This window comes from Ostrea edulis, chromosome 7 (genome assembly GCF_947568905.1).
Source record: "Ostrea edulis chromosome 7, xbOstEdul1.1, whole genome shotgun sequence".
NCBI lineage: Eukaryota > Metazoa > Mollusca > Bivalvia > Ostreida > Ostreidae > Ostrea > Ostrea edulis.
The window spans coordinates 17,964,558-18,108,736 of record NC_079170.1 but is presented as its reverse complement, the minus strand read 5'-3'; the positions used below and the strand labels follow the sequence as shown (position 1 = coordinate 18,108,736).

Genomic DNA, 144,179 nt, shown 5'->3' with positions numbered 1-144,179 from the left:
TGTAGAGAAGTAAAAAGTTGTGTGAAAGTTAATGGTAAATTGTCTGAATATTTTTCTTTACAAACAGGTCTTATGCAGGGCGAAGCTCTCTCGCCAATGCTATTTTTATTATTTATCAATGATTTAGAGAAAGAAATGCTCATTAGTGGTTGTGAAAGTATATCGCTTCAGAATTTGAATCTATTTTTTCACTTTTATATGCAGATGATACTTTTATTTTCTCAGAAAGTGTACAGGAATTGTAGAAAATGATTGATACTTTAAAGTCAAAACATCAGCTAAACAAAAATGGTAGTTTTTCGAAATGGTAGTAAAGTTAGAGATTTTAAAAAGTGTTTTTACAATAATGTTGAGATTGATGTTGTTGACATATTTACGTATCTAGGTGTGGATTTTAAACACAGCGGTAAAGAACAATGTACGGTTTTAGCCAAAATCTGCCTTTCAAGAAAATTCACCAAAATACTAAATCTGGTATTTGAGAATATGCCATTTATGAATATGACCACTGTTATTCTTTATCTACCATAGCAGCTGTAATATATTCAACGGAAAACTCTGTATTAAACTGACGACGTCACCAACTTTGACGTTAGTTTTGACGTACCATACGAGAGTTCTCCTCAAGCGATGTTCTGAGTAGGAAAATAAAAACCTTATCACACATAGAAGTATTAATCTTTAATAAATGCGAAATTATTAGTTTTTGAATTGATTTGAATGAGTTTTAAATGATAATTGAAACCACATCAGATGTGCCGTGCAGGGGCAAAAACTGCAGGTATTCGCGGAAAGTTTTTCTGGTGCAGAAATATAATAGTCCGAACACCAAATTAAAGAAACATTTATATACCGGTAACAGCAATTTCTAATTTCTATCTCCAAATTTCTTTATTGTGGCGGATTTTAAGAAAAATTATGTTTATATTTTTTAGAGTCTTGCGTGCATTCGAAAAAAAAATGACGACATCAAAGGTAGCTCACATTCAAATCACTGAATTTTATACGAAGTTTGGGTTATCACCAATGTAATTTTTCACGAATCGGAACACAATGGAATTTATCGATATTTGTTTTTAATTGGCATACGCAGTATTCCAGGAATTTTGATGATAAAACATCATAAATGTTGACTCTCAATATCAAATGCGTGGTATTTGGAGCAACATGTCATTTTATACGTATACTCAAGAAAAAATGCAGTGTTTTTGAGAAATTATAACACAATTTCAAAGAGTATATAATTATGAAACGGTCGCGGAGATCAGTGGTAGAACATTTGGTCTGTAACCGGGATGTAGTGAGTTCGAATCCCGCTCATGCCATGGCCGCGTCCCTAAGACGAAGTCATACATGTGCTCTTCAACAAACGTTCTTCAAAAGTGAGAATCACGGGTCTTTCAGATAGGCACCTGATGCATCCTCGAGTGTGTCCAGGAGTCCGTGTTTGCCCTACTCTTCATTTTGTATTCTTTATAGGAATTATGCAAATTGATCACTATTCGATATCTTCAGTTCTTCGTGAACTTAAAAAAGGAGGTCCTGTGTCACGACAGGCGTTGGCACGTTAAAAACATTCAATGCTATTGCCTTGAGTAGGGGCGGATCCAGGATTTGCGGTTACGGGAGGGGGGGGGAGGCACTTTATGAGGCAGGGGGTCTGTGGTCCGCCTTGAGGTCCCCAGTGGGTCGAGGGCAAAGCCCTCGGAAGCTTCGGAATTTTACAGATTTTACAGGACTTGAAATATCCCTCCTATTTAGTCAATTGTACTATTTAAGGTCTTCCGTAACAACGGAAGACCTTCTACTGATTGTGCTGGTTAAGATTATTCTTATGATTCTTTTTTTTCTTTTTCCTAGACGCTAACTTTGAAGCTTCATATCTCGCTCATTTCTGCATGGATTTTGCTCAAATTTTCAGGGTTTATAAACTTTACAGAACAATTATAAAATCATGTACTACATTTCAGAAATCCCCTTCTATTCACGAGTTATTCCCCTTTGAATGAAATTTTAGGGGCTTTGGTTTCCAGACAAAGGCTCCGAGACTGTATAAGCTTGAGCAGAAAATGCATTGAAAATGAAAAGTAGGAGCATTGAAGTTGTGCACATCGTTTATGGTTTTTTGATTACAGCGTTCGAAATGGTGGTTGACAGGGTTAAAAAATTAGGACGCCTAAAGGAGCAAAAAATTACACATATTTTCCTTTGTATCCTTTAAACTAAAATATTTTGTTAAAACGTGTAGAACAAAAGTTGTGCAAAATGTTAAGAGCTTTCTTTTGATATCCCTAAAAAGGGGCTGGCCCCTTAAATTAGGGATCTGGGGATCTTCAAAGTTTTTGCTTTATAACTCAAAAACGGTCAATATTTTGCTATGGCTTTCGCTGGAAAAGTTGTTCTTTAACATCTTATTGATCTCATAAACATAATATTTTGCTCGAGTATTGTGTTATATATGAGTAAAAAGCTTGACCCGCAAACAGGTGACCGTATCATTAGGTAGGTGAGGGGGAGAAAATATGCGTATAACTTAAATAAGCTTGCTTTAATTGATAAATCTGACTTCATGAAATGCTAATATTCTTTTAAAATAAGGTTTTAACATGATCTATGGTTCCTTTAAAAATCATCTTTCGACAACTTTCTTTTTTATTATTTAGTAGCTTTAATATAAACAATCGTTCCAAAGAAGAAAAGAGGAAAAGGTTATCTCTTCTACGTTTGTTATTAAAACAACGATATATTTAATTGACGAAACAATTCTTCCAGCATAGAATAACTCAGTCATTAACTACACGCATCTTACATACACCGCGGGGTTTTTTTTGTTTACAATTACGTAAATTGAGGAACGTGTGAACCAGGGCATGTACACAAAGTAAACATTGTCGTCCTACATATAAACAGAATGTTATGTTTTTGATCATATTGGATTTTTCGAATAATTCAGTCTTTCCGGGGATGTATATACTTGTTTATACGTCCCTGGTCTTACGTTTGATTTGTTTTAAATTCAGAACTCTAGAGCATTAAGTCAGGCATCAATTTTAAAATCTGCAATTTAATATACAATTTGTTTCTCAATCATGTCTAATTGAATGTGTGCTTAATATCGGAGATTCATCGCTGCTGGACTAGCGATTTGTGATTTCACACTACTTTAACTGAACACACAAGCTTTACTCAAATTCTTCGTTGTGTAAAAGAAAATGGATACATTTTACAAACATAACGAATTATTTCTGAACATGTTTTGAAATCAATAGTTTATAATCATGATTAAACCAAATCTAAACATGCGTATAGAATATTCAGAAACCCATGGCCGACCAGTCTCATTTCAAATGATTTGTTGTTTTATTGTTTAAAAACAATGACTTTGATTAAACATTGATTCAGAACTCCTGGTCCAAATTATGTAACTTCGGCACGTGTCCCTGGCGTGAAATTCATACGCGACTTCTGTGCGCACTGTGTACATAATATACCTACATGTATTTACGCAGATAGATATTAAAGTTTAATAAAATATTCAAGATTTGAGAGCAATTTATTTGATTTGTATGTATAAATAATTCAAACTCGATGAATTATTCTCTTCAGTCTGAATATTATGCTATCGTAATTTTGTTGTATGATAAAATATTGGTAACAGCAATAAACCTTTATTGTATGTCCTGAGCCATAAATTTCATAAATCTAAATAGTAATTTTTTCTTCATTATTGGGACTGAAAAGTTAAATGCTAAAAGAATTTAATCCCACATACACGCGCGCTTCAACAGACTGATTCGTAGAATGAGATCATACACGCATGTACTTGAGTAGTATAAATTTATTAAACACCTTACGATAAAAATTTATAGTACACCTTTATTCAAAGTTCAAGGTTTTTATGTCACACAGCTCCGACGAAAGACCTCTCGTTGCTTTGCAACGAGCTTTGCTCTAGTTTCTATCATTTTTTACAAGGTGAAATTAATAAACTGACGCAAATTTTAAGGGGTATTGGAACATATTAAATTCTCCCAATAAAGTAATGCAAGAAATCAAAAGATTTTGTCATTTATTTCTCCGGGAGTGGAAGAAATCGTTGCTTCTTTTATCGCTTAGTACATTTTTGTAAACAAGATACCCCGATTTATCTTAAATTTGAAAATTTTAGGGGAGGGGGGGGGGGGGGGCGGCGGCGGCTGCACACACCCCCCCCCCCTTAAACCGCCACTGTTGAGTGCTTAGCATAGGTTTTATATGTGGTATTTCACATACAGCTGGTGACATCTCAATTTGAGTAAAACGTTCTCGAAAGGACGTAAAATAAATAAACAAAACATGAAAAACTTTTACATTGTACATATAATGTATAAAGAAATCAAAATACCCCCCCCCCCCCTCTCTCTCTCACATGAATATACCATGCCTCAAACATACCGTCTCTCATACACATATTCACACACACACTCTCACCCACCACTATCAGGTTCAGGTTTCTCCATAAAATAATCGTCAATGTGTTCGGGACAGTACGACTGAGCGATACGAGGCTGGCACACCCCAACACTTGGCTGACGCAATTCAGAGTCATTGTATCCACTTTTGCCCCAAAGAAACCCTCTCATAAGTCGTTGTAAAATACAAAAATCATTCGATAGTTTATACAAGAGAAATAAAACTTGTTAACAACTCCTTCCCCCAATAAATAAAACCATTCAAATATAAACTGCATTTTCTCATTATGCAAGTGTATACGTTCATCGTATATTTATCTTGAATGGAGAAAAACAAAATTCTGATGGAATGCTCAATACTGTGAATCTCGATATTATATTTGTGTATGTATATATCCATATGTTGTGTATTCGCTAATTGTGTAAATCCCCCTCCCTCAGACTGCATTTTTAATAAATTCGATCAGTGGATACTATCTATTCAAGATTTATTACTGGATTCAGGTACTCTTCACACAATTGCTCTGAAAAAATATAGTTCCATTCATGATCAGCAGATACAACATTGCAGCAAATGTTTAGAATATCGATGTGTATGTAATACGTAGAAGAAAACAAATTAACGTCAAATGATTTTAAGAAAATCACTTTTTCACCAGAAATGTAAATAAGAAGTATTCATATCCCTACGCTAGCTGCCTCCTCAGTGTATTTCACGAAAATATATAGGTCATTCTTCGATTGACAGTTATATTCCTTTGATGATTATTGTTCGCTAATTATCATACAATTTCTTCTGAGAGAGAATGTTAATCATTAATTTGTGTGTGTGTTTTTTTCTCTTTTTTATAAGGATTTCTATGTATAACAGAGCACTTCTGGTAAATGCCGATGATTTTGAAATCGGCATTTGTCTTATACAATATACGTACGACTACAAGTTATCGACCGTTATAAACAAGCATGACGCTTTGTCAACATGGCTTCATAGACGCTGGTATTAAATATATGTAATCAGAGCAGAGGAAAACAACTGAACAGAAAAGAGAAGAAATGTGATATCTAAAGGAAAACGTGTTACCACTGATAACGGTAGTTTTGAAAGACAAAAGGCTATCAAATCATTTTATTAAAGTAATACATATATATGTGGGTTTTTCCAACTTCTAAAAAATATAACACATGTAAGAAATGTACGAGTGACGAGGTTTTGTTTTTCTTTTTTAAAGGTACTCAACTTATCAACATTTATATTGCAATTTATGTGATTTCTGCTTGTTGTCAGTGAACAAAGTAAAGAAACACGTGTAAAAAAAAAAATTACATCTGCAATATTCACAGCAAGACAGCTCGGTATTGCGTAGATGAGGTACTAGGTGGTACTTTTGCATGGAAAAAAGTTTACGCAGAAAAGTTTATTTAAGTCTCTCGTTTACGAAATTCCCTGCAATTCAAAATGATTCCCATGTTTGGTTGTTTTTTTTTTCAATATATAAATAAAATTTATGAAGGCAATGTATACATTTCATGTTGAATAAGTGCATAGGTTGTGATCCTCATGTACAAAATTTATGAATCCATAAGGATAAGAAAATACAAATATAACCATAACAGAGAAAATTAAAAAAAATATGAGGTTTGGAAATGAGATATTTCTACTATTTTTTTTTATCAAGAAAGGGGACACACAATTGATTCTGGGGTGGGCATTTTTTCAATTAAAAAAGAAATAACCTAATTGGGCAATTTATTTTCTGGAAATAAAATTAGATGGGGAGGGGGATATCATAGTAAATATCTACAAAGTGATTTTCACCTTGAATTTTGCATTACTCTATATATGTATTTTTCAGCTAATATAAAGACAAGATTTTAAATTATCCTTCTTTAGTATTGTTCATGTAATTGTACATTTTTTTCAAGGTTAAAAGGTCAAGGACAGGTGTGCACACTGTTTGCTAGTGAAGCAAGACTGGTCACAGTATTTGCTACGAGTAAATTAAAAGTCGAATTTCTTGGATATGGGGTAACCCATATCTATTCTTGTATAGTAGTAGAGAAAGGTAGATGAAATGTAATTCTAAGTGATACATTGGATACATGTATTTAACCCACTCCAACGATACCAAAATCCCTATTTCTGTGTTTGTCAATATGTTTTAGAGAAGTCACCCCCCCCTTTTTTTGAAAAGTGATATACGTGCCTATAATCTGTTTCAATTTCAATCATTGTAAATCAAAATACATTTAGTAATACAAGCAACACATATAGCAAATTATTTTCCAGGCATCATAATTATACCATTTAAAAATAATTTTAACGAGTAACATATTTTTAATTTCTTCTAGGACCAATGCAAGTAATTTAAGGTGGATTGATCCTCATGTGATTTATCAATATTAATGGTTGAAAGTTAAAAAAAAAACAACAACCTGTATTAATCTCCACTCAATATAGTTAAATTTGATTAATAACCAAAGAAAGTGTGTATGTTGCCACATTTTTAAAGCTGTCAGACATACAAAAACAGAAGTATATGTTAACATAAAAAAATCACCCATTTTCGTTATACAGAAGATTTATAATGGATAGAAACTTGTTGAAATGACAAATTCTAAATATCCGCAGTTTAAAAAAAAACCTGCTAATTCATAAATATGTATAAATAAATTACGGATATTGGGGAAATCATGTATAATAAACATGCACTAAAAGAAATACCAGCATAGGAGTTATTGCCCTTGACAACATTTCTTTAATCATAAATAATTGATTATCTATGGAAAATATAATCTTTTTCAGTATTAATAGTTTACCAGATGTTTTATTATATGCGGTGAATAGAATTCCTCTGCATGATATATTTCTAATATGCGCAAATTTAAATTTGATAAAGATTTTTGCAAAAACAGTTGACCTCAAATGAGCCCCGCCCACCAACTCGAGCCTCGGACAAACATCGAACATCCGCCATTGTTTTGTATAGTAAACACAGAAAGTTATCGACCGATCATTTATTAATAATACAGTGTGTACGCATCTTTTTGTATGAGGAATGATTAGACAGTTTTCTCTGGAATCTGTAAATAACACAGAAGGTATCCAGACAAACTTAATGGAGCCAAATTCACACCATTTCCATCAACGAAAGACAGACTTGCAGAAGTGTACATGCCCTTTATTAGCTCGCCTGAACCGAAGGTTCAAGTGAGCTTTTCTGATCGCTTTTTGTCCGTCGTCTGTCTGTCTGTCCGTCTGTCTGTCCATCTGTCTGTTAAACTTTTCACATTTTCGACTTCTTCTCCAGAACCACTGGGCCAATTTCAACCAAACATGGCCAAAAGCATCCTTGGGTAAAGGGCTTTCAAGTTTGTTCAAATGAAGGGCCATGTCCCTTTCAAAGGGGAGATAATCACAAAAATGCAAAAATAGGGTGGGGTCATTTAAAAATCTTCTTCTCAAGAACCACTGGGCCAGAAGAGCTGAAATTTACCTGAAAACTTCCTGACATATTGCAGATTCAAGTTTGTTCAAATCATGGCCCCCGGTGGTAGGATGGGGCCACAAGGGGGGATCAAAGTTTTACATACTAATATATAGGGGGGAACTTTAAAAATCTTCTTCTCAAGAACCACTAAGCCAGACAAGCTGAGATTTACATGAAAGCTTCCTGACATAATGCAGATTCAAGTTTGTTCAAATCATGGGCCCCTGGGGTTGGATGGGGCCACAATAGGGGATCAAAGTTTTACATACAAATATATAGGAAAAATCTTTAAAAATCTTCTTCTCAAGAACCACTTAGTCAGAAAAGCTGATTTTTACATGAAAACTTTCTGACATAGTGCAGATTCAAGTTTGTTCAAATCATGGCCCCCGGTGGTAGGATGGGGCCCTAAGGGGGATCAAAGTTTTACACACAAATATATAGGGAAAAACTTTTAAAATCTTCTTCTCAAGAACCACTGGGCCAGAAAAGCTGAGATTTACATGAAAGCTTCCTGACATAATGCAGATTCAAGTTTGTTCAAATCATGGGCCCCGGGGGTTGGATGGGGCCACAAGGGGGGATCAAAGTTTTACATACAAATATATAGGAAAAATCTTTTTCTCAAGAACCACCAAGCCAGAAAAGCTGAGATTTACATGAAAGCTTCCTGACATAATGCAAATTCAAGTTTGTTCAAATCATGGGCCCCGGGGGTAGGATGGGGCCACAATAGGGGATCAAAGTGTTACATACAAATATATAGGGAAAAACTTTAAAAATCTTCTTCTCAAGAACCACTAAGCCAGAAAAGCTGAGATTTACATGAAAGCTTCCTGACATAATGCAGATTCAAGTTTGTTCAAATCATGGGCTCCGGGGGTTGGATGGGGCCACAATAGGGGATCAAAGTTTTACATACAAATGTATAGGAAAAATCTTCTTCTCAAAAACTACTGAGCCACAAAAGCTGATTTTTACATGAAAACTTTCTGACATAGTGCAGATTCAAGTTTGTTCAATTCATGGCCCCCGGGGGTAGGATGGGGCCACAAGGGGGGGGGGGGGTCAAAGTTTTACATACAAATATATAGTTAAAATCTTTTTCTCAATAACCACTGAGTCAGAAAAGCTTATATTTACAAGAAAACTTTCTGACATAGTGCAGATTCAAGTTTGTTCAAATCACGCCCCCCTCCCGGGGGGGGGGGGGGGGGTAGGATGGGGCCACAAGTGGGGAGGGGGTGAAAAATTTACATACAAATATAGGAAAAAGCTTTAAAAATCTTCTTCTCAAGAACCATTGGGCCAAGGAAGTTGACATTTACATGAAAGCTTTCTGACATAGTGTAGATTCAAGTTTGCAAAGGGTAGTTTGGGCCATAATAGGGACTAAGGTTTCACATGCAAATATATATGGAAAGTCTTCAGATATGGGCCAAGGTGAGTCAGGTGAGCGATGTGGCCCATGGGCCTCTTGTTGCCTTATGTCACAGGCCTCAAAGTCAGCTAAATGTCCACAAAATAACGAAGATACGTATCTATGAACTCGGTAAGATGTTTTGTTGTTTATTGTACTACGCATATATTTATAATTCAGGCACATAGCATCGTTTTTCGGGAGGGGGGGGGGGTGTCACTTGCTGATTCATATCTTCAATTTTTATCAGTTTATGTACTCTCTTTTTACCACACGTCGAAAGCCCGTGCTTTTTACAACTGTCACAAAAGGGGAAGGTCAGAGGAAGTGTATATCATAGCTGAAAAAAGAGGAAAAACTGTCATTGTAAGGGGAAAAGGGGTATATACGTTGTCACACTACTCTGCTCTGAGCACTACATGCATGTTTGCAAAGTTGTAAGACACATGCAACTAAAATCCAGTGTTTGCAGTTTGTATTGTGCTTGTTAGCCATGGATTACATACTAATGACATTGATAATTAATGCATAAATTTGTATAAATGTATAAGTTAGTTGCGAATGTTTCAACAAAACCTAAACGATGACCCTACCGGGATCTGCTGAAAGTAATTTTGTTTTGTTTTGTTTTCTTAGCAATATGATGAGCCAATAGCTGGATACCAAGTCCCGTGTGATGTTACATGTAAATAGGAGGAAACGTACCTGTCAGGATACATATGGAGATTGGATAGAACAATAAACCAATTCAAATGCTTTACACTTTTTAGTAGAAAAATTACTGACACTAGGGGCACAGTTTAAAAATGTTGACTCATAATTTTAGAAATTAATGTATATTTTATCAGAAATTTTGAGAGAGAAAAAAGTAGGTAAGAATAACGAAACTTTTCAATATTACGTACATTTTTTAATTACTGAATTTCGAAGACCATATTTATTGAAGATGCTTCAAAACGCATCCTAAGCTTATTAATTTAATCAATTTTGATGAAGAGACTAATACAGACATGATATTTGAAGAATAAATCCCACCAATGGATTGTTGTCAGTCTGACTAAAGCCAGTCCCTACTAATTGTTGTCAACCAATATGCTGTTGCAATAAAATATTTTTGAGAGTAAATGTTGTTTGTTTATTGACATTTATTGGGTTATGATTTTAGAAACCCCTACATTCCAACCTAAACCAGTGGATATGGGATATTTTATAGGTATGTAAATTTAACAGTATCCATACAAGAAGAACTCGCAAATAAAAGAAGAAAAAAGGAGGACAGAACATAAAGAAAAAAAATTGGCCACAATACCCTGGCTACATATGATATCATTATACAAGTCTATTTTCACAGCAAATATAATAGTGGCAGTAGTAGATCAAGTTTAAGCATTTTGATATCATAAAGATTTGCATCAGGAATTTTATATGAATTAATGTAAAATTTCTTAACACCTTTCATCTCGAAGGTTCGAAATCATTAATGATTGTGATCATCCTATTGCTTCATGTATTTTATCAAAATAAACGGAATTGCTAGTGAATGACATTGGTGTTTATTTATGATTCAATTTGTGAACATAAACGAATTTCTTCTTCCTTGGAGTTGGTTTGGACTTTGAAAATACCATGGATGAAACAAATATAGGTTGAAAAACCTCTTAGATCATATTTTAAAAACAATTTAAAAGAAGAGGAAAAGTGTTCTATATTACAAAGGCATAAGAGTGACCTATAAGTTTGTATAACTATGAAAAAATTAATTCTAATTTAGAAGCCCACTTAGTCTAATTGCTCCTACCACTAATGAAGCAAACTAAGCATGAAAGTTTTGGAGAAGTCTGGTTTGGTTTAAAATGTTTACCAGTGGCAGATCTAAAAAAAAAAATTGTTAATTTTATGGGTTATTCTTGCTATTCTTTATACATAATAAAATCAATAAATGACACGAAATACTTGATTTGTTTATTTCTATGCACTTGTCTGTAAGTATAATGTCAAATCTACTTTTATTTTCAAGTTGTCACAAGGGGGGGGGGGGTATCTAAATCCACCCCTGTTTACATTGCTGTACAGTTTATACCAATATGAGAACATGTTCCAGAGAGTATTGAACAAAATTACTCATAATACCATTGTGTAGGCTAGTATAATTGTTGCTGTTCGTATTTTACAGAATAGTTAAATGCAGACAACTGCAATCTATCATGGGGTCAAGATTACTATAAATGTATATAGATCTAATGATTCAAAAGAAAATAATGCGGAAACACCCATTTCAACATCCAAATCTGAACACGTCTTCAGTCTGTTCACAAGTGGGTGATCATCAACCTATCGAATTTCTGAAACTGTAATCATTACGATATGTTAAAAATAAATGATCAGTCTACTGACAAAGGAACGTAAATTATGGAATAAATATATGAAAACAAATCTCATCAGCCTGTATGGCAAGAGTAATGAGAATTAAGCATTACAAAACCCGATTGAGGATCGTCATCCTAGAACGCGGGGCCTGTCGTTTCGATGCGATTTCTACACTTTTGTGAGTGAAATGAAATAATTTGAAAGCATATAAAAAAATGAATTATTAAAATCAACCCTTCTCCTTCACACGGCATGAAATGATGACCCTTTTAAAGTAATCTAACAAAAGTTTAACTGGGATTATCTCGAAAGCGTTTGCAGTCGCCGCCATTGTTTACTTCTTTTTTTTGTCCGAGTCTACGTTGTTGCTATGACGTAACCATGGTGGGCGGGGTTTATGTAGCGACAGTGGATCGGTGTATTGCCCAAACAGAAGATGAGGTTTGCACCACTCTGTACCTCACGGATCTTCATGACATACTGTGCGCGTTGTATTTATTTACGAAGCGTCGCGACGAGCTCGCTCCAATGAATACACATATGAGTCACGTGATTTGCTATTCATCAGGTGAAAACAGACGCTCGACTATCTTTGTAAATCTCCGACAAGCCGAGCATTCTCCGTAAACATCCGACGAGCACTATCGGATATTTACGGAAAATGCCTCTGGAAAAATATCGCCGTCACTGCGGTATACCGTAAATCTGGATATTTTTGCGTCGATTTATTTTTGCGAATTTGAGTAAAAGGCCTCTATATTTATTTTTGAGTTTCTTATTTTTGCGAATTTATGTAAAAACGTGTGAAACATTATTTTTGAGAAAATTATTTTTGCGAATCCAACTGACTCGCAAAAACGCTAAAAATTAATCGATAGCAAAAATAACCAGATTTATGGTACTTCATTGACAATCCCGTAATTAAGATAATTAGATTGTTTAGAAAGTACCATAGACGTTTTTTAAATTCCAGACAAGCTTTCTCATCGCTTCAAACGTTTTGTTTGCAGCTAATATGACGTCACAATGTAACTGTTTACATCCACCGCGTTATATTTCCCGCGTTCAATGAAGAGGCGGATAAATAGCAGATATCTATATTGCCTGTTTTGATATTTGGTTTATCCAACGAATTGATATGGTGTATTTATTCGAGAGACTTGCTGGATAAACCAAAATATCAAAACACGTAATTATAGATGTTCTATTTATCTCATACGTCATATTTTCGCTTAATTTTGAGATGATCCCCAGTATGGTAAAAACAGCTGATTGAATTTGTTTTGAATCCTCAGACGTCGTGATTTATCAGTCTTCCTTACGCGGGAAAAAATAGTGTGCATATAATCCTTTCATATACAGTACAAAAAGGCACTTTTATAAAAGAAATCATGTATGAAAATTGTTTTAGAAGGTATAGTTTATATTCAATAATGGTTTTGCCATTCCAACAAAATAAGAATTATTTACCGAGTATTTATTTTTTGATGTAGGCCCGACCTTCTGATAAAAGTTTGATGTCGGCGTCTTTTTGAAATAAACATGTGTAAGCTAACAACGATCAAGGAAAGTAATATTTTAATGCAGCGTTATTAGAATGTTCAACAGTTTACAATAAATTTAAAAGTAGAAGTGTTTGTGCATTTGGATTTTATTCACTTGGTTTCTTTGGGTCTGAGGGCGAGAGGAAATCCTGAGGCACTTTAAGCCTAGTAAGTAAAGCTGTTGAGATTTTAGCACATTCAATATGGCTCCAGAGAAAAGAGACTGTGCTTGTGAATACTTTGTACCGCAGCATGTTGAGGTACTTTCGATTAGGCTTGTCCAGTAGGCGGTCAATTCCTTGTCGATGATAATAGTGTGGATATCTTTTTGTTTTCTGGTCGTAATTTTTTTAGTAGGTCTAGTTATTGATCGAGTTGACATTTTTATGGCCGGTAACTTGCATTATATGTCAGTAGGGGCAACATCATTTTAATTTTGCTATAAAAGAAATTCTAAATAAATACAGAATAACAAGTTATACGCTTTATTTCATGCATGGATATGTATAAACACAGAAAATATGTCATCCAAGTGGGGACAGTGTCAAAAGTAGTTCGGACAGGAAGTGCTTTATCAAACGGGCGTGTGATAAAGCTAATGCTTTATCTCACTTGCAATATACACCACAAATATGAGATAAAATGTCGATAAGTCGTGTTGCAAGATGCTAATCGGCTTCGCTCAAAAGTTGTCTTGTACATCCTATAATTAGACGAGTTATATATTTCCAGGTTTAGTTTTATATAGCTATAAACTTTAGTAAAGTTATCTATCGCTAAACGTACTGGACCACCTGTTTACATGTATTTACTTTGAAGTTTTGTCATATAATTTTTACAGACCCTGGACCTAAGAGCTCCACAGAACCAAACTGAACACAAAATGACTACACGGACATGTACGTTAGTGGTCTTAAAAATATCATGGTCAAATATCGATGGTAATGGCCTAATGGGTGATCTTGTTGAATAACAGTGCTAGATGAAATGCTCAGAACATAGCCATGAACAGCTTATCTGCTTCCTGTCCTTCCAACTGACCCAGTTTCTCCGTATCGCTTTACTTCTTTTATGAACGGAAAACCTACGTAAATCGCCTCTTTGTCGTTAACAATCTTCCCACTGTAAATATATCAGTCCATTGTGTTGTGTACTACTTGCACTAAATTGACACCTGTGACATATATTGTTCTACAGCCACATGTGTACTTTCTTTAGTAGAAAGATGACGTAATGGTTGCATCATTATCATTCAAGATTGTATTTGAAAATTCATTCCTATTATAAATACACTGGAATTTGTCTGATAAAAACGTTCTGCCTAGACACTCTCTGTGCATTTGGATTTTTATTATACTGGGAACTAGGATTTGGGAATTTACTATTTTGCATGTGTGTATACTCAATTCGGCACAGGTTCTGATATTTATTGTTCAACTTCCGTAAGTTAGTATTTTGCTATTGTTACAATTTTCTTTCAATTATATAAACAGATGTTATTAATTATTTAATTGCCTTTTGTTGATAAATTATGCTGCTGTATTATCAAGGGCAACTCTGACCCATACCATTTGCACAACAGTACAATTTCCCCATCATAACACACCGAGTTTTAGCAACCGGAAATGCACAAAGGATGATATCCAATATCGAAAGAGTTCCGATTTTCCAAGAAGGATAACCTAATTTTAGGAGACTGCTATATATAAGTATCAGCTTAATCCTTGATGTACCACACTTTGCATGATTCTTACGTGGAACAGCACTTAAAAAGCCGTTACTACAATAATCACAAAACAGTAATTCTTTAGGACTCTTCCGAGCACTCGATTCGATTGAGATGCATTCATCCCTGCCCTGTGACATTCACTTGTGCTTCAATCGAGTAGTCCTGTGGTTAAAAGCCCTTGCGTATCGTAAGAGGCGACTAAATGAAACGGTCCTTTGGATGATATCGCAAAAACCGAGTTTATGTGTCACAGATTTGGCACGATACAGATCCCTCCCTGCTCAAAGTCCGTAAACGCCAAGCATATTTGTAAATAAGATGTGTTTGTGAAACACAAATGCCCCTGATAATAGCCAATTCCGAAGATGGCCAAAGTCACAAGGGCAAATATTTTGGTACCAGTAGAAAGATCTTGTCAAAAGAAATGCTTATGTACAATATGAAAGCTCTAATATTTACCATTTAGAAGTTATGACCAATGTAAAAAAAAAAAAAAAAAATTAAAAGTAGGTCAAATGTCAAGGTCAAAAGGTTCAATAGGTCAAACTCCAAGTTCAAGGTCACGGGTCAAAAATGTAGGTACCCATGGAAAGGTCTTGTCACAAGGAATACTCATGTGAAATATCAAAGCTCTATCACTTACTGTTCAAAAGTTATTAGCAAGGTTAAAGTTTCAGACAGAATGACAGACAGGACAAAAACAATATGCGCCCCGATCTTCGATCTCGACCCGAGTGTGACGTTAAACGATATACAATCAACCAACCATAAGTCAAACACGTATTACCAGTTATAAATTTTAATATCATTCAATATCTCGTTTAAAATATAATCTAAAAAAGTAAATAAAGATAATAAATATCATAAACATACAGTAGGTAAATGCATACAAATTCGCATATTGATGATGAATACAACAACAATGCAGTCTTTAATGTTAATTTTCGAACACATGTCATCATTCCCTGAGAAAGTATGGATGGGTCTACCCAGCTAGAAAGAGAACAAGACGATCATTAAATGTAGAAAAATAAATTACAATTCTGAGTCAATACTTAGCTTATTTCAATTCAAAATATAGGGCTTGTGTATATATACGAGTATGTATATTATATATATTTCTTTGAAATATTTATGCTTATCTAGTTTCGGCAGCCATACGTATAAACACACACACACACACACACACACACACACATATACGTGTATCGACTCCGATCTGGGGACTCAGTCATAACATCTTAAAATGGGGACTGAGAGATTTCATAACATATTTGGCATTGTTCAACTCATTTTACTCTGTAGGTATCCTGATTTAAGTAAACAGAGTGAGTCTTTGAGCTGGACTGATATTTCCATGAATTTAGAAAATGGGGACCCGGAAGTGCCAATCTGAGGACTTCTGTGTAAAATTAGGGGACCCAATTCCTCATAAGCAAACGGAATTGAGGACCTAACCTCAGTCGTTCATACACAGAGAGAAATGGGGACCTATTCATGAATTACAATTTTGGGGTAGCATGGACCTATGAATCATACATGTCATTAATTTTATTGACTGGGTTCTAGGGCAACATGTGGTTTGTCGGACCCATGAACCAAACTGTTTGCTTGGGGTTGTTAATGCAAACAGTTTGGTTCGAAGGACAAAACACGTTTTGTCCGAGAACATATTCAAACAATTTGTTGTCATACCTTTTTACTTTTTATTTCATCATATCTTGTGATGGTTTACATGTTTGCGATCGTTGATTAGATAATAACTTATCCCGCCTACAGTGTGTCGGAAAAAAAGTCATAGATCTCCAATATTTCATCGACTGAGGTACAATAGCTCAATGAGCTGTTCAACAATTACGATTTCATCAGAAATGTTAAACTATTTTAGTTCAGATTTATTTGAGAAATAATTTTTATAGGTATGACAAAAGATTTTGCTAGGGGTCCGATGAATTTAACATCAAAAACAAAAATGGCGAGAATCCTGATCATGACTTGGATGCGTATATGGTAGCCAAAGCCGAATCTGTTTAAAACTCCGAGAAGCTTCCATTTGGTTTTGATGTTGAGATTCGAAAACAGATTGAGAGTAAAAAAAAAAAAAGAAGCAGCCAAACAAAAAACAAAAAAAAGTTGGTAATTTTGCTTATTCATAACTATGGATACAGTGCAGCTACACCTTTAGTTGTACTTCATCGTACACAGGTACATGGTCTGTGCATGGCGAAATAGGTCTTTTTCTTCTCTATGTGTATTGTAGATTGATTTCATTCAAGGCAAAGCTTTTTTATGTCCACAAAACGAAATCGTAAAATATATGTTTAAACTGTACTATGATGAAAAATTAACAAGTCAATGGTCAGATTGTATACAGAAAATTTGACTATAAATGTGGATCCAGCAGGAATTTGCGTTGGAACGGTGGGAGGGGGGGGGGGGTAGAAGTGGCACTGTTATATGTCAAAGTTCCTGGGGAAGCTCCTGAGAATCAGCGATAATTTTATTTTGACACAAAAAATGACAGTTGACAGTTAAAACTGAATGTTTGAAGAATAATGAACCCTGATTTTTATTTTAATTGAATACTCTGTGCATTCCTAGAAATGTCGTCAGTTAAAAAAAGGGTTACATAAAAGTAAAACCAAATTTCTATTATGTACCAAATTGTGCGATACTATAATAGTAGTAATCCATACACACACTGTTTTCTGACGTATTCCCTTTAAATAATTATAAGATTGTGATATTGTTACGGGGTTTTTTTCCAATCAGACTTATCCATGCAAAATAGTTAAGTATGGCTCTATTTTTCCGGCATAAGACCTGCTTCAAAAATTTAACAATTTCACTATCACAAAATTATGGGTATCGTACAGAATCAGAAGCATGGTCTGGTATTTTTATCCCATGAAACATCATCCGTGCAACTGAGTTTGATTCAGGTAGGGCCTATACAATTATATATTGGGAATAAGACACAATCCCGGAACTTTAATCTGCTCATACATTTAGAAAATATTTTGACACTTGACTGGTACAGTTAAACCCGAAAGGTATCATCCATGCATCTAGGGCAGAGAGTTACTTGGAAATAAACTGTTTAAAAATCTTTTCCCCCACTTCGTTGAGGTGAGTTAAAAAATTCCCTTGATTTCACTCAGCCATTATGAGTACCATAATTTTTGAAGGGTCAAAAATGTTAAAATAGTATTACAAGGCAGGTAGCTTAATAGTGTATATATATCATAGGGCATTCGCATGATCGTTGAAAAATAAATTTGCATTCAAGTCAAATATTTCATGTGAATATTAAACAAAACCTTCATATATTATCAAAACATATTTGACAGCCCCGTAGGAAGCAGGTGGGTTTTTGGGGGGGGGGGGGGGGGGGAGCAACCAAATATTTTCAGAAACTACCAAGCAAAAATTTCTTGACGAGAAAAAAGAAAAGAAAAAAAGGTAATCTGACACTATTGTTGTGGGGGCACAAGCATCAAGGAGCTAAGTTTTTCTCTAGTATACTATATATCGGCAAGATTATTGGGGCACGGCCCCTTGGGTTTCTACGGCCATGTTTGTAGCACCCGGTATCGTAATTAATGTTGTGTACTTGAATAAGAAAAACGTGCATTAACCTGAGGACCTTATACACATTGTACACTTACACAAAATAAGAGGTTCAGAAACTTGGACCTTGTACACGCGGTTAAAGTTTAAGGGGAATTACACAAGATAAAGATATAGAAACGGAAGACGATATATAACCAATGAAAGTTTGAAGACTTACACAAGACAAGGGTATATATAGAAAACTGAGGACCTTTAACACAAGGTAAAAGTTTGGGGACTTACACATGATAAGGGTACCTACAGAAACTGAGGACTTTATACACAAGGTAAAAGTTTGGGGACTTACACAAGAGAAGGGTACCTACAGAAACTGAGGACTTTATACACAAGGTAATAGTTTGGGGACTTACACAAGAGAAGGGGGATAGAAACGGGGGACCTTATACGCACGGTAAAAGTTTGGGGACTTACATATGGTAAGGGTACCTACAGAAACTGAGGACTTTATACACAAATAAAAGTTTGGGGACTTACACAAAATAAGGGTATAGAAACTAAGGACCTTATACACACGTAAAAGTTTGGGGACTTGCATAAGATAAAGATAAAAATAGAAATTGAGGACTTACACAAGATAAGGGTATATGTAGAAACTGAGGACCTTATACACATGGTAAAAGTTTGGGGACTTAAACATGGTAAATGTGCCTACAGAAACCGAGGACTTCATACACAAAGTAAAAGTTTGGGGACCTACACAAGGGTAGAGAAACTGAGGACCTTATACACACGGTAAAAGTTTGAGGACTTGCACAAGATAAGGGTATAAATAGAAACTGAGGACTTACACAAGATAAGGGTATATTTAGAAACTGAGGACCTTATACACATGGTAAAAGTTTGGGGGCTTAAAGAAGAGAAGGGTTTATATAGAAACTGAGGACCTTATACACAGGGTACAAGTTTGGGGACTTACATTAAATAATATGGTTTAAACAGAAACCGCGGACCTTATTTACACTGAAAAATTTGGGTACTTGAAAATAATAAACTTATATTCAATTTAGGACATATTACAGTACATGCACTTGATAAAAGTACAGTAAAATGAGGATCTCATACAAGGATATGGTTATTAATTAAAATTGGAGACTTAATCAAACTTAATTGCACCTTTTTTACTTTAAGAAAAGTATGCGATACTTTGGAATTTTTTCATGTAAAATCAAATCATTGTAAAACTTCCTACAACACCTTCAATGTTTGCTACACACATCATGCAAGGCTTGTGAAGCACTGTTCAATCATGCGAGTTCCTTCTATGCAAAGTATGTATTTACATAGTGATAGATCTGCTGCAAAAACTTCACCCTGGGACAGTGCTAACTATGACTCAAATACAGAGCGCATATCATATTTATTCCTCTTTTAGATCCATGAGCTACAAATGACTGCATGTCCCTTATTCACACCAGACACCATTCTCCCGGACCTGCTCACATACTGAGATATTAAGTTATTGACTGACAAAAAAGTACTGAACCATTCAGTCAATACAAACAGTTTAAGTAAAATGGCCTATGGGTATCATGTTTAAATCTTATGATTTAAATGTTGTCTGATCTACTAAGCAACAAAATGTTTAAATTTAGGTAAAAAATCAAAATTTATTATCAAATTAATTTCACAAATTCAATTGATAAAATTCTATTACAGTTTCAGTTGTAAATACATTATCTAATACTTCTGATGTTCATTCAAGTCAGTTGTGTTCGTAGATACTCGACCTTCAACATAGCATGAAAACAAACATTTATTACAATACTATAAAAAGTAAATTTCCAAAATACCTCCAGACAAATTTTTTCTTGAAAATACATGTGTTAAAGAATCTGACTTTAAACTCATCATCATTCATACAATTGTCATCATTTCATTTCAGATATAAAATTATATCACATGACCAACTGATCAATATTACATGTACATGTAATATGCAAATTAACATATTCTCTGCATTTTGATTAAACAATGTGCCCATGGGCCACAATGCTCACCTGAGTAATTATGACCATTCTTGTTTTTAATCAGAAGATTTTGTTCTCTACATATTCCTATGAAAAACTTTTATTTGATTACTCATTGTAGCCCAGGAGGTAGTGGGGGGGATTCATGACTAGAGCAAACTTGAATCTATGCTTACCATAGGATGCTTCTATATATATGTGACTAATCATTACTTTTTTATTCATGGGGAAAATAGTTTTAAAGAATTTTGCTATGTATTCCTGTGTAAAAAATTTGACCGCCCATAGTTGTCCCACCCTACCTCAGGGCCACAATTGGACCAAACTTGATTCTACACTACCTGAGGATACCTCCATATAAAATGAATTATCATGGCTATGCTGTTCTTGAGAAATAGATTTTAAGGATTTTCCCTATGTATTCCTAGGTATTGATTGTTCATAATGGCCCCACCCTACTCCCAGGGGTCATGATTTGAACAAACTTGAATCTACACTACCTGACGATGCTTCCATATAAATGTGACTGATTATGACTCTGCTGTTCTTAAGAAGAAGATTTTAAAGATTTTTCCTATGTAAAACTTTGATTGCCCATAATGGCTCCACCAATACCCCGGGGTCATGATTTGAATAAATTGAATTTACACTTTGTCAGAAAGCTTTCATTTAAGTTTCATCTTTACTGACCCAAAGGTTCTTGAGAAGAAGATTTTTGAATGACAACACCCAATTTTACTTTTTCTTAATTATTTTCCCTTGAAAGACGATGTGGCCCTTCATTTGCACAAACTTGAATTCGTAATTTGTGCCAAGTCTGGTTGAAACTGGCCCAGTGGTTCTGGAGAAGAAGATGATATTGTAAAAAGTTGACAATGACTGATTGATAGATTGATTTTATGTTGTTTTACATCCCGTTTGAGATTTTCAGTCATATAGAGACCTCACCATATACCAGCGAAGGGCTTCAAATTTAGACCTTTACTCGGAACTTAGTGAGGGATCTTTATCATTCCAACACCTGCCATGACACGGAACCTCAGTTTTTAAGGTCTCATCTGAAAGACCTGAAACTATTATTTCAATGTGTTGAGCGCTTGGCCATGGAACAGTTGCTACCTATTTCTTATTGACTCAGGTCAAGTCGCAGCAGGGATTCGAACATCCGACCTTCCGGTCACAACAACGACAGACAACAGACAAATTTTGATCAGAAAGGCTCACTTGAGCCTTTGGCTCATATGAGCTAAAAAGCTGAAATTTGTCAAAATCTATTTTGATAATGATTCAACAAATTCTTTTATGTACAATTTATGTAAATTGTAAGAACTGTAAACAAAAATATCATTTTTCATACAGATACCATCAATTCTAGTGAACAATCAAAGTAGTATCAAAATCAACATTTTCTCTGTTTTTTAATTAGATTGTAGACTTGGTCTCTTACATTTCTCCAAGTTCTTTTTGAAAGGTTTTTATCTTTTTTCAAAACATTTGTTACATCATTTTTCCCAGGTACCTTCAACATGGTAATAAAGTGTGAAAAATGTTTGTGAATGGAGTTATTTCAGATGAAGTCCATGGCTTTTTCTGTAACTTCTGTCGCTTGGATGAAGACTCATCTATTTCTCTGGAGCATCCGCTATCAGATACTGCCTCCCTCTTCCCTAAAATCAAGTTTTTCAGACTATAATTTTGGTTGGTAGTATGGTATGTGTATAGATATTGCAAATTGCTCAGAAAGTGGTACATCATGACTGGCTAAATATTTTGAGAAGAGTGAAGTGATTTTTATCATATGAATGCGATTTAGGAGAGTGATTGTTTACATATTTATCTTTCATTAATTGAATGGTGACTGTGTACTTGAGTGGTTAACTATGCACAAAATTATATACTTTGTTCTACTAGGAATTTAATCTCAGCTCCCCCATCTCCATTCAGAAGACTTTTGTGTGAAGTACAATGTCTTTCATACTGGCAAAGTTCACTCAATGCAAATAACTTGTGTCCTGAACTAAACCTTGCTCTATTCTTGAGTATAATCATCCTGATTGCCATTCACAAACTCCATTTCAAGTCTTGAGAACTACACATTTCCATGTATGTAGTCCATGTTGGGCTTATGCTTACAATACCAAGTAAAGAAACTTGATGCTCAAAATTGTTTCATGCAGTGTGTATACAGTACCTGGAGTCACAGTTTGGAAATTCTGGTTGTCTTGACTGTCATCTATTTCCTCCTCACTCTGATCCTCATCATCCACACAAGAACTGGCATCAATATCCTTTACTTCCTCTGGAAAAAATTGCAACTTAATTTTAAAAACACAAATATTTAAACCAGAATAGAAAGTGCCATTTTATGATAGGCACACATATTCATAGGTCAAAACCTTTGTAATGTGAGGTATGAGCCTCCACCTTTTTGTTTTAAGTTTGCACAATTATCATAGGCCTTGGATCCCTGATTTTATGGCATTAGTAATGAAAAACAAGAGGTACTGTGAGCAATGCTCACTAAGAATACCCCCCCCGCTTACCCCAATCTCCCAAAGGGTGTTGGTAATAGGTATAAACGACCTCTTTTCTGAGTGTAAAAAACAAATGGCATGACAAACCGAACCATATTGCTACTTCGATGTCTAGTGCACGTGACCTTTGACCTTTTGACCCCAAAATCGATAGGGAACATCTTCATCCCATGGGTAGTCCATATATATGATATGGTGACTGTAGGTGGAAAGGATAACGCTTTAGATCCCGGAAACCATATTGCTACTTCGATGTCAAGTGCGCTTGACCTTTGACCCCAAAATCGATAGGGAACATCTTCATCCCATGTGTAGTCCATATATATGATATGGTGACGGTAGGTGGAAAGGATAATGCTTTAGAGCCCGGAAAACATTGCATCTACAGACAGACGGACAGACAGACAACCCGATTCCAGTATACCCCCCACAACTTGTTGCAGGGGGGGGGGGGGGGTATAATAATATTAATTTTAACTGTTAGTACTGCCAAGATAAAAGAAATGCTGTGGTCAAAATTCTACATTAAAACACTGTAAGTATAGAAAGTATACATATCAAACTTCTACAGGGTGAATAAATACATGTACAGTAAAACATCCCTATAGCAGAATACCAAGGACTGACCATTTAGCTCTCATAAACGTAATTTATATTGTTAAGTTGTCAACATGGTTTACAACGAAACGGAATGAAAATCACTTTGCTTTAACATGTTTAATGACCCTCTCTACACTGAACACTAATTTCAGGGTACTTTTGTGTAGTTCGACCGATCCACCATTTGATATAAAATAGAATAATTTGCAATCTGCATTGTATTACATAATTTATAAAGATTAATTCAAGCATTCTAAACACTATATTAGTCCATGATAGAGTAATTAAAAACTTAATTTGCATATATTTTTCCCATTTGAGTTAGCAAAATTTGCCATTTCAGCAAGTTTGTTTACATATGCTAAAGTCATAGCCTAACGTAGCAAGAAATAAGGTATTTCATTGGATGACAAGAATGAACCAATTACATCACTTTTGAATGTAATGGTTTGGACCATGTATATTTGCCTGGATAGGTCAGTTGGTAGAGCACCTGTACTAGTGATGCAGGAGTCTCAGTTCGATACCTGGTCCTGACATACATTTTCTCCTTTCTTAGTACGGGAAATTCCCAATCTATTTTAGTCTAAAGTAGAAAAACTATGTGAAACCCACTTTTTGTTTAACACAAGGTAGTAAACAATAGATTGTCCATCTAACCAACAGTTCTGACACACTGTTGAGCACCAATTTTTTTTGACACCTTATTTTTGTAAGAAAGTCATATAGTATTTATTAGCAAGACAAATTTTTTATAGAAATCTGTATATTGTTGAAAATAATCCTTAACATTAAAAATACATGTAAGCAGACAGTCTCAAGTCATTACATAAAAATAAAGCTCTAAAGAAAAAGAAGTGATTTGCAGCAGTAGTGAAACAGTGAAAATTTCATACCAGCATACAATATATTCTAAAGAAAGCTATTAAATTAGGGTTTGTTTGGGTAACCATAAACAAATATATACACTTTTCGTTATAGGTCCAGCAAATTTGCTGTATGTATAAACACTGTACATTGACCATTTCACAACTTCTGAGCTTATGTATTCATTCAAGTTTCATATAAGTTAGAAAAAGATGAACCCTAAGATGAAATTCAGTAAATTGCTTCAAAACTGTTGTACTCGGGTTGTAACCATAGTCTTAAGTTAGCATATTGAAGATAGATAAATTATAAATTTGCTTTTCTCTGAGTGTTAAGTTTAATAAAAAATTCTGGTGATAAGTTTCAACAAAACAAGAACATAATGCACAAAAATAAGATCTTTCCATGGATTTGTATTTTTTGCACTTCTTTTGGTCGTCTACCGATAAAAGAGTCATGCAATCGATATCTTATTTTTGATTCAGCTAACATGAAATATAGCATTGCAAATGAGCTGAAATTAGATTGAATCATTGTCGGAAACCCACAGTTGATTACGATTCGTTCCTCTCTCCATCACCCATGGGTCCATTCATTCCTACTCGCTCGTTCTCATGAATAATTAATGAGGCAATTTGATTGGGCGCTCATAGAAAACCCTAAGCGATTTGTCCAATCAAAAAGACGCTTTCACCCCAATTTCGGTATAGAATTGCTGTGGTAGCAAAGTTAAGTTAGTGCTACCTTTAAAAACAGAAGAGTTCCATTACTATAACGATTACTTTGATTGGACGATATTTTAAAATATTTATTCATTAGAACGAGCGAGTAGGAATGAATGGACCCACAGGTGATGGAGAGAGGAACGAAGTGTAATCAACTGTGGGTTTCCGACGATGAGATTGAATATTTACATGTGTATATTCATTCATCCACCTCAAATCACACATACACACACACACAAAAAAAAACAAGCATGCAAATATGGCTTCATTACCTTTCTTCTCCAAGGATACATGTTACCAGGCCCATAATCAATACAACAGTTCTGTATCTGGAGGTATTGGTTTTAGAGAGTAAAAGCAAATAACTGGCTTCTCATCTATCTCAATGACTTTTGGCTTACAATTTGGATGAAGATGATCATCGTTTAACAGGCGTCCAAACGAACCGTCTTCCTGTGAAGCATCAACCCTTAATGAAAAAAAATTGCACCATAAAATTCAGCCTAGCTTGCATGACTATGATTTTGTCACTGGAAAATGTTGATGCTGCTAAATAATATCATAAAGGCAAGATTTCTGGAGCTACAATTCACTTGTACATGTTGTATGAACTATACATGTAAATTATAAATACATTTGTATTTGAAATGATTTGAAAACAGGATGCAACTTCGAAAAAATCTTGCAGATTATTTTGCACAAATACTACAAATAAAAATATGGTTTTCAAACCTGTCTTTGCCCTGAGTAACCGAAAGTAGCAAACTTGTGACGATCGAGATCAACAGTTTTAAACATAGTCTGACATTCCTATGTAATCATGAAGATTTCATATAAAATTTTGAAAATCTTTTTTAATACTGTACAATAAAAATAAGACTTTTCTTGTTTTTTTTTAAAGATAAATTTCAATAATTCTAAGGATCATTAGCTTTTGTATTGTACGTATGGTTCAAAAGCTGATGTTCAAGGTGTCGCATTCCAAACACCAGCTACCTAAATATAACTTGTATGCAATTTTTTTCACTAAAAGAACTTTAATTCTATGAGGAAACCCTTAGTACTTGTATACATAATATTGCTTGACTACCTTATGAATTTCACCTCAGTAGAAGACCGATAGGATTAGTTTATTGGACATGAAACTTGTGAAGTTGATATCAAATAGACATAAATTAGGATGTAAAAGTTCAAGTTTTTGACCTGCTTAAGGCAAGGTTTACGACATTTTGATATGTGGCGAACAAAGTCATGTTGCATATCAGTATGTTCAGTAGGAATTTATCTTTTAAAAATTGACTTTTTAAAAAAAATCGCCTGTGTCGTTTTTTGACCAGATGGGCTTATTTTTGTGATGTTTTACATTTTCGGGATCTTTGTACAAAAGGGAATACTAGTGGTATAAAAACTACACGAGGCAAACTTATGGGGTAAAAAGCTGGTAGAATTTTTGAAAAGAGTATTATCTATAAGATTATCCTAATTGTTAGAAAAACTAAAAAAAAATAGCAGTTTTTATATCCTGAATAAAATTTAAATTGGTTATTGTCATGGCAACAAAAAATGTATATTGAGCAGCTTTATAAGGTCTACGTCAGAAAAAAATTACTTTAAACATAATATTTGGACCATAAATATTTGTCTTTGAGGATACTATTCACAAACAATGATCGATTATACATGTAACAGCATCAAATTAAATCCTGCTTTCCCTACTGCAGTCTATGCAAAAGACATCGGACAGTCGGACCTGACCAATGTGCAGTGCCTCAGGTCCGATGCGTCATTTTTTACACCGGACCGGTATGTCCGATGTCTCAGTGTCCGGTTTTGTGCTAATTACTATTTTGACGCAGAGTCATTTAAATGTTTGTTATAATTAAGTAAAAAATATTACATAAATCCAAATACGTAAATGAATGTGATTAAAACCGCATGGACCGTCTAAAGTATTATGCGGGAGGGATCCCCGGTATAGTATTACTAGTATAATAAATAAAATTTCCTTGGTTTTGCATTTTCACGTGTTTCACTTTTTTACATTAGGTTTTTCGGTTTGACAAAATTTGGTTCGGTCCAGTGTGTTCATTGATTACATAGGACCGAATGTCCTGTGTGGTCCAAAACACTTTCGCATGGACTGCTACTGAGCAAGATTCGCAGAGATTACATGGTCACAACATAATATTAATGGTTCAAATTAACCGTAGCGCATACTACATATGTATATATAAAAATCAGAGCTCCAGATAATTTTTTACCACAAAGAGTATTTACCCCCTGATTTTCAAATCAATGGGTATTTTGCTTTTGAGAAAAAGTCAAAAGAGTATTTTGTTAATTTACTGATTATCTGCTGTTTGCCACTAATACAGAATTTGATCACTTAGTCTAAATATAACCATATATCATATGACTGAGTGTCTGGCATATCAAAATTTAATACCTAAACAATTTTCAAAATCCCAATGACAATGAATCTCAAATACATCTACGAATTAACATTTAACGGAGAAGGTTTTTGGTAAGAATTTTTAGCTGGTTATTATTTATATTGCACAATTTCATTAAAGAGTTTGGGTCCCTAATTCCCATATTTGTTTTCCTGTACATTTTGTTTTTTTAATTGCATTCATGAAGGCAAGCAATTATCATATAATGTGATTACAAACACAAATAAGACACTACCCCAAAATTTAGTTAAATTTGACTTAAATTGTGTTTACTTGAACTTGATTAAGTTAAACAATTACATTGTATTTTATGAAATGTAAATTACTTTGCTGGTACAGTAGCAAAGGAATTCTGGGAAGGTTTCACACAAAAATTTGCTTGACAATTAATGTATAGATTTCAGTTTGAATTTCCTGTTCTTACACGATTGTCTATATTGAGCTCGCTTTGCAAGTGGCACGTTGCGCCTTGCTACGCTTGTTATTATTATATGTTCATGCTTTTTACAGTGAATAAAGCTCATATTATATTTATATCCTTTTCATAACTGTGACATCACAAGGGTTTTAATGTAAACAATGTAATTGATAAAGTCACATGAAATGGATTCGAATATCTAACAGTATAAAAACACAAACTAAAACACTGTGTAAATAGGTGAGCGGTAAATCTAGTACTGCCGACTCCCGATGGTCCCGGATTGCGATGTTTTAAAGATAATATTAAAACCGGTCAACAGAATTACTTCATACTTCTCGGGAACAATCTTTATGTCCAAATTGATTCACACAATTAAAAAAAACCCAATAACAATAAGTATAAATTCTTAAACTTGAAATGTCACCTACTCAAAAGCGGTAAATCTAGTACTGTGTTATAAATGCAAAAACCGAAAACGGTCACTTTTCATTCCATGCATGATTTAAAAAGATACTTAAAAACATAATTTAAAAAGAAAAAACGATGTTGAATAAATCTTTTATGTTTTACTAGAAGTATTTCTTCTTTTTCACAGTTTTAATGATTCCAAAATATACATGTAGGCCTATATAGTGTACTGCCGACTCCCGATGGTCCTGGATTGTTTATAGATAATATCAAAACCGACCAACAGAATAACTTCATTCTTCTCTGGAACAATCTTTATGTCCAAATTGATCCACACAATAAAAAAACCCAATGATATATAGATAAATTCTTAAACTTGAAATGTTGCCTCCTCAAAAGTGGTCATTTATAACCAATTTTCCACTTGGGATGAAAGTGAAAACCTTTACATAGCAAATCAGTTTAATTACCATCTGATGCGAGGCAAACCGCATTGCCTATAAATTTTGAACAACAAATCCTAGGTGTAGTAAATTTTTCGGGGGGGGGGGGGGGGGGGGGGGGGGGGGGGGGGGTGTTGGGGGGGGGGGGGGTGTTAATGGGGGCAAATCAATTTAAAAAAAATGACATATCGAAATTCCAAGGGGTGTTCTATTAATTAAGAGAATATCTATTATTTAAAAATATTATATATTTGTATCTAAAATCAAATGTTTTTATTATATTTTCTAAACTCCGGTTTGAATTTTTTTCTTCCCCAGCAAAACAATATCTAATAAGAATTTTGAAGGACCAATTTTACATGTACATAAAGAAATCAATTTATCTTTTAGTTTTGTCAGCCAAGTTTAATAGTTCCAGAACAACAAGAAGTAGCGATAGTGGCATTTTATATTTACCAAAAGTTCGAACTGAATATTATAAACGGTCTTTTAAGGTATCCTCCACAATTTTATGGAATCAGTTGCCTGAGTCTGTCAGAAGCTGTGGTTCTATTACATCTTTTAAATCAGCATATTTGCAGCATTATTACTCAAATAAGTGATATATAGATATGATGTATATGTTTTGTTTTGTTTTTTGTTCCCCCAGAACAATATGTAAAATAGAATATTTCTTCAAGACAATTAGTAATAAATGTGTAATTAAAATTCATCAAATTAAATTTAATTTGTAATGAGGGCTCTGGGTAGAACTACGTCCATATCGTAGAATCGTGGAAAACACATAATTTATATGGCTTAGAGTTCTGCCATAATTTAGAAACACAAAGAATGCCTAATAATGGTAAATTTTATTAATTTTTAAAAGTAATTTGTTTCCGTTATAATGGTAATTTTCTTTGGATCATATTAATTGTGTTATGAGCTATGCTTGTTAACCGTACCTGTATCGGTGTCCGTTTTCGGTTTTTGTATTTATAACACAGTACTAGATTTACCGCTTTTGAGTAGGTGACATTTCAAGTTTAAGAATTTATACTTATTATTATTGGGATTTTTTTAATTGTGTGAATCAATTTGGACATAAAGATTGTTCCCGAGAAGTATGAAGTAATTCTGTTGGCCGGTTTTAATATTATCTTTAAAACATCACAATCGGGAGTCGGCAGTACTAGATTTACCGCCCACCGTGTAAATATAGCTGAATAATGAACTTTATTTACCCTAAAAAGTAATCCAGATAAAGACGAAAATTCAGCTCATTTTCTCACCGTTTTTCTCCCTTCGAATTTACACACCATGCTGACATTAAGAACTCTCGGGATTATTCATAGTGAATTCACTGAGTTCGAGTTACGCCCGTGTTTATCTTGCTACATTGTCAATACATGGAAACGAATTCTTTTGTTAAACTGGGTCCGTAGGACAATATCATATAACCTAAATTACGGAATAAACTGTATATTAAAGATATGCGGTGCAGATAACGGTATTATGCCCACCAATCTAATTCTTTCACAAGAAATTACCCATACCTTCACCTAGCCTGTCAGCTGTCAAGGAGAATACGCGGGTATTAAAATGAAAGTTGAATGGGGAGGTGAATACCGATCCCGACCAGAATCAAGACGAAGAAAATCAGAAATTTTACAATAATAGGGGGGAAATCGAGGCGGGCGGGAATGAGAATATATAAAAATTTTTATCATGGTCTAACACATCTATGGCGATCGACAAGAAATTGCACGGATGTAAGAGAGTATAAACAAGATTACAGCACTGCAGAATGACAAGAAATCAAACGCTCGATGCGCATTTTCAACACCCATAATATGCCTTGTAACCTCAATCAGCTGTTTACAGTGGTTTACACAGGAACTTGGACCTACGTTAGATACCACCACACAAAAAGAAATCCAGAGAAAATTTAAATTTTTAGGACTTATGAAGTATTCTTTTAACATTAGTTTGAAAATAGTTAATCTAGAGCATTATTTAGTTAATCTAGAGCATTTTAATATAATATTATAAGTATAATCTAACATTAATAAATGTATGTTACCATCTAATATGCATCATGCAGCTTATCATAATAATCCTGAGCGTGTGGTCCCAAGAATAATTATGAGAAAAAGAATTCTATATGTCAGAACTTGGGATTTTTTCCGGTTTGAGAGAGTTTGTTAAAATATTAGCGTTTTGTTAATAATCAAAGAATACAATGTTATGAAATGGCAGACAATTAATATTAACACACAGCTTTAGGCTAGTTAGACCACAATGAGATATTATTCATTTATTAATCTTAGGAATTGTGTAGAATAAAAGAAAAAAAGCAAAACAAATGGTTGTAGCTATATTATTTATAATTTATATCAGTGATTTGATCACTTTTTAAATCATTGAATGCATTGCTGCAGCACTAGCATCCCTAGTATAAACAATCTGAAAACATTTATTACAATTATTTTAGTCTTAAGCAATAGAAAACAAGTGCGTTATCAATTGAGTAACAATGAAGTACGTTGATGTTTTATTAAGTAAATCCCTTTTAGATTTTCTTATTTTAGAGCTCTGTGTTTTCTGAAACAAAATGTGCTGAAAGTTAATGAAAATTTGCGGCATAAAAAATGGAAGAAGAAAAAAGGGGGAAAAAAAAATCGGATATTGGCATAATATTTTGTGACCTTATGTGACCTTTGTATATGATATCCCATAACTTAAAATCAATATTCATTTCATAACAGGGATGGCAACAGGTTTCTAATGATGAATTATTGCATCATTCTTAGGAACACCACAAACAGCAAAGAGGGGTCTGATCCTATCTTGTCCTTTTGTTTGGTAGTGCCCCCCCCCCCTACCCCATTGAAATTGCTTTCTAAGGTCCTGATAAGGTCTACAAATTTTAGACACAAGTCAAAATGACATGTTCTATTTTAAGCATGCGTAACAATAAGTGAGAGGAAGGACTATATATAGTAATAGGTAGATGAATTAAAGAAGAAAAGGGGGGATAGACTCCGATCTCAAGTTTGGCTTCAAAAACCTACATTACTGTAACAGGGTTTCTGTCGAATTAAACAATAAAGTCCTGTATGGGTTCTTAGATGTCGATCACCTCCATTTTATTGCCAGAATCTAAGCTTTAGATATATATATATATATATATATATATATGTATGACACTCTGAAACATATCAAACAAATAATTATATTTACAATCATATACATCAAAGTATTACTTATTTACACAAATTACTTCTTTGAAATATATGTTACCATGATATTATAAAAGCTTAAAAACACTGATACTATATATTTATGATTTTCTATAATGACTATACAGACATTATTCATTATAATCATAGAATATATCATGAACACCATCATACCATTCTATGGGAATAAGTGATGTGGCAATAATCCCTCATTTAACAAAAATGTCCATGGAGATTGACTGTAAATTATGAAGTTTACATAAATAAACTTGCATCATAAAAATATCAAGCATGTATTTAAAAATATACCAAATCTGTGAAACACATAAATTTAACTTATTTCAAGCCAACTGATTTATGCCTCACAAAATATCTTTCTCACTGTGCAAGTGCTATGGAATTAAATCTACCAAATTATTACGTTTACTGCAAATTAGAAATAATATTAAAGTTAGAAAATAAGCTTACCTTGTTAAAGAAATGATCAGTCAACAGTCAAATATCTGTCATATATTTTCACCAACTTCTCTATAAACCAACTAGACAAAGAATGACTGAACACCACCAAGAACTTTTGGAGGGAAAAAGAACTGACCAATAAAACACCAGCTAACAACACTAAAACCAATAGGAACTTCGAACACTTTCAAACCTATTTACAAAAGTTTGATTATAATGACCTAAGGCAAAATTCAATAAATCAGAACAGGTACTGCCTGTTCTACTTGGATGAGCATAAAACACATCTCAATGTGTGGTTATTCAGATAATGTTTAATTTGAAATCTATATACAAATTTGTGTAGATTTATTAATTTAAATCAATTAATAAACACTATTACATTACGTGTACTATTTTCCCGTATCTCCAATTAACGGGGACCAAATTCATTTATTATAATACTTACAAAATCTCATATTGCTATGACACATATGTGTGCACATTCATATCGTTTATTAGTTGAATTCTAAAATATTGTGAAATGAATACAGCTTCCCGGAGTTTGAAATGCGTTCAAAACATACATTGGATTGCGAGGTCGGTTTTTGGTTTTCACTTGTAATTTATATGCTTAAATACAGATAATTTATATAGAAGGTTCTCTCGGCTATATATTAGCATATCTATTATGATATCACATGACTTCGTTGATCACCTGACGGTCATTTATAATTGTTTGAAGTGTTTCACATAAATCGCTTTAAGGTAGTACTCTACATCGTCATAATGGCTGACTTCCTTAAAAAACATGGATGAAAAAATCGATATAAGCAATATTTGACTTTTCATTTTCCATTTAAACACCTAGCCGAGTAGCTCAGTAGGTTAGAAAACCGACTGCTAAACTGCAGGTCGCAGGTTCGAGTCCAGCAGGGGTTTTAAATTTTTTTCAGATTACCTTCTACTAAAACTGTATTTTTTGACAAAATAAAGAAAATTTGAAAAATTTCAACTTCAATATATTGTTGTACATATCCTTCACTTTTCATCTACATCAAATTTCTCTGGTGTAGCATACCTCCTTAAAATAGCGCAGCAAATTTAACAATTATTTTTAACTTTTTGTTTGAAAAATGAACTCACAGTATCCTTGTGTACCGAAATGTGCTTGGGGAAAATGGTAGTATTACTTGCGTACAAAATACACGTATTTCATGAAGAGTTCAACTTACCGACACACTTACCTACACATTTGAGGGTAATCTGTATTCAAGCAAAGCCATCACACATTTACCCGAGCAAGATTCGAATAGAGAACAAACCCATCTTACGATTTCCGTAAAGATCTCAAATGAATCCTTATAAATTGCCTGCGCTAGACTCTTTTATAAACACATCATAAATTTACCTCTTACCACTTGTATAAATCAGAGTATATTTCAAAAGTATATTTTTCGAAAGCAGTTTAAACACGCTGAATTTCAATCAAGGGTAATGAAACAAACTATTTTAAAATATTCGCACATATAAGATATTAAAATACAATTCAGACACGTGGATTTTGCAATAGCGTTCTGACATCTTATAGGCAGTTTGAAATAAGGTCTAGAGTTTTTGACACTCTCCCCGTCATAACAGCTCAAGTTTGCAGTGACTTGACGTCATTTTCCATATTATGACGTCATATATTGGTAGTTCGGAGAAGTAAAGGCATAAAGTGCACTGTGATATTCTATAAGGGAATCCTTAACCTACCCGCGTAGTACACATTGTGTACTATTTGAAGGGAAAATATTAACCAATATGTCTGTTTTTTCATTTCAATTGAATTTCTAATATGCAGCAATCGTCAATGACCCCCCCCCCCCTCACACTAAGATATAAGATTCTTCACATCATATTTCATCAAACAAGTAACAAAACATACCCTTTTCCAGCGTTTCTTTGATATCGAAAGAATCCTTATTGAAAGAATCCAGAATTTCCTGCCCAGCCTTTCTGCGTCTTCTTTTTGTCATGTTTGTTGACTCCCGCCTCAAAACATTTATACTTCCGTTCTCTTTACACATGCGCATGCGCATATTACATGTGTGTATCGTCAGAGGTGCGTAAACGAAGATGGCAACTTCAATCCACACAGTATCTGTGTAATCATGTGTTTGATGAAACCCCGAAAGTGGGACACGTTATTTTTTTTTTATTTTTCTAGAAAGTAGACATGTTATTTATTTGTTTTGAACGATAAAAAAGATTGGGGACCTAAGTCAAGTCCCCAAACTTTTTGAGGCCCCCATTTTAAGACTTGCGTATCTGTAGCAGGTCCCCAATATGGCAGAATCACACACGCACACACACATACATACATACATACATACATACATATATATATATTGAATGGAATTACAGATCTCTCCATAGAATTCAGTTTTTCAAGGGTTCAGCGATCTCTGTAGGAGTAATGCTGTTTTGAAAAAAAATGACAGAAAGACGGACTGCAGCCACTGATACGTCTAAGCAATTACAAATGACACATACAAGCTAGCACTAAATTATACAATAAATAAATAAATGTTTATTCGGTATATACATCCATACAAATATACATACATAGATACCAAGGATAACCCATGAAAGCTCGACAGCTTATTTCCAATGGGGTCTCTTGATGCACGGATGTTTGCGCTAGGGGATCATGTATGTGGGAGGAAACCGGAGTACCCGGAGGAAACCCACGTGTCCGAGCGGGCGACCGCCATACCCTCTCACATACAACCAAATACAATATTACTTTCTGAACAATCTCAGTAGAAATATACATGAATATCTTGTGTGTAGAAACCTATTCTTATCCTGAGTCTACTCTCTAAATTAGAAAGAGTATTACTTTTAAGCGGCAGTTCATTTTCATGCTCACGCAGTTTTATCTATTTAAACATACTTGTTGTCTTTTAGCCTCATAAGAAATATACCAAGTTTACATTATAATGGGTAAGGTTGACAATGAATTAAAAAAATTAAAAAAAAATGAAAAATCAACAAAGCTGTACTTTATAAGTATAAAATTATAAATACATGTATCTGATACTGTCAATAAGGTTAAAGCTTGTTACGCCGCTCTGAGATCTGACATTTAACTGCAGTTCATTGTTTGTGTTGTGGTCTACCAATACACAATCACATGTTATTGCACAAATTTGAATTTTCTGTCCTTCGTTTCAATAGCCCATTGAAATTTCTCTCTCTGGAATTTGGTGAATACATCCGTTATGGGGATGTCCCACTTCAGACACCTTAGAAAAAATAAAATAAAATTATTAATGAAGGGTGAAGATAAAGAACAGTTATCAATCTCGTACATGTAACTCCTAAACGCAAAACAAAATAGAAAGTTGGGCAAACACGGACCCCAGGATCAGGTGTCTAGGAGAAGTAAGCATCCCCTGTTGACCGGTCACCTGATCCCACCTCTGGTATATCCAGGGGTATGTGTTTACCCAACTCTCTATTTTTTATTGCTTATAGGAGTTATGAGATTGATCACTGTTCGTTATCTTCACCTTTCATCGCACACAGCATATTGCCGATTCTCATTTTCTTAAATATTTCGACCGCGTTACCGGTCTTCTTTAAATAAATACGACTGAAGAAGACACAGTCGAAATATTTCAAGAAAGTGTTCAGAATTTGTATACTGGAAATTTACATTACAAGTCACCGTGTCAGTGGACGACAGTGCTACAGAAAACAAGTCACGATAAGGTACAGTGATCATTTTCATAAACCCTATAAAGTGCGAAATTAAGAGAAGGGCAAACATGGACCCCTAGACATATCAGATTTGTGATTAATTGCCCAAGATTAGTAAGCATCGCTTCTCGACCAGTCACATCCGCCGAGAGCCCTATAGTAAGTAAGTAATTTTATTTATTATAGTGGCATGTGTACATATATTCATACATCCAATTTTATCACAATACACAAATCAATAAACACCCGGCCCGTCGGGCCTATATGCCACTTTAAACATTGATATAATAATATATAATGCAAATAATTGCGCATAATAACATTTTCTATAATTATATATACATACATGTGTATACATGTATAATAAGTATATAATGTATAAATAGCTCAGTTGTTGATTTTTCAAATATAATAGATTGTCTAAGAGAAAAGGAGGAGTACAAGTATTTTGCTAATTGTCTTGGGTAGTTTGTTATTAACATTCGAAGAACCTCTACATCTGACATTGACATTTGATCAAATCCCGTATTTTCAAACAAAGTTGTTCTGAGTTTAGAATACAATGGACAATAGAGTAAAAAATGAATTTCGTCTTCCACACAATTTAATGAACACAATGAGCATATTCTTTCAACAGCAGGTTCCCCATAATATCTTCCCGTCTCTATTCTTAAAGGTAAAATACCACATCTAAACTGCGACATAATTGACCTAAAGTATTTTGGCATATCCAATGTTACATAATTTTCTCGACCAAAGGTTGATTTTATAGACACATAAGTTCGCAATTTAGGTACTTTAAATACTTCATTTTTCCAGATATTTGAGTAATAGTAATGCATATTTGTTTGAAGAACATTCATGTCTATTAACAATTTTGAGTCAAAATAACTTTCCAGTTCCAAATTTTGCAAAATTTCTTTCAGAGCACTACACCAGTTGTTTCTACATATATCATAATCCATTTCAAACACTTTTCTAGTAATGCGTTCACTGTCAAATAACAATACTCTATTCCAAAATCTTATCATGTTAATCCATCGACGATATTGACTGGGTATCCACCCCGTATCTCCATAGATTGCCAATAAAGGCGCAAAACGATGTACTCCCAAAAAATATCTAATGGCATTATCTATTGACTGGAATTTTCTGAACCCCCAAACACTGGACGAATAGTCTAATATAGGTAAAACGCAAGAGTAAAATAATTTTTCGTAAGCAGTGAATCCAAATTCTTTATTATTGTGTATTGTAGAAATAATTTTTCCAAGTGCCCGTCCTCCAGCTTTAGCAAGATTTTCTGCATTTTTTGTAAAATTTCCAGTGAAAGTAAATATGATTCCAAGATATTTATAGCTATCTACTATTTCTAATGTATTTGTTCCAATAGTGAATTCAAACTCTGTTCCTTTTGTTCTAGTTTTACGAAAGTGCATACATTTGGATTTTTCAGTATTTATAAGGACTCTCCAACGCCTGCACCAATTGTGCAGTTTTTGTAGCATACATTGTAATTCTTCCGGTGTCTTAGCTATTAAGGCTATATCGTCTGCATATAATAAAACGGACAGCTTTTCATCTGCGATATTTACACCCACATCCAAAGAGTTTATTTCATGAACAAGGTCATTTGCAAAAATCGAAAATAGAGTTGGAGATAAGTTATCCCCCTGTTTAACACCAGTTTTACAGCTAAACCAGTTTGTAAGTTTTCCATTTACTCGAACGCATGACTCTGAACTTTGGTAAATATTCTTGATCGAGTTATACATTTTACCATTTATATCATTCAACAGAAGTTTATACAGCATCATGTCTCTATCTACAAAATCAAAACACTTCTTTAGATCAATAAATGCAACATACAGATTTTTATTATTCTGAATTAGACTGTTCAAAGTAAATACGTGATCTTCACAGGATCTCCCTCTTCTAAAACCATTTTGTTCATCTGCCAAAATATCATTATTCTCCAAGTAAGTAACAAGCCTTTTATTAATAAATGCACTATAAAGCTTACTGATACAGGATAGGAGACTGATACCTCGGTAATTCATTGGCAGGCGTTTGTCCGAGGAGGAATCCTTAAGAATAGGACATATGATAGCTTTCCTCCAGATGGAAGGGATGATACTTGAATCAAATATAAGTTGAAAGAGATTACGTAATGTTTTAATTATCATTGGGAATTTTAGAACACTATATGGAATTTCATCATACCCACTAGCAGATTTAGATTTAGAGTGCAGTACAATATCAGAAATTTCTTCCAGCGATATATCATAATTTAATTCTTCATTGCAGATGAATGATTGAAGTTTCATATTATTTTCCAACCTTGTTTTTTCTAGCCTTGAACTATCGTAATGATCTTGAAAAAAATCAGTATTCACGCTACCGTTATACAAATTTTGGAAATCAATTTGCCATCTATTTAAAACTTCTCGTTCATTAGTAATGATATTTCCATCTGTATCTATGACCTCCATTGGAATATATATTGTATTTCTTGGTCCAAGCTTTTTGATTTTATTCCAAAATTCATTTGGGTTTGATGAACTCATATTCTCAATGTCTCTAGCTACAGTTTTCTTGTAAGAGCGTTCGGTGCGCCTAAGCGCCTTGTCAAAAATATCCCGTGCTTCAATGTATTCTCGTCTTAGGGCCGATTTAACATTTTGTTTACCTTTATATTTCACAAACATATTTTCTTTTTCTCGTGTATTGTTCCATAAATCACGTAATTCATCATTCCAAAAAGGCTTTTTATTTTTCAGACGTTTACTTGAGTTTTTGTGTACAATCTTTGGGATAGTTTCCATTTCTTTTAAAATTATTTTACATAAATTGTCATAAATGCCATCTATATTTTCCTGCGATTTTCTGCTTTTTTCAATTTGATCTATTGCTATTAATAAACCAGTTCTAGTCAATTCATTGGACATAAAATCCCGTGGGATCCTATTCAGATTAAATCGTGGTTTAGTGCTTTCGACCTTTTCAGATTCATGTATTAAGCCATATTCAGTAACACTGAAATCACAAGTAATAGCCGAGTGATCCGGGAGTTTTGATTTCATACCTAAGAAATCATGAAACTTGAAATCATCTACAATAGACTGTACTGTAAACACATTAAAATTTGTAACATATCTAAATATATCTACAGGTATACATATATAGTCAACTACAGATTTACCTTTTCGTGAAATACACGTAAAATTGTCATCTGGAAATCTGCCATTCAGAACACAAAAGTTTGTTTCATTGAGAAACTCAATAAATTCATGACCATGCTGGTTTATAGTGTTGTCTATAGGTTTACGAGTGGTAATTTCATCAACATCTTGTATTACCTCTTGTAGGTTGCCTATTCTACAATTCATGTCACCCAATAAAAAAATACCATTATTTTCATTGTGCAAATAAATCTGGGACAACAGATGTGCAAAAAACCCCTGAGCATCCCGTCCTCTGTTTGAATTTTCTGGTGGGAGGTAACAAGTAAATACAATGAATTAAAAATCAGAGTTGTGTTTAGTAAACTTAATTCCTAAAATGCCATCATAACATTTGTCGATCACAGAAATACTAAAAAGTTCAGTTAACCAGATTTTTACAAGAATTCCAACTCCCCCTGATGCTTTAGGTGCATTTACGTGAATTTGTTGTCTATTGAATCCTATCCACTTGTACCCTTTAATATGTATTTCTTTTTCTTTATATAAGTGTGTTTCACTTATTGAAATGATGTCACAATTCATGGCATTGATAATTTGGCTTCTAAGTTCTGCATTTTCGTCGGTCCATCCACAGACATTAATGTGACCTAGTTTTATAGTGTCTATGGGCCGGGGAGGTTGCTATTGATGATCCTGATCGCGGTTGTTGCTGTCCGCGGAGAAATTGCTGTGTTGACGGTCAGAATCTTTCTTTACTATCCGTCCATTCGAAGTGATACGGAATTGTTCTCCATTCGGTATTTGAGTTAGTAGTGTTTTCGCGTTAAGTTCTATGAGCCTCTCGGTGTGGGATTTAGAGGACCTTAAGAAAACAGATTTGTACGCTTGACTGCCCTTCAAGTCGCGTTTCTTCCGTAGTATTTCTACTTTCTCCTCGACAGTTGCGAAACTGATTTTCACTAACCCTGGTTTCCCCTGAATCCGACTCCTGAGCCTAGCAGCCGCGACTACACTAATCGAATCACTCAGACAGTCAACAAGATCCTGTGCAACTTGTAGAATGTCCTCATCGTCTGACTGAGGTATATTACTAGCTATTATGGTTACCTCCGAATCCTTGACGGTGCTCGAATGGTGAACAGCTGATCCAGGTTGAGTTGCGTTACTGTGTCCTACTTTCTCTACCTCTTTCACTCGATGAATAAGAGACTCAACCGACCGTGACAAACTGTCGATCTGGCTTTGCTGTTTACCAAGTTCAAGGTCAAAATCTGACCGCATTGCTTTGAATTTACTATCAATACTAGCCATGAACTCATTCTTGAATTTATCAAACTTACTATCGAAAGATGAACGTAGTTCTTTCTGACCCTTCTGGAGCTGACTCACAGCGTCCGCTATTACAGTCATCTGGTCAATGATTTTGGTTCCAACGTCATCACTGTCACCACTGTCCCCTTCCGCCATTTTCAACATTTTGGATGATGGTTTGGGAGTTTGCCCGTCTGACGACCGTCTACGTGTCTGTTTGTATCCGTTCTCTGTCATTCTTAATCACTTACAAATGGTGCAGCTGACGTGAACTTTTATGCACACACCTCTATCGTGAAACCATTTTCTCTTTCCCTATATCTTGATAAAGTAAACCGTGGCCATATGTAAAAAGGGTCTATACCAATACGCAAGTTCCGAGTTACCCAAAAGTTATTTCCCTTTGTCGAACTCTTTCGCATTTTATGATGTATGGTGGGTACACAATGTATACATTATATTGTAGACTGGCATAGTACATAACGATTACGTACGATTAATGTAATAAAAGCGTAACTTTTGTTTATATCAATCACTGGTATGCATATTCTGGCCATATCAAGCATAATATGTTTCAATAAGATCATCAAAGTGGCTATTAAATTATTATTTGTTTCCTATACATGAGTGACGCTTTTATCAAAGAAAGATGGCAATTAACAATATTTGTTTGAGCCATTTTGTTATCCAATATTCATAAACTCACTAAAGTTGCCTTTTTCCTGAGATAGGATGGTCTCAGAAACTCTGGATATCATCTTTTAAGAAATAATACAACGATAGTAATTAGTAAATGTACCCACTGTCATCATATTTTACGTCATAATTTACGGAAGAGTTCGACAAAGGGAAATAACTCTTGGGGAACTCGGAACTTCCGTATTGGTATGAAACACGTCTGATAGCATGACGGGTTGCAATTGCAAATTAAATCGTCCCAAACTAAATAAGTAACATATGTAACATACCAGGCCACTGTAATCCGGGGATCTATATAATTAACTTTCGCGGTGTTTTTTCCCGTGTGATTAAGAATTTTGGACACCTCTTCTAATGCACTGTTATAATTCTTAATCATGTTGTTCTCTGCAAATGATATTCAAACATTCACATTATTATCAAATTCGTGTTTTTCTATACGTTGACTTTATTTGATTATACAGCTAACTACTTTATTCACCCATGTGCACAGTATTTTCTTAAACGAATGGTGAATTTTTTTGTTTTATCTGATAATCAAGCTTAAATATGCTGTCAATTATGAAAAAAGACGTTATGTTAATACACACTGTCTTCTTTGTTGATCTCTTGAAGTTTTCTTTCAAACTTTTTTCCAGCAACAAATGTCCTGAACGTTTTCAATGTTGGTTTCATACTTTGTGGATATCTGCAACTTTTCTGGAGAAACTTATTTAGACTTGGTGCCTATGGAAAGGAATATATTGTCATATTTCCAGCAAGGTTTTATATGCGTTACTTACGGGGTCCAGATTTATCCAAAATGTAATATAATAAATACATTTTTTTTTTTTTTTTAAAAACATGGAACCATGAAGCGCTCCCAAACCATTACGTCTTGTCATCTTAATTAGTAAAATTAACATGAAAATCGGTTATAATTCCTCGATAAAGTACACGCGCAGCTTTCAGTGCATATCTTACAAAATCACTATTATAAATGTCATGGCTATCATAATAAATGTTACCTTCACCAAATCAAATATTTGGTCGTCAATCTCCTTTTCTTGCTCGAATTCTTTCAATTTTTGGTATACCGATTTTGATAGAACTATCTTTTTTGTGCATGGTATGGACGATTTACCCAAGAAGTCTAACCGAAGCGAGTAAGATTTATTTTTCTCCGACAATTCTAAATTTGAAAATGTCAGAGTGCACAATCCTTTAGTATCCGCACTTAACCCTGGCTTTTTTGGATAACCAGGTCGTAAGGCAGACTGAAAAAGATTACAAATTCAGAAGTTTAGATTGAATTTGTTTGGTTTACAGTTATACATGTATCTCATCAAATCATTTACCCATGGCCACTGTAAAGATATTATTACATGTGCACTATAAATAGTAATCATTTTCAAACTTTAAGGAAAGTTGATTATACAACCGGCATAAGTAAAAATCTTTGGGTAGGGATATATTGTATGCTATGAATTGATGAAAATTAAAACAACAATGAAGATTTTAGATTTGCTTTGGGTGATGAATACCTAATTTTAGGAAAATTCAAACAGGTTTCTTGAAAGCCACTAACTATGCTATAATACCTATACGCATACCACAGTCCCCTGAGTTCAACATGACACGTGTGCATCAAAGAAATATCCCAATGAAATAAGATATTTATATATTGATGTTGCACTAAGCAAGAGAATAATGTTACATTTTACATGCACCATGCCAAAATAGGAGTCGGGGTTTCAACACATAGTTAATGGACCGACCCCCCCCCCCCCTAACAAACTAAGGATTCAATGGAGCAAATAGTGATCGCTCCAAATGGGTTTCCGTTAATGTTGGCTGATGTAAATACATGTATTATGAATGCTATATAGATTGCCTTTTTAGTCTATTGGTGCATAAGTATCAAAACTGGATGATAACTTATCATTTTTTTGTGATTATGTAAAATATCTGGAAAAGTTTTGGTTTTTTTTATATGTTTTATGACAGTTATATTAGTTAATGGTAAACTTTAATAAACATATACATAATTGATCTTTTGGGAGGTTGGTTATGTGGAACAGTAGATACACGTGCATCAGAAGCAAAGGACCGCAGATTGTCCATTATTTTTCCGAAATCAAGAAAGGTGTTTAAGTTTACTTGATATGAAAAATTTGAAAAATGCAAAAAAAAAGTAAAGACAATACTAGATAGTGATAATGAACGTTTATCTGTGTATTATACGGAGATACATGGTAAGAAACCAAGAGGAAGCATAATAATGAATTATAAGCGATTAATACTAATTATATTGCTATATCAAATTTTATCATTCCTATCTGGAAATCGAATAGTGATGATATTTCTAAATACAAACCTTTATCATTAAATATAACGCTATATATTTCTGGACCAGCACATTATTTTCGGAACAAAGACCCGATTTACAGAGTCTTAACAAGCGTGGTCTTTCCCTGTGCATTTTTCTTGCTACATCGAACTTCCTTTTGTCATCCCGGCCCTAAAATGAACAAATTGTAGGTATTCGATGTATAATAAAAACATTTTAATGATTTTGAGCGATTTAAATCAAAATTAATATTTATTGTTAAATACTTATGAAAGTAAAGTAGATCAAATTCACAAGACTGGAAAATCTTTTAACTTAAGACTATTTTTGAAGAGTTATCCGCCCTTGGTCAAAAAGATAAGAAAAAATCTAATGTTCTAAAAATATGTGTAGTAGAAAATTGATTTTATTTCATAGTTTTATAAGTAGAAACTTTATGTAACTTTTTGTCAAGAGATTTGTATGAAAATATAATTTCTTGTTAAAACATTATTCTATTAGAACATGCATACTCCTTCCTCAATGTACAATTCTAGGTGAAATAAATCAGACAGTCATCAAAATTCTGTAGATTCCTACGGTGGATTATTGTTTCAATTAATGAATTCTTCAAAATGATGCAATGATTACAACAACAACAAAAAAACATTAAAAAAAAAAAAACAAAAAAAAAAACACCATCCATTTATATGTATTAATTATGATATTTGATTGCTATGCATTGAATATCTCAATGTGTAATCAAATTTAAGACATTCATTTTTAAGGATATGATGTATTCCATTCTTTTTAAAAATGTGTAGGGATATTGTATCTCTTAAAATTCAACATATATTGCTTTCATATTTTTCTTTAACATTTTAATACATACGTATCTCTACTTACTCTCTGACTGGATGTCGCCCTTAATTGAACATATTTCTTTTTCTGTAAAAGTTTGTGATCCCAAAACGCAAGGTGTAGAACCTGAAAGGTATTGAGAATTGGAATGATTAATTATCTCAAAATACGAACTACATCATCATCTTAATACTGGTGTGGAAACGCAAAATGGGTAATATTGAGACCAAAAAATTTTGCTGTCGGGTGCACAGGAAAATAACGTTGATGATATGCAATAAAATTTACAATACCTTCTTATTATGTTCGATTTCTTTAAAGGTGTGACCAGCGGGAGGTCGACATTCAGTGCCCCTGAAAGAAATTAATTGTCTCAGAAATTCAGGTATAAATGATTTATGGGGCAATAGGTTTTGGAGTCAGTAATGCAGATATTGCCATCGCCTTCTGCTTTCATTGATAGGTAGATATTAATTTTGTTATCATACCTTCAATTTGAATGATCGAATCTGATTGGAAGATGACAAAGTGAAGATAACGAACAGTTACCAATCCCATAGCTCCTATAAGGAAAACGAAATTAAGAGTTGGGATACCAGAGGTGGGATCAGGTGTCTAGGAGGAGTAAGCATCCCCTGTCGACCGGACATACCCGCCGTGATCCTTATATCTTGATCAGGTAAACGGAGTAATCTGTAGTCAAAATTAGTGTCTAAAAATAGTCTAACATATGGTATGAATCACGTCATATTATTAAACAGGGGTCCGTATTGGCGCAACTCTCTAATTTATATTGCTTATAGGAGTTATGAGATTTATCACTGTTCGTTATCTTCACCTTTCATTTTTTTTTACAAAATTTTTACAAACTTGAATTTTCATTATATCAGGAAGCTTTCATGTAAAGTTCTTGAGAAGATTTTTAAAGATTTTCCCTATATTCCAAAGAGAATTTTTACCCCTATTATGACCCCACCCTAAGCCTAGAAAACATGATTTAGCAAACTTGAATATGCACTTTGTCATAGAGCTGCCATGTAAACTTTCCTGGAATAGTGGTTCTTGAGGAAAACATATTACCTAAATTTTTGTATGTAAAACTTTGTTCTCCTATTGTGACCCTAATCTACCCTGGGGTCATGATTTTAACAAATTTGAATCTGCATAATGTCAGGAAGCTTTCATATAATTGTGAACTTTTCTGGCTCAGTGGTTCTGCAGAAGAATATTTTTAAAGATATTCCCTTTATATTTCCATGTAAAACTTTGACCCCTATTGCAACCACATTTTATCCCCAGGGGAAATGATTTTAATATACTTGAATGTGCATTATGTCAGGAAGCGTTCATGTAAATTTAAACTTTCCTGGCCCAGTGGTTCTTCAGAAGAAGATTTTTAAATGACCCCACACTATTTTTGCATTTCCATGATTATTTCCCCTTAATAGGGGACATGACCCTCCATTTGAATAAACTTGAACGCCCTTTACCCAACGATGCTTTTTATAATGTTTGGTTGAAATTAAATAAGTGGCTCTGAAGAAAAATATGAAAATGTAAAAAACAATTACGGACAGACGGACGGACAGATAGACGTCAGACAAAATGTGATCGGAATAGCTCACTTGAGCTTTCAGCTCAGGTGAGCTAAAATGTATTCAACGAATTTGTGTACTACGTCATTTGTCGTTTGTTACAAACATCGTGACTGGCGAGTAGGGGTTTGCTAGTCTTTCTAGCAACGATCTTCAGGCTATATTAGAAAACAGAAATAGTTCAAATACAAAACAATGTATTGAAGCGAGTGTTTACGATGCATTGTACAGAAAAGGGACTGGTTGCGGACGAAATCTTAACAAAATCGAAGGACGAAATATCTGTTTTACGCCGATGGTCGGATAAAGGATAGCGACCTATATAGCCTTTCTTCTATGCTTAGTTTGCACCAGTTCGTCTAGAAGCCAGCCAGAAAACTTCCTGAATTGAACATTCTACATACTGGTAACAAAATTAGTATACCAATGTCTGAGGAAAATATGTAAAAATCCAACTCTCCCCAACAGTTAATGTAGCCCACATCAGCTATCACACGCGAAAGTGATTTCTGTGAGCTGATTTATTGATGAATTTCTATACACTTCATAGATTTATTATTCAGTTACAAATGTTGCAAATTTGTGACAATCCTGTTGCACAAAGTTGTTCAAATAAGGATAAAAATAAAACAAATACTGTTGACAGTATAGTGCAGTTTGCATTATATTGCCATTGTCAGTATAATAAAACAATTCAATTCTAAATCAAGTAACCTCGTGGGTCAGGTCTCGGGTCATCATTTCACCATGTTGACCTCGTGGAGAGTGATTAATTGTATGATATAGGTATATACTTTAGTCATATTAACCAAAACATATCTATGTTTCCAATACTCACTCGCTGCAGTTCACGGTAACCATCTCCGGAACAATTCTCGGCTTTATTCTCCCGTTCTTTGGGTGGTTTCCCTTTCCAATGAATACACCCGGGGGCTCCACCATGGGATTTTGTATGTCTTCCTCAAAGCCGTCTACCATACACGTTTTCCTTTTATCTTTTATGTTTTTCATTTTTTTCTGTTCGGTCTTAATAAAGAAGAAATCAAATATTTCAAGCATAAAGAAATTAAAATGCTTACAGCTAATTCATTTTAAATACTAACAGATTCATGAGACTGGTATGAATACTATGCTATCGTTTAAACCATTTTTTTTGGTGAAGTTTTAATAATGCTGTTTAAGGGAAAATGCAATTTTCTGACGTTGACAACAGGTTGATGACAAATTTATTAATACCGCAACATACTAATTTATCATTTTTATTTGTTACTAAGATATCAAATTTGAAGAATCAACAATCAAACATAAGATTGAACTTATAGTTCTAGAGGGGTGGAATTACCTTAAAGGAGTATGAACACGATTTGGGCTGAACATTTTCAAATTCTATTTTTCCATTTTCATTGTTTACAATGCTTAACTAAGTATCTTCAATGGTCAACCAAAGTTTCAATATCAGTTGTTGAGTTATAGGTGAGATACAGCACTCGCAATCCTTTGTTATATTAAAAAGGCTCGTGTCTTGTTTTTGTTTACATTAGACTGTTTAATAGAAAATAGCGTGTTTAAAACGAAATGAGATGTGCCAAACACTAGAAAATATTTTACTATGTTAGAATTCACTTATAAATTGGGGGGAAAATCTGCTTTAAACGAAACATTTACTAGTTTATGGAACCTTTGTAAGCAGAAACTTGGCACGAGCCTTGTTTACATTACAAGGACTTGTGACCTCTGTATCTCTCATGTGCCTTGACTACTGACATTCAAATTTTTTGCTGATCATTAGTAATACCTTAGTTAAGCATTCTAAACATTAAAAATCAAAAATTAAAATTTGAAATTCTCAGCTGAAATCGTGTCCATATGCAGGGCCGTAAATTAACCTTCAATTTGGAGGAGGCAGGAAATTAGGCGGCCCCCAGACCCCCAGGCGCTGAGCACATTTTGTGCACACTGAACACGTTTCGTGCAAAATCCTTGATTCTAGGGCCTTCTAAGATGTTACTTGACTAACTCATTCTAAAAGAAAGATTTGGAATGCTTTTTAAGGGAGGTATCATGTTCTTAGTTATTGGAAACAACATAAATTCTAATGAACTTTAAATTTTAATTTTTTTTGGCTCAAAAGTTGGAGGAGGCAGCTGCCTCCTCCGCCTCCATGTAATTTACGGCCCTGATATGCCTTTAAAAGTAAGTTTTTATGCTACACCAATATCGAGAATGAAACCCACGCCTCTCGGTAGCGGAATTTATAATGAATTATCTACATGAAAAAAGGGAGATGCCGTCAAGGGCAATAACTCCTATGCGGGTTAAAGTATGTCTATTACAATGACTTCCCTGATAATCATGCATTATAAAACAGAAGTTTTTTAAACTGTTGAGATGAATATTTTGTTTTTATTTATAATGTGATGTTGTTGTTTAACGAAAATGTATGGTTTTCTTATGTTAATATATACTTTTGTTTATGCGTGTCTGACATCTTTAAAAGGTAGTTACAAATATCTGTTCATTGGATATTGATTAAAGTAAATTATATTAAGTGGCAATTGATACAGTTTTTCTACTGATAATGCGACGTCATATGAGTGTAAAATTACCGTAAATCTACGGAAAATGGAAAGAGCAATGAAATTATAAGAATTTAAGGTTGATCGATCCTCATGTGATGTCATAGGTTTTTGCAAAAATCTTAATTAATTGAACTTTGCGCATGATAGAAATATATCTTTCTGAGGAATTTCATTCACTGGATATAATAAAAAATCTGGTAAACTATAAATACTGAAAAAGTTTATATTTCCCATTGATAATCAATTAATTATGATTTTAAAAATGTCCTCAAGGGCAATAACTCCTATGCATGAATTTTCTTTACTGGGTGTCTATTATACATTGGTTTCCCTAATATCCACAATCAATCTATACATATTTATGAATTAGCAGTTTTTAAAAATTTTGTCATTTCAACAAGTTTTTATCAAATTATATTATTCTGTTTAACGAAAATGTGTGATTTTATTATGTTGATGTGTACTTCTGTTTTTGTATGTCTGACATCTTTAAAAAGGTGGCAACATATACATTTTCTTTGGTTATTAATTAAATTCAACTATATTGAGTGGAAATTAATCAAGTTTTTCCACTTTTAACCTTTAGTATTGATAATTCACACGAGGATGGAGCTACCTTAAAATCTTTTCTTCGACATGCAAACGTTTAAAAGCATATTACCTTAAAATATTTGTTGTTCTTTAAATAATGTGTAATTGTTCTAAAGTTGCAACTTTTGAAGCTTCGAATACTGTCCCTCTCCTCTGGTTCCATGACCTAAACAGATTTTTGGTACTATCTTAAATCGATCATTACAAATTTCCAAAATATTTTTTTTTTTTTTTACAAAGTTCAACTAAAAAGAATTCACTTACTTTGACCCAATCTTCCCAAAAGTTCTCATCGTAAACTTTCGGATTTTTAGCTTTATCTCGATTTTTAATATACAAGACGACACATTCTTCTGTTTTCGGCTTCAGTTTTATTGGTTTTCCTACAAGATGATAATTTTTAAGAATAAATTACAACAGCAATATTCAACTATTATTAAGATGAGCACTTTTTTACTCTTATATAAATATCACGTATATTTAAGAGAATTTTAAGACGTGCAGTTAGATGTCATATGATTTCTGTATTTTTATGAAACATCTTGATCATTTTCTATATGATTGATGTATTTTATAATTTCTCTAGAATTACCAAGTACAGAGTAAGCAGATATTAAGATGACCTTGATATCTCATGGTCACAGTTGGAGGTAGAGGTTTAAACTCTGGAGGAAACACCGGTCCCGGGTAATCAAGTGTCGTCCATTTTATTTCATTATTTCCATCATCACTTTCTTTCCACCTTAATTATGAAAACCGAAATAATACATAATGAATACAGAGGCAATATGAGATTTTCCAAAAAAAAATGTATTACCAATTGCAAACAATCTCCAAGCCGAAGATTTTTCAAAAAATAAATAATGGCGGTAACCAATACGCCTTCCATAAGAGATTATTCGTCAATCCAAACGTAGCATTTGAAAATCGCTGATATTACAATTTATTCTTTTTGAAGCGAAAGTACAAATCGGAATTATATACCAATTGGTAGTTCTTCCGGATTTTACAGAAATCACTTGTATATGCATAACCAATATTTGCGTTTCAAAGGATTTTTTTTTTTATCAAATGTCAGTTCTTTGGAGAAAAAATGACGGTAATTAAAGCTTTCAATCTAATTAGAATCAGACTTCTTAGATCCGCGCCGTATAATCTACGTAGCGATTGTGAGCGTATCTTAGGATCTGATTTTAATTAGATTGTTAACGCTTTCTGTTTTAAACAAGGGGATATTCGTAAGCCAGAAATAACAATTGAAATAAGACTTAACATATGCTCATACTAAATAGATTTTTGCTGATATTTTGATAAATCATATTAAAGATGATTACCGTTTTCTCTTCTTTGTAGGTGTATCTAAATGCTCTGATGAGTCTGGAGATTTTCGTTTGACATGGATCCATGCATCTAAAGTTGATTGCGGCATCTTTTTATTTTACTGTAGAAAGCTGTAATGATAAGAATAATTTAAGTAAGATAAAAAGTAGCTTGCAGTTTAAAAACATGAATTATCGCTTTTAAGATATACTGCAAAATCTCCTTCAAACGTTGTTATAAATCATAATAGCGTAAATGATAACAAGTCCGTTGTGTATTAAAGGTTTGCCTCCTTTGCGAGCGATTTATGTAAAGTGAAATTTCGTACATGCACCAGCACCGGAAAGGTGTTAAACCCTAAGAGGTATATAGTGGGGGGTGGGGGGGGGTGGGGGGGGGGGTCGAAACAGAACCACTGTAAACTACGGTGAAGTTTATGACCCTAGTAAGAGGAATTAACAGATTTATTTCATATATGAAATAGCTAATCGGCAAACAGGTAATTCATGTTTGAATCGAATCAAAATGTCATATCAATATAATAAGATAATGTTCAGGAGTTAGATTAGAGATGAACTACCAGGAGTCCACGCCTATTGACAATAATGTAGGGACTGAGTACTGCCATTAATCAGTCTGTTAGTTAGTTAAAAAAAACAGAAATCAAATACAAGATGTTCAACTTGTTGTTTTATCAACATCATGCATTATCGTAGTTTTATATCCACCACTCTGTGTGAAGTAACGTGAACAATGCAAGTACACCGCACATACAGTTTATAAACTTTTATACACACATTTAACTTTGCTTAATCGAATTATGAGATAAAATTGTTTCATCGCTCGTATAAATATTTTTTTTAATTTTGATTTTGATTAAAATAAAACACATTTGCCTGATTTTTTTATGTTATCTTAGCTACATTAATGTTTCTAATGCTTAAGTTTCCGTTCCGTTTTCCGTTTCGCGCTTTACATATGTAGCAACACTCCTTCATACGTGGAATAAAATAAAGACAAAGTGAAAAATCAATAACAATTTAACTTCTAATTAAAACGTACATACATGTACATGTAAAAATGAATAAGATAAAAAGAACATAGATGGTTCAATACGCATACACTGTATATTTTTCATAATTCGCTTACTTCAAATACCTGGCGTATTAATTCTATATATAGATTCGGGAAATTACGTGTTTAAATATAGAATTACGTAGCTGGGAATTTTGTGTTACTAACAGTTTGGTCGTTCGAGAGAGGACATATGACTTATTCTTTAGTGTATATTCTCAATATTTTTACTGATCATGGAATTTTGAATGACATGCTATGGAATTCAAATGGAAAAAGGTACGTTTTTTGTTAGCAATTGTTAATTTATCTACGGTATAGTATATATAGGTCTAGTAATTGTTGTGCAAACTTTTAGTTTGTAATTTACAAAGCTATTTCGATTTAATTTTAGTCAGCGTTTGGATTTATATTAGTTTCTTTTCTTTTTTTAACTATAAAAATATAAATAGAAATTGTATTCTTAATCCTCGCAGGCATAATGGAAAAATATACAACGTTTTTAAAAGCGTGGAATAAGATATACACAACGTACAAAATAAAGACGAATTTTAGCTTTTGATTAACAGAATAAATAATCAGATTAAGTTCATCAGAAAAAAAGAAGAATATTGATTGTCCAATGTGCATACATAGTATAGTTTCATTGTAAAGATATTTGAGGTAAAATCGTGTGTATATAGGCCTTTCCGAAAACGTGAGTTATCTCTCTTTGTATTCTTACATTTAGTGTGAATATGACAACTTCCGGGTAGTAACACAGTCAGACTGCGCATATATTATATATATAGTTATATTAGTATGGGCGCTGTTCAAAATCGAGAACAGTTGAAATCATTTGTACGAGTGAGTTAGAAAATGTTAATGGAAAAAAAGAAGAAGAATTTCTTGATCGAGTCGGGAGTGATTTTCGGGGGGAGGGGGGATTTTAAAAATTAAATTGGAAATCACCCAGACATTCATTTGTTTACATATGTATCCAATAACGACTGACATAATTATTTTGTAGGCAATTTTTTTTATTATAGATATTTAAAACGTCGAGTGCCTGTGGTGAGAAGATCTTGCATACATGTAAAATGCCCCCCCCCCCTCTTTTCAAAATAAAAGAAATCAATTAAAATAGGAAATCAACGCTTTCATTGTTTTATCAGGGCTAAATTTATTCCACCACCACCAATCGACTCTTTCAAAAATAAACCAGATTGCAATCATTGGGTAACTTTCTTCAAAGTACCTGGACGTGGACGTGCAAATCATTTTGTACACTGCAGCATGAAGCTAGGATTTTTAATATCAACTGATATGTTTAAAATGCAGTAAAATAGGTAACTAAATAATATTTTTTATTAATTTTGTTGAATATTGCTAGACTGATATAAATTATTTTTCATAGACCTGTGTGATCCCGGAAAGGGGGGGGGGCATATTCTCAAATGTACTCTCTGGGGGATAGGTAAGTTTACCCCCCCCCCCCCCTAATACAATGCTTTTGACGTCTCTGTATCTTCCCTCTTTTATTCGTTTTAGCCCCCTTGAAATCTATTTGATTATGTATAGGCACGTATCTTGTCATAAAAGAAATTGCAATGACAGATTTAGACACCCCCTTTCGCCACAAATTTACAAAATAATTTGAGTAAAACTCCGAATATTTTACTCAAAATGGCTGTATTTACAGGTACATACTCTTGCCGACTATAAATTCAGGATGTTCAATTATACGTTATTTTATTTTCAAAGCATTGCATGTCAGTTTAAAGATGGTTTGTGACGACGAAATTCTTTATGGTTATACTTGTATTTGAAACTGTATAAAATTTGTGGGCAGACAGCTGGAAATCTGTCAGTGGCCTCTGCTTCATTTACAAATTTTACTCACCAATCGAAGGAGATGAACATTTTCAGAATCCAGATGTGTCAGTCCGACATACCTAGACGTACATCGTGGCAGAACTTTCATCACTGAATGTACTACATTGATATTGAACAAGTAACTTCTGATATTTTATTATAAATCTGACTGTATTAAAACACGGGCTATAGATCCTGAGGAAATGTATGCAATATATGATATATACTAATTTCAGTTATAAAACACGTGAAATCCTGGAAAATGGGGGGGGGGGGGTTTAGTTAGAATAATCTTACTACGTCTCGGGACAGGCCCGTCGTAGGAAATTACATCAGTTTAACGATAGAACATCCTATCGGAGAGGGGGGGGGTGTCCTCCTCTACTTACAACATTAATTTTCTATTATTTTTACAGGCAAAGTTGGTTATTTGCACGTGTATGAAGTAAACCTATGCATTGAGATCTTTTATTAACGTTAACATATTTGTTGGCGTGATTACTGTAAAATTATACAGCATTATCTTTGCGGCCTTCTGCACTGTTGATAATGACGCTTCTCGAATATACTACCCGGAAGTCTTAACCTACTGTTACGCAAGCGTACTACGTTCCGGATCAAGGAAAGATAACTCATGTTTTCGGATTGGCCTATATATAAGTAGTATAACCCGACTAGATGGGTGGTTCAACTGAGTGCACTTTTGAGGTCAAAAGGTCAAGTTTTAGAGTGCATTCGAGAGCGGGCGTAGGGTTCGCCGAGCTAGGGTTTCGCGTGCCGAGGTAGCGCGTGTTAGGACTGCGCGTGCCGAGGTAGCGCGTGCTAGGACTGTGTGTGCCGGGCTAGGACGGTATGAACTTGGGAGAGCGCTATGAGATAGGAGCGCGTGCGGAGCTATGACGCAATAATGGGAAGAAAAAAAATCGATAACACTTATGTCGAGATCGCTATGACGAGGCCCGAGCCGTGTTTTATCGGTGTTTTAATCCTCAGTGTTTGATTCCTTTTAAATTCACTGTGTTATTAATAAAAAACGCATGATTTAAAGTTTACACATTTATTAAATGAACAATTTGCACACAATTTACTGACCTCGTCTAACAGCTGACAGAAAATATATAGGGTTAGGTTTCATTTCTCGGAAACGCGGCTATTTCGTAAACAATGAACTCGGCTATTTGGTAGTTTTATAAAACGGAATTCGATTAACAATGTAAATAGTTTACACATTTATTAAATCAACAATATGAATAACAATTTACTGACCTCGTCTAACAGCTGACAGAAAATATATAGGGTTAGGTTTCAATTCTCGGAAACGCGGCTATTTCGTAAACAATGAACTCGGCTATTTGGTAGTTTTATAAAACAGAATTCGATTAACATTGTAAAACAATGCAGAACAGCTGTGAGAAAAAAAAATGTACTTTACCCCACTGCCGCATTACATGACGTCACAATGAAAAATACATCATGATGAAGGTCATGACGTACATCTCTACATTCCTTTACGATTAGAAATGTCAAAATATTTTTTCGTTATTTACCACCGCTGCCAAACGATAAACCGCATTCGTGTAAAAGTTTATGTCAAATGGGTTATATTAATTCTCTTTGATATTGAAATATTTTCAATTTCTTCTTTATATAACATACATGCTAAAGTAATAGCCATATTATATTGTGATCTTGATATTGCCCCTAATCTACACGTATAGAGACTTTCACAATGAACTCATTTGTGAAATTCCGTACATACAAATTTCATCATTGGTACAACACTCCGAGGTTTTTGAGTGAAAGATGTTTGATTTATGTAACATGTGAACTTCAGTGCAAAAGGAAAGTTAGGGGAGTAAGTTGTGGCTTCAACAGAAAACATATTTTTCAGGCTAGATTCAACTTCGTATAGGCAAAAATTGCCGCATCTTACATATTCAATGCAAAAATTAGACATGTTACAAGTCACGATAAACTTGCTCTCATCACTTTTCAAATTAAGAAATTAATATGTTTTGGAGGGCGTGCGGAGCTATGACACAACAATGGGGAGAAAAAATCGATAACACTAACTAAAGTCGAGATCGCTATGACGAGGTCTGAGCCGTGTTTTATCGGTGTTTTAATCCTCAGTGTTTGATTCCTTTAAATTCACAGTGTTATTAATAAAAAAAAAACAAAAAAACCGCATGATTTAAACCGTGTTTTAATCCTCAGTGTTTAATTCCTTTAAATTCACAGTGTTATTAATATAAAAAAAAAAACCCGCATGGTTTAAACTTTGTTTTATTCCTCAGTGTTTGAATCCTTTAAAACCCACAGTGTTATTAATAAAAAACGCATGATTAAATGACTCTATTTATTAAATGTTATAATCTAATTAATTTAGAGTTCAAGTTATTGACGTTGTGGAACATTCTATATGACGCTGTGGCCGAGCTAGGCCTGGAACATTCTATATGACGTTGTGGAAAAACCTGCTTTTCGATGACGTCACAATAAGTATATAAACGCAATACACAATTCGCGTTGTCACTTTCATCAGCATGTCTGAGCGAATCCAGGATAGAGAGAGAGATAGAAGGGAGCAGCGATTAAGATATTTAGAACAACATCTTCACTTACAACGAGCGCGTGAATTACAACTCCGCAGACGGAATAGAGAGCGACTGGGAATTTTACAACAAGGTCGCGGATTACGAAATCAGCAACAACCTAGAAGGTTAGTGTCGGAATACTACCATATTCAGCTGGATAGAGATCGTCATTCCCGGAAATTCAAAGTGAAACAAAATGTCTACAACGTAACTTTTAGGCCCATTCCAGATTCTTCAATTATTCGGCGTTTATTTCGGGATTTACTTCAAAAAGTGAAATTACGGATGCAGTGTAACCCGAACGATTATGTACGGCTCAACATTCGACACCCCGCTTTGGATTCAGACATCTGGGTCGAATTTACCCAGTCCAAAAACCTCAACGAGGAGAAAATTTTAAACAAAATAGAAGCCGTGCAGCAATCTAAGAAGGAATTTGTCATCACAGACGGATCTATACAGCTGGATTTTTTCCACGTGAAATACCCCCAGGGGAGTGGCGGCGGCGTGAAGAGAAAACATCTGCACGTGGATAAGGAGAAATTCAAGACCTCCAAGAGAGCCATCGTTCGTATTAACAACCCCGACGATTCATTGTGTCTCCCTCGAGCTATCGTTGTGGCGCGACTTCACAGTCAAAAACCCGAGCATTCCGACCCCGAATGGGAGAAGATGTGGTTAAGGATGAGAAAAGGGGATACACAATCGCTTGACCAGAAACGACAGGCCTTAGCTCTCATGGAACTCGCCGGGTGTGCAAACGACCAACCGTGTGGGCCTCAGGAATGGGAGAAATTACATCAGGTCTTAGCTCCCGAGTATCGCTTGAAAATATTTCAATTTAAGACAAACACACAGCGATTACGATTAAACCCCATCTACAGAGGCCAAGGGAGCGGAAAATGTTTGAACATCCTGCTGGATAACGAACATTACGATACCATAACATCGATGCCGGGAGTGACGGAAAATCCATATTATTGTGATTACTGTGATATTGGATATAGCCACATCGAAGAGCACCGTACAGTCTGTCCTCACCGCTGTTCGTTTTGTTTGGCCGACACCCCCTGTTCCCCGGACGGCACCCGCACGGAATGCTCTCATTGTAAGGGATTTTTTAGAAATGCTGCGTGTTACCAGACCCACTTGAAACCTTACAGTAGCAATACCGCGACAACCGTGTGTAATTTAATGGGACGTTGTGACCAGTGCCAGAAATGGATGTCGAAGCAATTATTAAAGGGACACGCGTGCGGGGGAAAAACACAATGCCGCATCTGCAAGAAACTCGTCACCACCCCACATTTCTGCTTCGTTCAAAAGAAACCCAAGCCCAAACGCAACAAGGAATTGAAAATGTACATTTATTTCGATTTTGAATGTACACAGGAAAACGGAATTCACACCCCCTAATCTCTGTGTGGCCGAACGCGTGTGTCAACATTGCGACAGTTTAGACATTGACACGCGCTGTGATTACTGTCATGCGTTTGGATCGCAACGCCGCTTCGTATTTCAAGGCCCCGACACCTTAAAACAGTTTATGGACTGGCTGTTACAATCCGAGACGGACGAGAAGGGTAATGTGAGCTTCAAACACGATGAAACGACCGCCATTGCGCACAATTTCAAGGGATACGATGGGCAGTTCATCTTGAACTATCTGGTGCACACGGCCTGTATCAAACCTGCAGTCATTCTCAACGGCAGTAAAATCTTGTGCATGGGAGTGTTCGGCTTGAGATTCATCGATTCGTACAATTTCCTCCCCTTTGCCCTCGCCAAGATGCCCTCTGCGTTTGGATTAACAGAACTGAAAAAAGGTTATTTCCCTCACTTTTTCAACAAGGAACAGAACCAGAATTACGTGGGGCCTTATCCAGATGCCCACTACTACAATCCTGACGACATGTCGATCGCCAATCGTGCAGCCTTCTATACCTGGTACAATCAACAGGCCGAGAAAGTGTTCGATTTCCAGAAGGAATTCTTGGCTTACTGTATCTCGGATGTGGATATTTTACGCCGTTGTTGTGCGCAATTTAAGGCGACACTCTACGGACTCGTCCGCGTCGACCCGTTTCAGGAATCAATAACTTTTGCCAGCACGGCTAATTTAGCTTATCGACGAGGCTTCATGACACAGGACACCATAGCCATCATCCCCAATATGGGTTACCAACCGTCGCGCCGCTATTCGGCCAAGGCCTGTCGCTGGCTCACCTCCCTAGACCGCAACCTACGTCATGCTAAGAACGGGGGCGAAATTACCATAGGACCCTATACGGTGGACGGCTACGACGAGGAATCCCGCACCGTGTACGAATTTTACGGCTGCTACTGGCACGGGTGCCCCACCTGTTATCCGAATCTGTTGACGGAAACCCACCCCCATCGAGTCCAACAGACGTATCAATCCCTGTACGAGCAGACCTTGAAACGAGCCGCCGCCTTAGAGCAACAAGGATATACGGTAGTGAGCATCTGGGAACACGTGTTTGATCGTCAAGTCAAAAACAATCCGGAGTTACAAACATTCCTACGAGACCTCGATATTCAGGACCCCTTAAATCCCCGCGATGCCTTATACGGAGGTCGTACCAATGCCACGCGCCTGTATTGCGAGGAGGGTGACATGCGATACGTCGATGTGTGTTCCCTGTATCCTTACGTGTTGAAATACAGAGCGTTTCCCATCGACCATCCTCAAGTCATCACCAGCGATTTCGCCGATGTGAGAGAGTACTTTGGACTCATTCGTTGCCGCGTCCTCCCACCCCGAGGTCTGTATCATCCCGTACTACCCTACAAGACAGGCGGGAAATTACTCTTCCCCTTATGCCGAACCTGCGCCGAACATCGCAATTTAGGACCCGACGATCGATGCAGTCACACCGATTCAGAACGCAGTCTGACCGGAACCTGGGTGACCGTAGAAGTACACAAAGCTCTAGATCTCGGCTATCGGCTCGAGCGCATCCACGAAGTCTGGCATTTCGAAAAGACCAGCCAGGATTTGTTTCGATCTTACATCGACACTTTCCTGAAGATCAAACAAGAAGCTTCCGGATTTCCCGATGAATGTCAGACGCCCGAACAGAAACAAGAATATATCAGTGAGATCCGGCGCCGGGAAGGCATCTTCATGAACCTAATAGACATTGAGAAAAACCCCGTCCGTAGAACCATTGCCAAACTCTTTTTAAATTGTCTCTGGGGGAAATTTGCACAACGATTACAGCTACCACAAACACAGTATTTAACCGAGGAAGAAGAATTACAGAAAAAATTACAAGATGCCACTCTAGAAATCAAAGGAGTCGAGCTGCTGGAAAATCGAGATCACCCCGAAGCCGACATGATGCTGATCAATTATCAGGAAAAAGAAGAATTTTTAGAAGACTGTCCTTTTGGCAATGTGGTGTTAGCGTGTTTTACCACCGCACACGCTCGTTTACATCTCTACGAGACTCTAGAGCCTTTGGGGGATCGCGTCCTCTACTTCGATACCGACAGCATCATTTACCAACACGATGAGAGTCGGTTCAACCCCACCATCATCAACAGTTTAGGAGGCTGGACCGATGAATTGAGTGGTGACCGCATCGTCAAATACATGTCGGGAGGCCCTAAAAATTACGCGTACGAGACCCAGGGCGGAAAATCAATGTGTAAAGTCAAAGGACTGACGCTCAATTATCGAGCTTCCAGGATCGTTTCCCTCACCACCTTAGAAAAAATGTTGAAAGGGGAGGAAGAAGAAGTCCATGTGCGTTACCCCCACTTTATTCAAAGAACACGACAGCACGATGTTCGCACCAGCCCCTTAGTAAAGAAATACCGCGTAGTGTACGAAAGCGACAGCGGGTTCACCATTACAACACTCTCCCTTACGGGTATTAAAAAAAAACAACCAAAAAACTGTCCTGTTTGTAGACATTCCGTGGACGAGACTGCACGCATTTTTACTTGTTGAATAAACTGTATTTTTGATTTTGTAAATAAATTTTTTACTTGTTGAATAAACTGTATTTTTGATTTTGTAAATAAATTTTTTACTTGTTGAATAAACTGTATTTTTGATTTTGTAAATAAATTTTTTACTTGTAAATAAATATGTATGATACTCTAGAACTCGTGTCATTAATCAAGATGTATACCTACGAGACACTAGGGTCGTTTCAATTGAAACACGAATTTACTATGGTAGTAGCAGGTCCTTCCAAATCGGGTAAAACGGAATTTGTGAAACAATTGGTACAAAATACGTAATGGATTTCACCCCCACCTGAAAAAATAGTCTGGTGTTACCGAGAATGGCAGCCGGCTTACGAATCATTACAAGAGTCGGTGACATTCATTCACAATATTCCCTCAGACGACGAGCAATTAGTCGCCGATTTCGACACTCGTCATTTACTGATTTTTGATGATATGATGGGGGGGGGGGGGGGGGGGGGGAAGGCCATAGAATCCATTGTGGATTGGTTTACGCGCAAAGCGCATCATCGCAATACCAGTGTCATTTACATCACGCAAAATCTCTTCGATCGAGCTGTGCAACATCGGACCATCAGTCTGAATGCCCATTATCTCGTATTGTTTAAAAATCCTAGAGATAAATCTCAGATCGGGGTGTTAAGTCGGCAATTACAAATGCCTCATTTACTATCGGCCTATGATGAAGCCACCCGTATTCCTCACGGGTATTTACTGGTCGATTTAAGTCCTCAGACCCCCGAGGAATTGAAATTAAGAAGTCAACTCTTTACCACGTTAGCCGTGTACATGGCTCCGAGAGTATAAATAATGACTCCTCGTGAGTAACCATTTCATTTCATTGTAACCTATCATCATGGGTAGAGTCGTGGTGGTGGTGGTGGTGGTGGTGGAAGTATATAAAGAACCTAGAGCCAGAAATTATTCATTCACTTTTATGCATTCGCGCAGATAACATGATTGAGTGCTCAGAGTGTCATGTTTTATTTTCCCGCAAAGATGCCATGATGCGTCATAAAAGACTAAAACACGGGGAAAGCGATAAGGAAGAGGATATTGACATGAGTGATGTCTCTCCAACACGGAGTGATACTGACAGTGACGCAGAGGAAAACAATATCGTCTTTCGCCAAATGGCACATAAAGCGCGAAAACATATTGCCGGAGAGTGTCAGAAGAGATACGAGAAATACTTGAACCAAAATATGCCAGAAAAGAAAGCTAGTAAGAAAGCAGACGAAAAGACCAAAGGAGAAACTTACCAACAGTTTAGAAAACTGTATGAGCGGTTCCTTTACGATCAGTATCAGTTGAAAGGAGACACAACGCATGAACAGGTGACGGACGCCATCGATGAATTTGTGTCCGACAATCATGGATTAAAGAAATCCATTAAAATGGCTCTTCGCAAACACAAATATTTACTTGAATCTTACCTAGATAAGTCTGACAATGATGAAGACGAGGAGGAGGAAGACGAAGAGGAGGAGGAAGACTAACCGATGCGACATAATCACACCTCTGTATAACGAGAAACACTGTCTTTAAAAACTGAATTCATTCAAAATTTGACCTGCATCTACTTGAAGGAAAAAGCTACATCAAATGACATTTTTCATCTGAAATATGCAATAAATAAAAGTTGTAAACCTACAAAAATGTGTTATTTTTTATGACATGGGTATTACGAAGCAAACTCAAATAAGAAATGTAACGAATCCTCAGGTGGTAGGATCCAATACCCTGAAGTTATCAAGAGTGGTTCCTTGTACATTTCATCTGGAAGATAGACAACATAGGTGGTAGTGTGTGTGGTGTACAAGTGGTGGTATGGGGGTGTAAGGTGGTGATATGTGGTGTGTAAGTGGTGTTAATAAAATGTGGTTGGTAGTATGGTGAAACATGCAAACTAATAACGCTAGATCAATCTCTTTCATTAATATTAAGGAAAGAAATGCAATATTAAGGACCTATATAGGTAATAGGGTGAGTTGTGTTAAAGAAACCCTAAGTCATGGAAACTGGTTTACCAATAGTGGTGAGTAGGTGTTATGTAGCGTATAGGTGGTAGTGTGTGGTGTACAAGTGGCGGTATGGAGTGTATAAGTGGTGATATGTTGTGTTAATAAAATGTGGGTGGTAGTATGGTGGTGACACATGCAAACTAAAAACGGTAGATCAATCTCTTTCATTAATATTATCATGCTAAGAAATGCAGTAAGTTTTAAATAAAGACGAGTTTAACAACTACAAACCACATGCAAAATAGACCAAAGGTGCCTTTCTCCCGTTTTTTTTCTAAGTACAAGATCGCTGTGGAGGGCAGTAAAGTGAGGGTTATAATATATATATATATATATTATTGGAGAGGCACGGAGGGCAGACCTCCACAGCTAAAGAATCGAACGCGTTCGACCTGGGGAATTCCCTAGACTAATCCGTTACGTCACAACACTAAGGTTGGCGGTTGAAGTAATACGTGACAATTTTAACGAGACTATATGGCCCAGTAGGTTTAAAATAAAGACGACTTTAACAACTACAAGTCGCATATAAAAGATATCGCAAGAAACATGGGACTTAGACTTTTGTCAAACCCAGTATAATATATGTCCATGGTTGGTGTTTAAATTAATACCACAAGAAACACAAGCCCATGATCGGCGTTTAGATTGATACCATAAGAAACACGAGTCCAGGGTTATACTTCTAAGTGCGTGCTTTAAACATTTACAACTATATGTTCCAGTAAGTTTAAAATAACCACAAGTTTAACACCAACAAGTCACATACTAAAGCAACCGGAGGTATTTCTCTCTCCCAGGATTTTTTCTAAGTACAAACTCGCTGCGGAGGGTGTAATTGGAGGGCAGTAAAACTAACGATGTAATATACCTGCCGGACAACGCGCGGGATGATAAGTCAATGCGACAGAGTGTATAAACACCATGTTATACGTTGCTAAAAACTGAATTGAATTGCAGTAAAAATAAAACTGACCTTATTTTTGTGTTTGTGTTGTTTTATCCTATCATTTTCTGTTCTGTTCTCACTGTTACATGTCCACTTTCTTCTTTTAAAAAATATCGAATAATGCCACAAGAAACCCCGATGGCACGCGCTTTTCGAAAAGAAATTCACAACATGAAGAAAAGAAAAATAACAGGGAAGAGAAATGAATCCACACGTTTCGGCAATCTCCACAACATCCGTTGTCATGAATACGACGTCACAATAGGCACACAGGGTCACAGTTAAAGGGGAGTAACTCCGATATTTGGTTCCATGCAGTAAAATGTAAAAATGGACTGAATTGGGTTTAAAAGATTTGGAATAAATTTTAAATATATTGGCCTGTTGCAAATTTATATCAGCGAAATACAGATATCTGTGTGACGGAAAACAATTAAATTATAATGTGACAGTAACATTTAACAATACCACAATAATCAGCGAAATGTAGTGACAAACTGCGGGAAAATACATGGAGAAAGTGCGCATACTTAATGATCTAAAAACTACTCTGATGAAACCCAATTTCAAATGTATATGACTAGAAATAAAAACATGTGATGATATTTACAAGCAATAAAAATTAATTTGAAGAAAAATTCTATGGTCAATGTGTGCAATCTGAATTTCAATTGAGCATATCCAGGGGTTAGCGCGAACGCAGACCCCCACACTTAAAAATTACGTGCCCGAGTCGCCCGCATTTGGGGCGATCGCAAGGTTCAGCCGATCTGAAGTGCAATAGAAAGGCCTCGCCCTGGAGGGACCCCCTTGGGGATCAGGGTGCCCTCTGCACCAGGTAAGTATGACTTGGCTGTGTTGAACTTGACAATTTCATTCTATGCCGCCTTACAAAAATGAAGTGTTTAAGAAATTTTAGACATCACCATTATACATTCTACTACACGGACATACCCCAAATGACATCGCCCCTCACAGATTACTTGCTCCTGTGCGACTCTTCAACCCTAAGCGAAATTCACACACTGCAAGCACGCATCGCACGCCTTTCTGTCAAACGCTCCGTTTTTCTAACTGTGACGTACTGTGAACGTTCGAATTCGCACAGCCAACGTTCGGTTGCTTGAATTTTTCTTTGGAAAAGACATGAAATATATGATTATTACTGTTAATTTCTTTAGTTACAAGAAAGAGAATTCACTAGGGCAATGTTCTCCGCGCACAGCAGTGTGCGGCAGGTTCGAATCCTCCCGGGGGAGGTTTTTTTTTTTTTTTTTTTTTTTTTTTTTTATAAATAAGAAAAAAAAAATATGGAACGCTTCACGACCAATTTCTGGACCAATCAGATGCCCAGAATGGATCCAATTCTGTCCCAAAAGTTCCAATTCTTGGTTCCAATTCTGGGCTTCCGTCCAATCAGAGCGCCGCGTTCAGATTCTAAATTGGGACGACCGCCATTTTGGTAAGTAGTTGATTATATAGAAAAATATAAAAATCGACTTTACTAGAGTTTTATCGGGAGTTTGAAGTCAAATTTGGTATCAAAAGATTCAGCACGATGAGTTTCATTGATTTGAGGCGGGTAGCCAGAGAGAAATCGGCTTATTTATGCAAAACGGGAGGTTGTAAACATTGTAAATAGAGGAAATTCGAGGGGACGCGGTCTTCGATGAAATGCCCAGAATTTAAATTCTAACCGATTTGCATCTGGATTTTGGCCTAAAATCAATTCAATCAATCATGTAGAATTGCCTCGTAAACGCACGGCCGTGTAGATAACGTTTAAATGTGATTTTTAAGTGAAAACCTGTTTGCTCGGAGCCGGTTATTTTGACACAATGTGTACAAATTTGAAAAACGTGTCTCAAAGATATATTGAGTGAAACTGTGTTGATTTTCAGCTTTAAAGCACAGATTTAATCATGAATAATTGTCCCGTAAATGCACGGTCATGCAGATAGGGTTTTAATAAGTATTTTAAGTGAAAACTGACCTGCTCGAATCCTGTCCTCTCAACATTGTTTACATTGGTTGAAAACTGCAATCTCAGATATTTTGTATGAAACCCAGCTGTTTTAAAGCTTAAATCAGTTGCTTTTAAACTAAATTCGACATTAGCACACTCAGTTTCATTCAAAATACTGGAAATTTTAGGTTAAACGTGTCTACATTTATGTGATGTGTCACTTACCCCCCATGTTGTTTTGTTGGCGCAGTGATATGAGCACGCACTTGATTCATTGAATGTAAAAATGAGAATTCTGAGACATACATTTACATTTAGTGTCATGCATAGATTCCAGAACCCTTTCGATCCCCGGTTTGCCATCATTCACTCAGGGGAGCTTCGTGTGAGGGTCTCTAAGGAGGCTAGCAGCTGCCCATGCCTCTTTTGAAGCCCCCACTGTACTGGCATACAAGATTCTGAAGGAAAAGGAGGCAAACGTAGGGCCAAAAAGTCTCTGGAGGAAGCCAAGAGGAAAAAAGGTAAGTATGCCAGTAGCCGAGACAGCGATATCATGCTTAATTCACAACTTTATTTTTCTTTTCCTACAAGCATCCTTTCTGTGGTGTGATTATGGTGTAGGTTTACCTGCTTGACCAGGCTCATCTTTCTGTGGGTGTCAAGAGACTGTGGACCGTGAGACTGCCATTAGCTGCAACCTGGAAGTAGTTAAGATACTTGGGGACTGAGCATAGTCAGGTGAGGACATGTCATGTTTGTAATGCATTATCCATAAAATTTCACTGTACTTGGCTGTACATCGACTCTAATTTCATGTCGTGAGAGGTGCTGATGTCTGAATCAGACTGGCTGCCATGATCACTGGACACCAGCATCAACCCACTCAAGGTTATCTACATAGACTGCGACTGTTGTGGTCCCCAGTATGTACCCAAAAAGTTTGTGGGATGGGCTGCCATTGAGGTAAATGGTGTTGTCAAAGCTGGGGGTCAATTATTTAGAAATGTGATACATTAAATTACAATTACATTGGAATTTTTCCATTACAATCACCATTACCTTTATTTATAAAAGTTATCGATTAAATTACAGTTACTTTGCATTAGTAACGAATTACATTAAAAATAAATTATAATGAACTACATGAATCTGATTTCTTTATATTCACTGTAAATTTTACCAAGCTTCATTCAATTAACTTTATTTATAAATATAATTTTAAGGATGTACTGTAAACCAGTAAAACTATGACTCTCTCTCCATTGTAGGCAAGGCACTTCCTGAGGAGGATTCCAGTGCTTGTAAAACTCATTCACACCCCCATGTACCCCTAGTCCAGGCGCTGTCTGTCCAGCTGTATCTTCCAGTGAGACAGAGAGGGCCTGAAAAAGATTCAGAACCTACAAAAGAAGCAACAATACTATACAAGCTTTTAATGCTGCCTAAATTTATATGAATTCATTGGTATAAATTTAGAAGGTCCCAAGCCCTTCATAAAAGCAGAGGGAAAGCTTGATATGTATTGTAAATGACTTTATTTTAATGTTTTATTTGTCCGCTCTATTATTTGTCCAATTTTACAGTTAACAAAGGCTGTATATCTAGTGTATTTGTATTCTGTGTGTTGCCGCTCTTTGGTATCGATGTAAAATGCTGTTTTCTACTTTATATCAATCCATATAAAACCAGATTGTTGTTGTTCCTTGAAATTTGGAGTTGGAATCACTTGCATAATGTGTCAAGAAAGAAAACCCACTGGGATTCGAACCCAGATCTCTTGCCCACTGATGGGACAAGCGTGTTAACCACTACACCACAGGAATTGACCATGACACAAAATACAAGGATTTGAAAGGCTATTTAAATGTAAATGCTGAAAAAGGAGGCAAAATTAGCCTTGAAGTGAGTTACATTTAGGAGAAAATGAAAAAAGACTTGCAGAAAACCCTTAAAAATTAACATAAAGGGGAAAGAAATGAGTCTCCCTGATCATCTTGAAATTCTAAGCGCTGAAAATAGCTTCTAAATATTAAAAAATGAGCTCATATTAAAGGCAAATTGAAGGAAATGTGAGAGTAAATATCCTAGAAATAGGGGCCGAAAAGTCGGCCCTGAAATTCCCTTCCTTTCTCCCTCTTTTCTCTCTTTTTCCTCTCTCTCTCCTCTCTTCTTGCTGCAGGAATTGGAACGCTTACCACGAAGATTGTAGTAGTGTCATCCTTGCTCCGCAATCTTCGTGGTGAGATTCCAATTTCTGGACCAATCAGATGCCCAGAATGGTTCCAATTCTGTCCCAAAAGTTCCAATTCTTGGTTCCAATTCTGGGCTTCCGTCCAATCAGAGCGCCGCGTTTAGATTCTAAATTGGGACGACCGCCATTTTGGTAAGTAGTAGATTATATAGAAAAATACAAAAATCGACTTTACTAGAGTTTTATCGGGAGTTTGAAGTCGAATTTGGTATCAAAAGATTCAGCACGATGAGTTTCATTAATTTGAGGCGAGTAGCCAGAGAGAAATCGGCTTATTTATGCAAAACGGGAGGTTGTAAACATTGTAAATAGAGGAAATTCGAAGGGACGCGGCCTTCGATGAAATGCCCAGAATTTAAATTCTAACCGATTTGCATCTGGATTTTGGCCTAAAATCAATTCAATCAATCATGTAGAATTGCCTCGTAAATGCATGGCCGTGTAGATAACGTTTAAATGTGATTTTTAAGTGAAAACTTGTTTGCTCGGAGCCGGTCATTACACACAATGTGTAGAAATTTTGAAAAACCTTTCTTAAAGATATTTTGAGTGAAACTGTGCTGAATTTTAGCTTCAATGCACAGAGTTAATCATAAACAATTGTCCCGTTAATGCACGACCATGTAGGTAGGGTTTAAATAAGCATTTTAAGCGAAAACTTACCTGCTCGAAACCGGACCCCTCCACACTGTTTACATTGGTTGAAAACTGCAATCTCAGATAGTTTGTATGAAACATAGCTGTTTTTAAGCTTAAATCAGTTGATTTTAAACTAAATTCGACAGTAGCACACTCAGTTTCATTCAAAATACTGGAAATTTGAGGTTAAACGTGTCTACATTTATGTGATGTGTCACTTACCCCCCATGTTGTTTTTTGGCGCAGTAATATGAGCGCGCATTTGATTCATTTAATGTAAAAGTGAGAATTTTTGAGACATACATTTACATTTAGAATCATGGAGAGATCCCTGAATCCTTTCGAGCCCCAGTTCGCCAGAATCCACTCGGGGGAGCTTCGTCTGCGGGCCCCAAAGGAAGCTAGCAGCCTGCCCATGCTTCCTTTGAAGCCCGCACTGGACGGCTGGACTGTTATGAGGAATGCTAGAGAACGTGTGGAGGTCCTCGGTGGTCCCGCAGCTGTGAGGAATTACAAAAATGTGCTGTCCCAGCACATCCTGCAGTTCGGGAAGTACCGGGGACAGACGTTCAAGTGGGTCCTGGAGAATGATCTCGGGTGGGTTACTGGCGTACTGGCTACAGTCGCGTGTGCTGGCGAGAAGGAGGAGGGTACCCCCCTGTCGCAGAACAAGTTCCGTCTCCTGCAGTACGTGAAGATGTACCCCATGGTCCACGAGATCCTGAAGGAGAAGGAGGCGAAGCGAAGGGTGGAGAAGTCTCTGGAGGATGCCAAGCCGAGGAAGGTAAGTATGCCGGCGACAGCGACCCGACCGTCCCAGGAGCCTCATCTGAAGACCGACGTGATGGAGGACCGAGACCTGGCTGCCGCAGTACGGGAGATCGAGACCATGGAGATCCTCTCGGGTGGTAAGTATAGACTGTGTATTTGAAAACGATAGTGTTATTCATATGTAATATTTCTAATCTGAGAACGATATCATGCTTAATTCGTGAATTTATTTCTATTTTCCTACAAGCACGGTTCCTGCGGTGAGTTTATGGTGTTCGGCTGGTGGTGTGTTGGTGTGGTACCTATATTATATAATGATACACAATACCTATATACTCACTTGCGCTTGGCGTGTAACCTGCCTTCCATTTACTGCTTTTGCTATTGATATAAAGCTTACTTATTATGCTTTTGATATTTCATCTGCTCATTATTCTATCGCTTAATCACAACACAAGCCTTATTTTGTCTTACAACATTGTAGATGTGGTGTACAGTACCTGGAAACAGGTCCTGGACCCGTGTGACCTGAAGTGGATCTCCAAGGCCCTCTTCCGCGTCAACCAGCAGGGAAAGCCAGAGATGTGTTTTGACGTCATCGACCACATGTGGTACCACCCCCCTAGCCCCCCATTGGTGTGCACGCAGCCGCCCATTGCTGACAGGTGCTTTGACTCTCTGATGTTATAAATGTGTTCTTGGAGTGATATTGGGGTGTTAAAAGGTAGCCTAATTCTGTCTTTGAATTTCTCAGGTACTTTGCCAGGCCCATCTTTCTATGGATGCCTAAGAGACTGTGGGCTGTGAGGCTGGTTTGTCCGGACTTCAAGTGCCAGAAACAGGAGCTAATTTCCTCTGGCATCTACCGGACCCTGCGGAGAGTGTTGGCCATGTCTGGCTTCTACTATCTGGCTGCTGAGTACTTGGAGTGCACCAGATGCAAGAAGAAGTTGAGCAGCTGGAACGAGGAGATAGTGAGCCAGCTCGACGTGGGACACCGCCTCCAGTTTCCCTGCATCTTGACCAGAATGATGGCTTGCGACATGGAAGTGGTGAAGATGCTGAGACAGCGGGGACTGGGGAACAGTGTCGCCAGACTCCGGCAGAACCTCTCGGAACTCCACGGCGAGGAGATGCTCAGGAGGACGGCACACTACCTCAGCGACTGCCAGGCCTTCACCAGCGCCCAGAAGAAGGGACTCTTGGCTGTGGCCCAGTTTTCTCCCCCGCCCACGCCCCGGAAGATCCCGTCCTGCCAGTGGCTTTCCTCCGTCTTCTGTCGAGACGTGATGTCCAGACTGGAGGAAGTCAAGGCTTCCATCACCAGCGTCTACGGGAGGATCCTGAAAGTGGACTCCACCAAGAAAGTGGTGAGGAAGCTGCAGGGGACGGCTGCCGACACTGCCGCGTGGGCCACCAACGTGGGGAACGAACACGGCCAGGTGAGTACGCTCATGTTTGCATTGCTGTAATCCCGATATTACTACATGTTGACATTATAATTGTTCGAACTTTGTGTCCTGACAGGTGTTGATGTCTGTCGTCACTGCTGGAGAGGGAGCTGGACTGGACGCCATGTTCGACGGACTCCAGAGGAGGTACAGCGAGGCCAGAGTCAACCCACCTGAGGTTGTCTACGTGGATCGTGACTGCTGTGGCACGAACTACGTAGGCAAGAAGTTTGAGCAGTGGTTCGCCACTCAGGTAGGTGTTGTTTCCCTTAGGTAATGCATGTTTTGAGGACACATTGTCAACTGGTAAGGACGCAATGCTTTCTATTGTAGGTGAGGCTGGACATCTGGCATTTCATGAGGAGGATTGCGAGTGCTTGTACCACGGAATCGCACCCCCTGTACCCCCAGTTCATGCGTCGTCTGTCCGGCTGCATCTTCCAGTGGGACGATGAGGACCTGACCGCCCTGAAGGAGGCAAAGCAGACTCAGGCCGCAGAGGAGGGTGTCAGCATCCAAGGTCGAGAGCAGGAGTGGATGACCAAGAGGGAACTGCGCCACGCTGTCAACCAGTTGGCACAGACTGTCCTTGGGTCCCCCTTAGACCCCGCCTTCCAGCACCCGCGGGTCCACACCGGAGAACTGATAGGGGTGGAGTACCTGTATTCCCAGACGGGCAAGGCACTCCAGGAGATCAAGGAGGAGGACGAGGACCTGGAGGAGGATGACGGGGAGATGGACGAGGGTTTCGGCGAGGAAGTGGTAGTCGTCGAAGACCTGACCATTCCAGAGCCTGACATCGAGGCAGCGGCAGCAGTGATGCAGTCCAGGAAGCTAGTGGCCGGTCTCGTGCAACCACCATCCAGTACTGCACCGCCACCATCCAGCACTAGTGCTGTCCGGCAACTTCGCAGTACTGTCAGGTCGCCGAGAAAAGCCGCACGGCCCACTGGACAGCCTAACCTTGTCGCTGCCTCAATGCCAGCACCTCGACCCGAGACCCCCCATCTGACCCCACCCCAGCCGGAGCCTGCACCTTCCACCCTACCAGAAAGAACTCCACCCCTCTCATCCCAGGCAGAGTCGGCACCGGAAGAGCAGAACCAGGTGAGTTACAATACTGTGGCACTAAACATGTTCTCGTGTTTGTACGAGTTTGTTTCCATCATATGACTCTTTGTGTCTGATATTACAGGAGGAGCGGCTGCAGGAACCCACCTCCGGACTCCAGCAAGTGCAGGACCTGGCAGACTACTTGTATGAGCTCAGGTCGTGCAGGACCCTGTCTCGGAGTCAGGAGGATGCCTTGATTGCCCTCCGGGAGAAACTGGAACCCCAGGACAAAAGACCTACGGTGTTTCAGCCCAGGACCAAGTCCCCTCCCAAGGGCAGGTTCCAGGCAGCCAAGACAGCCAAAGGACCGGTGAAAGCCAACGAGGAGAAGACCAAGAGGTGACTGTCATTTGTCAATTGACGCTTGACATAGATTCATTCTTTTAATTGTCCGACCCACGACTCATGTTGTCCCCCTTTTCCCTTTGTAGATCCTTCGTCGGCAGTGCCTCGGGACCGGCCAACTTTCCGGACGCCAACCGTTACATGGAGGCAGTCATCAGGAGGCTGATGCAGTTGCACACGGGACCCCAGAGACGCCAGAATTCTCCTACCCTCACCAGATGGAGTCTGATCCTGGCATCCTACACCAAGATCAGCGATGTGGTGCTGGACAACCCCAGAGTAATGGCCATGACAGCTATCCAGCTCCTGGCCATCAACAACACCACTCTCCTGCTGTGGTAAGTTGTATAGGCTACATTTCTTTTAATGCCAAGTCATACTAAGTTCACCTGCTTTAGGGAGGCTAATGTGTCGTGTGTTTTACAGGGACAGAAGGAGGCAGAAGAAGCGAGAGGAACAGGTCCTGTCCCAGGGAATTGAGATTTCGGACCCCCCTGTGACGGCCGCCCAGCCAGTCCCGCCAGCCCTGACCCGTCCAGACACCTTGGTGTCCCAGACCGCCCCTGCCTTCAGGTACGTGTTGCCTCGCAACACTGCCGGCCAGACACGTACTAGGATCCGGTCTCCTCCGTCGTCGCCCAACAGGATGCCGTCCCCGCTCAGACTCCCATCCCCGCCCAGACTCCCGTCACCGACCAGACTCCCGCCGCCGTCCGTCGTCCTCCAGCCGTACCAACAGCGCACGGTCCCAGTCGTGCTGATAGGTCCGTTGCGACCGTCCAAGTCTACGGCCAGCTACAGGAGGAAGGTGGAGAAGAAGAGAGCCGAGGGGGAGAGAGTTAAGACTTATACTCCCAGGGTCGGACCGAACAAGTGCGGGAAGTGTGGGGCAGCCAAGATCGCTCCCACACACAGGCAATATTTCGGCAACTGGTTCTGCCAGGCCACCGCCGAGCAGTCCTACGAGGAGTGGATGAGAGCGATGATTGCCAGGGGATACACCAGTCGCAAGAGGAAGGCACCAGATGACCCATCAGAGGAACCCCCACCACCAGTGAACTAGATACCAAAATGTTTTAAAAAATAACCAAAAAAATTTAAAAACACAAAAAACACCAAAAAAAACTTTTAATGCTGCCTAAATTTATATGAATCCATTGTATAGATTTTGAAGGTCCCAAGCCCTTATGAAAAGCAGAGGGAAAGACTGTATATATTGTAAATAAGTTGTCTTTAAATGAAATGGTTGTGAACATAACATATTTTTTCTTACTTTATATAAATGCATAAAAAAATCTGATTTGTGTTTTTACTTTGAACTTTGGAGTTGGAATCACTTGCATAGTGTGTCAAGAATGAAAAACCCACTGGGATTCGAACCCAGATCTCTTGCCCGCTGATGGGACAAGCGTGTTAACCACTACACCACAGGAATTGACCATGACACAAAACACAAGGATTTGAAAGGATATTTAAATGTAAATGATGAAAAAGGAGGCAAAATTAGCTTTGAAATGAGTTACATTAAGGAGAAAATGATAGAACACTAGCAAAAAACCCTTAAAAATTAACATAAAGGGGACGGAAATGAGCCCCTACTTTGTAGTATTTTTCGCATTAAAAATGGCTTTTAAATACTGAAAACTGAGCTCAAATTAGAGACAAATGGAATGAAATATGAGAGTAAACGCTTTAGAAATAGGGGCCGAAAATTCGGCCCTAAATTCCCTTTTTTTCTCCCTCTTTTCCTCTTTCTCTCCCCCCTTCTTGCTGCAGGAATTGGAACCCTTACCACGAAGATTGCGTACCATCCTGTGTCAAGGGGCCATGCTAATCTTCTCTGTATCGTTCCAATTTTAATATATGTACTGCCGAAAAGCAAGTACACAAGCAAAATCATCTACAAAATATAAGTACTGTTGAGCGGAGAGTAGTATGAAATAAACGTTTTAAGAATTTGCATACTGTAAACATCTGGAAGTACGTTGTTACTGCGTATACAAGAAAGACAACTGCTACACACACGCACACATACACCTTTCACACATGTGTCATTTTTAAAAAATGAAATAAAATGAAAAATTCACATTTAGAGAGCAGTGTAAAGCATTTTCTCTTATGTCATCATAGATTATATACATAACATGGTAAAATTCTAAACCCAACAAAACAAACAAATTAATAAAATAATTATCAGTTCGTTAGTCTGTCTGTATGTTTTACCTAATTTTTCCTGTCCAACAAGTTTCAGTGCATTCCCCATTTCACACTACGCCTTGACAAATTCACCCCCAATGTCCAGGCGGTGAAATGTTTGAGACCGGCAAACTTTCAAAAGGGCGCTTCTTTATGATAGGTTGGAACATTTTCTAGGGGAAACTGTGTGTAGGTAGTGGCAATCTGAGGTACCAATATGAATGCATGTCAACAGGGTGTTACCGATATAGGGCGATGCTACTAGCTAAGGACAGGAAGCGTTTATGTAGCATGTCCCCGTTATTATCGGTATTGCCTGTCCTTCTATCTGTTTTCATGCGTTTTATTTCATGCCTCCCGAAGAAACTCGGACCACATCGGCATTCAATACCAACTTCCAATAACGTATACTTGCAGACAGATTTTGTTATGGAATAGATATTGTGTGATGTCCATGTAGGGTATATTGTATGTGTACCATAACACAATAATTAAGTCGTAGTAATAATTCAAATTCTTGGATATTTTTTTTTTTCACTTGGACCTTAGTTTGCTATTGTGGTTCTTAATTATGTATTAAGACTTTATGTTCATCACACTACGTATATTATGCATTATACCATTAATGCGTCCTTTTAGCACGTCCATACTTTCTTTTTTCATCCAACCAGTAAGAATGGCATTTGTTCAGAAATTATAAGACCGCGAGGCGAAACTAGGTTAACGTTATGTTCGACTCATAACGTCTTGGTGGGCTGCGACTTTAAGACGTTATGGGAAAGTCGCCTCGTACGCAGCTATAATACGGCATTGTGTATGGTAACGGTTTGGTAGCACCACAGTATAAATATGTGAACGTCTCTGTCCCTACTTCGAGACCGACTAGCATCTGTGGTAATCACAATGGCGGGGGCACTTGTGGTTCCTTTGGCATGTCTACCGTTACTTATACCGATGTCGTTATCTTGTGCATACAGTTTGGCTTCGGTTCCTTGTTGGTTGGTGAAAAAGGGAGAAATGAGGCTTTTTAAAAGGGTGTTATGAGAAAAAAATTGTGCATGTCTCTGACTACACAGCATATATGTCATTAGAAGAATGGCGCTGTTTTAAGGTTATGCCTGTTCAAGTATACGGGCACGATGGAACTGTTTATACTTATTACGGATGTGAAAAATGCGAAAAACCCATAACACATTATAAGGTTAGTGACGTATCCAGTTTCAAATATTCGGTTGCAAATGGGGTATCAAATATTTTAACAAGTATAACCAGCAAGTGGTTGCACCTTTGTGGGTGACCGGGTGGGGGGAAAAAAGTTCTACAATTCTACCATTGTAATTTATCTTTATTGACTAACATAGATTTACAGTGCACATGTAAACAGTGTAGAAACAATCCTTGTTGTGTAGATTGTACAAACCAACTGCTTAAGAACTAGATGGATGGATGTCCTCTGTATCGTCATAAGTCAGGATCGCTCATAAGTGTTTTCTGTATTACGGCATGGTTCGCTTTCATGTAATTTCTACGCATGAAACACGTAACCACCATTGTCATTATCGTCCACACAAAAGCGAATACGTTAAAGAATGGAGTGTATGAGATGTTACTGCTCAATAAGAGGATACCAATCACGACGACGAATACGACTCTGCCGATGTAGAAAATCAGCTTTTCGGTGATCTGGTTGGTTAAAGACATCATGCCAATGGTCATGATTCCCACGAGGAGACCGAGGCATAATTTCAGCAGGGCTTCCAGAATGTATCTTAGAACACAGCACTCCGGGACGATCATTAAAGTGGTTAGGGCCATAAAACCATACACCGCAATTTGCGCGAACAATGTCAGTAATATCTTGTCGTAAGGATTTTCGTTCTTTTCGTTCTTTTTCTTCATCGTCGCTTCGACGACCTCCTTTAATCCATCTCCCACGACGAATAAGAGAATAGACAAGCCGCAGTTATTGTCCCACACATGGTTGACCATGCTACAATCGACACCTAACAGCATCCCGGTATATAATGGCATCCACGAAACAATTCCCAACGCGAGCACACTGAATTGAAATAAATTCAAGTTCGACATATTCCAAAAGAGTATGAGAAATTGTTTACGGGCAGTATGATATATATTCAGTATTAATAATTTGAAATGTTCGGGATGGTATATATATTGTTGATTATTTTTTTTACTTGTGTTATATCTACAAAAGACCACGGGTAACAAATAAGACTTTACTCCGATTCTTGTTGACCACGATCGCGCTAAGCTTGTTTCGAACATCCGTTCAGCCAAAGGAGCGAGTCTCGGGTCTTGGAAGTCTAGTTATTGTGTAAGCTACCCCTTCATGTTTCATCCTCCTCAGTCGCCTATACATTACCCTCTGTCAAATCGACATAGAGGGCAACTATTCCTGACCTTTATTAAAGACCGCGTGCAGTCATGACAGGATGGTCTTTGCAGACACTGCTGACACAAGAACTCATTCATCCCTTCGTCTCGACACACGGGACATTGAATTGTCACATTCAATGCCGATGTGCCCCAACTAGGTATCGGGTATTTGCGTGGCGGTTGGAGAGGTGAAGGCAACGGAGGCATAAATTCTCTTAGCGCTGGCCTTCGTGGCACAGGAGGGGCCGATGACTCCGGCCTGATCACTGGATCTGGTGTTGTTGCTGATGATCTTTGGCCTGATGACCGTGGCGGAATCCCTCGGGATCCTAGGGTCTCTATGATAAACGAGTCTAATACAGGAATGTATTGGGCCATTGTGTAAATGCGAGTAGTTGGTGACCGGTATCCAAAAAAGAAACGGAGTAAACTAATAATATATTTTGAGTAGTTTATATGTGTGACAAATTGTATGTAAATATATTAAAATGTGTGGGGGAAAAAATTCACATATACAAAAGGTATTTATGTGATTTTGGCCGCTCGTATGTCGAACGCGTTCGATTTTTTTGGTTTGGCGAGTCGGAACGTGTTCAACATTTTGCGTTTGCGTTATTGCGATAGGTGTATGTTTAAGTTTAAGTTTAGCTGCATGTTTAAGTTGTTGTGAATTTATTTAGATTGATAACCCAAGTGGGTGGTTGGCGTTTAATAAAGTTACAAGTATATAACACAAGTTCATTGTTGGCGCTTCAAATGCCTGCCACCGAACACGATATTATGGTTGTGAAACTGTGTATAACACAAGTTTGTGGTTGGGGTTTGATAAAGTTACAAGTATATACCAAACTGCGCCTGCCGTGTACAGGGTCTCCATTGTATAGAGCTCATTTTGTTTTTGAATGCTGAAGCATTCTTATGTTTGACAACAAGATGTATAATTTAAGTTACAACAAATTTATTAAACATATCAGGTGTGTATATATATAAGTATAATATGCAGTGTATAACAAAGAATAACAAAAATATATAGACATGTGCACATAATTTGGCGATTTTGTTTAAAGTCAATCATAGTTCCATATCTGCAACCGCATCGATTAATAATTGTTCTGCGTCTTTGACTGTGTCCACTCTTATAGGTGTTTGAAAGTTCATGTCCACCATTTCGAAGGGTTCTTGATCTAGCCATTCGGAGTTCTGGTGGTGTGTGTTTTTAGGTTCTGTGTATGCGGACATAGGGGTGTTGACGTCCATGTGTACAATTTCGAAGCATTCGTTAAATATGTATACATTTATCATCCCTTCGCCGTCCGGACCCGGTATGCGTTCGTAGTTTGTAATTTGTGTGGGCTTGCGCACCATTGGTTGCCATGTTGGGTGATAAACGTCGGGACTGTCGTTGTTGTTGTTATTTTCCTCCGTGTGTGCGTTATATTTGACGCTAAGTTGTTCGTCTATGACCAATGCTTGATTTTTATTTTGTGCATTTTGTTTGGTGTACTCTTGATCGATGTCTGTTTCCCAAAGATTGTTTGAGTCCATCTTGGTGTAGTTGGTTTGTGGTTTGTAGTTTGTAGTGCAATATTGAGCAATTGGTATGGTATGCTATAATATAAATATACAGTACTCCCACGGGTATGTATGTCTTAATACATGAACTTGTTCGTTTCTGTATTGGAGAAGTTTTGGTGTGTATTGTGCTGTATAGGACAGTTTGGAGGGCAGTATAACTAAGGGTATAATATATATATATATTATTGGAGAGGCACGGAGGACAGTCCTCCGCAGCCATTGTTTACTAAAGCTCGAACGCCTTCGATTTTTAAGAAATGGGGAATTCCCCAGGTCGAACGCGTTCGATATTTTAGCTGCGGAGGTCTGCCCTCCGTGCCTCTCCAATAATATATATATATATTATACCCTCAATTTTACTGCCCTCCACATACTGCACTCCGAAGCAATTTGACCGACCGATTGTTATATTTTGGACGATTTTGCTGTTAAAACCCGTGTTATTGAGAGACCTTGTGTATAGTTGTGTGTGCTGTGTGTAGTTGTTTGATAAAGTTGCAAGTATATAACACAAGTTCATGGTTGGTGTTTGATAAATTTGCAAGTATAGAACACAAGTTCATGGTTGGTGTTTGATAAATTTACAAGTATAGAACACAAGTTCATAGTTGGTGTTTGATAAATTTGCAAGTCCATGGTTGGCGTTTAATAAAGTTAAGATATAGAACACAAGTCTATGGTTGGCGTTTTCAAATACATCACACCAAACATAACGCTAGGGTTGGCGTTTAGATTGAGACCACAAGAAACACAAGTCCAGGGTTGGTGTTCTAAGTGATATTATAACAAACACGAGTTCACTTTTATATATGCTAAGTGCGTGTTTTAAACATTTACAACTATATGTCCCAGTAAGTTTTAAATAAAGACGAGTTTAACAACTACAAACCACATGCAAAATAGACCAAAGGTGCCTTTCTCCCGTTTTTTTTTCTAAGTACAAGATCGCTGTGGAGGGCAGTAAAGTGAGGGTTATAATATATATATATATATTATTGGAGAGGCACGGAGGGCAGACCTCCACAGCTAAAGAATCGAACGCGTTCGACCTGGGGAATTCCCTAGACTAATCCGTTACGTCACAACACTAAGGTTGGCGGTTGAAGTAATACGTGACAATTTTAACGAGACTATATGGCCCAGTAGGTTTAAAATAAAGACGACTTTAACAACTACAAGTCGCATATAAAAGATATCGCAAGAAACATGGGACTTAGACTTTTGTCAAACCCAGTATAATATATGTCCATGGTTGGTGTTTAAATTAATACCACAAGAAACACAAGCCCATGATCGGCGTTTAGATTGATACCATAAGAAACACGAGTCCAGGGTTATACTTCTAAGTGCGTGCTTTAAACATTTACAACTATATGTTCCAGTAAGTTTAAAATAACCACAAGTTTAACACCAACAAGTCACATACTAAAGCAACCGGAGGTATTTCTCTCTCCCAGGATTTTTTCTAAGTACAAACTCGCTGCGGAGGGTGTAATTGGAGGGCAGTAAAACTAACGATGTAATATACCTGCCGGACAACGCGCGGGATGATAAGTCAATGCGACAGAGTGTATAAACACCATGTTATACGTTGCTAAAAACTGAATTGAATTGCAGTAAAAATAAAACTGACCTTATTTTTGTGTTTGTGTTGTTTTATCCTATCATTTTCTGTTCTGTTCTCACTGTTACATGTCCACTTTCTTCTTTTAAAAAATATCGAATAATGCCACAAGAAACCCCGATGGCACGCGCTTTTCGAAAAGAAATTCACAACATGAAGAAAAGAAAAATAACAGGGAAGAGAAATGAATCCACACGTTTCGGCAATCTCCACAACATCCGTTGTCATGAATACGACGTCACAATAGGCACACAGGGTCACAGTTAAAGGGGAGTAACTCCGATATTTGGTTCCATGCAGTAAAATGTAAAAATGGACTGAATTGGGTTTAAAAGATTTGGAATAAATTTTAAATATATTGGCCTGTTGCAAATTTATATCAGCGAAATACAGATATCTGTGTGACGGAAAACAATTAAATTATAATGTGACAGTAACATTTAACAATACCACAATAATCAGCGAAATGTAGTGACAAACTGCGGGAAAATACATGGAGAAAGTGCGCATACTTAATGATCTAAAAACTACTCTGATGAAACCCAATTTCAAATGTATATGACTAGAAATAAAAACATGTGATGATATTTACAAGCAATAAAAATTAATTTGAAGAAAAATTCTATGGTCAATGTGTGCAATCTGAATTTCAATTGAGCATATCCAGGGGTTAGCGCGAACGCAGACCCCCACACTTAAAAATTACGTGCCCGAGTCGCCCGCATTTGGGGCGATCGCAAGGTTCAGCCGATCTGAAGTGCAATAGAAAGGCCTCGCCCTGGAGGGACCCCCTTGGGGATCAGGGTGCCCTCTGCACCAGGTAAGTATGACTTGGCTGTGTTGAACTTGACAATTTCATTCTATGCCGCCTTACAAAAATGAAGTGTTTAAGAAATTTTAGACATCACCATTATACATTCTACTACACGGACATACCCCAAATGACATCGCCCCTCACAGATTACTTGCTCCTGTGCGACTCTTCAACCCTAAGCGAAATTCACACACTGCAAGCACGCATCGCACGCCTTTCTGTCAAACGCTCCGTTTTTCTAACTGTGACGTACTGTGAACGTTCGAATTCCCACAGCCAACGTTCGGTTGCTTGAATTTTTCTTTGGAAAAGACATGAAATATATGATTATTACTGTTAATTTCTTTAGTTACAAGAAAGAGAATTCACTAGGGCAATGTTCTCCGCGCACAGCAGTGTGCGGCAGGTTCGAATCCTCCCGGGGGAGGGGGGGATTTTTTTTTTTTTTTTTTAAATAAGAAAAAAAAAATATGGAACGCTTCACGACCAATTTCTGGACCAATCAGATGCCCAGAATGGTTCCAATTCTGTCCCAAAAGTTCCAATTCTTGGTTCCAATTCTGGGCTTCCGTCCAATCAGAGCGCCGCGTTCAGATTCTAAATTGGGACGACCGCCATTTTGGTAAGTAGTTGATTATATAGAAAAATATAAAAATCGACTTTACTAGAGTTTTATCGGGAGTTTGAAGTCAAATTTGGTATCAAAAGATTCAGCACGATGAGTTTCATTGATTTGAGGCGGGTAGCCAGAGAGAAATCGGCTTATTTATGCAAAACGGGAGGTTGTAAACATTGTAAATAGAGGAAATTCGAGGGGACGCGGTCTTCGATGAAATGCCCAGAATTTAAATTCTAACCGATTTGCATCTGGATTTTGGCCTAAAATCAATTCAATCAATCATGTACAATTGCCTCGTAAACGCACGGCCGTGTAGATAACGTTTAAATGTGATTTTTAAGTGAAAACCTGTTTGCTCGGAGCCGGTTATTTTGACACAATGTGTACAAATTTGAAAAACGTGTCTCAAAGATATATTGAGTGAAACTGTGTTGATTTTCAGCTTTAAAGCACAGATTTAATCATGAATAATTGTCCCGTAAATGCACGGTCATGCAGATAGGGTTTTAATAAGTATTTTAAGTGAAAACTGACCTGCTCGAATCCTGTCCTCTCAACATTGTTTACATTGGTTGAAAACTGCAATCTCAGATATTTTGTATGAAACCCAGCTGTTTTAAAGCTTAAATCAGTTGCTTTTAAACTAAATTCGACATTAGCACACTCAGTTTCATTCAAAATACTGGAAATTTTAGGTTAAACGTGTCTACATTTATGTGATGTGTCACTTACCCCCCATGTTGTTTTGTTGGCGCAGTGATATGAGCACGCACTTGATTCATTGAATGTAAAAATGAGAATTCTGAGACATACATTTACATTTAGTGTCATGCATAGATTCCAGAACCCTTTCGATCCCCGGTTTGCCATCATTCACTCAGGGGAGCTTCGTGTGAGGGTCTCTAAGGAGGCTAGCAGCTGCCCATGCCTCTTTTGAAGCCCCCACTGTACTGGCATACAAGATTCTGAAGGAAAAGGAGGCAAACGTAGGGCCAAAAAGTCTCTGGAGGAAGCCAAGAGGAAAAAAGGTAAGTATGCCAGTAGCCGAGACAGCGATATCATGCTTAATTCACAACTTTATTTTTCTTTTCCTACAAGCATCCTTTCTGTGGTGTGATTATGGTGTAGGTTTACCTGCTTGACCAGGCTCATCTTTCTGTGGGTGTCAAGAGACTGTGGACCGTGAGACTGCCATTAGCTGCAACCTGGAAGTAGTTAAGATACTTGGGGACTGAGCATAGTCAGGTGAGGACATGTCATGTTTGTAATGCATTATCCATAAAATTTCACTGTACTTGGCTGTACATCGACTCTAATTTCATGTCGTGAGAGGTGCTGATGTCTGAATCAGACTGGCTGCCATGATCACTGGACACCAGCATCAACCCACTCAAGGTTATCTACATAGACTGCGACTGTTGTGGTCCCCAGTATGTACCCAAAAAGTTTGTGGGATGGGCTGCCATTGAGGTAAATGGTGTTGTCAAAGCTGGGGGTCAATTATTTAGAAATGTGATACATTAAATTACAATTACATTGGAATTTTTCCATTACAATCACCATTACCTTTATTTATAAAAGTTATCGATTAAATTACAGTTACTTTGCATTAGTAACGAATTACATTAAAAATAAATTATAATGAACTACATGAATCTGATTTCTTTATATTCACTGTAAATTTTACCAAGCTTCATTCAATTAACTTTATTTATAAATATAATTTTAAGGATGTACTGTAAACCAGTAAAACTATGACTCTCTCTCCATTGTAGGCAAGGCACTTCCTGAGGAGGATTCCAGTGCTTGTAAAACTCATTCACACCCCCATGTACCCCTAGTCCAGGCGCTGTCTGTCCAGCTGTATCTTCCAGTGAGACAGAGAGGGCCTGAAAAAGATTCAGAACCTACAAAAGAAGCAACAATACTATACAAGCTTTTAATGCTGCCTAAATTTATATGAATTCATTGGTATAAATTTAGAAGGTCCCAAGCCCTTCATAAAAGCAGAGGGAAAGCTTGATATGTATTGTAAATGACTTTATTTTAATGTTTTATTTGTCCGCTCTATTATTTGTCCAATTTTACAGTTAACAAAGGCTGTATATCTAGTGTATTTGTATTCTGTGTGTTGCCGCTCTTTGGTATCGATGTAAAATGCTGTTTTCTACTTTATATCAATCCATATAAAACCAGATTGTTGTTGTTCCTTGAAATTTGGAGTTGGAATCACTTGCATAATGTGTCAAGAAAGAAAACCCACTGGGATTCGAACCCAGATCTCTTGCCCACTGATGGGACAAGCGTGTTAACCACTACACCACAGGAATTGACCATGACACAAAATACAAGGATTTGAAAGGCTATTTAAATGTAAATGCTGAAAAAGGAGGCAAAATTAGCCTTGAAGTGAGTTACATTTAGGAGAAAATGAAAAAAGACTTGCAGAAAACCCTTAAAAATTAACATAAAGGGGAAAGAAATGAGTCTCCCTGATCATCTTGAAATTCTAAGCGCTGAAAATAGCTTCTAAATATTAAAAAATGAGCTCATATTAAAGGCAAATTGAAGGAAATGTGAGAGTAAATATCCTAGAAATAGGGGCCGAAAAGTCGGCCCTGAAATTCCCTTCCTTTCTCCCTCTTTTCTCTCTTTTTCCTCTCTCTCTCCTCTCTTCTTGCTGCAGGAATTGGAACGCTTACCACGAAGATTGTAGTAGTGTCATCCTTGCTCCGCAATCTTCGTGGTGAGATTCCAATTTCTGGACCAATCAGATGCCCAGAATGGTTCCAATTCTGTCCCAAAAGTTCCAATTCTTGGTTCCAATTCTGGGCTTCCGTCCAATCAGAGCGCCGCGTTTAGATTCTAAATTGGGACGACCGCCATTTTGGTAAGTAGTAGATTATATAGAAAAATACAAAAATCGACTTTACTAGAGTTTTATCGGGAGTTTGAAGTCGAATTTGGTATCAAAAGATTCAGCACGATGAGTTTCATTAATTTGAGGCGAGTAGCCAGAGAGAAATCGGCTTATTTATGCAAAACGGGAGGTTGTAAACATTGTAAATAGAGGAAATTCGAAGGGACGCGGCCTTCGATGAAATGCCCAGAATTTAAATTCTAACCGATTTGCATCTGGATTTTGGCCTAAAATCAATTCAATCAATCATGTAGAATTGCCTCGTAAATGCATGGCCGTGTAGATAACGTTTAAATGTGATTTTTAAGTGAAAACTTGTTTGCTCGGAGCCGGTCATTACACACAATGTGTAGAAATTTTGAAAAACCTTTCTTAAAGATATTTTGAGTGAAACTGTGCTGAATTTTAGCTTCAATGCACAGAGTTAATCATAAACAATTGTCCCGTTAATGCACGACCATGTAGGTAGGGTTTAAATAAGCATTTTAAGCGAAAACTTACCTGCTCGAAACCGGACCCCTCCACACTGTTTACATTGGTTGAAAACTGCAATCTCAGATAGTTTGTATGAAACATAGCTGTTTTTAAGCTTAAATCAGTTGATTTTAAACTAAATTCGACAGTAGCACACTCAGTTTCATTCAAAATACTGGAAATTTGAGGTTAAACGTGTCTACATTTATGTGATGTGTCACTTACCCCCCATGTTGTTTTTTGGCGCAGTAATATGAGCGCGCATTTGATTCATTTAATGTAAAAGTGAGAATTTTTGAGACATACATTTACATTTAGAATCATGGAGAGATCCCTGAATCCTTTCGAGCCCCAGTTCGCCAGAATCCACTCGGGGGAGCTTCGTCTGCGGGCCCCAAAGGAAGCTAGCAGCCTGCCCATGCTTCCTTTGAAGCCCGCACTGGACGGCTGGACTGTTATGAGGAATGCTAGAGAACGTGTGGAGGTCCTCGGTGGTCCCGCAGCTGTGAGGAATTACAAAAATGTGCTGTCCCAGCACATCCTGCAGTTCGGGAAGTACCGGGGACAGACGTTCAAGTGGGTCCTGGAGAATGATCTCGGGTGGGTTACTGGCGTACTGGCTACAGTCGCGTGTGCTGGCGAGAAGGAGGAGGGTACCCCCCTGTCGCAGAACAAGTTCCGTCTCCTGCAGTACGTGAAGATGTACCCCATGGTCCACGAGATCCTGAAGGAGAAGGAGGCGAAGCGAAGGGTGGAGAAGTCTCTGGAGGATGCCAAGCCGAGGAAGGTAAGTATGCCGGCGACAGCGACCCGACCGTCCCAGGAGCCTCATCTGAAGACCGACGTGATGGAGGACCGAGACCTGGCTGCCGCAGTACGGGAGATCGAGACCATGGAGATCCTCTCGGGTGGTAAGTATAGACTGTGTATTTGAAAACGATAGTGTTATTCATATGTAATATTTCTAATCTGAGAACGATATCATGCTTAATTCGTGAATTTATTTCTATTTTCCTACAAGCACGGTTCCTGCGGTGAGTTTATGGTGTTCGGCTGGTGGTGTGTTGGTGTGGTACCTATATTATATAATGATACACAATACCTATATACTCACTTGCGCTTGGCGTGTAACCTGCCTTCCATTTACTGCTTTTGCTATTGATATAAAGCTTACTTATTATGCTTTTGATATTTCATCTGCTCATTATTCTATCGCTTAATCACAACACAAGCCTTATTTTGTCTTACAACATTGTAGATGTGGTGTACAGTACCTGGAAACAGGTCCTGGACCCGTGTGACCTGAAGTGGATCTCCAAGGCCCTCTTCCGCGTCAACCAGCAGGGAAAGCCAGAGATGTGTTTTGACGTCATCGACCACATGTGGTACCACCCCCCTAGCCCCCCATTGGTGTGCACGCAGCCGCCCATTGCTGACAGGTGCTTTGACTCTCTGATGTTATAAATGTGTTCTTGGAGTGATATTGGGGTGTTAAAAGGTAGCCTAATTCTGTCTTTGAATTTCTCAGGTACTTTGCCAGGCCCATCTTTCTATGGATGCCTAAGAGACTGTGGGCTGTGAGGCTGGTTTGTCCGGACTTCAAGTGCCAGAAACAGGAGCTAATTTCCTCTGGCATCTACCGGACCCTGCGGAGAGTGTTGGCCATGTCTGGCTTCTACTATCTGGCTGCTGAGTACTTGGAGTGCACCAGATGCAAGAAGAAGTTGAGCAGCTGGAACGAGGAGATAGTGAGCCAGCTCGACGTGGGACACCGCCTCCAGTTTCCCTGCATCTTGACCAGAATGATGGCTTGCGACATGGAAGTGGTGAAGATGCTGAGACAGCGGGGACTGGGGAACAGTGTCGCCAGACTCCGGCAGAACCTCTCGGAACTCCACGGCGAGGAGATGCTCAGGAGGACGGCACACTACCTCAGCGACTGCCAGGCCTTCACCAGCGCCCAGAAGAAGGGACTCTTGGCTGTGGCCCAGTTTTCTCCCCCGCCCACGCCCCGGAAGATCCCGTCCTGCCAGTGGCTTTCCTCCGTCTTCTGTCGAGACGTGATGTCCAGACTGGAGGAAGTCAAGGCTTCCATCACCAGCGTCTACGGGAGGATCCTGAAAGTGGACTCCACCAAGAAAGTGGTGAGGAAGCTGCAGGGGACGGCTGCCGACACTGCCGCGTGGGCCACCAACGTGGGGAACGAACACGGCCAGGTGAGTACGCTCATGTTTGCATTGCTGTAATCCCGATATTACTACATGTTGACATTATAATTGTTCGAACTTTGTGTCCTGACAGGTGTTGATGTCTGTCGTCACTGCTGGAGAGGGAGCTGGACTGGACGCCATGTTCGACGGACTCCAGAGGAGGTACAGCGAGGCCAGAGTCAACCCACCTGAGGTTGTCTACGTGGATCGTGACTGCTGTGGCACGAACTACGTAGGCAAGAAGTTTGAGCAGTGGTTCGCCACTCAGGTAGGTGTTGTTTCCCTTAGGTAATGCATGTTTTGAGGACACATTGTCAACTGGTAAGGACGCAATGCTTTCTATTGTAGGTGAGGCTGGACATCTGGCATTTCATGAGGAGGATTGCGAGTGCTTGTACCACGGAATAATCGCACCCCCTGTACCCCCAGTTCATGCGTCGTCTGTCCGGCTGCATCTTCCAGTGGGACGATGAGGACCTGACCGCCCTGAAGGAGGCAAAGCAGACTCAGGCCGCAGAGGAGGGTGTCAGCATCCAAGGTCGAGAGCAGGAGTGGATGACCAAGAGGGAACTGCGCCACGCTGTCAACCAGTTGGCACAGACTGTCCTTGGGTCCCCCTTAGACCCCGCCTTCCAGCACCCGCGGTTCCACACCGGAGAACTGATAGGGGTGGAGTACCTGTATTCCCAGACGGGCAAGGCACTCCAGGAGATCAAGGAGGAGGACGAGGACCTGGAGGAGGATGACGGGGAGATGGACGAGGGTTTCGGCGAGGAAGTGGTAGTCGTCGAAGACCTGACCATTCCAGAGCCTGACATCGAGGCAGCGGCAGCAGTGATGCAGTCCAGGAAGCTAGTGGCCGGTCTCGTGCAACCACCATCCAGTACTGCACCGCCACCATCCAGCACTAGTGCTGTCCGGCAACTTCGCAGTACTGTCAGGTCGCCGAGAAAAGCCGCACGGCCCACTGGACAGCCTAACCTTGTCGCTGCCTCAATGCCAGCACCTCGACCCGAGACCCCCCATCTGACCCCACCCCAGCCGGAGCCTGCACCTTCCACCCTACCAGAAAGAACTCCACCCCTCTCATCCCAGGCAGAGTCGGCACCGGAAGAGCAGAACCAGGTGAGTTACAATACTGTGGCACTAAACATGTTCTCGTGTTTGTACGAGTTTGTTTCCATCATATGACTCTTTGTGTCTGATATTACAGGAGGAGCGGCTGCAGGAACCCACCTCCGGACTCCAGCAAGTGCAGGACCTGGCAGACTACTTGTATGAGCTCAGGTCGTGCAGGACCCTGTCTCGGAGTCAGGAGGATGCCTTGATTGCCCTCCGGGAGAAACTGGAACCCCAGGACAAAAGACCTACGGTGTTTCAGCCCAGGACCAAGTCCCCTCCCAAGGGCAGGTTCCAGGCAGCCAAGACAGCCAAAGGACCGGTGAAAGCCAACGAGGAGAAGACCAAGAGGTGACTGTCATTTGTCAATTGACGCTTGACATAGATTCATTCTTTTAATTGTCCGACCCACGACTCATGTTGTCCCCCTTTTCCCTTTGTAGATCCTTCGTCGGCAGTGCCTCGGGACCGGCCAACTTTCCGGACGCCAACCGTTACATGGAGGCAGTCATCAGGAGGCTGATGCAGTTGCACACGGGACCCCAGAGACGCCAGAATTCTCCTACCCTCACCAGATGGAGTCTGATCCTGGCATCCTACACCAAGATCAGCGATGTGGTGCTGGACAACCCCAGAGTAATGGCCATGACAGCTATCCAGCTCCTGGCCATCAACAACACCACTCTCCTGCTGTGGTAAGTTGTATAGGCTACATTTCTTTTAATGCCAAGTCATACTAAGTTCACCTGCTTTAGGGAGGCTAATGTGTCGTGTGTTTTACAGGGACAGAAGGAGGCAGAAGAAGCGAGAGGAACAGGTCCTGTCCCAGGGAATTGAGATTTCGGACCCCCCTGTGACGGCCGCCCAGCCAGTCCCGCCAGCCCTGACCCGTCCAGACACCTTGGTGTCCCAGACCGCCCCTGCCTTCAGGTACGTGTTGCCTCGCAACACTGCCGGCCAGACACGTACTAGGATCCGGTCTCCTCCGTCGTCGCCCAACAGGATGCCGTCCCCGCTCAGACTCCCATCCCCGCCCAGACTCCCGTCACCGACCAGACTCCCGCCGCCGTCCGTCGTCCTCCAGCCGTACCAACAGCGCACGGTCCCAGTCGTGCTGATAGGTCCGTTGCGACCGTCCAAGTCTACGGCCAGCTACAGGAGGAAGGTGGAGAAGAAGAGAGCCGAGGGGGAGAGAGTTAAGACTTCCACTCCCAGGGTCGGACCGAACAAGTGCGGGAAGTGTGGGGCAGCCAAGATCGCTCCCACACACAGGCAATATTTCGGCAACTGGTTCTGCCAGGCCACCGCCGAGCAGTCCTACGAGGAGTGGATGAGAGCGATGATTGCCAGGGGATACACCAGTCGCAAGAGGAAGGCACCAGATGACCCATCAGAGGAACCCCCACCACCAGTGAACTAGATACCAAAATGTTTTAAAAAATAACCAAAAAAATTTAAAAACACAAAAAACACCAAAAAAAACTTTTAATGCTGCCTAAATTTATATGAATCCATTGTATAGATTTTGAAGGTCCCAAGCCCTTATGAAAAGCAGAGGGAAAGACTGTATATATTGTAAATAAGTTGTCTTTAAATGAAATGGTTGTGAACATAACATATTTTTTCTTACTTTATATAAATGCATAAAAAAATCTGATTTGTGTTTTTACTTTGAACTTTGGAGTTGGAATCACTTGCATAGTGTGTCAAGAATGAAAAACCCACTGGGATTCGAACCCAGATCTCTTGCCCGCTGATGGGACAAGCGTGTTAACCACTACACCACAGGAATTGACCATGACACAAAACACAAGGATTTGAAAGGATATTTAAATGTAAATGATGAAAAAGGAGGCAAAATTAGCTTTGAAATGAGTTACATTAAGGAGAAAATGATAGAACACTAGCAAAAAACCCTTAAAAATTAACATAAAGGGGACGGAAATGAGCCCCTACTTTGTAGTATTTTTCGCATTAAAAATGGCTTTTAAATACTGAAAACTGAGCTCAAATTAGAGACAAATGGAATGAAATATGAGAGTAAACGCTTTAGAAATAGGGGCCGAAAATTCGGCCCTAAATTCCCTTTTTTTCTCCCTCTTTTCTCCCTTTTTCCTCTTTCTCTCCCCCCTTCTTGCTGCAGGAATTGGAACCCTTACCACGAAGATTGCGTACCATCCTGTGTCAAGGGGCCATGCTAATCTTCTCTGTATCGTTCCAATTTTAATATATGTACTGCCGAAAAGCAAGTACACAAGCAAAATCATCTACAAAATATAAGTACTGTTGAGCGGAGAGTAGTATGAAATAAACGTTTTAAGAATTTGCATACTGTAAACATCTGGAAGTACGTTGTTACTGCGTATACAAGAAAGACAACTGCTACACACACGCACACATACACCTTTCACACATGTGTCATTTTTAAAAAATGAAATAAAATGAAAAATTCACATTTAGAGAACAGTGTAAAGCATTTTCTCTTATGTCATCATAGATTATATACATAACATGGTAAAATTCTAAACCCAACAAAACAAACAAATTAATAAAATAATTATCAGTTCGTTAGTCTGTCTGTATGTTTTACCTAATTTTTCCTGTCCAACAAGTTTCAGTGCATTCCCCATTTCACACTACGCCTTGACAAATTCACCCCCAATGTCCAGGCGGTGAAATGTTTGAGACCGGCAAACTTTCAAAAGGGCGCTTCTTTATGATAGGTTGGAACATTTTCTAGGGGAAACTGTGTGTAGGTAGTGGCAATCTGAGGTACCAATATGAATGCATGTCAACAGGGTGTTACCGATATAGGGCGATGCTACTAGCTAAGGACAGGAAGCGTTTATGTAGCATGTCCCCGTTATTATCGGTATTGCCTGTCCTTCTATCTGTTTTCATGCGTTTTATTTCATGCCTCCCGAAGAAACTCGGACCACATCGGCATTCAATACCAACTTCCAATAACGTATACTTGCAGACAGATTTTGTTATGGAATAGATATTGTGTGATGTCCATGTAGGGTATATTGTATGTGTACCATAACACAATAATTAAGTCGTAGTAATAATTCAAATTCTTGGATATTTTTTTTTTCACTTGGACCTTAGTTTGCTATTGTGGTTCTTAATTATGTATTAAGACTTTATGTTCATCACACTACGTATATTATGCATTATACCATTAATGCGTCCTTTTAGCACGTCCATACTTTCTTTTTTCATCCAACCAGTAAGAATGGCATTTGTTCAGAAATTATAAGACCGCGAGGCGAAACTAGGTTAACGTTATGTTCGACTCATAACGTCTTGGTGGGCTGCGACTTTAAGACGTTATGGGAAAGTCGCCTCGTACGCAGCTATAATACGGCATTGTGTATGGTAACGGTTTGGTAGCACCACAGTATAAATATGTGAACGTCTCTGTCCCTACTTCGAGACCGACTAGCATCTGTGGTAATCACAATGGCGGGGGCACTTGTGGTTCCTTTGGCATGTCTACCGTTACTTATACCGATGTCGTTATCTTGTGCATACAGTTTGGCTTCGGTTCCTTGTTGGTTGGTGAAAAAGGGAGAAATGAGGCTTTTTAAAAGGGTGTTATGAGAAAAAAATTGTGCATGTCTCTGACTACACAGCATATATGTCATTAGAAGAATGGCGCTGTTTTAAGGTTATGCCTGTTCAAGTATACGGGCACGATGGAACTGTTTATACTTATTACGGATGTGAAAAATGCGAAAAACCCATAACACATTATAAGGTTAGTGACGTATCCAGTTTCAAATATTCGGTTGCAAATGGGGTATCAAATATTTTAACAAGTATAACCAGCAAGTGGTTGCACCTTTGTGGGTGACCGGGTGGGGGGAAAAAAGTTCTACAATTCTACCATTGTAATTTATCTTTATTGACTAACATAGATTTACAGTGCACATGTAAACAGTGTAGAAACAATCCTTGTTGTGTAGATTGTACAAACCAACTGCTTAAGAACTAGATGGATGGATGTCCTCTGTATCGTCATAAGCCAGGATCGCTCATAAGTGTTTTCTGTATTACGGCATGGTTCGCTTTCATGTAATTTCTACGCATGAAACACGTAACCACCATTGTCATTATCGTCCACACAAAAGCGAATACGTTAAAGAATGGAGTGTATGAGATGTTACTGCTCAATAAGAGGATACCAATCACGACGACCAATACGACTCTGCCGATGTAGAAAATCAGCTTTTCGGTGATCTGGTTGGTTAAAGACATCATGCCAATGGTCATGATTCCCACGAGGAGACCGAGGCATAATTTCAGCAGGGCTTCCAGAATGTATCTTAGAACACAGCACTCCGGGACGATCATTAAAGTGGTTAGGGCCATAAAACCATACACCGCAATTTGCGCGAACAATGTCAGTAATATCTTGTCGTAAGGATTTTCGTTCTTTTCGTTCTTTTTCTTCATCGTCGCTTCGACGACCTCCTTTAATCCATCTCCCACGACGAATAAGAGAATAGACAAGCCGCAGTTATTGTCCCACACATGGTTGACCATGCTACAATCGACACCTAACAGCATCCCGGTATATAATGGCATCCACGAAACAATTCCCAACGCGAGCACACTGAATTGAAATAAATTCAAGTTCGACATATTCCAAAAGAGTATGAGAAATTGTTTACGGGCAGTATGATATATATTCAGTATTAATAATTTGAAATGTTCGGGATGGTATATATATTGTTGATTATTTTTTTTACTTGTGTTATATCTACAAAAGACCACGGGTAACAAATAAGACTTTACTCCGATTCTTGTTGACCACGATCGCGCTAAGCTTGTTTCGAACATCCGTTCAGCCAAAGGAGCGAGTCTCGGGTCTTGGAAGTCTAGTTATTGTGTAAGCTACCCCTTCATGTTTCATCCTCCTCAGTCGCCTATACATTACCCTCTGTCAAATCGACATAGAGGGCAACTATTCCTGACCTTTATTAAAGACCGCGTGCAGTCATGACAGGATGGTCTTTGCAGACACTGCTGACACAAGAACTCATTCATCCCTTCGTCTCGACACACGGGACATTGAATTGTCACATTCAATGCCGATGTGCCCCAACTAGGTATCGGGTATTTGCGTGGCGGTTGGAGAGGTGAAGGCAACGGAGGCATAAATTCTCTTAGCGCTGGCCTTCGTGGCACAGGAGGGGCCGATGACTCCGGCCTGATCACTGGATCTGGTGTTGTTGCTGATGATCTTTGGCCTGATGACCGTGGCGGAATCCCTCGGGATCCTAGGGTCTCTATGATAAACGAGTCTAATACAGGAATGTATTGGGCCATTGTGTAAATGCGAGTAGTTGGTGACCGGTATCCAAAAAAGAAACGGAGTAAACTAATAATATATTTTGAGTAGTTTATATGTGTGACAAATTGTATGTAAATATATTAAAATGTGTGGGGGAAAAAATTCACATATACAAAAAACAGACAAAATATAACCACAAAACATTCAAACATTTCAAGCGGACACTTCGCCGGGTCCTCGATGCCAGCAACGAAGCCACTCTTCTTTTATGATATACCTTCCAACGAACATCTTGTATCAGCTTATCCAAGCTACAACAACCACCTAATCGATTGCCAGTTGTAGGTTAACATTTGAATGCACACTTGAAGATGGTCAAACACAATGTCCTTGAATACACGTAAAAAAGGTTACATGTACTTTGTTTAAACTGTATGTTTTATTTTTTGGTTTTTGTATTCTTGTTATATAGGTATTTTTATTGTATAAACGATTGGCAATTCTGCACAGATATATAAAGTAAGGAGAAAACACAATGGAATATAAGAATGTTTGAAAATAAACGAATTATATTCAAAGCAGAAAACATTAAATCATCTTTATATTTTGGATAAGGGACAAAATGAGGATTGATACGAAGTAACATTTGTTTTTATACCAATAGTTAAAGGATCAGATGTCGAAATTTCAAATCCATTTCTTTGTAAATCAAAGACACCGCATTGTGTTCAACTTGAGGATATGCCGTATTCGTTAACTTTTTTTTTACTAAAAGAGTCGAATCCCAATGATTGTACAAAAATGTGACGCGTAAATAACGATTTTTCCCATCCGTTCACGGACATCAGAAAAGATTGGTTTCACTCGTAGCATGTCGTTCGCATTATGGATCAATAATCCCAGGTTGATTTTCACAAGCCACCTCTGGGCCCAATCATGGCCTTATCATGTCGATAAGGATTGAAATGGGTGAGATCCGCCAGCGAGGGAGACTTGGGTGTAATATATATATATATATATATATATATATATATATATATTATATATTATATATTCTAAATAAGTAGGGGGTACGCCTGACTTTGGTGGCTTTGGTCTGTTTTAGAAAGTTCTGTCAGCGACAGAGCTATATTTTTAGTGTGGATCAATTCTGGCTGTCGAGCCCCCTGGGGGGGGAGGGGGGGGGGGGGGGGTTGACTGGTCGAATTATCCATCATATAAATGTTACCTAAAGGTTATTATAAATGTTACCTAAAGGTTATTTGATATTGAAAGAGAAGGTTGCTTAAAAGATCACACAGATCATTGGATGGCTTATCACCTAGAGACATCAATAAAACCAATGAAGCGGTGACTTGGAAGAAACTACACATAGATGAATAGGAAAAGAGTGTTTGGCTTCTGTTTCAAGTATACGGCCATGATGGAATTGTTCATACTTATTACGGATGTGAAAAATGCGTATAACCAATACCACATTTACAAGTATAACCAGCAAGTGGTTGCACCTTTCTAGGTGACCAGATGGGAAAAACGTTCTACAATTCAACTATTGTAATTCATGTTTATTGACTAACATAGATTACAGTGCACATGTAAACAGTGTAGAAACAATCCTTGTTGTGTAGATTGTACAGACCAACTGCTTAAGAACTAGATGGATGGATGTCCTCTGTATCGTCATAAGTCAGGATCGCTCATAAGTGTTTTCTGTATTACGGCATGGTTCGCTTTCATGTAATTTCTACGCATGAAACACGTAACCACCATTGTCATTATCGTCCACACAACAGCGAATATGTTGAAGAACGGAGTGTATGAGATGTTACTGCTCAGTAAGAGGATACCAATCACGACGACGAATACGACTCTGCCGATGTAGAAAATCAGCTGGTTGGTTAAAGACATCAAGCCACTGGTCATGATTTCCACGAGGAGACTGAGGCATAATTTTAGCAGGGCCTCGAGGATGTAACTTTTAACACAGTACTCCGGGACGATCATTAAAGTAGTTACGGCCATAAAACGATACACCCCAATTTGCGCGAACAACGTCAGCAATATATTGTCGTAAGGATTGTTGTTCTTTTTCTTCATCGCCACTTCGATGACCTCCTTTAATCCATCTCCCACGACGAATAAGAGAATAGACAAGCCGCAATTATTGTCCCACAAATGGTTGGCCATGCTACAATCGACACCTAACAGCATCCCGGTATATAATGGCATCCATGAAACAATTCCCAACATGGCCTCACCGAATTGATATAGATTCAGGGTCGCCATAGAATGAGAAATTGTTTACACACATCAAATTATATATAGAGTTACACACAGAGTACACACTTTAATACTCTGATATCCTTTCTCGAAATGAATAATAACATAAAAACCTATCCTCTCCTCCTATCAGAGTAATCACGTGAATTTAGATAAACCACGCCTCTCGTGTTGCATGGAACCGTGGTAATGATGTGATTCGATTAGCCACGCCTCCTGTGTAAATGGGACCGTTGGTTATAAGACACGCCTTCTCTTTGCAAATGGTCCGTGGTAGTCACGTGATTAGAGAGATAAAAATCATTACATACTGGTATATGTGTCATCTCACAGCTAGCCGCAGACCAAAACAAGCCCAACAGACTGGACCTGTAAGATAAAAACGCTTGGTCAAAATATGTGGATTATCTGAATCGCTGCACGAAAAGTATATCAAACTGGCCTTGTCGAAACATGAAGTTCATCTGTGGATGCAACACGGATTATAGAACAAGAGTTCGTCGACCATAGTAAAGGATTTTTATGAACGGCTGAAAAGAATAGTGCTCATTGCCAGTTTATTACAACCTATATAGAGAAATATTTGAGAATGGACAACCGATTGATATCGTAGTGGATGGAGAATTATAAAGTGTGTTTTAACAGAGCTTTTCAGAACATTCGTGCACGATAATAGATTGTTCTTTTGCTGACTTCCAATGTGTACTAGAATGGATATTTTACTGTAGGCCTAATCATAAACCACCGTCTCACGAATCTATTCGAAATAGTATGTACCATAATGGATATTGCCTATGTCCATTGCTGCCAGACAGTGTTGATATGGACATTCAAAAATACTGTGTACCAAAATGGAGTTGCAAACGACTGCCTCACAATACATTTTGATGGACGATTCTGTAATCAAAAATACCGTGGACCATAATGCATACTGAATGTGGTTGTGTAATCACGTGATTATATAATGACACTCCCTGTTTAGCACACGAACCGTTAATAATCACGTGATGGTATAGGAGTCATTTCACAGCATGCCGCAGACCAGTCAACAACCTACACGATGTGTTTTACTGTATCCCCATAATGTTCACGTATACCATAATAGGCATTCACTGTGTGGTCTTGAACGACGGTCTCAAATTGCATTTTTGATGGACGATACTGGATTTAAAAAAAATGTTTGCCATAATGAATATTTGCTACCTAACAAATACCGTGCATCATATGAGTTTTTACTGCCTTCCAAAATGTGTATCATAATGATTATTTACTGTGTATACGAACGATATTGATATTGTCTCAACAATATATTTCATGGACCATACTGTAATAAAAGATACCGTGCACCACAATGAACATTTACTGTCTCCTATGATGGATGTGTTAACTCTGTTCATGGACAATATCACATGATAAAAAAGAGGCTCCGTTGCTGACATCGAGGAGCCGGCGAAGTGCTATGATGCTTGCAATAGTGAAACGTTTGAGACAGGCAAACTTTGAAAAGGGCGCTCCTTTATGATAGGTTGGAACAATTCATGGGCGAAAGCGTGTGTGGGTAGTGGCAATCTGAGATACCAATATCAATGCATGTCAACAGGGTGTTACCGATATAGGGCGATGCTACTAGCTAAGGACAGGAAGCGTTTAAGTATAATGTGCCCGCTATTATCGGTATTACTTGTCCTTCTACATGTAACTGTTTTCATGCATTTTATATGATGGCTCCTGTAGGACCTTTTAATATTGTGGTACACAGACAGTCTTTGTTATTGAATAGACAATGTTTGATTCTCATGCAGGGTAAATTGTATGTATACCAATAACGTATACTCGACGACGCACCGGTGAAGGTGTTTTCAATGTTGTGGTACACAGACAGGCTTTGTTATTGAGTAGACAAAGTTGGGATCCTCACGCGGGGTATATTTCATGTATACCATAACTCAATCATTTAGTCGTAGTAATAATCCAATTTCTTGGAGATCTCTTTTACTACTTGGACGTAAGTTGGCTATTGTGGTTCTTAATTATCTATCTTCATCATACAACGTATAATATACATTGTACGATGAACGTGTCCTTTTAACCTGTCTAAATTTTCTTCTTTCATCCAACCAGTCAGAAATTAATAGACCGCGAGGTGAAACTAGATTAACGTTATGTTCGACTCATAATGTCTTTGTGGGTTGCGACTTTAAGACGTTATGGGGAAAGTCGCCTCATACGCAGCTATAATACGGCATTGTGTATGGTAACAGTCTGGTAGCACCACAGTAGGAATTTGTGAACGTCTATAAAAGAAATTCTAAATAAATACAGAATAAGAAGTTATACGCTTTATTTCATGCATTGATATGCATAAACACAGAAAATATGTTATCCAAGGGGGACGATGTCAAAAGTAGTTCCGACCGGAAATGTGATAAAACTCATGATTTATTTCACTTGCATTATACACCACATGCATGAGGTAAAGTTCTATATCTACATAAACTTTAAGTTCATCAATGAATAGTTGCCTACAGGGGACATGGAACACACCGTATCAATGTTATACTGTGATAATATCATCATGAGTGTTTCTAACATTGTGTCAAACTAATAAGGTTAACAAATAGACCAGTGATAATATAAGAAATGAATTACCGGCAATGAGCTTAACCATGTTAAAGAGCGGGTCCTGGCACTTTTTACACAGCGTTGACAGTTCATGAAGCATTTATTGAACAAGCTCAAAAACTTCAGACGCATCGTATAAAAACTAAACCAAGGGGTGCCAGTTGAGTTAATAAATGCTACTGCTATTATTCTTTACCATTGCCGATTTTTGAGAGAGAAAATGATGATGAAAGTGATTATAGTCAACGCATGTGTGTCAAGCCATATCGGTTTGAGCCTTAAGGGCCAAATGAACTGCGAGTGGAAGTGATAATAGGCCTACAACTCAACCGTCCCAGATTGTCATCACTCACTCGCAGAAAGGACGGGATATATATTCTGGTTTGTCTCTCGGAATTGAATATATGCGTGTACAACATATCGAATAAATCCCAATTTTGTTGTGCTAAGTATGCAGGGTTTTTTCTGTTGTTTAAAATATGTTCCATTTTGTCTATGCTCTCATGCAAACAATGACTAACATTACTAGTGTACACCTTTCAAAGGTATACACGTTACGCATTGTTTAAAACATGTCTATTTTTCTATGTTCTCCTCTAAACAATGACCAACACATGTACACCTGTTCTAATCTAAACAATGACTAACACGTGTACACCTGTTCTCATCTAAATAATGACCAATATATGTGACCTGTTCTCCTCTAAACAATGACTAGCACGTGTACACCTGTTTCATCTAAAAAATGACTAACACGTGTACACCTGTTCTCATCTAAACAATGACCAACACGTGTACACCTGTTCTCATCTAAACAATGACTAACACGTGTACACCTGTTCTCATCTAAACAATGACTAACATTACTAGTGCACACCTTTCAAAGGTATACACGTTACGCATTGTTTAAAACATGTCCATTTTTCTATGTTCTACTCTAGCATGTGTACGCCTGTTCTTATCTAAACAATGACTAACGCGTACACATTTGAAACGTATACACAAGTTCATCATTCTTACGATGAGAACCTTTGAAACGTAAACACATGTTCATCATTCTTACGATGAGAACCTTTGAAACGTAAACACATGTTCATCATTCTTACGATGAGAACCTTTGAAACGTAAACACATGTTCGTCATTGTTTAAATGAGTACATATAAATACGGATATTTTCCTTGAAGTCATCATATTGAGAAGACAAAATTTGTCTTTTTGTCATGAAGGCCAAAACAACAAGCTACACCAGCTGTGTTTGGGCTTGGCTGGGTATATATATATATATATTTGGCTATTGATATCTGTTGATGCATTGATCAATGCACATTGTGAAATATCGAAACAAACTGTGACCACTTTTAATTCATAATTGAACGACTGTTTCACTTCAGATATTACAAGAAACGCTTTATGTGAGCAAACATTATAATAATATTTAACAAAAAAATGTTATATAGTAATTAGAAATGAATTCTTATAAAGACAATATTTGTTAAACTACAAAATGTCGTTTTACAATTAAAACTTTAATATAACCGTTGTACATATTGTATCAGGTAACAAATACTGTATCAAACACGTGTATCATTACTGAGCAAACATGTATTTAGAATAGCCTTCTCAGTATTTTAAAATAAAATTCCCTGCAATTCTAGCGTTGGTTCAATTCATTCCTCAAAACAGACAGACAGAATATATATTTCTAATTCAGAGTCCAAAAAGACAGTATGAAAGGCGAACATAACGAACAGTGATCAATCTCATAACTTCTACAAGCAATACAAAATAGAGAGTGGGACAAACTCGGACCCCTGGATATAACAGGTGGGATCAGGTCCATAGGAGGAGTAGGCATTCCCTGTCGACTGGTCAAACCCGTTTTGAGCCCGATATATCTTGATCAGATACACAGATTTATACGTAGTCAAAATGAGTGTGCTAAGAACGGTCTTACCTATAATCAGGGCCGTAAATTACATGGAGGCGGAGGAGGCAGCTACCTCCTCCAACTTTTGAGCCAAAAAAAATTAAAATTTAAAGTTCATTAGAATTTATGTTGTTTCCAATAACTAAGAACATGATACCTCCCTTAAAAAGCATTCCAAATCTTTCTTTTAGAATGAGTTAGTCAAGTAACATCTTAGAAGGCCCTAGAATCAAGGATTTTGCACGAAACGTGTCCAGTGTGCACAAAATGTGCTCAGCGTCAGGGGGCCTGGGCGGCCCCCAGACCCCCGCCTAATTTCCTGCCTCCTCCAAATTGAAGGTTAATTTACGGCCCTGCCTATAATAGGTCGGATTATAGAAGATAGCAATGCTTTCAAATCCATGATTTTAATGACAATAATATATAACAAGAAATTTCATAACTAAGAGTGTATTTGATTTTTTGCAAGTTAAATATTTAGTAACAATTATGTAATGTAGGTGTTTATTTTGTATTGTTCATAGGAGTTATGAGATCGATTACTGTTCGTTATCTTCATCTTTCATGTTGAACATGACAACATATTGTCCGTTTCAAAATTGGTTTTGCTACAGCGAGTGCGATAAGACCAAAGTCAAAATTGATGAGGAAAACAAGAAAATCAATCAATCCTTTACTTAAGTTATATCTCACCCTGGGTTTAAAGGTGTCTCTGTGTGTCTTAATTTGCATACTAACAAGAGTAGGGCAGAATCTTAAAATCCCATCATCAATGAATGTCTTCATGCTTGATATTGAACATGAAATACATACTATATAGATCAAGATTTACTGCTTGTACGAAATGTACTGCGTCCAATACAAGCGATATTCAAATGTTTGGGCGAAAAGGTATCTATTTCACTTCCAGATATGGTAAAACATTCTATTTTATTAGAAAAATTTATTTGATATCTTACTTTTTGATGCTCTTTCAATACAGGTCTATATGAAATGCGAAGATAACAAACAGTGATAAATCTCATAACTCCTATAATAGAGAGTTGGCAAACAAGGATCCCTGGATATTCCAGAGGTGGAATCGGGTGCCTAAGAGGAGTGATCATCCCCTGTCGACCGGTCACATCCGCTGTGAGGCCTATATCCTGATCAGGTAAACGGAGTAGTCCTTAGTCAAAATCAATGTGTCAGGAACGACCTAACAATCGGTATTAAACACTTCAGACAGCATTTGTCCAATTGATAGGTTGTATTCGCAAATTAGATTGTTAAACGATCACAGAATTTGCAAATGCTGACTTTAAACGAAACAGGTCTGTGTAACAATCGATATTTTGATTACAATGTAGTTGTGTACATTTACAAGTGACTTTCGAAATGAATATTTGCATTATACATGTTTCAATAACAGTTATATAACACAGGATTTGGTTTCATATAATTGAGTGTCCCCTTTTCTCTGTATCAACATTTTATACGAGTATTCTGTTTCAATCAATAGAATGGTATGAAAAAGAAAACAAGACTTGATTTTATTTTCATTACTTAATCTGCTTTTGTATATCATAAAATACTATAGTACTTCAACATTTTACTGATACGACAGGAAATGTTTTGTAGTGTTTCAATCAACTGATTTTGAAGAGAAAAGCAGCTCTCATAATCAGTCCTGGTATGGATTGCTCTTGCAATTCGTTTAATCCAGTGTCACTTTTCACAATGAAATAAACCATCCAGCAGTATCTTGAAATAAAGTGAGAAAAAAACTACTGTACGTAACAAAGAAATATATTGTACAAAGAAATCAGATGAATATATGTAAATTAAGAATTGCATATTCCCTCCAATGTTAAATTGAAGCATATTCAGGTCATCTGAGTCAATCAGGTGACCTTTGCCGTTGTCGTGCGCGGTGTGCACATAAAGTGACAGACAGACCAGCTGGATTTTTTATGTTTCCTGTTTTGCACACCTTTGATGAAATTATCAAATTATTCAATACAAAGAACTAGAAACTGAATAAATAAGAAACGACAAAAGCATTATTATTTTATTAGCAAATGAAACCATCTTGCGAAATGTTCACAAGTTAGGTAAATATTATCATAATCGAGATTATTTGAGTTTATATCAAATAGTCCGTATTAATTTTGATACACTCTGTAGGTCGGGTCTACGTGACTTTAGCGGTTAGATGGTACAAGTTAATTTGTATGCACTACATCACACTCGGTACTCCCTGTGATCGAACCCATTCATTACACTTTTTCCAACCGAAGCAGCAACGTGGTTCTTGTATTAGAGGCGGAAACCAAGCACGTGGCCGAAGTTTTTCTCTCCCCTTTTTGGATTTATTCCCTACACATAGCTTTTTGACAATTTTTTCCTGCATTAGGAATGCCACCTATAAAACGAGCAGCGACCCAGAGATCCCCGGCCAGGGGGGTCGGGATGAAACGTAATCGTCGGACAACAGCTCAACTCCGGGAACGAAGTCCAAATCACACGGCCACACCTTGGACGGATCGACTAGCCCCTGCAGAGGGGCAGCCACAGCCCCCTGAGGAGGTCCCTCGATTCCCAATCGATAATACATGTACACCGGATAACCCGGGTGAGTCTTGCAATTTTTTGTTGAACCAAGCGGCATATTTACCCTTGGCTTTACCTTGTCAAATTACATCTGCATGCGATGATATCGGCAGTCATGTCTCGCTTAAACTCAAGCAAAAAATATGGGAGGGGGGATTTATTGATCTGTCTGTCCTACTCAAATCTGCTACGGAATTGGAGCAGTTTGAGTCCCACGGGGATTTACAACTTGTCAATGGCAAGCTATGCGTAGTCAAGCGCCAACTTAACTCCTTTTTGAGCATTGAAAAGTGGACATCAGCCTTCATGATTTACATGAGCATTGTACTTCAACATAGTCAAACGGCCCAAGAAATGCTTAAGTACATGCGAGATATAAGGCTTGCAGCTAATCGTTCACAAAATTGGCAAAAGTATGACGACCAATTCCGACTCCGTAAGGCCTCCAACCCTGCTATGTCTTGGGGCAAAATTCACAGCGAATTCTGGTTGATGTACATAAACAACCAATCAAATTTCTCTCATCCCTAGAAGGTGTCAAGCGGTTTATAGGTGTCTCAATATATCAAGACTTCCTATATCTTATTATTTTCAGCAGCCTTTTCATTGGCATTTTTACGGTTTGCGAAGTCAGTAAGTTTTGTCATCGTCGATTCCACAAGTTTCTCAAAACCAGCTAGGTCAAGCGTTGGTATTTTCACATAGGTCCAAGACCAACCAAACCGGCAAACCCCTAGTTTGTCAAATTATCTGCCCAACACTACTAATTAAGGCATATTTATAGCCCCCCCCCCTCCCATTACTTATATATTGCTCTTTTCATGCGGATGGCACTCCTACGACACGTTTTCAGTACCTAGAACATATTGGCATGATGCCCATAGTTGCATGATAAAAATTCATGGCTAACCAGGTTAGAGGTTTGTACATTGGACACAACCATGTCATCAAGGCTACTGAGATTGAGTTGTTCCGAACAGATGGCACTCGTCTGTATGTCGGTCCTGGGAAATCAATTATTTCTCAACAATATCAAGCGGCCTTGGAATTTTTTCTCTCTTTTTTTTTCTTTCTTTTTCTTCAAATGCTTATCCATGTAATTCTTTATTCTGCCCCCCTTTGAAAAAGAGGGGGCATATTGTTTTGCACCTGTCAGTCGGTCGGTCGGTCTGTCTGTCGGTCGGTCTGTAGACCACGTGTTGTCCGCTCAATATCTTGAGAACCATTCACTTGATGATAATGATATTTCATATGTGGGTTAGTTATGAGTAGAAGAGGATCCCTATTGTTTTTCAGGTCAAAAGGTCAAAGGTCAAGGGTCAATCTACTCTGGACATAGGAATATAATGTCCGCTCAATATCTTGAGAACCCTTTGCTTGAAAGACATCAAACTTGGCACACTGGTACATCCTAAGGAGTAGAGGACCCCAATTGATTTTGAGGTCACATGGTCAAAGGTCAAGGGTCAAACTGGGCATAGGAATATACTGACCATTCAATGTCTAGAGAACCCTTTGCTTGACAGACATCAAACTTGGTACGCCAGTACATCTTCAGAAGAAGATGACCCCCATTGATTTTGAGGTCACATGGTCAAAGGTCAAGGGTCAAACTAGACATACGAATATACTGTCGGCTCAATATCTTGAGAACCCTTTGCTTGACAGACATCAAACTTGGTACACTGGTACGTCTTCAAGAGAAGATGACCCCTTTGATTTTGAGGTCACATGGTCAAAGGTCAAGGGTCAAACTGGACTTAAGAATACAATTTCTGCTCAATTTTTTGGGGGGCATTTTTTTTCATGGTCAAAGGTCAAACTGAACATAGTAATATACTGTCCACTCAATATCTTGATAACCTTTTTGCTTGACGGACATCAAACTTAGTACACTGGTACATTTTCAGGAGAAGACGACCCATATTGATTTTGAGGTCAAAAGTAAATTGTTGAACTGGACATAGTAATATCTTGTTTCCTATATTTTAAGAATTGTTTGCTTGATTGACACCAAACTTGGTACACTGGTACAGCATAAGGAGTAGATGACCCATATTGTTATTTAGGTCACATGGTCAATTCACTCTTGACATAGGAAGATATTGTCTGCTCAATATTTTGAATTGATGATACTACTATCAATTAAATGATGTGTGTGTGTATAACCCTTTTCAATTTTGCACCATGGGGGCATATGTGTTTTACAAACATCTCTTGTTGTATTTTGAGTTTCACTCAGTTCTTAATCCTACAAGTTTTTTGTGGGGGACATTGTTCCAATGTCTGTGGCCGAACTGGGGAGTCGGTAATGGTATGTGATGACTGTTTCTGCTCCAAAACGTGGTTGTTTCCCCCACCTGCTTCTAAAGCAGGGGGCAATTTACAGTACTAAAAGTCGTACAAGTTAAAACAAGTAAACTAATAGTGGGGCCACCACCGGGGACGGTTGGGCACTTCAGTGAGGGGATGCTACAGTCTGATGCATGTTTGGGGCTTATGTCCAACATGATAATGTACATGCCAGGTAGCACTGCAGGAGACAGGGTGAGAAGGGAGGGTCTCGCTTACCTCCTTAGAACGCTGGCGTCCGTTCAGGTCTGGGCACTGAATGTTTTACTCGGGCCCCCCAGCGTACCCCTTACAAGTTAAGTTAAACTGGCTCACTGGGCGACTCCCCAGTTACCCCACAAAAGTTTCACATGCGGCCGATATTGTCCATTTCAGTATATCCCGGATGTGTCATTGCTGTTATATGAATAAATTGGTAAACGTTGCTTCTGTCTGTTATTCACTGCAATGAGTCATGGACTGTTATTACAGCCAGTTTTTTGGTTTTATCTATCAGGCGGATTCTTTAATTAATACTTATATTTTTATTGATTTAGATGAATTAAGCATATCTTCCCTATCTAAGACCATTCGTTATGGAATCTGTGCAATTTCTAAAAAAAAAAAAAATATCTCAATGAATTAATTCACAATCAAATTACTGCAAATTAGATTACACGTCATTCCCCATTGTCGCAAGTTACTGATAAAATGTACGCTCCTTTCGAGAGAGGGGCGTACATTTCAGCAATGGCTTATGACAACGGTTCGACCGTCCCAAGGCTAACGGAAAATAAAGACAATTTTCTGAATTTGTTATGTATTTATATGATATATACATGTTCTTGAAGTGTATAAAACACAAATACAATGCTACTAGAGAGAAATTGTGAGTTAGTAAATACGATGGATAATAGTTCTTATGTTCCATAATAGTTTTCCTTGCTTGTAAGTTATATATAAACTAAATTTAAAAAAAAAAACTGTACAAAATGCTTTTTAGATACAGACTACATGTATGTCATATATCAATTAAATCGTTATCTTACATGGTCGAATTCCTGTTTCGAAAACATTTTCTCTATATCTAATGTTCAAACGTGTGCAAACCGGAAACAAACCAGGAATATCTATGTACCCATCAGTGTAAACATAACATATTACAATTTCATGCATACAGTCTTTCGTTTTGGCAAAACTGGACAGCCTTAGTGAGAAGCCATTTGATGTATGATGGCCTCGCTACTCGCTTTGATTTAAAGGTAATACTTATTTAACATCCATTAAGAGAGATGCTTACATGATACCAAGATATTGAGATACCAATTTTGTGATAAGGCAACGTTTAAAGTGTCCTTGTTTTGATTTTTTCGAACAAATGCTGTATAGTCATATGTTGTGAAACTGTAAACCCATTGTTTATTTTTATCAGTGTACGAAGGGTAAGAGTGAAAATAGAACAAATCATTACTGTTTCAGTGTACGGTCATGACACATTGATTTGTTTTTATACTTACAACTGATATGTGCTATTTTTGTTTTCGAAGTGTAAATGGATTCTATCAGCGATGATTCAGTATTAACAAAACCTACATATCAGAATGGGGTGTATGGCAATCCTTGTGACTGTTATCAGTGGCCTAGCTTAAAAAAAATATTCAGCTTTCTGTGGAAGCTACATATAACATCAGAGAAAATTCCAAGCAAACAGGTAATCTAAGGCTAAGCCAAGCTCTTCCTGTAAATTTCTGGATTGTCAAAAGCAATTATGGAAACCCGTACCGTTTATTAAAGCCGATATATCTACGAACAACATATGTCTCTCTCACCATCCAAACTAGTACACGTATTATCTCTCTCTCTCTCTCTCTCTCTCTCTCTCTCTCTCTCTCTCTCTCTCTCTCTCTCTTCTCTCTCTCTCTCTCTCTCTCTGCGTGTGTGTAACAAGGTTTACAATAATTTCAGATTTTAGATGAGCGATTGCCGGTGGAGAGACCGGATTTCAACAAACTTTCCAATCCCCCGACTTCCGGAATCCAGACCACCTGGATTGGTCACGCTACTGTCCTCGTGCAATTCGACGGGATTTCTATACTCACTGATCCAGTATTTAGTGAAAGATGTTCCCCATTTTCCTGGATTGGTGGAAACAGACGATACCGCCCTCTTCCATGTGAAGTAGAGGAGCTCCCAAAAGTTGACATTGTTTTGATAAGCCATTCACATTATGACCACCTAGATTACAGCTCTGTGCAAAACCTAAATGCAAAGTTTGGTGATTCTTTACATTGGTTTGTACCTGTTGGATTAAAAGCATGGATGATAAGTACTGGATGTCAGAAAGTGACTGAACATTAATGGTGGGAGGAAGTGAAGTTGGAGAAAAAGGAAGAATTTTTGATTGCTTTCACGCCCACCCAGTACTGGTCAGGTCGTTCATTATTCGACAGGAATAAGATAAAATCGTTGTTGGTGTTCTTCGTGGTATAACAGAAAATGTCAACCATTATCAAGCAAGCAGAAAAACCAAGACTTTGGTTAAAATGGAATATCTCTTTTATAGTCGTGTGTCAGATAATATTTATCTTTTTAATATATCCTTGGAGGGATACTACAGTTTGATTTTAGTTTTGAGAATTTTATCTTTTGTAGAGTCTTTGGGGAAGTTGGCTGGTGAAAGGACAAAACAACACGTTCTTTTTCGCTGGAGACACGGGCTATTGTGAAGAATTCAAAAAGATTGGAAGGAAATACGGACCCATAACACTTGCAATTCCAATAGGTGCCTATGATCCACGGTATGAAATGAATTCCGTATTGAAAAACAAGAGGGTTTTTTTCTATTACAAGTACGCGTGTGAATATTTGTATCCCGCTCCATAGATAAAAGTATAATTGTCTAAAACACATCATAGATCTGTACTCAATAATTGAGAATTGTTGTTGTTTTTTATGTTGTTGTTTTTGTTGTTGTTGATGATGTTGTTGTGGGTGTTTTTACGACTCTTTGGTAATTTTTCACTATACTGAGACGTCACCAGTTGTGGGTGAAGTAACATAGATTTAGACCTATCCTTATAAGGTCATATCAGAGAATCCGCGATTCTCACTTCTAAATTCCGAACGTTTGGTGAAGAAGCAATCACAACCTATTTTTACATCTTAGGTTTGACGCGGCCATAGCACGAGCGGGGCGTGAGCTCACGACCTCCTGATCACGAATCGAACGCTCTACCAAGGAGCCACCGCGACCGGTTTAATGTCCAGATGCAACGGTATCTCACTGACGTGAGAATTACCATTCTATCGGATATGGTATTAAAATTGAAGGTCTTATCTCGCGGTAAGCATCGGCAGGTTAGAGAATCATCACTGGTACGGTCCTGTGCGCTAAGCAAAGGTCTAAACCACAAGCAATTTATTCGCTTGGATTGGAATTTACTATCAAAGAGTAAAGGTATGCAAGTCTAAATATAGGGTACCCAAGTTCGCTTTTGAAAAAGTGATAAAACGAATGTTATCCTTTGACGAATTTGACTCCACTTTTTTGGCACTCTGTTTTCCCCTAAATTAGCTCTTATGGTCTACAAGTTTACTGGTATTTCGGATTTCAAAAATTTCAGTTGAACATCACTGAAGAGACATTATGTGTTGAAATGCGCATCTGGTGTATCAAAATTGGTACCGTATAAGTTTTATATTGATAGAATTTTACTCTGTATTCTAATATGCCCATACCCTATACTTAGAGTCGTATGCCTTTACTATATATACGAAATATGTTTTTTGAAATTGTGTAAACAACATTAGAGACAAACACATGGAGCTTATAAACCTAAGCGATCTAATTGCGTATGGTCAAAATTTGTAGTTTTTTACCTTCAGTTGGTGACGTCTCAATATAAGTGAAACATTGTCACAGGAGCGTAGATTTCTTGTAGAGACTTTTTGAGGCACCATCACGTTAGTCCCGAGGAAGCTGTACAGATCCACACAGACGTCCAGGCCAAATGTTCCTTAGGAATTCATTGGGGCACTTTAGAATGGCCGTTGAGGTATGTAATATCGTGCTGCAGTCTGATCTTCCAAACTAACTATACATGTTCCATATTATCCAAAACAAGAAAAATGATTTTGTTGAAATGAAGTGGTGAATTAATGCAAGTGATTTTCATCATCCAAGCAGACATAATTCTGCTGAAGCTGTGCATAGTTTTTTTCAATCAGCGCTGCCTACATTTCAGGCTATACGTGTAGGACCTCTACTCGACATGCTATTCATAGTTTTTTTTTAGTCTGAATCATCCCGACGTGTGAGTGCACTCCCCACACACGTCTGGACGCTTTTTTAATAGTATCCTGATCTCAATACGTGGCTTCTCGATAATCTGATAAAAATGCTAATTGGCCAGCTCAAAATGTTAATGTATGAGGCAGAAGACATGATTTTAGAATAAAGTCTTCGATTTTAACTACATTTTCCAATGGATTCAAACATATTTAGTGTTAAGAACATCTCTTGTCCGGAAAACATGTTTTTAACTCTTTCTAGCTCAAATACAATGTATGGTAAAGGTGGTGCTTGGGTTGATCTTCGTTAAAATGAGAGTATATATCTCTTACATTTCACAAAATATGTTGTTCAGTCAAGAAATGCTAGTTTTTTTTAGAATCGCATTTTCTTTCAACGGTATCCCCATACATTTATTTGATGTTTTAGCAACATCTAACGAAGAAAAGTTACCTTTGCTTAGAAAGCCCCAAGACATTTGTGAGGAATGTACACAAACGATGGGATGACCTCGACTATCATAACGCTTTAATACATTAATATTTCAGCCGTACGATGAATGTGTCGGAAGAGTAACACAGGCGATGAGAGAGAAAGTTACAACCTGGATCCTTTTTTACATTGATTCATGGTCATGTGGCTACAGTTGGTGGAGAAAAATTTCATGAAGTTGATTAATGCACTTGTGTATATTCTATTTTATCAAATGGACATTAAATGTAGAAAATGCATGTATCTACAATACTTGTTACTGCCTTAGATGCATGTTTACACATAATATGGATAAAATAGTATGAAAGCCTGGAGCTGTTTAGGATGTTGATATTTCAGCCTGTAACCACGTTAAAGTTCTGGAGGATTTTTGTTTGGTTTTTTTCTATTTTTTTCCTTTGTACTGTGACGTCACCCGCTGTAAGTTAATTGCCTCAGCATGGCGGTCATAGCTTTATCTTGACAATGCCTAGGTCTTTAAGCTCTCAACAAACTACACCAATGTCACCTCTAAATTCAGAATGTTTCTCGAAGGAACACTCACTACTTTGGAATGTATTTTAAGTTTTTGACATTATGTTTTTCATTAGATATTTCCCCGTTTAAATTCCGATGAAAAGGGAGAAGATAATAGACAGTCACAGTGATAAATATTATAAATCCTATAAACATTACAACAATCGGGAATAGGGCTAATAAAGACCCCCTGCTAATACCAGAGGTTGGATGAGGTGCTTAGGAAAAGTAAGTATTAATTTTAGACCGATCACACACTCGCCGTGACCCCTGTATCTTGATCTGGTAAACGGAAGATAGACCGAGCATTTGGTATAAAACACTTGAGACTATATTCCACCTAATGACAGGTACAACGCATTTACGATATAAAACACATCCTGTTGTGATCCATTCTGGTCCTTAACGGTCATTATTTGTACAACCTGGAATTTACACTACGTAAGGATGGTTGCATGGGGTTTTTTTCCTCATGAATTGCATCTTTTTAGTTCTTGAGAAGATTCCATATTAAAGTGTCTTCATGACCTTAGGGATTTTCATATTAACAAATTTATGTCTACATCATATTAGAAATTCTTTGTATATTTTTTGTGCTCTCAAATTCTGTGGCTTCTGGAAAAATGTTTATCCCTGTCTTATTTTTCTTATTTCATACTTATCTCCAACTGACAAGTGAAATTGAAAAAAACTTCATTATTAAATTAGAATTATCCAGCTTTATCTTACGTTATCTTTGGTTACAAACAGACCCATGGTTCTCGGAAAAAGTAAAAACAAAGCTTAGGTTAATGTCGAAAGGTATTATAGTACAAGGGGTTTCCACTATAAATCCGTTTGGTGTCTTTTTGTTGATTATCACACCGCCATAAACTATCACCATACAAATCAATGGTATTTATTAACAGATATTATATGCAAGTCAAAGGCTGAATTTGAGAGAAAATATCTCGAAACAATGTGATTTACAGCTGACATTTGTGTTATTTTGCATTTTGTCTATCTATTATTTCTAGGCGAAAAGACGACAAAACGAATAAACGAATAAATAAGCGACTTTTTGCCTCGAAATAAACGACAAAACAAAAAGGCGACATAATACATGCTAAAAGACGACAAAGAAGCACCGCAGATTTGCGCCCAAATGTGTTGTCTTTTAGTTTGGGGGTTTTGTTTCAAGATGAAAAGACGGCAAAATGATAAATATACTCCAAGATGTACACCGATTTTATTATGCCGTTCGTGACACACTGATTTTGACTACGGATAAATAAATTCAGAGATGTATACCGATAGAATGAAATACACAAAGAGCATCATATACATACAACATCATTCAATTCTTGCAAAACACAGGTGCATATGCATAATTAATGCACATAGCATGGTTGCCTAGAAAGCACTTCAAGTGCAGACAGCTATTTACCCGGGTCTGTAGATGTGCGCTTACAACAATGTTGGAGCACATTATTCTGATAAAAAATAACTCCATTTACAATACGTTCCTGCGACACACTTCACTCGTTTTTAGTTGGGAGACATCACCAGTCGACTGCACATTGTTTTGCGGTTTATAGAAATCAAGAATCTGATTATGCATGTAGACTGTACATCTGAATGGATTTATTGCATGCACATTTTAATGTATAGATGATTACATACAATCATGAATAGTAAGTGAAAATATGCATCTGAGTGAAAATGTAAAAAGGAATTGAGAGCGTAAAATATAGTGCAGCTTTCAGAATTTGTTGTCTAATCGGGAAGCACAATTATTTACCGTCACTTTGCATAATTATTGATTGAACGAGAGAGAGAGAGAGAGAGAGAGAGAGAGAGAGAGAGAGAGAGAGAGAGGAGAATATTGATTACTGGTATAAGTGTTAGCTTACAAATGTTCATAAATTTCAACTATTTTAAAGTTTTGTACTGACAACAAGAGGAACATTGGTTCTGATACTTCAATTCATTGTTGGAAATGAAATATATATATATACTACTTTTAAAATTTCAATTAAAGGAAACCCATAAGTATAACATTTCATTCCTGTAATTAAGATATACAGGCACATAGGATCGGTCTTTTTAAGTAGAAGGTCACTTCACACTTGCATTAGAATTCTTGACAAGCAAGAATTTATGAATTTGGGGTACTTCTGCCCAATCCTCAAAACCCTAAATCAAATCATAAGAAGGGGAGGGAACAAAGGTTAGTTCACAATCACTACACCGATTTTACAAGTCACACATCAACTACCATTCACTACAATGGGGGATTTGCAAGTTAAAATAACCCCCTATTTCTACATGCCTGGTAAAATATATACACAAAATTGTTTAGAAAGGATTTCTTCAGTAGAATACAAGTATCCGAGCACCATAATTCAATTTTAGATGATTCCCTCTTTTTAAATGTAATTACCAATTATCCACGACAGACAGAACATTTTATATCGAATTCCTCAAAATGAGAGAGCAAAAATAAAGAAGAAATCTATAATCTTATATCTCCGTTCGCAAATATAGATATTATCATACATCTATTGGTCAAAGTGACTTATAGGTCCGTTTGGACCGGGTGTTAATTATACTGCACTTTCTAAAGAAAGTTTAGGTATATTCTTGCTACCCTTGTCCGTCCGTCAATCTGTCACATTTTCTTCCTCCTCAAACTTTTCTTTTATTTTAAGTACTAAGTAATTACATGATAAGTGGTGTCCTGAGGATGTACAATAAAGTTTTGGAATTTTCAATTTTATCAGGGGACAAATCAGAGGTAAAAAAAAAAAGGGGGGGGACGGTTTTTCTAAATACCTCTGGTTCCCAGAACTATTTTTACGCAGTAGCTGAATCATCTTTGGAAGATAGTTGGTGGTGTCTTGTAGATGTGTAAAAAGGTTTTGTAATTTGTATTATTATCCAAGAAGCCAGTTGGGGTAGATAACGACATATTTCTACAAAAATGCTGGTTCCCAGAACTCCTCTCATATTTTATACAGTAGACAAATCATCTTTGAAAGATGATTGGTGTTGTCTTGCAGATGTGAACTGATGTTTCAGAATTTCCATTTTCACCCTGGGGCCCAAATGGGGGTCGAAAAACGATGTTTTCTCTAAAATATATTATGGCTCCCAAAACTTCTCTTACATTTTATGCGGTAGTAAACTCTTTTTTTTTTTTTTTTGGAAGATGATTTGTGATAACCTTTAGATATGTAATAAGCTTTTGAAATTTTCATTTTCATTCTGATGGCCAAAAGAGGGTAAAACATTGGTCGGTTTTATGTTGGGATTTTTTACCCCTGGTTCTTAGAACTACTCTTGAATTTTACGCAGTAGCAAAATCATCTGTTGGGAGGTATATGGTGGTGTTATATAGATGTGCAATAAGGTTTCAGAATATTTATTTCACCTCAAAGGTCAAATAGGGTGGGAATACAACGAATAAAAACCTGGGTGTTTAGTACATTGTGTCATGTGCAACAAGAGTATATTTATTTTAATTGTTGGTATCTCAACTATTATGCATTTTAGATTTAATCAATTAAATTAGAAGGGGGTCGGATGATCTATAAAAATACATTATATGCATGGTGAAGATTATATATCTTATATATCTTGATATGTGCAGCAGAAATACATGGTTTAGGGGTCAGTACCTCAATTGCTTTAAATATTTTCAACAATTATGAAATGGGGTTTGGGATGACTCCAAGGTCACTTGCCCAATAGAATACTCAATGAATCTTGACATATGCAACAAGAAAATGTATAACATTGGGTATGTTATATGGTACGACGGAGAGTGCAACTAAAGACAAACACAGTGCGGGTATCACTGTTTTATGTCAACATCTAGTCACCATTGTAGAAACATTTGACCTACAAAATCCAGAATCATCCACACGTACATCTCCCCAAAGATGGGAAGTCCACACAAAAAACCACATAGATTTATTTTCATCGACAACTTGTCTTCAAATATTTTCGAAATTGCTTTTCATAATTCCCCCATGCAAAATAGCTTTGAGCTTTTTTTTTTAAATTAAGTTGTATAAAAAAATTGATTTTACGACAATTTATAATGAAAATTGACTACTTCATAACCCTATATCTTTTTCTGTCTTATTCTTCCCGCACTTTCTAAAGATAGTTCGGATATATTGTTGTTACACTAGTGCGTCCGTCCGTCTGTCACACTTTCTTCTCTTTCAAATATCTTTTATTTTAAGATAGGTCATTACACTAAAGCTTATACTCTATATGACATAACGTCACAAGATGGCGATTTCAATGTTTTGTGAAATTATTTGTATCGATCGATTTGTTTGTCTATCATTGTAGCTCAGTGGTTAAAGCATTGGGCTGGTGAACCACATATCTTGAGTTCAAATCCATCACAATCTTTTATTCATATGTGTTGAAATGAAAAAAAAATTAAAAATCATGTTTTTATCCAAATTTGTATATGTTTTGCCTTTTTGGCACATATACTTATTGTATATAATCATATCGTTTATAATTAAATCAATTCGTACTGATTCGAGAAACTATTTCAGGGTGTAGTGAGTCACCTTAAGCAGTAACAAATTGCAATTGAATAGAGTATGTGGTGTCCTGTAGATGTGTAATAAGGTTTTGGAATTTTCATCATAAATGTGTAGTAAGTTTTCAGAATATTCAAATGTACCCTGGGGCCAAATTGGGGTGAAAATGATGTCTTTGGTAATCAAACCTGGTTCCCAGAACTCCTCTTATATTTTTACTCAAATTATATTTTAGGAGATGATTGGCGATGTTATGTAGATGTGTAATAAGGTTTAGGGATTTTCGTTTTCATCCTGGGGACAAATGGGGGTCCACACGACGTATTTTTACAAAAACCTGGTTCTTAAAACTCCCTTTACGTTTTTCAAAGCAGACGAATCATCTTTTGGAAGATGATTGGTGGTGTCCTTTAGAAGTGCAATAAGGTTTTTCTTTTTCACCCTGAAACCCACATGGAGATCGAAAAACGTAGTTTTTGCGTTTTCAAAAAATTGGTTCTTAAAACTCTTACAATTTATGTAATAGCCAAATCATATTTTAGGAAGATAATTGGTGGTGGCCTGTAGGTATGCAATAGATTTTTGGATTTGGGGGGGGCCAAATAAAGTCAAACATTAATATTTTTTCGACCAAACACGTCGTTTTTCTAAATACATCTGGTTCCCAGAACTCCTCTTACATTTTATGCAGCAGCTAAATCATTGGAAGATGGTTGGTGGTGTCCTGTAGATGTGTAATAAGGTTTTGGAATTTTCATTTACATCCTCGGGCCAAATTGGGGGAAAGAATACGACGTGTTTTGGTTTTTTTTTTTTTTTTGGTTTTTTTTTGGTTTTTTGTTTTTTTTGTTTTTTTTGTTTTGTTTTTTTTTTTTTTTTGTTTTGTTTTTTTTTTTGACAAAAAAACCCCTGATTTTCAGAACTTCAACATACTTTTGCAGTTGTCAAATTATCTTTTGGAAGATGAATGGTATTGATCTCTAGATGTGTAATGTAAAACTTATACGGTATCAATTTTGATGCACCAGATGCACATTTCGAGAAATAATATCTCTTCAGTGATGCTCAACCGAAATGTTTGAAATCATGATTCTTATTTTCAATCTGAGAGGCAATTAGGAGTTAAACACGAGGTTTTTCTATAGAAAAACCGGGTTTCCAGTAGTCTTACATTTTATGCAGTAGCCAAATAATCTTTTGGGAGATGATTGAAGGTGTTCCTTAGATGTGCAATAGGTTTTCAAAATTCCAAACGATGGACTTAGACTTTATACACAATGAAGAACTATGTCTGATCTTTTTAAAATTCTACATTTCATCACATGGATTATCACATAAAAATGGGGTACCTCTATTGTTTAATAAACTACACCGGGCCATTAGATCGGAACTATCCCTTAATACCAAAGGAAGCTGAAGCATGAAATTATTGAAAAACCCAACCCAACCAAACTTTTAGAATTCCAGGAATAAAATTCCGGAACGATATGACTACATTTATTACGACTCAAATAATCAGATTTATAGCTATATCAACTAATTCTATTAGAATGGTTTTTCTTGCATATTTCGATATTCATTATAGAGAGAGTACCTTAGGTTCAGATCTTCCAACCCAAAACATTATGCACATCTTCAAGCGATGTCCTTTATTAAACATAATATTTCCTCAAAATGGACTAAAATTAACAACCTGTAATTTTCTTTAAAATTCGAGAAAATCAAAATCCTAGGCACATTCACATCTTCCATACTCATACAAATACTCTGTAAAATTAGATCCTCACCTGAAAACTGTAGAAGGAAAAATAAAAGACAAACCATGTACTCTCTATGCAATATTTCCGTAAAACTGACAAAAGTTTAATAACCTGTATCTTTTCCAAAACTTGAACGAATCAAAGTCTTTGCCACAGCATACCTACAATACCCATATAAACACTCTGCAAAATAAGAAGGTTCTTACTTGAAAACTATGGGAAGAGTTCACCATACAAATCATGTACTCTTTTCATATTATTTCCTCAAAACAGACTAAATTCAACAACCTCTATTATTTCTCCAAAATTTAAGAAAATCAAAATCCTTGCCACAAACTCATCTTCAATATATATACAAGTACTCTGTAAAATAAGATAGTCCTTATTTGAAAATTGTAGGAGGAGTTAGCTGGACAACTTATGTAACCTTCATATAACAATAATTTAAAACAAAGGGCCACAACTCCTGCAACAGAAGTCAAAATGGATCAAAATTATGATATGATTTACAATAATCCACAAAGAAACTATATAGCAAGTTTCAACTTGATATGTGACAGAATAATGACATTAGAAACAGAAAACCCAGAACGTCCGGAAGGACAAACAGACATCGCTGTACCATAATACGTCCAGTCTAAAGACGGATATATAAAAATATAAACGAAGGTGCGTTTGCATAGAACTTGAGAATATGGCATGCAAATGTTATTAACTGCTATTGGGAAACATATTCGCCCATGGTCTTTTCGGGAAAGCGAACCTCGCAAACTCCGTCCGCTTTTACACACAACCTCAGTCGAGTATATTTCCTATATTCAAGTAATAACTTATGTATAAAGTGACTTTCTTGCGGCATTAAAACTACCAGATCATTCCGGTTTTAAAAAGATTGTACCTTAGTGGCTACTCATTCACACTATTTGATTTCCTGTTGACTGCTATCGTTCCTTACGTTACCATTGCACTGTACAAGTTAAGAGTAGTCAGAGGACAGCGTCTTTAATTAACTGATTAGAAAATAAGTATAAATCATATATAACAATATGTATTGAATATTAACAGTTGTTTGTCAAGAATGGCAACTTTTACGAAGAATACTAAGGAACTGTCAGTGATTCTGTATTTTATTAACAACAATGGTATCATAGGTATATGTCTGCACACATGAATATAAAAATCAGATGCGCCATGATCTTCCATGAACAGCTTCGTAACATGGTAAACAATTTAATTAGCACAGCGTTTCTGTCCATTAACTTTATCTGGTATTCATAATTGGATATCAAACATCAAGAAAAGATCCCGTCTTCAGAGACTATCCATCATTTTCCTGAGAATGTCGTAATCACGTAAAGGTGTATCACTTGCATGATCGTTATAAAGAATGTATCTTAACATAAGCCTGCTTTGTCTAGTTCCTTTCCATTTCCGAATTTCAGATATTGGAGTATTCAGAATTGTGCGGACCATTGTCTTTCCTCTAATGTTTCCACTTTTTCGTAAAGCATCCCAGTAGTCATATTTCTTTAAAGAACTAAATCCATGGTGATGTTGGAGATACAATCGAGACACATATGCAATAATGTATGTAATAGTACTGCTTGAAGTAGAAACATATTCAGTTTCAACAGAAATTTGGAAAGGTTTCATTATGTCATACTCGTATAAATTTCCAATAATAATCCATGGTATTCCGACGCTTATGCTAAAGAAAACGCTCTGAGCTTTTCGCTTCAGTTTTATTTTCTGCGATATAATTGAGAGACATTTTTTACTTTTATTCCTCTTCATTTTACAATTGACTTTTTCAAATAAAACTTCATGTCTTTTGTATTCCAGTAAGTACTTGTACTTATATGTCTTAGGATTTTTCAAAAATTTCTTTACGTCGTTAACAATACAATTAAATTGAGGTTTGTCTGAAAGAAATTTATCATATCCACAAGACTGACAGAATTTGTCATAATCATCTCCTGATTTTACACCACTCAACTTGATAACTTGCATAGAAAGTACCACCCTTTCCTCATTCGCTTTACTAGCGCAGCTTAGTAACGATTTTGCGTTTCTGAAATTTGAGATTCTACGCTTACATTTCCAAAGTACAGAACCCTTGGGATAAAGGAATGGTCTGAAGTCCAACGCATATCTAACATATAATGCAGCAGAGGATTCAAAATCAATTGACTCAGTCGTATGGAATGATAAATGACCGAAAAAATTTAATAGATATGTTGTTGAAATATTAATATAATTCGTGCAATCAGCATAAGTTTCTCCAAAGTTTATTTGAATTGCTTTTAAAACGTTCACAAGACCTTTAGCGGCAGCAAGATGAGATATGCTGAGAGCGTTTGTGTTCCTGTTGCATATTTGCATTGGGGTCCTATTTTTGATAAGTTTCGTGTTTTGTGCTATATAGCTAGCAATTTTATTATATCTTCTCCCCCGCAGGATGTCAACTTCTATTGTATTTGAAAAAGACATGTTTGTAGACATTGCTTCTTTCATAAAACCGTAATATTCTGGAGAGCATTGTGCATACTCAATTACTAAATCCAAAATATCCCTCCCGTCTTTAGTTTTGACATTCACAGACATTCCATTGTCAATTAGATATTCGAAACCATCAAAATTTCCCCCAATAACAGCCCTATGTAACGGGTTATATCCTTCGTCATCATAGCAAAAATTCATATATTTACAGTTCATCTTAAAATTCAGTGCTGTCTTAACGTACATTCTAAACGATCTCTTGCGGTCTTCCATCAACTTATGAAATGTAAACGTTTTCAAACTATCACAGTTACATTTCAAGAAAGACGATAAGGGGAAAAGACCAAAATACATTGGGTGTATGTATTCCATTGTAGGGATTGTATGGAAAAAAAATGATACGCATTCATAAAAATGGCTAATATTATAACCATGTTCCAGGTATTTTCTCAAAAGTCTTTCAAGGATACGAGGATATCCACGTCGGACACTGTACTGACAGAATACATTAAGTTTCTTTTCTATCATATTTCTTAGAAATGATCTATCGAGAATTAAAGAGATAAAATGCTGATGTGGGTTTATAATAAAGGAATTTGTAGGTGTTAAAATTGATTTTGGAAAACTATCATATGGCGGTAAATTTTTAAACAACAAATCTAGTACTGTTAAATTGTTGATGTCACGAAGCCCAAACAGATCGTTCCAATTTGTGTGATTCCAATCGAGTTCAAAACAAAGCAGATAAAAATTTATATTTCCGTGAATAGCCGCGTAGTGAAGCGGGGTTCTCTTCATCGCATCTCGGGAAAATAATTCTTGTTTTATTCTTCCCAAAACTGTTTTTCTTAAAGGTTGGGTGTGGTCAATGACGGATTGTACATTTTCATATTTAAAACTATCACTCTGAGCAAGGTAATGAACAAAGCCTTGTTTCCTATTATCCAAAGGAGATTCAGGTATTCGGATGAGAAGGAAGTCAAGAAGGGAGTATTGTTTACATATGGCTGCTGAGTGTAATAGTGTAGAACCATTGTATGATCTGATGTTGTAATTGCTTTCGAAATTACTGATCAATTCAAGTCTTCCTTGACAAACTAGGTAGTGTAAAGGTGTTGCTCCAAATATATCACGCGCTGTCCAGAAAGCGTTTTTAAAATTATCATACAGCAAAACTACGGTTTTCGAACTTCCATACTCAGCGACGAGGTGAAACACTGACATGTTATTCAAACACAGGTTTTTATCATATTCCAATTCCTCCGTCTTGCTAAGTTCAAATTCCTCCTTATTCTGATACCCAGAAACACAGCGATGAGCAAACGACACGTTGAGAGACATAAAGAACTCTAAAATGTCTGTCCGATCAAACCTAGCTGCTGTCAAAAGACGTGTTCTACCACCAGATTCTCTACAGTCTAGACTAGAATTGGAGTGTGCTATTAAACGTTTTACAACTTCAGTGTGTCCATTCTGAATTGCTACTTCTATCGCTGTCTCGCATCGTATCATCCGTCTGTCATCCTTAAAAATGTAGTTAAACTGCTGCAAATCAAAATCATTGTCAATAACTTGTAAACGAGTTTGGTGAAACTTTGTCCAATACATCCTCCCTGTGCAAGGAAGACAAATGTCAACAGCTCCATGATACAATAATATTGATACGATATCTTCGTGTCCGTTTTTAGAGGCCAGATAGAGAGAGAAATTTAAACTGTTATGAAATGTACTCATGTAATTCATTAGAAAGTATTTCACAACCGAAGTTTGTCCAAATTCGGAAGCCAGTTGAAAAGAATCGAGTCCACAGGAAATTTTATGTTTCATATGAACCCTATTTCGGAGAAGAATGCGAACGACATTAAGATGTCCATTTTGAGAGGCAATATTCAAAAGATTGTACTCCCACTGGGCAGAATGTTTGCTGAATTTGACTATGTCATTAAAAGAAGTATTCATTATTCTGGGTCCTAATCTGGTAAAATTCACGTTGGCTCTATATTTCAAAAGAGCCACAAGTCCTTCATGATTACCATAGGCCGCAGCCACGTACGAAGCAGTGATATTTCCATCGTCATTTTCGTCAACATGTGCCAACGGAAATTTTAAATACAGATCAAGAAAAAGAGACATACTGGAGTATGAATTCAATCTCAGCGCAGCTCGGTGAAGAAGGAACATCGGAGGATGCGTAAATCTAGTCCTGTAGTGAATACTAGAATAGAATTTTTTTCCAGATTTCAAGTAGAGATCTTTCAATGATTGATTTTTCGAGCAAGATACATATTCTGTTAACTGTAAAATATCAGTATCATTGAAACTCCGTTTAGAATTCACACTTCGTAGGAAGTAGTAAGACAAATGGGCACAACCATTTTGTTTTGATATGTAGAATTGTTCTCTTCTCCTTTCGTTATTTGTTAGAAATTTCGAGAGCGACCTATGAAGGATTATTACTTTCCCACGAACTAGTCTGATGAAATGGCTTAATTCATTTCCTATCAACTTAATTGTGTTAATCTGATCAGCCTCAGGGATGTTAGCAATTTCGAAAATTTCTTCCTCAGACAGCGGTTCAGTGCTTGCACACAATATTTCTAAGATTTTTCGTGTACTACCAAACTGAGCGTCATCGTTTCCAAATATTCTGAGAAATTGATCGTAAAATGATGTTTCAAGTGTATTAGGAATGTTATCGAAAGACAAATGTTCAGTGTCTGTCCACTGTTTCAATACATGCAATACGAAAAGCATGTTGCCTTTTCCATATTTCACAGCTTTGTCGCTGATCTCGTCCACACTTTTGAATACAGATTTGAGATTACTGATGTCCTTCGGTTGAGCATTCCGCAGTTTCTCCTTAACAAAGAGGCCAATATCTCTGTTATTTTTATCGTTCTCTGCTTTTTGTTCAAACACAGTTAAATGTCGGTTTAGTTGAGAGATGAGTGAAATATTACGGGATGAAGTTAGAAATTTGATATATTTTGGAAATTTTGTAATTCTTCTAAGGAGCAGGCTTACAATATTGAATCTATTATCATATTCTATGCACTCGTCCAGGGCATCTATGATGACAATATGAGTTTTTGATTCATTTTTGAGTTGATGAAGTGTCTTGATAATTAGAAAATCTAGACATCCTTCTGCATCCTCAAGACATTTTCCACCTTCAAAATAATCTTTAAACCTTCGATTTTGCTCCAAATACTGTTTAAATTTCGGTATGTACTTTGCAAATCCTCCTGCCATATTTTTGACAAATAATCCTGGAAGCAATGTTTTTTGCGATCCAAAAGTACAAATATGGAAAACGGATATATTTTCGTATATTGGATAACCTGCTTGTCGTTGATCGTCCTGGCACGCGAGATGAGACATTATTGCAGATTTTCCATATCCCATTTCTGCTATAAGCATTACACCTCTAGGGGAAGAACGCATTATATTTTCCAATTCGTAAAGCAACCATTTTCGACCGACTAGGGTGTCGTGTGTAGAACGATAGAATTCAAAGTCGATGTCAACAGCATATGGATATTCATATTCACCGGTTTTGCAACCTATTGGCAAGAAAGAGGATATATATTCATACATTTATATTTCAAGATATAAAACTAATCGGTTCTCCAATTCAATTAATTGACTCTTCATATTTTAATCCATTGTTTTTAAGATATATCTTATTCCAAATTAATGTGGGACATTTAGATTTCCTAGCATATCTTCTTTTTCTTAAAAAATAGATACTGTGTCTTGCTATGCTTCCTAGTCGCATACATTTCAAATAGTGTTGAAGAATTTGTGTCTGGTGGACAGGACTGGGCTCATATTAATGTCTAATAATAATGTAATGACACCCAAAGTCAGTGTAATGGGAGTGTAATGTGTAATGGGCCATGTGTGCAATACAATTAATGGTAATGTAATGCATCACTTGTTGAAGATATACTGTAATGCACATCACATTCATTTACATTTATATTACTTCAAAAAATTGATCGTGAAAGGTGAAGATAACGAGCAGTGATCAATCTCATGACTCCTATAAGCAATACAAAATAGAGAGCTGGGCAAACACGGACCCTTTGACACACCAAGGGTGGGATCAGGTGCCCAGGAGAAGTAAGCATCCCTTGTCGACCGGTCACATTCGTCGTGAACCCTATATTTTGATCAGATAAACGGAGTTATCCGTAGTCAAAATCAGTGTGCCAAGAACGGCCTAACAATCGGTATGAAACACGTCGGACACCACTTGACCCAATGATAGGTTGTATTGACAAACTAGATCGTTATAATGACCACAGAAGTTGCGAAATGCTGATTTTAAGCGAGACTGTTGGCACCTCTATGTTAGAGGTTTAGACTAATTCATTATACTATTGATTGGCTTTTCGACCTTATGAACAAAAATACCATCTCCATGTATATTGTCTTTAAGTGTTAACAGTATTCAATGGACATTTTAGTTCTAATATCTAAGGTATAATAAGAAATACTTCAAATATTTATTGAATGTTTCCCTGAGGCTATTTGTAAGGATTCAGAGTAAACTATTGTGAACTGTTTTCAGAAATTGCTCTTGATATCTGAGTGAAGTTTTCATTCTTGAATTAAACATTGAGCAATCAACCAATAAGAATTGTCTACAGAATTTTAAAGTTATGTAGTATGTATGCGGTGTGACCGTGGGACCGAGCAAAGCAAGAAATCGTCATTGGCGTGTCCAAAGTGATAATCATAATTCCGTTAAGTACGGTATAGATTATGATTCATTCAAAATTAAAATATTTTTGATGCAACTTTCTCTGCGCTAAACACCCAGTAACATCTCAATATCAAAGGGGGATGTATAGGAATAACAGTTCTACGGGATCCGCCTATTTGTTTAACGCAGGAAATAAAACGCAAGGCGACGGAAACCGTGTATTGTGATGTCACATTTAACCTCGACTTTTTTCTCTTTCAAATCAAATAATTATAAACAACAACAATACATCCCGTTTGCAATTTAAAATTAAAACTAAAGAAAATTAACCAATAAATTCAAAATGATAAAAAAAGTAACCGTAAGTATATCATATATTCTTATGTTTAAAAAACTCATGAACTCGTTCACCTATTTAGTCTTATTGTTTTTTATTTGATGATTGGCTAAAAACTTTAACAATTATAATCATGTCATTCATTTATAACAAACTGGACGTTTGAATTACAAATTACACGTCAGTCTTTATTTTTGGCATTCAAAATTAAAACACGAATAACTCTAGAAGCAACTAATGAACAAAACAATATGGCGGCGCCCATAGGATCACAAAATGTTTAGTGAACATGTGTAGAGATTATCGCTATTCATTTGTTGATTTTCCTATTTTTTTTCCTTTTACATACGTGTTACCTTTCGAGCCTTGCTTCGGCCCGTCCGAGCTCCACTCGGTAATATGTAACGTAATGTAATGCACTCTCACGTAATATGTAATGGTGAGGATAAATGTCAAATTTTCTAAGTAATGGTAAATCACCATAATGTAATGCTTTACATTGCTATGTAATTGACCCCAAGCCTGCTGGTGGATTTACCTTTGTAAAATAGAAATAAGAACCCTCACGTTTACTCAACGTGTCACATGTCGAATAATAAGATACCAGCGTGCAATGGAATCAAGAGGTAATATTTAAATGTGAACTTAGCGAATTCAGAATTTTCTTCGACTGTTTGTTTGTTAAGGTTTGATGCTTTGAACTTACCCTCTGGATTATAGGGTTCTTGTGGATAATTTCTGGTCATTATAGAGTACCAATCATCTATAAAAGAAAATTCACCTCAAGAATCTGAATTGGAGACAAATGTACCTTCAACTACCCGGTACATTATTACTCTTGTATTTACCTTTCATGTTAGTGTCTGTCTCGTACTTTAACCAATACGCCATAATCAAGGATGTGAGGAGGAGGAGGAAAACAGGAACGTAATGACACTGTCCCCTTATCGATCTGATGGTACCTGTCCTTGTAGACTGTGGCAATAAATATGTATCTATTTTATTTTGTGCTATGGCAGAATCGTATCGGAGTTCAAATACCTGTCTACAGAGTCCATGTGTACTTGTCTCAACCAGTTCCATATTCTTTTTCCCCAGTTCCTTCAACATGGTAATGAAAGACTTTGAATTTCCGTGATTCAACATTGATGGATGTTGAAACAAACGAATGAGTTCATCAATTGAATCTTTCAAGCTCTTGCTAGTGATTTCAAAATTTATCGTGTGGGCAAAATGTTTATTCCTAATGTTGCGAACAGAATCAAGAAGAGTCTTGTTTTTTCCGATGTCAAAATAAACACAGTTCTGAAACAATGATAAAATTGCTTGAATATCAAACTCTACTGGTGTATTTGAATGCCGTCTGACGTAGACAGAAAATAACTCAGTTTTTGCCAGATCTCTGTCCGGTCCTGTTAACTTTCCAAAGTCAATGTCTTGCCATCTTAGTTTCTTTTTGAATGACGAAAATCGAACATAACTTTCTATTTCTGTCTTCCATTTCTTACAATATGCACACCATGAATTCCCATGCAGATTGTTGCAATAAGTCTTGCAGGTTGGAACAACTTTGGACACATTTCGAATGATCCCACGATAAATATCTTCCAGACAAATGTCAACGTATTGTTTAAGTCCTCTATTCGTGAATCGAAGAGCTTGGATCAACAACATAAAATTATCTTCCTTTATAGAAGAGTGCATCCTTGCTAATTCAAAACGAAAGTAATTTTCAATGAAAACTTTTCGATCGATATGACAACTTCTCTGGTATTCTCGGTTATTTACCAATCTGTCTGGTTTGTTATTTGGGTCCTGAGTTAACGTTCTTCATGTGAATCCTCATAACCAACAAATCCATCTCCATTGTTTATCATATAAACCTCTAAAATCGACACATAGTTCACGTTTATAAAACTGTGACAAAAATCGTTCCCATACCTAATACCAGTAATCTAATACTTCACAGCTACATATCGGTATGCAGTCAAGTATATCCGATGTTATGCATTATGCAAACCGAGGTCCGTGAATAAAACAACCTTTCTCCTACCTAAAATCTAACTCCAAAAGAAAACACAAACACAGGCTTGTAAAGTGGATAGCAGGACGTGCCGGGTGTTTAATAATTGTGTACAGGCGTTAGAAAAGAATGTGTACATGCAACCATAATTTAATTGTATACAAAAATGACACCCATGTCCAGTCCTATTATAACATTGCAATGAAAATTCATCTGTCCACCATTGTTACACAAAATTTTCAGTTACAAAAAATCTAATTTTACGTGTGTCGAGCTGAATGAGCGAGTTCGTGCAGACAGGAAGAAAAAATCCGCCAAAAACATGACACCTTTTGGAGAAGCGAATAACTAGGAGGAAACAATTTCATGTTAATGCGTTGCACTTGAACGCGTGAAATTTTATTTTCACAGTGTTCGATCGGGTTTCAGTCCTGCTTTTAAAGTTGAAGACAATATATATCAGTGTGTATGAAGAGGCTAATACAGACATATATTTCAAGCATAAATCCCTGTAATGGATTGTTGTAAACAGATATATGCAATAGGATATATAGTGGCGGTTGTAGATCAAACTTTGTTCATTTTAATATTCTTAAGATTTACATAAGGAATATTACACGAATTAAGGGGAAATTTCAAAGGTTTAAAACTTTGAATGATTGTTAAGTGTGATCATTATATTGCTATTATTAACATACATTTCAATGGAATTGCCAATCAATGACATTGGTGTTTATGCTTGATTTGTGTACATGTACATAGAAGATTATTTTCTTCCTTGGAGTTGGTTTGGACTTTGAAAATACCATGGTTGAAACAGACAAGTGAATAGTTTGTCTACAGAAAGACATTTTTATGACATATATCTAAAACGTCGATAGCCTGTGTACTGATGGAGCTAACAAGTGCATGAAAGCTTTGTTAACACCTCATATAGTTTAAAGTGTATCTATGATTGGTCAAAAGGTGATCCAATAGACTGGGGACTTCGGGTTTTTGGTGCTTTTTGTGTCACTGTTATAGGTTATTCTAGCTATATCTTTTACATAATGAAATCACTTTTGCTGTTCTACTACTTTTTTTATTTTTGGTCAAAAAAGGGAAGGGGGATGTCCCCCTCTAAATCCACTACTATTTACATAGCTGCACAATTTATACCAATACCTTATGCATAGGACTCACGGCGAGTGTGACCGGTCGACAGAGGATGCTGTCGTCTTCTAAGCACCTGATTCCACCTCTGCCCAACTCTTTATTTTGTATTCCGTATAGGAGTTATGAGCTTGATTACTGTTTGTTATCTACACCTTTTCATATAGTATTGAAAAAGTAAAGGTAGAATATTTATTTTCAAGGCAAAGTATACTTCGGAATTTGCAGAGGTTTTCCAAACGGTTTTGTGCGATAAATCCTTTATGTATACTTGGCTTACAATATATACATTTTCCGTTCCGTTCCAATACCCAAGTAACAACAAAGTGCGCTCACGTTGTTTTTAGGTCATGTGAACACAATTACATGTGTAGATGGCAGTGCGTCAACAAAGAATATATTTCAAAGATTATGACCGTAATAGGAAAAAGGTTGACGAGGACTACTCATTTCCAGTGTCATATGTATTGTTATGTTAGAGATAAATCAACTGATTAAAACAATTTACCTGATGTTTTCCAGACATAAAAGCCATATATGAAAACAATCTTCTACTGGAAATATTTGCACGTGGACGTTTACAAACTAATGGTACATATGTTACAATTGGTTTATCTACTGATTTGTATATCTTTAGTCGCCTTGTCGCGATCTCACTGTCCGTGTAAGAATGAAATTAGAAACTACAACATCTGCATGAAGTCTGCCAACTCATGTGGCCTTCAACTCGGCGAATTTGAAGAATGCATGAAGGACAGATTTACTTCTATGGAGACCAAGATAAAAACTTTGATAAACTCTGTTCCAGGTTTGTTTGATCAATATAGATGTAAAACTTATACGGTACCAATTTTGAAGCACCAGATGCGCATTTCGACAAATAATGTCTCTTCAGTGATGCTCAACCCAAATGTTTGAAATCCGAAATAACTATGAAGTTTTGGAGCTAAATATAGCCAAAAACAGCGTGCCAAAAAAGTGGAGCCAAATTCGTCCAAGGATAAGAGCTATGCATGAGGGAGATAATCCTTAATTTTGAAATGAATTTCTAAATTTTATAACAGCAATTAAATATACATCCGTATTTTCAAGCTAGTAACGAAGTACTTAGCTACTGGGCTGTAGAGACCCTCGGGGACTAACAGTCCATCAGCAGAGGCCTCGACCCAGGGATCGATATACAATTGAAAAAATCCTCCTCTTTGATTTTATTTCATGAACTTCCCAGAGTATGCTGTCTGGTGCAAACAGCTAGCAAACCAATGACAACACAAATACATGTGTGCTAACATGTACTTTATTGTGTATGTATGAAGTGGTAAAAGGCTACAAAAAATAGGAAATAAAATTACTCACATGGTTCACATATTGGCAAAATGAAAAAATATATTAATTCAAAATTCCTAGGAAAAAATAATAGCTATAAAGGAATTTATAATGTTCAAAACTAATTCAGAAATGTTTAAAAACTTACATGATGGTCTACATCGAACGATGGCGAAAGATAGAATATGCTGCTCGAATTGCAAAGGAGTGTTTGAAGTAAAAACTTTAAAACAGGAAGTACTCAAAAAAGAAAGTGAAAGTTTACAATAGATAATTCATACGTCATTTATAAATAGGTTGTACGTGTAATAAGTTTTAGCAACACACAGAGTAATATAAAGTTTAACTTTTAACAGGGTCCTACTTAAGACAAGCATTAAGACTTAAGATACTTTAACTTGCTAGCAAATCTCTTGTTATGTTGTGAATCATATAATTCAAACATTCAAGTACAAAGCATGTTTCTTTCAAGGCTCAGCCATCCTCAAATGTAAAATTGACCCCTGGGGATTTCCTTTAATTTGGAAGTGTTACAACCAATAGAGGGAACGGATATGACATTCGGACTGGTCCGTTTACCGCCCCTGTGACCGGAACCTATACCTTTTCTCTTACCTTTGGTATGCCTACACCCTCCCAAGCCAAAACGTATCTGGGGTTAATCATAATGCATAACTATAAACAAGTCGCACAATTGTGGGCTGGATGGGAAGGAAGGTGGATCAAAACCTCAGAAAATGTTCTTTTTGATATGACGAAGGGAGACAAAGTGCACATCAAGGTGCATACATGGGCGAAAGAATACCAGTATATCGCAGATGGGATACGTTCCAACTTCAATGGATTCTTAATACAGTGAAGGAAAACCTCTCTATAATGAATCTGAAAAGAAAATTGATGAATAAATGTCTGGAAAATACCCGCCGTGAGGCCTATATCCTGATCAGGTAAACAAAGTCATCCGTAGTCAAAATAAGTGGGACAAGAACTAAATATTCATAAGTACGGATTCGCATAGCTCTTTATGTTTTGATATCAGAATTTCACGATTGCGGCTTTAATTTGTTTGACCTTGAAAAATACGTTAGCTTGAAAACTAATACAGCATCTTTTCATTAGACTTCTTTCCCACTCACTTCTTGGATTTATTTGTTTATTAATTGGCTTTCTTGATTTGTAGTTTAATCCTGTTATTATAGTAATTATATTATTTTTCGTTGTCGGCACTCTTTACCATATCCGAAATCCACAATGGTTCGGACTACCAAATCTTTTTTAAAACTTAATCACTCCAAATCATTATCTTCCCACCATTTTATTTCGTAATCACACCGTTTTGGAAGTTTTCTCTATTTCTATAATTTTGAAAAATAATTCTATTTTCCTTCCATCCCGACCATGGTACAAACTCTCTACACCATCGTCTGTAAACACGCTTACAACGAAACCTTTCTTCTCAATTCAGTGCAACAGTGTATCATTCTTGTTCACAATGTAAGTTATTAATACAGGGGATGCTTACTCCTCCTAGGCACCTGATCCCACCTCTGGTGTGTCCAGGGGTACGTGTTTGCCCAACTATATATTTCGTATTGCTTATAGGAGTTATGAGATTGATCACTGTTCGTTATCTTCACCTTTATAGGAGTTATAAGATTGATCATTGTTCGTTATCTTCACCTTTATAGAAGTTATAAGATTGACCACTGTTCATTATCTTCACCTTTATAGGAGTTATAAGATTGATTGCTGCTCGCTATCTTCACCTTTCGTTTATCGTTTTTCCGTGGTGTGTGATATTTATTTATGTACTATGTCTCTTGACAAAGACGCAGGTTGGGTTGAAAATTTGAGTTTTATATAATCAACAGTGTCGTAGCCTTTTTAGCGCTTATATATACATATATTGTTTTTTTTTTTTTTTTTTTTTTTGGTTTTCTGCTTACCAGCTGTACGGTAAGTACCACAAATTTAGACCTCTGCTTAGCGCTCAGGATCGTAACACTGAGGGCTATTTATCATGCCAACGCCTGCAGCGACATGGGACCTTAGTTTGTAAGGTCAAATCCGATAAACCCCTTATTCTTACTTCTAAATGCAGAGCGTTTGGCGAAGGAGCCACTTCTACCTATTTTAACGTCTAAGGTTTGACGCGGCCATGGCACGAGCGGGTCTCAAACTCACGACATCATGGTTACCAAGCAAACTTTAACCGGTTATATATATATATATATATATATATATATATATATATATATATATATTTCTGGATGCACAGACTAAAGTCATTCCGTCCTAACGGCATTAACAAAATGATTGACTTTGCCAGAATGAACATTGGCTAAACCTATTCCTGATATGACCATGTTATTCTCCCTCTGATCAACGACAACGGTTTATTTTTCATAACTTTATTTCTCTTAAGATATCTGCGTAAAATATCTGAATTTCACACTTTACCGACTGATACCACAGTGGACCTCAAAACGCATCTCTTTAGATTAGCTTTTAATTTGTGATTATTTTTATATACTAAGTGCTCTTACATACAACTCTTACATTGCTGTTAATGAACAAAAAACCAACAACAAAAAAACCTGCTGTTTGTTATTATACCTATGTCCTTTTTCTGTATTTAATTATTCCTAAGGGTTGTTTTAGATTGTTTCATATGCTATTAGGGTAATCATATCATATCGCTATATATTAATAATAATATTTATGCATTTTAATTTTGACACTATGAATATTTTATTCACATGTATGTGCACATCGATTTTATATTATCTTTTCTTTCACATTTGTAAAGCGCTTTAGAGAACTAATGTTGATAGGGCGCTATATAAATCTTTTAATTACAATTACAATTACCGCCTCATATTACCAACGATACATCGCCTTGCTTCACCAACTGGATGCATAGCAGTACCAGAACTGCCAACATCGTTGGCACTCATCATCAACAAGTTCCATTTTTAGTTTCTTACAAATAACCAATAGTTTAGACATTACACCAATTTCATGTACTATTATCTGAAATTTAGATTTTCAATAGTTTGATCTAGGGGAGAATACCACGATGTATGGATTAACTGTTTCACCTTTTGATCGGCCAAGTTAGTTCGTCCATTAATGAATTTCACACTTTACCGACTGATACCACAGTGACCAGACATGATGAGTTCACGCTCTGATTCTTATTCTTTTTTGAATTAATAACAGAGCCTGCAACATGTAATCCGCTGGAAAAGTGTTTAGCTAGTTTTGTAGTGTAGCTTTAGTGCTTATTGTTAATTATATTTTTGTTTTCTCCATAATGTAATCCTTTCCCGTCCTGACGAAGGGACAGGTTGTCCGGAAAATTTGACAATTCCAATTGTTCATGTCGTTGGTCATTCTAGTGCTTGATATAATTATTTCCCCTGACCATTGTATCTATTTAATATAGATCCGACAGTTTTGGATACTGAATGCTGTTGGTTCTTCAGTGCTTTATATATATATAGGCTGTGCACCTAATCGTGAAAATATGGTATATGTGGCCGGGTTCAACGCCTTTCTAATGATTGTCCATCTGAATAAAAAAAAACACTCATGATACATATGTATGTTATTAAGTAAGAATTTTATTATGGCTTTGGCATGGCTTTTTAAAAATAAATGCACGTCTGCAACCGAATGCAATCTTTGTTTATAAAATAAAAAGTTTAATAATATCGAAAATGAAAGCGCGATAGCTTAATCGGTACCTTTATATCAGAGCATAATAGTGCGAGAGTTTTCCCCGTAAAAATTGAATTAGTAGCAAGTCAAACCTACAGGCTTTAAATATATATACTTGAAAATCAATTCATTACAATATATTCTTCATTATTTACATGCTGCACTACCTGTAGTTTTATGACATGCATGTTTCCTATCAAAACAATTCCAACTTCATCGATATGTCGTTTTTATTACAAAGTTGTTGAACTCATTTAGGAGAGGTTACTCCATGATATATATGGTAATAAAATATTCGCATCTACCCTGCTATAAGAGTGAATGTTGGTAGTTGATAGATGAACGATGTAGTCTCTAGATATCTAAATTATTACTCATTTGTAAGCTAAAAGATAAAGTATACGCTTGTATTGTGTGTTCCAAGAGGAACAAACCCGGTGAACCCCGATCATTACATGTAAAAAAAAAAAATTAATTAAAAAAAAAACAGATAGATAAAAAACATTTCTTAAGAAAACTGTTTTAGTAGAAACGAACGACTCTGACTGCATTTGCAATCAATGTCAACAGATCTACAACTCTAGTCGTTTCATGCTTAAATTTTCGCAAGCATTCAGTACGACCATAAAGGAGGGGGGATAAAACAAAATTCGCGTGTAAAATTTATGGAAAAACTACATTCTCAAAACAAAAGAATGTGTGGGCCAAATTCCCCTGTTGCTACGTGGCTGTAATAATTATTTGTTTATAGAATCATCTTACATTTGTCGATAACTGACGCACGTGTTCTGTGACATAGTCTTATCTAAAAATACATGATAGTTATAGTCATTGGTTACTAGTTTCATCATTAAATCGTGGAACTGGTGTTGAAGTATTAGAACGCGATTTTCACACATAAGGAGAACTTTCTTTTCCTGCATTTACACTCTAACCATCCCACTCACTGTTGGTCACTTAGCATTTAGTGACATGTGCACAAAACATCGCTTAATGACTATATCCGAATCATGCGCGGATCTAGGGTGGAGGTCCGGACACTCCCTCCCCTCTGGAATTAAAGTTGCATGTAATTTGTGCGCAAAGTAATGAGGACTAAACCAGAGCACAATATTATCATTTTTATAAAACTGGAACGATTGTTTGATATCCTTTTCCTAATTTACACAATTACCGGTGATTAATGTAAATATTCTAACAAAGCAGTATTCTTGGCTTTTTCAATTTCATTAGAAATCTTTGTGGAAATAATGCAGGTTCTCAACAAAGCACAGGAATTTTGGATACAGCGCGGTAATAATATATTAATTTTAGCAAAGCATGATTATTTTGTAGCATTAAAGTTTGAACACTCGATATTTTCTTTGTTTAAACTTCAAATAATTCAAATAGCCGATGTTATAAAGTGAAATGAAGAATTCAAACACAACTCTCCGAAATTTCGCTGCATTTAGATAGATGATGTACGTCAGTCGCGTGTCATTTACTACAAAAGATAATCGCATATTCCCAGATCCATGGAAATCGTGCAGCATGCAGAAAGTACCCTGAATAGGTGTCTGACAAAATCAAGTGACGAAGTCCTTGTACACAACGATGGCTTCGAAAAACATGTGCCGGTCATGGTCACGTTCTGATGATATCGTGGCACTTTTGCACGATGATGAATATCTAATATGAATTTAAGATCGAATGAAACTTAATTGGCTGTTTTATAATAATTTAATTATTTACACATTGTTAAGTATAACATTTTCTACAGTTTTACGTTCTGTAGTAATTTTCTTGAGATCGATTAGGTGAACAACGTGAACAAGCATACGATATGTCTCCGAGTAAAACATTACTTAACCGCCGAGTTTCACCTGGGAAACAAAACTATTTGGTAAACAATGCGCACCCCTTTCTCACACCAAAAATCCTTGAAAATCAGTGCATATCATATTCGACAATATACGGTACTATGCTACACATCGACGTATTCTTCATGATATTCAAGCATAGATATGATGGTTTGATGAGAGAATCAGGAAAAAGAGGCTAGATTTGGTCATAAAATTTTCATTTATTTGTCTCAAATGAACAATTTGCATCTAGATTTTGAATTTTTTTCCCGGACCCCCACCCTCTTTAAGAGGGGACAAGCCCTTCCTGCACTCTTCCCCTCGTCGCATCGCGACTCGGCCGTCTACTTTCAGCAGCCAGACTGGTCACAAATCAGCAGAACTAGTAAATTATAGAATCTAGTAGTCCTTTTCACTAGTATAGTGAAAAAACGTAATGTCAAAAACTGATTAGATCTTACACCTTTCATTATTTTGACAATTGCTGGAAAATATGAATATCTTTGACTGATGACATTATATATGCTGATGCACTGTCACAGTGATTGACTTTGGTACTGTTCATAGACAGTCTCTGCTTCATTCATCATTAGAAACTGGCCGAAAAGGAATTGTTGAATGATTTATTAGACAGGGAAACCAAGGTTGTTTTCATATCTGCGACTAAATCGGCATGTATAAAAAGGTAGAAGGGGGGGGGGGGGGGTCAAAATATACGATCCTCTCCCATGCGGACTTCGGACGTGGTTTGAGACAATGAATATGATTTATGATCCAAACTTTTTTCTTTTGCGTAAATACTAATGCATTGAAAGATTTGTTATATAAAAATAATTGTCAGGAGCCTGTATATTTTTTTTTTCAAATAAAGAGTGTAAATAGATGCAAGTGTATATGCTAAAACATTGAATATAATACCGACAAGATTATTTTTGTTAGGTTTTTCATGGTGTCAGTGTCAACTCTTGTGTAGAACTTATCACATTGTTTGTAAATCTTATCACATCCTATAAGGTTCACATTCGGTCCCATTGTCGTGTGTTGAATTTAAAGTTCGTTTTATAATATTTCTTTTCACATATATTCTGAATGAATTTCATGTTCTGTTTACTACATGTACAATCCAATGTAGCATTGGGTTAGTGTGTGTTCCTTCGCTGAAAACATTTAGTGCGCTCGAAAAAAAAAAAAGAACAAAGTGTACATATACGCGCTACGTACATATGATATTCATTTAATTTAGATTAAAACAATGCAGATTGGATGCAAATGTAGATACAATGCTAGAATTGAATGAATATATATGGGTTGCTCTACAATTCTTAGATACAATTACACTAATCGTCCTTCAAATACAGCACCCGCCGCATCGAATCATCTACAATTGATTAAAACTTTCGGAAAAAATCAATTAAACTTTTCAAATAAAAATCATAGTGCACATTTGTTTAATAAAACTTTCAGCATATGGCGACATAAATTGGATTATTTTCATATTGAGTTCATGACATAACTTTCTTGTTCATGACGTCGCATAAAGTAACGTCAAAATGGCACAACGTTATCGTAAACTATACTGTATTTACATACCGGTATGTTTTATACATAAGTAAAGCTTTTTACGAAGACATCATAACCATTTTATGGAAGTATACACCATATGAAAGAATTTTGAGGAATATCATTTAATTTGGACGCTGGGACAAATTTGGTCCAAAACGTACCTTGTCCTTTATCGGGTTCATGGCAAACATGACCAGTCTACAGGAGATGTGTACTCCTCCTAGACACCTGATGCTACCTCTAGTGTATTCAGAGGTGTGTTCAGTAGAGCGAGTGCTCGCTAACCGTGTCATATCTGGTTCGCACCTGTCAACTGAACGGAGGCGAGCTCTTGTTTTTATCCAATATGGCGGACAATTTGAGTTTATAACTGTTACGAAAGTCACGATTGTAGATTTTTAACGATTTAGCATTTACAATGATTTCCGGAATATACGATCGACAGGACAATCGTGTCTTTTTGTCTCTGTGAAATTGAGAATTAATACTGAGCTACAAACAAGTGGTTCCCTTGTCGTATCACTATGTTATTATTGTCTGCTTCACTTCTCAGTCGTGGACAAGAGAAGATCCTCTGTATCAGTGTTCCGTCTGCGCACAGGGGCATCTTATCACACATATTGTAAAACTTATACGGTACCAATTTTGATGCACCAGATGCGCATTTCGACAAATAATGTCTCTTCAGTGATGCTCAACCGAAATGTTTGAAATCGGAAATAACTATGAAGTTTTAGATCTAAATATAGCCAAAAAACAGCGTGTCAAACAAGTGGAGCCAAATTGGTCCAAGGATAAGAGCTCTGTTCTCAATCACACATATATAAATACACAAAGCGAATAAGATGCCCCTGTGGTCTGCGAGATTTTGTTTTGACTGCCCTGGGAGTAGCCCTCACCCGAGATCCTAATGGTTGAAGAAAAGGGAAAATGCTTGGTAAAGTACAGAACTTATCTTTACCTGCAAGTTGACACAACAAATACAAGCCATCTCAAAATATGTTGTATACCTTAATCCAAATTGACAAACATGTTTAGATCTATAAATTTAAGAATGCAGGAACTGTTTAAACTTTTATGCATAAAAAAGAAATCGAATACAACCAGGGACCTGTATATGTTGACTAATTTAATACTCAAAATCAGCTAGAGCCTCCTATTTCAGGGGTTTTTATATTGTATAATCCCTCAGATTTTGTTTTTTATGTTCCATACTTTAGCAAAGATGACATGTTATAAAGAACTTAGTACTAACAATAATGTACTGATGGAGATCTAGGTAAGTAGTCAAAATGTTAAGTATATTCATTATTGTATTGCTTCATGTTATTTTAAACATGTTTCATTCCCTCACCCTCTTTAAAAAAAAAAAAAGAAACAATCGCAGTTCAGAAATATTTTGACCATAATGATACATTACTTTATAAGATTATGCTTTTAAAATCATTTGTAGATCTACAAAATGTTGATCATAAATATTAAAGCAGGGTAGCCTTATTGTTCATAGATTTTCACAGGCTCACAAATTACAATTTTTGCTTCAAAAAAATCTTATATATTGATGATAAAAAAAACTCTTCCAAGAGCTTGAGGGCATTGTTACCTGACTGTTCATATTTGACTGTTCATATTTTTCATCTATTCAGCATGTCAAAAGCAAAACATTTTTGATGGGGACTGAGAAATGTTTTAGCTGTTGATATTGTACATTTATACTTACATTTTTGACAAATTTAGGGATGTGTGTACCACCACATCTTTTTATTTTTAAATCTACCAGTCTTTTTAAAAGAAGGTTTTGTTAATAAATAACGTGTGCGGCTATAATTACATAGTTTTTATTTGAAACTCCTCAATTTCAGGTACAAAATTAACAATGAAAGAGGAAGGAGTTGCTGCATGGTGAGGCTTCCTCTATTCGGCCATTATCATCAGCAACACCTTCTCCATAGAAGAAAAAGACTAAAGTTGCCATCATATCAAAGGATCGAAGCTGGGTGACATCATTTAAAGAGGACTTGCATCAAATGCATGCCGAGAGGATGGAAGATGAGAAAAAGCAGTTGGCTTTAGGAGAAAGGAGAGTTGTTGCACCTGAGAAACTGGCTGATTTTGTTCACAAATAAACCGTGAATACTGATCACATATACATGTATGCCATACATTGAAGTGAACATGATAAGACATATATACAGTGTATAGGAATCTGCCCCATCAGAATATAAAAACTCTTGCTGAAACTAAATGTAGAAATCAAAGTTTTTGCATATGCATGTAAATATTAAGATTCTTGAGTATACATAACAATACTGGCTATAGATATCAAGATTATCGAATATAGATTAAGATTTTGTATATAAATATCAAGACTATCAAATACAAATCAAGATTTTCGCATATAAATATCAAGATTGTAGAATATAAATCGAGGTTTTTGCATATGTATATCTACAGTGTAGATTATTGAATATAAATCAATATTTTTGTAAATTAATTAAAATTTGTATAAAATTGCGACATTTTGCAAGCCATAGTCTTTATCTGGTTAATTATATGACTTTATCGACAGTATCACACAGTAGGACTACAATTTTTTATCTAATAAAATAATAGCACTTTCTATATTATGCATATATATGTACGAGTGTATGAAATGTTAACAATCATGTATGCTGTATGTCCGATTCTATGTGTGTGTGTGTGTGTGTGTGTGTGTGTATGTGTGTGTGTGTGTGTGTGTGTGTGTGTGTGTGTGTGACGGTTTTCTAATGTATATTGTCCCATGGGGATCCGGGTTAGAATAGGTCCACAGTACCCCTTGCTTGTCGTAAGAGGAGACTGTGGTCCTTCGGATGAGACCGAAAAAACCGAGGTCCCGTGTCACAGCAGGTGTGGCACGATAAAGATCCCTCCCTGCTCAAAGGCCGTAAGCGCCGAGTATAGGCCTAAATTTTTGCAGCCCTTCACCGGCAATGGTGACGTCTCCATTTGAGAGGACTATTCTCGAGGGGGACGTTAAACAATATAAAATCAATCAATCTATTGTATATTGTAAATACGTTGTGTAGATTAAACAATAAAGATTATGACCTCCCTCTCCATGTCTATAGATAATTTTTGTCCTGTCTACCTGTCCAAATCTTTAACATTCCTCATAACTTTTGAATGATGAGTGATAGATAGGGCTATCATACTTCACACATATATCTTATATTTCACATTCTTTGTAACAATTATGTTGATGTGACCTTAACCTGATTTCAAAGATTTCAATATCTCCTGAAATATTTAAGGGTGCTCATTACACGTTCAAATAATTTCTCAGATCAGCTCAGCATGAAATGATTTAATTATGAAAAACATGATGATATATAATAAGTATATTTGCCAAAAAGGCAAAATTAAGCACTTTTGGAGAGAGAGATGGTTTTCAAAAAATTATTGCAGTAGATAACAAAACAAAACAAAACAAACCAACCAAAAAAAACCGCGGATTTGAACTCGGGATCTGCGGGTCAGTTATCAGATGCCTTATCCACTAAGCTACGTAAATATACAAACAAATCGATTGCAATACAAGTATTTTCACAAAACATTTGAATCACCATCTTGTGACTTAGTCATAAAATATGTAAGTGTTAATGTAGTGAGCTGCCGTAAGGTAGGGATTTTTTATATAAATTTCTTTTGGCAAGACCTTTCATTCCATAATCTATTACCTTGACCTCCTGAACAGCAAGGTCATGTTAATCATATCATATTGTGTGAATTCATGTTCGGTTAAGTTCCTGCACTTTGGTACTAGGTTGGGAGCACCATATGGGGTTAGGTAGTTTGTTTTATTCTTGTCTCCATTACAATTTGCTTAATAATCGATCGGAAAGGAAGATATTTACATTCAATTTTTTCATTTATTGTTTTGTCAACATTCTTCACGATGGTCAAGATCCTTTAACTTGGCTTTAAGTGACCAACAAACTAATTAAATATGAAAATTAATAACAAATGTAGCACAAGCTGCATCAGTATATATGTAGAATGTCAGAAAGAGCATGTGAGTGTTAAAATAGAATTGAAAACTGGTGACTGACCTGTCTAACTAAGGACCTACAGAAATATGGGTCACATACATTAAAACTAATATGAGTTTCCGATTAAGTATATCTCAATTTCTAGTCAACAAAAACAAGTTTGGTTTTTAAAACTATTTTATCTCTAAGACAACCTAACGCAATGGTGACAACTTCCTTACAAATCAGCTGTTCAATAGTTAATCACATCCAAGATAAAAACAAACTCAGTCTAATTAAAATTATATTGTTTTTGGTGTAGCGATCATAGAACCGAATTTTTTTAATTGGATTGAAAGCAATATTTCAAAAAATGTACAATAAGATATGAACAACTGATTAAAGATTAATAAATTGTTACATTATATTTTTCTCCATGCCAAACTTTAAAAGTGCTTTTTTAAATCGTTTTCTAGACATTTGCGATATGTTCAATCAGAAACGAAAACCATATTAGTCATATGTTTTAATGTATATTGCCTACATTTTTGCAGGGTAGGTCTTCAATTACACGGTTGCGAATAAGGTGTGACTTTGATATGTAAAATAGCTACGAAAGTCAACACAATGAAAATTTCAAACAAGGAAGTAATAACGAATTGTCACAATTATCAGTAACAAATCTATATAAATATAAACTGGTAGTTCTGCGTGCGATAGAAGCAGAGAACACTGGCATGTTTTTTGTTGTTCAGTTAAAAACTTTTCGACCGCCAAAATACTATCAGGTGTTACTTACTCGTTTGATATTTCCGTTGTGTTGACTTTCCGTGTACTTGATCATGTAAAATTCACATGATTTGCAACTGTGAATTAGACATTTTCTTGCGTACCATATACCTGGGAAAATATATCTCCTATTTCTTCGGAATGTTCTGTGCGGTAGGTTTTTCTAAGGACTAGTTTAATCAACAGTGGAACATGAATTGGAGCTTAAATATATGAGGTTTCACAATGAATGGATATATTCATCTGTATATTTAAAATTTATCCTTTTTGTTTTCTTCTACAGGATCATGTACATGAGAAAAGATCTAAAAAAAACGCAGATACACGAGAAATAAAACTTTTTAAAAGATAACTAATATAATATATATTAGGCCTATACAGGCTATCTATAGGCTCTTCATATATGAGGAAATCATCTTTCAATACTAAATAAGAAAGTCTTCCGTTTTTCTTTAGGCTTAATTAACACCTTATATATATATATATATATATATATATATATATATATATATATATATTGGAATCCGATCTGAAGCTTGATCGCTCGTCCGAAGAGCCATTATTATTGATGATAGCAGGCGATAAAGAGATTTGACAGACGAACCACTTATTTGTAACTATGGATTCTAAAAATGTTACATAGAGACAAAAAGTGGTAAAATTTGTCATTTCTCAGAGGCAAACTATTGTTTTCAAAGTCCTTGTCTTTTCCCGTCAACTGTACGACCCAAATAAAGTTCAAATCTGTTCAAATTCGACATTCCGGAATAAACAGAAGCTATCAGAGGGCAGCTTTCGTCAAAAATAAAATGAAAGATCGACTGATCAAAACATTCGACGCCATATTGGATTACAAGGTGAACGACATTGGGAGCAGGTTTGCGAGCGATCGCGAGAACTTTGACGAACTCTACCGTTCAGAAGCGAGCGCCCGCGAACAATCGCTAGCGCTCGCTCTGCTGAACAGACCTCAGGGGTCCGTTTTTCTCCCGCTCTTAATTTTGTATTCTTTGTGTAATTCATGAGATTCATCACTGTTCGTTAATTTCCATGTCCATTTCGTATGTTAGCATATCTAACAAAGACTTTATATTGATACGATTTATCAAATAATGAAATATGGACATCTGAAAGTTCAGCAGATGTTAAGTCTCCTCATCATACCACTCAGCTAGATCTGTTAAATAAAAGGCGACGATAACGAACAGTGATCAATATCATAAATCCAATACGAAATACAGAGTTAGGCAAACACGTACCCCTAGATATACCAGAGGTGGGGTCAGGTGTCTAGGAGGAGCAAGCATCCCCTGTCGAACGGTCGCACCCGCCATGAGCCCTATATCTTGATCAGGTAAACGGAGTTATCCGTAATCAAAATCAGTTTGCCAAGAACAGCCTAACAATCGGAATGAAACGTCAGACAGCACTCGACCCAATGATAGGCTGCATTGGCCATCTACATCGTTATAACTACCATATAATTTGCGAACTCTTGACTTCAAACGAGACTGTTGAAACCCCTGCACCATGAACTTGTTTGTCAGTAGCTGGCCTCGATTTAAAAACTGACTATACGCAGAACAAGCTCTTGCGTTTCACATAACTATCACGTGGCTGTAAATTTGTTTATCACACGAGCCTAAAAAAACAAACTTTTCCAACAATCAAAAAAGCATATGACCACCTGTATCTGGTGTTCCATTCAGTGTTCAAACTTTACGTTACATGACTGTAAATCCGTTCATTACAGCCCTAAATGCATCATATAGTCATGTAGTTGGTGTTGATGAAAATGTAATCAATTAAATTGTAAATGTTCGAATTATTGAATGAGATGGTCGCCATCTTTCACCTTGTCTGGTAATAACAACAAAATCACTCTTCACTGTATTAATATGTATTAGTTTATCCGACAGTACGGAAATGATATTTTAAGTCAACACAGTAATATAAAACACAAAATAAAACACTCTGAAAGAGATATATATCTATGATAAATCATTCAAACGAAAACTGCTAAATGGAGAACATCAGGAAAGTTTCTTTGTTGTACATGTAATTAAGCGCATGTTTTCTTCTGGTTGCAAATTTTACTAAAAGCGTATGTTCTTAACCATTTTCTTGATATTAGAATCAAAATATGCTTAAAATTTGCGTGAACTGTTACAAAAATCTCAGGATCGAACATTTTAAGCAAGGAATTGATTTATATTGGTTTCTTGAGAACACTTCCTACAAATAAAACTATCGATGTATGGGTTGATATGTATTTATTGACTTATTCTGTTTGTAATTAGTACAAATATAAAATACTAAAGTTTTATAAGGAATTTGTAAAATTTCTGTGGTGTTCAAAAGTTGAAACATATCATCCTTCCTTATATAACTCTACCAAGATTTCACCCACTTTATTAAGCATAATTGAAAAACGTTGGATTTAATTAGGATTTTTTATGGTAAAATGTATTCATTTTCTTTGTGTGAACATATAATGTCCATTTTCATAATTTCTGAAACAAAGTTTGTATCAATTGTCGTTAATGTCAGTTGTCATTTTTCTGGAGTCGTTCATATTGAAGCAATGGTCTATCAGTGGGAAGGTCATCATAAGAATGCTCAAAGTGATGGAGCATGATACGCCTGCTTCGTTCAGTTCCTTTCCATTTCCGAATTTCAGATACTGGAGTATTCAGAATTATTTGTACCATTTTCTTGTTCCTTTTGTCTCCGTTTCTTCTGAAAACATCCCAGTAGTCATATTCCTTTGACAATTGAAATCCAGGATATTTTTGTGAGATAAACATCGACATGTACACATAATGACGGCTTAACTTACCCAAATATTCATTATATGGCAGAAATTGGAAAGGTAACATTATCTCCTGATCATATAAAGGTATGATAGCCGTTAATAGTATATTTACACTTATTCTTGAGAAATAGGAATGTAAATGTCTTTTCAAATGTATCATCTCAGATAGAATCTCGAGACATTTTGTACTCCTTTTCCTATCTCTCCTTATTTTACAATTCCAATTTTCAAATAAAAGTTCTTGCTTTTTGTGCTGAAGTAAGTATTTATACTTGTATCGCTTTGGATTCTCCCAGTATTCCCTTAATTCTTTCAAAATAGTATCAAATCCGGAATCGAGGTTTATTTCATTGTCGTTACAAATTTCACAATATTTCCTGAACTCTTCCCTGGATTTGAAACCGCTCAGTTTGATAACCCGAGACATGAGTATCGCGTTTTCCTCCTCCACTTTACCAGCGCAGCTTTGCAAAGATCTTGTGTTTCTGAAATTTCTTACTCTATATTTACATTTCCAAAATAAGGAATCTCTTGGATAAACAAAAGCTTTAAAGTCAAATGTAATTTTAAGATATAATGCAACAATGGACTCCTTAAGATAGGTGGGAATCTCAATATTTAGAAAATGTAATTGCGAATGACCAAAAACACTCAATAAAAGGGCAGTTGAAATATTTTGATGGTTTAAGCAATGGTAATATGTCTCTCCAAAAGTTTCTTTAATAACTTCTAAAATTTCTAAAAGCCCTTTAGCGGCAACAACATGAGCGATGCTGAGAGAGCTCGTTGTTCTGTTGCATATTTGCGTCGGAGTCCGTTTCATTAGAAGTGTCG

The 144,179-nt window shown here is 37.0% G+C and overlaps 9 protein-coding genes, 1 long non-coding RNA gene, 4 other non-coding genes and 1 pseudogene across 19 annotated transcripts in view; 6 read left to right on the top strand and 9 right to left on the bottom strand.

Moving 5' to 3' along the window:
- Positions 1-20,219: 20,219 nt before the first annotated feature.
- Positions 20,220-31,878, bottom strand: LOC125674325 (uncharacterized). Of its 4 annotated transcripts, none has more exons than XR_008796700.1 (4): positions 30,274-31,878; positions 25,598-25,794; positions 22,791-22,898; positions 20,220-22,266 (listed from the first exon to the last, which is right to left on the bottom strand). It is a non-coding gene; the product is annotated as an uncharacterized LOC125674325 (long non-coding RNA). The 4 variants fall into 4 exon arrangements; XR_008796699.1 differs by having other exon boundaries at positions 30,322-31,878; XR_008796701.1 differs by having other exon boundaries at positions 25,598-25,778; positions 30,586-31,878.
- A 3,377-nt stretch (positions 31,879-35,255) lies between these two features.
- Positions 35,256-51,053, bottom strand: LOC125653842 (DNA topoisomerase 1-like). The gene is made up of 12 exons (XM_048883514.2): positions 50,923-51,053; positions 50,212-50,330; positions 49,853-49,971; positions 49,659-49,754; positions 47,257-47,444; positions 45,117-45,177; positions 44,869-44,949; positions 44,011-44,154; positions 42,662-42,910; positions 42,245-42,380; positions 41,924-42,041; positions 35,256-36,002 (listed from the first exon to the last, which is right to left on the bottom strand). The coding sequence occupies exons 1-12, from the start codon at positions 51,015-51,017 to the stop codon at positions 35,894-35,896; spliced, it is 1,515 nt and encodes a 504-aa protein (XP_048739471.2). The 5' UTR covers positions 51,018-51,053; the 3' UTR covers positions 35,256-35,893.
- LOC130047882 (uncharacterized) lies at positions 38,222-39,026 on the bottom strand. Its single transcript, XM_056143575.1, has 3 exons — positions 38,507-39,026; positions 38,370-38,413; positions 38,222-38,284 (listed from the first exon to the last, which is right to left on the bottom strand). The coding sequence occupies exons 1-3, from the start codon at positions 39,024-39,026 to the stop codon at positions 38,273-38,275; spliced, it is 576 nt and encodes a 191-aa protein (XP_055999550.1). The 3' UTR covers positions 38,222-38,272.
- A 1,091-nt stretch (positions 51,054-52,144) lies between the features above and the next one.
- LOC125653858 (N-acyl-phosphatidylethanolamine-hydrolyzing phospholipase D-like) lies at positions 52,145-110,040 on the top strand (annotated as a pseudogene).
- Positions 52,172-71,942, top strand: LOC125653818 (uncharacterized). The gene is made up of 8 exons (XM_056145588.1): positions 52,172-52,261; positions 68,580-69,172; positions 69,283-69,295; positions 69,533-69,700; positions 69,790-70,477; positions 70,563-70,739; positions 70,820-71,593; positions 71,682-71,942. Exons 1-8 carry the CDS (start codon positions 52,176-52,178, stop codon positions 71,940-71,942), a joined length of 2,760 nt encoding a protein of 919 aa, XP_056001563.1. The 5' UTR covers positions 52,172-52,175.
- Positions 64,091-64,254, bottom strand: LOC125657276 (U1 spliceosomal RNA). The gene has a single exon (XR_007363256.2). It is a non-coding gene; the product is annotated as a U1 spliceosomal RNA (small nuclear RNA).
- LOC130047880 (uncharacterized) lies at positions 72,035-73,241 on the top strand. Its single transcript, XM_056143573.1, has 2 exons — positions 72,035-72,282; positions 72,371-73,241. The coding sequence occupies exons 1-2, from the start codon at positions 72,086-72,088 to the stop codon at positions 73,005-73,007; spliced, it is 834 nt and encodes a 277-aa protein (XP_055999548.1). The 5' UTR covers positions 72,035-72,085; the 3' UTR covers positions 73,008-73,241.
- Positions 73,719-73,830, bottom strand: LOC130048970 (U6 spliceosomal RNA). Its single transcript, XR_008797513.1, has one exon. It is a non-coding gene; the product is annotated as a U6 spliceosomal RNA (small nuclear RNA).
- LOC125657266 (U1 spliceosomal RNA) lies at positions 80,401-80,564 on the bottom strand. The gene has a single exon (XR_007363246.1). It is a non-coding gene; the product is annotated as a U1 spliceosomal RNA (small nuclear RNA).
- Positions 84,805-87,339, top strand: LOC125653872 (uncharacterized). The gene is made up of 6 exons (XM_048883556.2): positions 84,805-85,474; positions 85,585-85,597; positions 85,835-86,002; positions 86,092-86,779; positions 86,865-87,041; positions 87,122-87,339. The coding sequence occupies exons 1-6, from the start codon at positions 84,886-84,888 to the stop codon at positions 87,179-87,181; spliced, it is 1,695 nt and encodes a 564-aa protein (XP_048739513.2). The 5' UTR covers positions 84,805-84,885; the 3' UTR covers positions 87,182-87,339.
- Positions 87,206-88,247, top strand: LOC130046481 (translation initiation factor IF-2-like). The gene is made up of 2 exons (XM_056145587.1): positions 87,206-87,898; positions 87,987-88,247. Exons 1-2 carry the CDS (start codon positions 87,206-87,208, stop codon positions 88,245-88,247), a joined length of 954 nt encoding a protein of 317 aa, XP_056001562.1.
- LOC130047881 (uncharacterized) lies at positions 88,340-89,546 on the top strand. Its single transcript, XM_056143574.1, has 2 exons — positions 88,340-88,587; positions 88,676-89,546. Exons 1-2 carry the CDS (start codon positions 88,391-88,393, stop codon positions 89,310-89,312), a joined length of 834 nt encoding a protein of 277 aa, XP_055999549.1. The 5' UTR covers positions 88,340-88,390; the 3' UTR covers positions 89,313-89,546.
- On the bottom strand, positions 90,034-90,145 carry LOC130048968 (U6 spliceosomal RNA). Its single transcript, XR_008797511.1, has one exon. It is a non-coding gene; the product is annotated as a U6 spliceosomal RNA (small nuclear RNA).
- A 7,622-nt stretch (positions 110,041-117,662) lies between the features above and the next one.
- Positions 117,663-126,103, bottom strand: LOC125656669 (uncharacterized). The gene is made up of 3 exons (XM_056143561.1): positions 124,949-126,103; positions 124,807-124,863; positions 117,663-122,615 (listed from the first exon to the last, which is right to left on the bottom strand). The coding sequence occupies exons 1-3, from the start codon at positions 125,802-125,804 to the stop codon at positions 117,865-117,867; spliced, it is 5,664 nt and encodes a 1,887-aa protein (XP_055999536.1). The 5' UTR covers positions 125,805-126,103; the 3' UTR covers positions 117,663-117,864.
- Positions 126,104-130,948: 4,845 nt separating this feature from the next.
- Positions 130,949-144,179, bottom strand: part of LOC125653822 (uncharacterized) — a 20,578-nt gene continuing 7,347 nt past the window's right edge. For 2 of the 3 annotated variants that reach the window (XM_048883460.2, XM_048883462.2), the window contains exon 3: positions 142,429-144,179. This exon is cut by the window's right edge and continues 3,657 nt beyond it. In XM_048883460.2, coding sequence (XP_048739417.2) covers positions 143,077-144,179 — 1,103 coding nt within the window. In that variant the 3' untranslated portion in view covers positions 142,429-143,076. Of the gene's footprint in view, positions 132,176-142,428 lie in introns of those variants that run through there. The other variant, XM_048883463.2, reaches the window with a different exon arrangement.

Excerpts from the sequence above, each read along its gene's own strand:
- LOC125653818 (XM_056145588.1), top strand. The coding sequence starts at position 52,176 with ATGACTTATTCTTTAGTGTATATTCTCAATATTTTTACTGATCATGGA. Across the intron at positions 70,478-70,562 it reads TGGGGAACGAACACGGCCAG|GTGTTGATGTCTGTCGTCAC; the intron begins GTGAGTACGCTC and ends GTGTCCTGACAG. Across the intron at positions 70,740-70,819 it reads AGCAGTGGTTCGCCACTCAG|GTGAGGCTGGACATCTGGCA; the intron begins GTAGGTGTTGTT and ends TTTCTATTGTAG.
- LOC130046481 (XM_056145587.1), top strand. The coding sequence starts at position 87,206 with ATGCGTCGTCTGTCCGGCTGCATCTTCCAGTGGGACGATGAGGACCTG. Across the intron at positions 87,899-87,986 it reads CACCGGAAGAGCAGAACCAG|GAGGAGCGGCTGCAGGAACC; the intron begins GTGAGTTACAAT and ends CTGATATTACAG.
- LOC130047882 (XM_056143575.1), bottom strand. The coding sequence starts at position 39,026 with ATGAGTTCATCAAACCCAAATGAATTTTGGAATAAAATCAAAAAGCTT. Across the intron at positions 38,414-38,506 it reads CCTGCCAATGAATTACCGAG|ATGAACAAAATGGTTTTAGA; the intron begins GTATCAGTCTCC and ends ATATTTTGGCAG.
- LOC130047880 (XM_056143573.1), top strand. The coding sequence starts at position 72,086 with ATGGAGGCAGTCATCAGGAGGCTGATGCAGTTGCACACGGGACCCCAG. Across the intron at positions 72,283-72,370 it reads AACACCACTCTCCTGCTGTG|GGACAGAAGGAGGCAGAAGA; the intron begins GTAAGTTGTATA and ends TGTGTTTTACAG.
- LOC125653872 (XM_048883556.2), top strand. The coding sequence starts at position 84,886 with ATGGAGAGATCCCTGAATCCTTTCGAGCCCCAGTTCGCCAGAATCCAC. Across the intron at positions 86,780-86,864 it reads TGGGGAACGAACACGGCCAG|GTGTTGATGTCTGTCGTCAC; the intron begins GTGAGTACGCTC and ends GTGTCCTGACAG. Across the intron at positions 87,042-87,121 it reads AGCAGTGGTTCGCCACTCAG|GTGAGGCTGGACATCTGGCA; the intron begins GTAGGTGTTGTT and ends TTTCTATTGTAG.
- LOC125653842 (XM_048883514.2), bottom strand. The coding sequence starts at position 51,017 with ATGCCGCAATCAACTTTAGATGCATGGATCCATGTCAAACGAAAATCT. Across the intron at positions 50,331-50,922 it reads CCTACAAAGAAGAGAAAACG|GTGGAAAGAAAGTGATGATG; the intron begins GTAATCATCTTT and ends TTCATAATTAAG. Across the intron at positions 42,042-42,244 it reads AGAGATCAACAAAGAAGACA|AGAACAACATGATTAAGAAT; the intron begins GTGTGTATTAAC and ends TATCATTTGCAG.
- LOC130047881 (XM_056143574.1), top strand. The coding sequence starts at position 88,391 with ATGGAGGCAGTCATCAGGAGGCTGATGCAGTTGCACACGGGACCCCAG. Across the intron at positions 88,588-88,675 it reads AACACCACTCTCCTGCTGTG|GGACAGAAGGAGGCAGAAGA; the intron begins GTAAGTTGTATA and ends TGTGTTTTACAG.
- LOC125656669 (XM_056143561.1), bottom strand. The coding sequence starts at position 125,804 with ATGCACTCTTCTATAAAGGAAGATAATTTTATGTTGTTGATCCAAGCT. Across the intron at positions 124,864-124,948 it reads GACAGACACTAACATGAAAG|ATGATTGGTACTCTATAATG; the intron begins GTAAATACAAGA and ends TTTCTTTTATAG. Across the intron at positions 122,616-124,806 it reads AGAACCCTATAATCCAGAGG|GTTGCAAAACCGGTGAATAT; the intron begins GTAAGTTCAAAG and ends TCTTGCCAATAG.